The sequence below is a fragment of the Perna viridis genome, chromosome 12 (assembly GCF_037379345.1).
Source record: "Perna viridis isolate PV_CMFRI_1.1 ecotype Kerala chromosome 12, ASM3737934v1, whole genome shotgun sequence".
Classification (NCBI taxonomy): Eukaryota; Metazoa; Mollusca; class Bivalvia; order Mytilida; family Mytilidae; genus Perna; species Perna viridis.
The window spans coordinates 37504321-37622171 of record NC_142456.1 but is presented as its reverse complement, the minus strand read 5'-3'; the positions used below and the strand labels follow the sequence as shown (position 1 = coordinate 37622171).

The following is a 117851-nucleotide window of genomic DNA, read 5'->3' as shown; positions in this document are numbered from 1 at the left end:
GCGTTTCCACTCGATTACTTAGTGACCCTTTTCAAGTTCAGGGTGTAATTGATCTTGGATTAGAACAGACGTTTTTAAAGGGTTGAAATCACCACATTCGATAATAGGGGTATTAATGTTTTGTTCATAAATCCAAGGAACCGTAAAATAAACATTTACCCAGTGGTGTTAATGTAGGGGACTAAGTAGTCTGGACCGCTGTCTAAAATATCCAAATGTTGAACAGAATTACGTGAATTTGTCAGTCCAAGGTGTAGAGGGGTTTTCTTATATTATCCATATTTTAATCAATCGTCTTGATTTATCCAGTTTATTGCTTCATTGGCTTTATCATGAGCCAATTCACTTAGCGTTCCCATTAGGACTGAAAGTTGTAAAAAATAAATGTGAGAAGACGCACACACTTATACAACATTTACACAAGTAATATTACTCCCGACAAAAGTTTTTATGGGAATGTTAGAAACAAACTCATTGAAATAAAGAACCATATGTCATATTGTGTAATAAACCGTGTCGAGCCAGGCAGATGCATACAAATCACAATACAATTATTAACACAATATCATACATATTATTAGAAAATTTCCTTCTTCCAATTACGATTGACGTATAGAAGTCAGGTTCAAAAGATTATAAGAAGCTTGGACTTGCTGAATTTCTGAATTCAATGTTTTGTATCACACTTGTACCAGTAAAATACACCGTATGTAAAGGAAAAACTGTCTGTTGATACCTCTGACTTGCTCGTTCGTCGTACAGGGCATTTTTCGATTTAAGATTACTAAGTATGATATGAAGTGAATCCTAAATTTGGTTAGTAAAATTAGTGAAGCAGTGGATAGTTTTCTGCAAGGCTTTGAATTTTTCTCCGCATACAAGGAAATTTGAACTGAACAATAGATTTAAAACCTTCTCTTACATTCTCTAAAACTTTTGTTGAAATATGTATGCCCTATATGTTCACCCAAACCGGTCAAAACCAGACAGAAAAGTCCTGTTCAGAAGTGTCCGAGTTACAAGTTTCCATTGTGCTCACTTTCAATTTTATACTGTTTTCATGTCGAACAAATTTGTGTTAAGAAATGAAACTCCGTGTATCTTTACATTCAACAATAAAACTAAAGCATCTAGACATTGCTAATAAAACTTAAAACAGTCAGACGTCACCCATAAAACAGAATCCTTTGACCAGACAAAAGATGTAAAATAAATACGTTTCCATGGATTTATGAAGCCTGGCCAAAAGAATGCAATATTTGTAGAAAATATACTTAATAAAATCCAACATAAAACGGATTCCTCAATATTAGAATTATTGAACTAATTTTGAATGCAGTTTCCTAATGCCCACTACCCTATCAATACGAGCCAAGATAATAAAAGATTAATCCTGTTTGTCGCCAGAATGACCTGTCTTAAATCTCTCTCAATGGGACCAAATCTTTATCAGATGCACTAGAGACTAAGAATTTCTTTATCTCGAAGAAAATAACAGAAACTGGAAGATGCGACATTTGTAGATATGTACATACGATTATTTTATATTTAATATTTTAATAATTAAGCCTTTGAAAGGTCGTAAATATTCAAATGGTAAACTTCGAAAAAAAAAAATCATGTATTGAAAAAATCATAGCACTGCACCAAATTGGTAAAATTACAATTCTACTGTTAAAAGGATATTTTACCGAATTTTACCAGTCTAATCATATCCAATATTTTCACGAAGAAGACTTTTTAAAACGAGAAAAAAAAAAACCATTTGAAAATGTTAATTAGATCAATTGGTACAAGTCTTATTATTTGGTTATTCACCACCAAGTATGAATAATTTAAAAGTAACAAAAATTCAATTCGCCAATACATTTCTCGTAGGCGGGGCCAAAAACACATACGTAGCCGGCCTCCTGCAATCTGCTCATTGTTCAAATCGAAGTGTAAGAGAGAATTGCAACAGATTATGAATACACGTTAAAAGTTTATTGGATTAATTACGACAATTAACACCAACAGAATAAACTGTGATGTAATTAATTGGCGGATTTAATCGTGGATTAAACAATTAAAGATTAGGAAAATCGAAGCGCATTACATATCTTTTTAACAGAAAAACTCCGTGAGAAATTGCAAGGAATCTGATTAACAGCAAATTCTGTGTTCAATTTGTCAAATTAAATGGTATAATTTATTTCGTTAGAAATATAATTTTACCTGTCCCGTTAACGGGAAAGTATTTACCTTTTTACCTGCGCATGCGTCCCATTCTATTTTTGCAGACAGAAAAGTGAAACAGTGGCCAAAACATGGCGAAGCCATGTCGCTTCATGGGATATATTTTTCGAGGCCTAGTGTGCTATGTGATATTCTTGGCAACATTGATTTGTTCAGAAAAGGGTAAGTGATTTTTTTTCTCCATTTGAGTCTTCTTGGATCGCGAATCACACAACAGATAGACGACCTCTGCAGTTGTTTCCAAACCACCCCTGTGACAGTGTAATTTTCACTGTTACATTATCGTAATCTTCCAACTGTGTTTTATCCGACAACTGTTATTTTTTCTACACACTCAATCTTTCTTGTCATGAACATAATGAAAAATTGCCATCACATTCTAATGAAATCACGACTTAATCTTTTTCGAAATCGATTTTTATTTAGAAAATTGTGTCTTTTTACAAAGATCTTCATAAATTCACTCATGCGGACCAAATCAGAAGTTTTTCTTGATATATCGTGACACCTAGGATTTATCATTTTTATCCTCAATAATTTATATTTGGTTAAATGTTCATATTTTCACACACAAAGAATATTGTGTATTCGACTAGAATGTGTGTATTAGAAGTTACATTGTTGTCCCAGAAATAAACAACTTTACATATTATGACATTATCCTAAGATAATGTGACTGATAAAAATTTAATTTACTGTGGAAGAAGAAAATAGCAGGGAAAATATATCCTTAGGCAAAATTGTTAATAGGATAATAAATTAAACAGTTTATCTTCCCATCATTGCTTTAAGCTACTAAATGTATCTACAATGTATGATAACAATAAAAAAAAAAAAAACTACTTTACCTGATCAGCATAAATTAAATTTTTTTTTCTAAAATTGGATAAAAAGTATGTATAAAAAATTATTGCAACTAAGCTACATTGTATGTTTTGTAGTTGGAAGAAAAGGAAATAATATTGAAAAAATGTTACACCTAGTGTATAGTATAAGCCAGTTTTGTAAAGAAATGATTTATCAAAATTTGTTTTAGTTAATACTATGTGGACTACTACAATTGTCTAAATATCTGTACATAAACTAATATGTGGTAATGGAAAGCTGTAATTTCATCTGTTCTCCCTGTGTGCAATCATTTGGTGTGTAATACATTTTAATTATGGCAATTACTTCTTCCACTGGACCAAACAATTAGAGCCTCAAGCTCATTCAATTTTCAACCAAATTATTGCAGCTTCTCTGATCAATACAAAGAAGTCCTTGCTTTGTTAGCAAAGTGGATGGATCAGAGCTAATATTTATTTTGAACCATGTTGCATTTGAATTCTTGTTTAATTTATTGTTCAAGTAGTTTGTGGATTCAAAAGTCAGTTTTTGGGGGGTTAAAATTTTAACAAAAATACAATAATTAAAAGCACAACTTTCATTGAATTGTTAATGTAATTTGTAGAAATTGAGAACCTAATTTGGCCAGTACATTTTTCTTTTTTTAAAACATTTTTTATTTTCAAATAATCGAAAGATCTCTTTAATATTTCCTTTGCTCTGCACATTTTTTTTTTACATTGCACATGATTCTATTCAAATTTAAGGTTTGTTAGGAAAAAAAAACATTTTTTTAATGTTGTGTATAGTATGTGGGATGGCCATCTTCCTCATTATAATGATGAAAACAAATATTTTACATTGAAACTTTGCCATATATTTTACTGAGTTGACCAGACGTTTTGACCCTAAGTCCAAAAGGTCACTGTCTTTAATTGGAACATCAGTGTAATAGATGGTAATTTTCACAGTGGGACTGTTTCATTGCTCAAGTTTTATTGTGGTTAATGTTGGATGATAAATAATGGCTATTTTTCTATCAACACTTAAGATAGTTTAATTTGTATCCACCCTTCTTTCAATTCTGTTTCATTCATGTCATTCTTCATTTGCCATCAGAACATTAATGTTTAAATATTGACATTTAAGGCATGGTGACAATTTTGTCAAAAAAAAAAAATCTTTCCAATATTCTTTCCTAAACATGTCAGAATAGCATGAAATTAAAAAAATTGAAAACTTTTTTTCCATTCAAATACTATAAGAACTATTGTATATGTATATGTTCATGTATGTTGTGTTTTTTAATACATTTATTACAAGTCTTCTTGTCCTGTTAATTTTTAGAAATATGTTTTTGTGACTTTTCTTATAAAAATCTATTTGTACCACACAATAACTAAATTGGCCTCAGAATCACCCTCTTGATTAGATGCGTTTATTTATTTAGAAATAAATTCTAAGTTTCTTTTAGTGTGTTTATTTATGTAAGATATTTTAACCCTGATCAAGGAGTGCAGGGAATTTCAAATTTCCACTAAACAATGTACACGATTTAAATGTATTTATTATAACATAATTATTTAGTTGAAGAGCTACAGAATTTATTTACTAATTGTACATTTTTGATAATTAGTATTTTAATAATATTTGGAATGGGTGGTTAAAATTGTAACCTGCCACAGCAATTAAAGTTTACTTTGATGTTAAAGAAAATAGGTCAAACCTTTCACCACCATGAAATAACTATTTATTCTGTATCTTTTTCTTGTGTAAATGGTTTGCTAATCTGAGTGACCATTCAGGCGGACATTGAGACATTGTTGTCTGTTTAATTTGAATGGTTGGACATTGAAATGGCTTCCATTGAAACCCAAGCTGATAATTTAAATTTCTTTAGTTTGTACAATTGAACCATCTTGGTGTGTTGACTCTGTAAATAACCCATGCAATGGTGGGTTTTGTCCACTTATAGTATCGGGGTGTCTTTTGAATAAATCTAATTCACTTGTTTTGACTACAGTTAAAATTCTTATACTACATGTAATTCAACATCTTTATGTTGAAGAAAAGGTACAGATTACAACTGAAAAAAAATGCTAAAAATCTTATCTTGAAAGGAATATTTATAACATGTACCGAAAAGTAATTTATTTCTATTAGTTTGTACCCTTAGCCATGTGAACAAAGTTCAGAGCTACATTTACATATACAATGTTCATACATGTAGGTACTAAATCTCTTTATCAATCCATTTATTAGTCTGTCTGATTGACCACATAAAATTTAAACATGAGTCTTCACTACATGTACATGTAGGTAATAAGTTTTGATGGTACTACTTTTTTCATATTAAGGTTGGATATACATTTTGTAAAAATATAGATGTTGATGCAGGTTTTAAACTCAATTTTACAAAATGTAGTCTTGATTTTTACAATTGGAGTCTTGGACACATTAAAGATAATTCAAGTGAAGGATTTACTGGTAAGCTGAAGTGTGGGTACTTATTTTCAGTATTTTACAGGCTGTTGATCCTTTATTTTTCTGAATGTCTAAGGAGTTTTTAATGAAAGAGCATTCCTTGGATTTCTGACTTGTGTGTAAATATATAAAGGCAATGACTGGCAGACTGTACCTGAAGGGTGGAAGGTTATAGATGAATAAAATGTGTACTAGCTTACACATTATCCCTGCATCTGTAATGAGACTTCAGGTGCTGTTCTTCAAACTTTATGACAATAATTTATGACAGTTACTAGCAGTCCAAATCAAAGAGTGATATAAAAATTACATGAAATAATTATAAGCAAACACACAGGGCTTCAAATTTAATGGCAAAATATAATTACTCTTAAAATGGGTAAACAGTAAAATTTCCTTTAGATCTAAATTATTTGGTTAGCACTAGAATTTCATAGTTTGTTTATGTGTAATTGGTGAAGTGTACAAAGTTATGAATAAATTGAATTATTATTAATTAATGTTTCATCATAAAGTGGATATAAATGTTGAAACATCTTTATTGAGTCATGAGAGTAGATCTGTGAGATTTTGTACACAACACAATTTTAGACTTTAAAGCAGTGGGTGGCAATCTAAATGTATGTGGGCATTTTGAAACAAAAAGAATCAGAATTTTGTGCTTGATTTATGTAAAGCATGCCATTTGAACTTAAACCACTTGAGTATTGAAGTTAAGATACACATATAAATTGTGATCTTAAAGAAAGAATACATGATCTTATAACAGCCTCCCACAATTTGCTTAAATTATATAACCTGTCCATCATTCTGTTAAACAATGTCCACATTGTCATAAACATCTCTGATTAGAAAAACCTGCAGACTATCTTAATATACATTTAATGGTATAATGTACAAATACACATTTTCAAGCAATCAGGAAATGATAAAATTTGCCATGTTTACAAATTTATGCTAATGAATTTCTAAATGGCCATGTAATGGAATGTCAAGTTAGGGATCATAAATTATCACTTGTCAACCCAAGGCCATAAAATTACACCATTGGATAGCCCCTGTAAGTGGAAATGTGTTTACTCTACCCAAGTTTTATGGCTTTAGCCATCATGACATGTCTATTGATAAGACAAACTTGATGATTAACATGTAACCATAAAGTTTCAAGTGATAGTTGGTGGCTGATGCCATTAAATGTAAAGTGATCCTTTTGTCCCTGATTGCTCATTTAAATTCATAAAAGGCATTGACATAGAATTAAAGTCTGTCCCAAATAATTAAGACATGTATATGCTCGTTCTTAAAAATACATGTAGAAATAAAAAGGGGGATACCAAGAACATAAAGAGCACACAACACATGTACAGTGTACATTCATGTACATGTATGTATCTTACATTTGTAGAAAAAAAAGGAAATTATTTTAACTGGGTAAAAATTTATTTAAATTTTAAAATTGTCGTTTTGAAAACATATATTTAAACTTTATTAATAGTTTTGACATTTATAATTATGTGTTTTGCTCATTTCCTATTGTTACTTTGTATGTATGATTTTAGTTACTTTATGTTCTTTGTTGTGTATGCCTGTTTTCCATGTTGGGTCTTTGTCCCTGGATTACATTCTTTTGATTACCGTTATAACCTTGGTTCCCTTGATTTCTCTTTTTTAAAAAAGATGGTTGAAAATCAGGTGTAAAGTACATGCATACAGAAATTATTGAAGTTTTTGAAATGGACTCCTTTTGAAGTTTTATGTTTGTAAAGTCAAGGTAGGAGGGTCTGCTTAGAGTAATTCCTGTACACATACATGTAGAACTTATACACATAACATAATCAGGGAAGAGACATAATCCTTCCTCCCTACCCTGATCTTATGCACATCAAAGACTGGGAAAGTGATCAGTTTTAAAATTTTGATTGATGATGAATCCTGTTCGTGTCTTTTGAAAAAATATCTTACAAATGAGGAAAATGACAGATATTGGTCAAACAATAGGAAGTGACATGGCCTGGGAATTCATCCTACTCCAGGGCAATAACTGGTATCCTATGATGTAAAATTTGGCTTGTGGCATTGGTACATTTTCACCTTTGTCAGCTCAGGTGAAATTTCCAGGTGTAAATGAAGTGTGAAGTCATTGATCAAAGGATGGATGATAAATTAACCTATACCTGTGTAATAGTGACCAAGATTGTTTGGTGTTTTACTATAATAACATTTTGATCTTTGTAATAATTGAATCCCTCTGGAATTTAGGAAGGGATCAGGACATTTTTGAGTGTGAGAATTGTTGTCCCTGGTGATTGATTCCTGTTTACATGTTTCAGTGTTTAGATAAGGGGTGTCAAACATGGTTAAAATTTCTTGATGAAACTGAATCAACCAACTGATGTTTTTTTAACTTGAAATTTTGAGTACATTTTGGATTTTTCAATGTGACATTTTTGAATGCTGACTAGTGCTATCTGCACCAAATTTTCCAAATTGTAAACCAGAGGTGTGTTGATGGAGAACTTACAGCTTAATTGAACCTTTGACCTCAATCTTTAAAATTATAAAATATCAGATGTACTTTAATGATTTGAAACAATAAATTCATAATACCACCCTGTCAATCATCATCAGCATCTGTCAACACTTCCCATCCTATTGTTGACAAACGTGATTGGTCTAATGGATGTCAGCTGACTCTTCCCATGATGCCTTATAACATTCCAGATAAAATTAGTTTATAGTAATTATTTCTTCATTAGTGTGATTCTTTGAGGTTTGTTTTTGTTAGTTCTCTAGGGTACCATTACATGTAATGTACTCTTTACTCTTCTGGTTGATGTTTTGATTTTTCAAAGTTTTTTTGTAAAACAGCTGCTTCTGATGGCAGACAGAACTGAAGGAAATAACATGTAACAGGAATACATGTATATACATGTAGCTTCCATGTGTTGTAAAAAATATTCATGTGCATGTACAAAATGAACATGTTGTACATATATTTAATTGAATATGTACATTGTACCCCCGTTATAGTTCGGCTGTATATTAAATTTTCTATAGTCTGTCTTACTATTCCTTACTGGACATCTACATTTTGTAGACTAGTAAAATATAGAAAATTTGCCTACTGTTTGTACATGTATATACAGGGCAAGGATACATTTTGATCTGTGACCTTAGACTTCTAAATTATGAAACTTTTTTTCTTGCAGAAATTATCAGTTTAATACAAAAATTTTACACTGTTGGTTTAAAATGATTAAAATCTCTTCTTAATTTTTCATATTCCTACATGTGTATATTGATATGAAAACCCTCAAGATCTCATTTTACTTTTTGTTCTAATTTTTAAAATCCTGGCAGCTAGAGTAATATAGGATTTTTATTGCACACTATTTTTTGTGATCAGCCTGTGTTTATTTTGGATTTTATTGCACAGTACTTTTTGCGAATGACAGATCAAAGATTTCATACCATTTTACCATCGATTTTTTCCTTCCCTTTTTTAGCGTGTTACTCAATGAAGTTACACCTCATTTATTTCTTTTTTGAAGTTGCTGAATTTAGAATGCCGATCAATTAATCTAGGCCATCTCAAGCATACTAAATATTTTAATTCACTCACTAACTGCATCTAATACAATTTAACCGCTTGTACAAGTACATAAAGCAGAGAATCGGAACTGAGGTCCTTTGATTGGCAACCTGTACATAAATGTGGTAAACTTCAACATGCTTTCATATATTTTATTGAAAATCTTTCATTGATTGAATGAGACTGAGTTAGCCGTAGGACCTTGACAGGTTTCTGTAATGTTCATATCTAGGTTAAAAACTTGAATTATTAGAGTGACTATAACTTGTAATTACTCAACTGATTCAAGTTTGACTGAGAAGAGTCAGTTCAGGTATTAAGTCAGAGTTTCATAAAACAAAACCTTCATTGAAAATCACAAATCCTTCATCAACTCAAATTTTGACCAGTCAGATCACTAGAAATTGAAGGTTTGAAGGAAAACACATGATTTAAGGAAATTCTCAACTTGAGAGATTTTTTTTTATGAAACCCAGGCCAGGTGTAATCGTGTTGAAATAAAACATTGAAAGTTTTAGGAATTTGTTTTTCTGATGATAATCAATACCATACATGTATACATATATATATAGGCAGATACAAGGTGGATGTGGGGGGGAAGAGCTGATGCGAAATCTTTTTAAATGATATAAATGCATGCATGTTGTAGACAAGTGAATATACATGTAATCCTATTTTTTTCATTATATTTTTATAATGCCCTCCATGCTCAGTACTGATCTGCGAATAATGGCAAAAAATTCTTATGACATTATTTAAAATTGAGATGAAAAATATGTTAACATTTTTTTAGACTTAACAGTTGGGGCATATTTTAATTGGTAAACCTTAGAGAAAATACATTTTTTGTACTTGTGTCTACAGTACACTTTAACCCTAAATGTTTCATCTACATGTACATGTAGAAACCATTTTCTTATAAATTTCAAAGGAATACTCATGAATGTAGGTGTAAAATAAAGTATACTACAGACTTTAAGGTGAATATATTAGAAGCCATTTTGAAAATACAAATCCACCTTAAGCTAATCCATGTGCTAGTTTTCTTGCTCAGAAGGGATACTAAAAGAATTTCCCAGTAAGTGATGTTTCCCACTCATCAGTACAAATAGGCAGTTTGATTTCTTAGTTTGAACTGAAGCTTAATCTTGTTAAATCCTCAATCGTTAAAGCCAATTTGTTCTAATTTAAAATTTTATCATTGAGCGTTTTCAACTGTTTTGCCTTATGATGCAATTCAATTTCTTCAATATTTACAGTGTGGTAGCATCTTAAATCAATTAAGGCTACATGTACCAGATAACAGCAGTACAATCTAAATGGCTTAGCTTGTAATCATTAATGAGAATAAATTGTGTTCTATTGTATATAATTGTTTTCTAGGGAATTTTCCTTCTGTAGAATACATGTAAATCTTCATTTGATGTAGTTAAAGGAAACATTGATGAAATTGAGATGTGAGAGGATGCACTCGTGATGCATTAAGAGAAAGGATTTGCCCAAGATAGTACGGATGTAGGTGTTCATTAAGTGCATGTAACATTAAACTTCTCTTCAAAACAAAACAAGCTGATTCAAAATTTCATGCATGTACAGGTATGTGGGGTAATCCTTTTGTCAAGAAGATGAGGTATTCCATACAAAATTAAAAAAAAAAAACAAACCTTGAAGATGTTTAATGGGCTTTTCTTATGCTTTATGTCAAGCCTGAAAAAAAAGAAGATTTTTTAAATTGTGGGCATGAATATTCAAATTGTGAGTATACATTTTGTAGCTAATTTAAAAGTTATGTGGATTAACCCCTATTTATACGTTTGGCATGGAAACTACACATTGGCCTTGTACCGTTAATCATGGACTATAAAGTTTTGATGAGCAACTGAGCGGGTGTCTCTAGAAAAACAGAGGACGCTTACCCTACCGGTGCACCTGGTCCATGCTCCCAGTTTTTAGTGGAGTCTGTGTTGCTCATTTGCTTTTGTTACTTTGTAATGTATATATTATTTTAGTTACTCTATGTTCTTTGTTGTGTATTTCTGTTTTCCACGTTTGGTCTTTGTCCCTGGATTACATTCTTTGGATTTCCACTAGGACCTTCGTTCCCTTGAGTACTCTTTCTGACAAAGGAAGGTATGTACGTAGTATACAAGCTTCTGTTTATACCTGTCATCATTCTGTGGAGTTTCCTGATATTTTTTTTTACATGTGCCAGGTTTTCTGACGGATTGGTTAATCACATTGATATACACCAGTACTAACGAGTTTAATAGGTAAATTGTGTATTCATCCCATGTAGGAAGTCATTCTGTCTTCATTGTGAGTGTCATATCAACCCTTAGGCTTCATGTGATGTATTGGTAAAATCACTTTTATAAACTACTGAATTTTGGAAGATTTTATGGTTTTGTGGTTCATTACAATTTGTCTTCGTTTTTCTAATGAGTTTTATACTGGTAATCTTTGTTTTCTCAGTTATCTTAATGTACACATTTTGGGTTTGTAATCTAAAAATGAAAATAATTGCTGTCCAGTGCAGCAGAGTTATCACCCATTGTAATTATTTTGGCCTCTTTGTGTGTACATTTTGTTTTGTTTCTTAGATGTTCCTTGTCTTCTTTTGCCCACAGATGTCATCCCACTGGACACTTACGTATATATCTTCTTTTGCCCACAGATGTCATCCCACTGGACACTTACGTATATATCTTCTTTTGCCCACAGATGTCATCCCACTGGACACTTACGTATATATACTTTTCTTAGAGGCACAATATATAATGTACATGTACCTTATAGAAAAATGCACCAGTTTATAAGCTAAATAAAAAATACATTTAGTAAAAGTCTGTTTATATTTGGTTGGTATTAATTTATAAATTTAATGCACTAATACATCATTCACACTCACATAATTCTTTTGACCTTAGACTTTTGTTTTGATAATATTTTTTTATGAAAGGAATTTGTAAACTTGCTATGTACATTGTCATTACTGTCGTGGGGATGGAAAAAAGTCAGGTTGCTTGGTAAAGCTTTGTCATAGAGATATTTTAATGATACTTCTGAGTCATGACTGTAAACTTCTCTGTTTCTGCAGGTTATCTTGTTTATTCCAGTAACATGGAATGTGTACTTTCTTTTCCACTTGTACTTATCATGTTGTAACTGATGACACATGAGGTATTGTTTTTCCTGGCTTATCCTTCACTGTCATTGTAATTTTCAGGTAGATTTTTACCTGGCTTAGAGATCATGCAACCTTTAATTAAATAGATATCAATATTCAAACATTGACTTAATCAGTCTGTTTACCGATAACACAGGCAGCAACGTCGATCACCTGTAGTCCGACATTCCGAACACAATGTACCTGTGTCTTCGTTTTTCGGTAAATGAAATACTCCTTTTATATCCCGTACAAATATGCTCGTCAACCATGAGGATCGGTGGATAAAAAACCCTATATTTATCTTTGTTTAGACACATTTGTTTTTATTGTAGGGTCACAAAGGTTGAGATGATCAGTTTTAAAAAGTTTCTGAAAAGTTTTGTTCTGATATTGAAAGGAAGACATCAGTAAACTTAAGAAATGTTTAAATTACTCTTTTTATACCCTATACCGCCTTTTCCTATTGGGTTTTGTTGACTTAATATTTTGTCGATGGTGGAATTTCAATGAATTTTTAATAGTTGGAGCGTATTACTCACTGAGACAAGAACCCTACATTTTGTGTTGTAGTTTCTTTGTTAAAATCGTGTAGTGCAATGTTCTTAGTTTGAAAACATGTATTTTATTTCAGTTGTTACGGTTTGAATGTGGTCTAGATCCTTGACTTAAATAAAAAGTTTTTCAAATCTTTTCTATATCAGATTTAAATCTGGTCTTTCACTTCAAAGTTCTGTAATATTCTAACAAATCAATAAGTATACAATTCACAATATAGTAACATTTCTTCACATGAACTCTTTGAGAAATTATGCAAATGAAGTAATTATTTAAAAATCAAGACACAATTATATATACAATATTTTTTCAAGGAAATTTTATTCCTTACAATCTGGGATTTTTTCTTCCAGGCTATAGGACAATTAAGGCTTAATTGAAGTTTTGCCTTGATCAAATTATATTGAAACACCATGTTCTTTTATTTTTATTTTTGGGTTTAAAAAGTACATAAATTCATTTTGATTCATTCAAGGAATTTTCTTATTTTTTGTCCAGTTCACTAGATTATCTTCTTTTCTAAACTGTAAAAAAAACAAACTAATATGTATATCTCTTAGAATTTGATTAAATTTCTACAGAAACTCTTAGTAGCTCGAGGTACAAATGTAGTTAATTCTGAAACTTAGGAAGACAGAATGTCAGAATGAACAAAGCACATGTGAACCTTGTTTCTGGAGTACATTACTGGTTCCACTATCCTTGAAATCTGGTATTGATTTTGGATATTTTAAGGCTCCCTCCCCATTTATTTTCCTGTTTAAAAGTGACAAGATTTAACTGAATAATTGTCTTCTTAAATTCTGAAGTTTTAACAAATTGATTAGGTATCATGTTGGCTTCAAAATCTCATCATTTAAACCAGATAGTGGGTTTTTGAAACAGGATCATTTTTCATAGTAATCTTCTTAAAGACCTGCTGTAAATAGAATGATAAATGTTTTTTTTTTCTGGTTCAGGTAGTGAAGTGGTAAAACTGACTTCTATTTGCTGGCAAGGGTAGATTATTTTTAATTGCACATATCTTTGTTTTGATTGCACCAAATGAGTTAGAGGAATAGTATCTGTTCATTATGTATATTTTGCATTTCATTAACATTCTGTTGTTAATAGGAATAATAACATCATGAAGCCAAATTGAATTGCTAGAGCAAGATGATAAATGATGATACTATCTTGTCCTGGTAGTAAGTCACATGGGGACATTGTCGTATCTATAGAATGAATGCCCTGTCCAGGATATAATGACGAGATTGAAGGATCCGTACATAAATAATAGATTACGACCATCGGAAATATAATCAAGTATGGATTAGCGTTCATTAATCACTGGACACTAGTTGTGTGCGGCAGGAACTCGGTATTATTAAGGGAGATTGAGTTGTCACTTACAGATAATTTCAATAATGGTCAGTCTTAGAAGGTTTGTTTCTAACACATCTTCACATACTTCTGGGTTCTAACACATCCTTCACGTACCTCTAGGTTCTAACACATCCTTCACATACCTCTGGGTTCTAACACATCCTTCACATAGGCATTTGATGGCTTTGTTTACTGTTTTAAAGCTAATAATTTTTAGTGTTGATATTCTATTTTTAGTCTGTAAATGATATTTTTGTCTATGAAGCTGTCTCTCTTCCGCCATCAATCCTCGGGTTTTAGTCTGTAAATGATATTTTTGTCTGTTAAGCTGCCACTCTTCCACCATCAATCCTCAGGTTTTAGTCTGTAAATGATATATTTGTCTATTAAGCTGTCTCTCTTCCGCCATCAATCCTCAGGTTTTAGTCTGTAAATGATATTTTTGTCTATTAAGCTGTCTCTCTTCCGCCATCAATCCTCAGGTTTTAGTCTGTAGATGATATTTTTGTCTATTGAACTGTCTCTCTTCCGCCATCAATCCTCAGGTTTTAGTCTGTAGATGATATTTTTGTCTATTGAACTGTCTCTCTTCCGCCATCAATCCTCAGGTTTTAGTCTGTAGATGATATTTTTGTCTATTGAACTGTCTCTCTTCCACCATCAATCCTCGGGTTTTAGTCTGTAAATGATATTTTTGTCTATTAAACGGTCTCTCTTCCGCCATCAATCCTCGGGTTTTAGTCTGTAAATGATATTTTTGTCTATGAAGCTGTCTCTTCCGCCATCAATCCTTGGGTTTTAGTCTGTAAATGATATTTTTGTCTATGAAGCTTTCTCTCTTCCACCATCAATCCTCAGGTTTTAGTCTGTAAATGATATTTTCGTCTATAGAGGTGCCTCTCTTCCGCCACCAATCCTTGGGTTTTAGTCTGTAAATGATATTTTTGTCTATTAAGCTGTCTCTCTTCCGCCATTAATCCTCAGGTTTAATTTTTGTTTAGGCATTACTTTTTCATAACTGAGCACATTAATTACAAGGAAACTTACAGTAAGTCACAGAAACTCAATTCAGATGAAAATCATGTTAAATTGAAGGTGATAATTCTGTGAGAAAAAATGGTTTCATTTTTACATATTGACGAATTTTCCTTGGAATCTGTTTTCAGGTGTCATTTTATTGTAAGTAAACTTTAATGCAGTAGGTGATAACTTCAGTAATTAGTTCAGCCTTTTTTGGATCAGTTTTAAATGGAGAAATTAAATGCATGTCATTTTTTTGAATTTATTATGCATTACCTATACCCATGTCCCAATCAGCTATTGATAGGCAGTCATGCATATAATTCAAGCAAAAAATATTCCACATTTAAAATTTAAATTCAGACATTTGTGACAATTTGTAATTTAATGTTTGGACAATCATAATATTCTGTTTAATATGCAACATAAAGGTCAAGTCTGTAGGTCCCCTTACACACATGTTTACATGCAGTTTATATCTTTATTTTGTGAACAACTGTCACTGAGTTTAAAAGGGACATCATAAAAGATGAATTGCATATATTATTGCAGCTGTTATCTCTTATGATCTGTAATAAATTGTAGAGGAAATATTTATGTCATTTTTGGGACTTTGACTTGTATGGTCAGAACTATTTTGCTTCACGGTTATTGTAATAATATAATTTTTCTTTTACAAAGCTGTGTATGAAAAAATATTGAAAAAGTTTTAAATACTTCTGCTATAGTATTATTGTGTAAGGCTTTTGGCTTTGTTATTGGTCCAAGGCTAGCCATTTGGACTGAGGCATTGCTGAAGTCTAATATTGCTAGCCGAGGACTAATAACTCGGCCAATATGGAAAACCTTTTGCAATTATACCTTAATTAACTAACTAGTCCAATACATCAAATTGGCCTAGGCCAATATGAATTTTAATCAGGCCAATATGACGTTTTGGACGGGTAAAATCCATATTGGACAGCTAAATACTGTATTGGCACACTTTTGTATTTTGTATTGTATTGGCAGTTCTGATCATATTTACGCTGATATTCGAACATTAGTCAATAAAGATTATATTATGTAACTTATTGGCAAATATTAGATACTTATTAGATTTATGGAGTTATGGTTCTTGAAATGATTATGTTTGGTACCTGCTAGTCAGTTTCATTGCCTGGCTACCAGATTTAATTTGCTGTCTGTGAACATCATTGTGGTGCAATATGCTTCTTTCTGTGTCAACATTTTAGTGCTTTGCATTTGATTTCCCTTAAAACAGAAGACAAGAGTCTTTCAAGTTGTTAGGTCTAGCAGAAGTTGGTGTGAAATGGTGGATTTTACAGCCCACTTGAGATGTAATTGACAAATATTGAAATTTATGGTCCATCAATTGATGGTTAAATATAAGTATTTTATGACACTGAGGTGTGTTTTCTCTTTGTGAAGGTATTATAGTTGCTGTTATGAATTGCTGAGGAATATGAAAGATTTGTTAGATGTTTATTGACTTGAAAACAAATAGCTATTATCAAATACAATGAACTAGCATTGTTGGTAGATTTTTTTGAACAAAGAATTACATTTGTATAAGTGAACTTGGACATAGTTATCTACATGTATATAATGTACATTTTACCAATCAACATTTTAATACACTGCACATAAAACATGTACATCAACTTGGCTGAGAGAAGACAAGTACAAGACATTTTAGATGTTTGATATGTATTTCAGAATCAGGTCACTTTCCACCACCAGACAAAGGTAAAAAAAAGGTTTTCTGCTAGCATTGAATTCTACATTATCAATACAGCTTCATCCATATTGCTTCCATTGTGGCTTTGGTTTTGCTAATTATGCCTTCATTTAGGCCCATACCTGCCCCTAAAATCTGCTTGTCCCATATAGGCATGATAATTGACTGACTTATAGCATGTTCCAAGGATGAGGATGTATAAATCTGTAGGGATATAAATCTAAAAGGACTTGAAACAATGACTTTCATATCTGCTTATATTTTATTTGCAACCATTATCCAAAGCTTGATATTGCCCTCAGACTAACATGGAAACCCTCAGGTTCTGCAACATTTCTTCAATTTTATACTTTTTATTTAAGCTTTTATATCATAATGTAGACTAATACCTTCAAACTTTGAAGCACATTTTGCTTGTCACTTGTTCATGTAGTTTAAATTGGATAGTTATTACATTTTTTTTTACAAATTTTATTTTCTTTTTGGAGTTTATATTTAATCCTACGTAATACCATTGGCAGACTTTTTCCTGTAATTCAAAGTAATGTTTTCATGGATTTGTTTATTCTCACCAATTTATTGGCCTTTGTTTGTCCAATTAGTTCACTGTGTTGGTATATATTTCACTTAACTTTTTTCTACTATTTATTTCTCCACTAAGCCTTAGATTACAAAATATACAAGTTTTGCCTATATTGTATATCTTGTTGGCTTAGTTATGTTTATTTTCTGCATTTTATTGCCGATTGTTTGTCCAATTTGTACTCCATGTTTGGACATCAGTATTAACTTCTCTTGGGTATTCCCGTGATGGACTTACTTATCAGGGAAAACAAGGGATAAATTAAACTGTCAAATCCGCGGAAATATCATTCTCCGAATAAACATGATCATTTCCGATCAAATTAAAGTAATAATTTGCCTGCCGCAGAAGAAATTGAACATAGTCTTGGAAAAACCCTTGAATAAATTGGATTTAATTCAGCTAGGAAATTTGTAGTATATTGTGTTGCAAGGCAAGAACGTTAGATTCACTCCTCTATTATTGAGCTTTTACTGATATAATTTTCATCAATAAATCCCAAGGAGCTTTATTATATATAGTATGTTTAAATTTAGGTTTTATGTGTAAGAAAATTTCAGACTTTGTTCAAGTTTACATGCATTTCTTGTAAATTATACTTGCTGGTTATGTCAAAGAAAAATGAAAGGGCTAATTCATTTTAAAAAAAATCTTTGACATGACATGTAAATTTGTTAAATAGTTTTTTTTTTAAAAATATTTTGTAAGGTTTAAGTGTAAAAAGAAAAGAAAGGAATATCATTAAACAACATTTCAATAACCCAAATATTAGATATATCAATACATGTATATGTATATCTGCCAGTGCAGTTCATATCTTCTGGAAAAGTTTTTACTTCGGTTTAAAAAAAAAAAAACTTATGTACATGTACAAGAACTCATAAATACATGAAAGAAAAAAATTGGTTAAAGTATCAGTATTGCCTAAGGTTTCCTCCTTATGGAATCTAACATCAAATATCTATTCATCACGGAAAGTGCTCAAGTTCCATCTTTTTTCAGAACCATCGAGGAGAATAATTCCGATATTCACTGCCCTAGACTTTTATCACAGCGGTAAAACGATTGTGTTTTGTAGAATCATCCTTTCTATTTTTCTAATGGAATCTAATAAGCTCAATTGACAAGGACATTACTATAGTGGATTTTGTCACGAAGACAAATGCAGTGTTATACTTAGATATTTTAGCCATCAGAAGTCTTGATTGTTTTCCTTCTCATAATTTTCTGGAGAATCCATTAATGTTATATTGCTAGATTTGTGAAGATTGTCTGCAGTGAAATATTTTATATTCCTGTTTGGTGAATTTTTGGTCTTCAATAAGAAAATGTAAGATATTTGACATCTATTGTTTAGTCTTTGAAGCAAGTAAGTTTGTTAACTACAAATAATGTACAATAAAAAGCTGCTTTTGATTTTGATTTCATTGAATAAGAAGTTTAAGGCAAAATTAAATCTCAGTTCTTTGGTCCTCATTGACCCTTGTGTTCTTATTGGCATTATAGCCTCGTTCCAAGTGTTGACCCTTGTGTTCATTATAGCCTCGTTCCAAGTGTTGACCCTTGTGTTCATTATAGCCTGTTCCAAGTGTAAATAATTTAAACTGAATGCTCACCTCACTAACACATGTTTAAATTTAATGCAAGATGTAAGTGCACTACAGAGTTAAGATTAAGGAGCTGAATTTGAAAATCTGTAGCGAATGGTATAAAGATATCAGAGCTATTCTGTATATTTACCACATTTTCTACATTTTGTGCTATGTTGCTACATGTAGGAAGCAATGCTAGTCATATTCGTTTGTGGAACTTGAATTCCAGTCTGTTTCAATTTTATGCAGATTTTCCCAGGAATTTTAGTTCATAGTCTTGATGCTTACAAATCTTTTCCCATTATCTCGAGGAAAGGGGCTGGTAATTTGTAGGTTATTTCAGAATTGATTCTTACTGTTGACATTACCCAGGGGTTACAGTTCATAAATAAAGCTATTAGACCCAAAATAAAAAGGCCAAATCAACAATACTGAAATACATAGAAAAATATAGAGGTGATATAATTGGGCTATCAAAATGTCATTGACCCCTACATTTACTGCAGTTTATGAGGCAGAGAGAGAGAAAAAGATAATTTTATTGTGTGATAATGGGTAGCCAGAGGTCTTCTGTTGTGATAATAAGGTGATAAAAAGTCTACATCAGGAGTTTTAATTGTACCAGTACAACAGTTAAATGAATTGTATCAGGTTGTTTACACTTGGTCAGACTGAATGATAACTGGAAAAAATTCATAACTTGTATTTACTAGGGATACATACATAATATATTGTTGTGTCTTTGTTGGTGTGTCTGTCTTTTCCTTTATACATTTAGGCTACACTTATACAATTACATGTATGTCTATATGATATTTTATTGTAAAAATCTCAACTACATTCGTAGTCAATTTGTGTCAATGAAAAAAAGGTATACTAAGTATACTCATTGAATTCTTTGCTTTATTTAATGTTTTCTTTTCTCTTTTTGCAGTTATTCTTCTTGATTCTAAACAGCACTCCAGACTAAGCTGGACAACACATAGAAAAGAATCTGATAGTCAAAATAAAGGGGTAAGTTATCGTCTCATTTCTAGGAGTTACCTCCCCCTTTTTGTTAAATGGATATGAAATTGTTCTAATACGTTAATTATTGATATTTTATATAAAATGTAGTAAGAAATTACTGAATACAGAAGAAGAAAAACAATATGCATTGTTCTAAAAGTTGTCCTCATAATTTATGGATTGGAAAATGGAAATGAGAGATGTCTGTTTGCTGCATAAAAAAGACTGTGGAGGTGTTAAAATGCAAAATTGTTGAGTAAAAAAAAAATGAATTGTTCAAACAAATCTTCACTTGCACCATTTATTATGTAACTTAATTTCTTCTGACTTGGATATTTTTCTGGTTGATGACTAATATGTCTCGCGGGGTATCTTGTCACCATAACTTAAGCTGTTGATGGCATAGATTTCATATAGAGGGGTTGCGATCGTTGCAATCGTCAACATCACTACATCGGCAGATAACTGATATTTGAAAGACAGCAGTCCTTGTAATTTGAATTTTTGTGATAAAAATAATGACAATTTTAATCAAATTGAAAAAAAAAATTGAAAGAGAAGCAGGCTGCAGATATTATATGCCAATAACTGTGAAAGGACAAATTATGGAAATCTAATTACGTTACGGATGTTAACTGACATTGTCACATTCTTGTTTTTAAGCCTGATTAGACACAAACATGTCATTTTTTCCCTTTGGGAAGGGCCTTTGACCATTTTTTCCTGAAGGAAGATACTGTTTCCATGACAGCAAGTATTTGTTTTACTTCCTTTATACATTATTTAATTCATTGCCACGAATTATTTCTGTTTTTCTTCAGTGTAAAGTGCTTCTTAAGGTAATGCATATTAATGACAAAGAAGTCCCCTTTTCCTAAAAAAAGGGTCCTAGAATCCTCAAAACAGGTGAACTGGTGAACCCTGCATTGTAAAAATCTTATTCCTGAGTCATAGATTAGAACTCTTCTTTATATGTGTATTCGTTGTTTAATTGTGTAAATATTTTTGGTGAGTTGAAGAACCCAGATATTGACAGGTCATATCCCTGATAGTGTTTTCCAGATAGTTTAATGTAAAGGATTGTTGACTTTACTGTAAAATTGAGTGATTGGGACACTTGGGTAAAGTTAATTATCTTAAGATAAATGGAAGGGTCATAGATGCAGGCAAAGAGCTTTTCCTGTTCAGTAAAAAAAAACCTATTCTCAGAATCGATGAATTAATTTATTAAAAAGGAGTTTTCATTTTCTCTAGTTGGCTCTGCTGTATTTACCAATGACAGCTTGAATGAATCGTCATGAAAGGATGAAAATATTAGATTTGATTTTTTTTTTCATTTTTCTCCTCTTCATTTGATTATTTGTATTAGTAAAATTATTTGCTTTAATATAGCAAAACAATTTCATTAACTGACTCAGACTAAAGAATTGTCTATCCTGGTAGTTTTTCATTTTAAACAGGAGTAAATTATCTTTTTGAATGTGTACAATATGTGAGGCTAGACTGACTTGTTACCGTTATGCTGCAGATCTAGAGGTTTGGAAAAGGGGGCTTCAGAAAAAAGAGATGTACATTATTATTCTTTATTTTCAAAATTTTCCTCTAAAAGTATCCATGGAATTGCAACAACTCAAACATCCCATGGATCAGCACAACTCAAACATCCCATGGATCAGCACTCTCAGGAAAAACAAATTACGGGAGCATACATTTAATATGATTGTGTTAATAATTTCATAATGATTATAGAAATGTTAATAATGATATCATTGATAAATGATTTATTGTAATTAGAGGCCTTTATTTACATTATTTTCTTACAAAGACTTCAGTATTAAGTATTTTTAATGTCAGATGATTATTTTTTTGGTTACTACTTGGTTACCTCTTGACTTCTTAAAAAGACAGTAGTTATGGTAGGGTTCATTTAATATATCTTATTTGTCATTTAATTATCTAAATATTTTCATAGTAAGATTTATTTGTTGTGAAGGTGGGGGTCTTTTACAAGCACAAGTAAAATATTGTCAACTGATTTAAAAATATAACCCAAGTGATTTTAACAAAGAAAAATAAATTGCACATTTTTCAAAATAAAAAAAAAATCCTTGAATTTCTGTTTTTTTTGACAGAGTATTACGTAGATGTAAAAGTAACCTAACTCCTTGTGTCATAAATATTAAGATCCAGTACACAAATGGTCTGTTGTCATTGAAATCACAATTTTATAAAGTAACTGTGTTCTAACAATGGGTATCTACTAGTAAAGTGATGAAAATTAGATTATAAAATGGTGTTGACCCACACAATAGAAGCCCTTTTTGAGGTGAACTGTCACATTGAAATAGCAGTGTTTGGTGAAATTCATTAAAGCCTCCCGCTAAGGAGAGATGGATATAAACCATTTCTGTTACAGACTAATCTATTTCTTAGCATGAGACGTAATATTTATAGACCTATAATTTAAAGTATCACTAATGGAAATAGAGGGATCTTATATAGGTCAGTCTTTCTGTATGGGGACAATGTCTATGTTGACATTTCATTTTCAATTAAAAAGAATTTTATTTTTGATTTTTATACATTTTGTACTTTACACATTTCTGAAAAATTATCGCACAGTTAATAAGTATAGTTATAGAAGATTGTTAAAGTAATTGATTGAACTGTAATTGATTACTGTAATTACTGCAGTTGTATTCAAACTCATTAGGCCATGTAATTACTTTGTAAAAAATGCCATCTCTATGTTAAATAATTGCATGAAAACTTCAATATGACTTTTGCATTAGGAGTATTTTGTCATCTGTACTGTCCAGCTGTCAGCTGTCATCTCTGCCCAGAATAAATTGAACATGTTTTATAGAAGTTTTATCTGATTTTTGTCGGGTACATTCAATTTCATACTTTGCCCCCATCAATGAGAATGGATAATTCCTTTAGCTCCCTGACAATGCAGTCTCGTTGTCAAGCTTTCAATTGTTTTATTTGACTGTTTTCATAACCATTTTTACAGAAAATGATCAACAAGGCTCTTATCATGCATTTATCCCAAATTTGGCAAGACCCACCAGTAAATTAAATCTTTATCTTGACTTGTATCTATGTGTTTGACAGGAAAATTGTTCAGAAGCATAGAAATGACTTGTTTGAAAAATATTTGCATTGCTAGCGTTAGGCGATCCATAATCAATGATATTGTTTAAGACTTTTGTACTGCATATCAATGGGAAAATTATTTATTGCTATTTGATAGCGGTACTCAGTTTCCTATCTTGAAATACTGAACAATTACTAGGTGCAGTGAAGCTTAGTTTCAGATTATATTGTTGGTCAGAAACTAGGGAAAGTCTCACTGGGTAACGTACAGAAATTTGGTTCTGCAATACAGTTAGATTGATAAAGAGTATTCATTGTAGCTGATATAAGTTGCCATGGGTTATTGTTTTTTGGAAAAGTGTTCTATTTCATATACTCGTGTCCATTTCTCATTCTGTTTATATTTCTGGTCTGAGTCTCACAATACTTTGTATCACAGAAATTCTTGTAGCTTTTCTTGACAATGTAATTGAACAAAATTACATGAGTCTACCAGGGTGGTTCAATAAAACAATGTGTGTCTTGTCATTTAAGGAACAAATAAACAGCTGGACAAAATTTATAGATTAAAATTCTATGTACAGCTTTTTGTAACTATAATGTCATGTTCATTAATGGATTGATTTGTACTCTCATAGAATAAGTGAGAGGGCAGCAAATCTTTCAACTTATGTAATTTTTTGTCTCCATTGTGATGCGCATCTTGGTGCAGTGTCATCGTCAAGTGACAATCCATTATCTGCCAAGTTTCCTATCAACCACATGTATTGACAAATTGCTCAATAATTAAACAAGATTTGTCACCATTTCTTTCCAACCGAGAATTTCAACACCAAGTTGATGTTTGAACAAGAAATTGCATTAAAAGCTTTTGAACAGTTTTTGCATTGTGGAGCTTCATGAGCAGAATGCATCATTGTTTACTTTGGCTACCTTCAATAACATGTTATGCTGTAGACAAATACAGTTACTTGATCCCAACTTGAGAAAGTTCTGGAGGAGTTCTGTAGATTTAAGTTTTGTGTTGTATATTCTTAGAACTTGTGACCTTTATTGTCTATATGTGATTATGCACTGTCTGCATCCTTACTTATAGTATGGAGTCAGTTGAGTCACTTAGAGTTGTCTGGCGCCTACATGTACATGTGTATCAATTTTCCAATAACTTTCTTTAACTAGGACTTTAAATCTTTGTATTGTTGAGGTGAGCCATCATCTTGTTTATCTTTTCAGTTTTAATTTCACTGTTGCATGAATATTTAAGTGACATTCACAAAAAAATATTTGATAGGGATAATTTTGAATATTATCACCCCTTTAGTGCTGATGACATGTTGCAACATAGGATGTGGGCTGCAGTGGAGGAAGTGATATTTCCCATAATTCCAGTTTTCCCATCCATCTCCGTGTGTTCAGTCTGTTGACAAATGATATTGGTGATATCAGGTCCTGTTAATTACATCATAATGATATAAACTTATGTTCTGCCATTTGCAGTGTAATTAGAATGTCATTAATCAGTCTTGTCATTAAAGCCTCTCTTTAGTCATGATTTAGGTGATTATTAAGCTATATTTCATCAGTGGGTAGAGATCCATCTCACCTGTAAAGAAGATCTGAATTGAATTGGTATTGAATCTTTTTGTTGTTGAAGTTTGTTAGAACTGATTAGTTTTCTCCAAGTGATTTGCTCAACTTGTTGGTGTATTCTGTAATATTGGGTAGTCTGACTTAAAACAGGAAATGTATTTTTCAAAATTGTTCCTTTATTCAAACTCCACTTTAAGACAATGTTGAGAAGATGTTTGTATCTTAAGAATAATGAAAATGAGTTTTTAAGAATGACCTCTATAAGAGATAGAAGAAATTTACAAGAAATTTACCAGTTGATTTTAAAAGAAATTTTAGTAGTTGTGATAGAATGGTCAAGGAAGTTGTAGATGGTTGATGAGTTGCAGGTCTTTGGATGAAGTGTTGTAGGTCTTGGTTGAAGTGTTGCAGGTCTTTGGTTGGAGTTTTGCAGGTCTCTGGTTGAAGTGTTGCTGGTAGTTGGTTGAAGTGGTGCATGTCTTTGGTTGAAATGTTGTTGGTAGTTGGAAGTTTTGCAGACCTGCAGGTCTTTGGTTGAAGTGTTGCAGGTAGTTGGTGGAAGTGTTGCAGGTCCTTGGTTGAAGTATTGCAGGTAGTTAGTGGAAGTTTTGCAGGCCTTCAGGTCTTTGGTTGAAGTGTTGCAGGTCTTTGGTTGGAGTTTTGCAGGTCCTTGTTTGAAGTGTTGTAGGTCGTTGATGGAAGTTTTGCAGGTCTACATGTCTTTGGTTGAAGTGTTTCAGATCTTTGGTTGAGGTGGTGCAAATCTTTGGTTTGAAGTTTTGCAAGTCTTTGGTTGAAATGGTGCAGGTCTTTGGTTAAAGTTTTGCTGGTCTTTGGTTGAAGTATTGCAGGTCTATCTTTGTGTTGAAGATCTTTGGTTGAAGTGTTATAGTCTTGAATTACTAATGCATGTTGCTGATGACCTTCATTCCAAGTTGAACAAGAGCTGATGCCATATGTCTTGTGGCCAAGATTGCAATTATGCTATTGTAGTCTATTGAGGAAAATGTCAGTAGATGGTTCTGACCTTTGAAAAGCTTGATGGTATAGGGTTAATTAATGTTATGATGTACATGTATATCTTTACTTTTCTATAGATTTATTCTGTGGTATTATTAATACATTTTGTATCTAATGTTAATACAGGTGACAGATTTTGTTATGGGTTCCTCTATTCCTTTACTTAATTATTATAACAATGGGACATGTGACTTTTTACACATAAAATGTATAATTAAGTCATATTTAAATAGCACTTCCTTGTCCTGAGATGGATGATATTACAGACTCTGGGGAATAGGACTTGCTGATTTTTTGTGCTGAGTCATAATGTGATGGCTGAGCTTGGCATTGTTGTACATGAAATGGCTACAGTAAAACCTGTCTAATGTAATCCTGTTCTGGACTACCGGGAAAGGAAATGTTTGCTTAGGCAGGTGTTTTGTAACACAGGTTTAATTAGACTGGAAATGAAATTAATGGACTTAAGATGAAATGTAGTATTGTTTAAACTGGTTTGCTGTTTATTTAGGGTTTGTTTTAGACTGGTTTCTATGTTTTTGTTAGGGACCACTGTGGTACATAAGTCAGTCAGTTGGTGGTATTTTGTTGTTTTTATTCTGTCTTTAATTTGGGTGAATTAGCTCCCATTCATTTTCATCATTTTGTTCAATTCCCATTACAAAAAAGGTTTAGAATTACTGATACATATATCTATTTCTTGAATCTTGTTGGTGAACTGGGTTTAAGTCATGTAATTTTAATCGTCTAATCATTCATATTTGATAGGGAAATTAGTATTCTTTGTTTTTTGTTTTCCCTAAGGCTCAACACAAAAAAAAATGTGGCTTGTCAATCTATGTTGTAATGATCTATGGATCAAGATCTATTTTAATATTTTTTATGTTTTTTGTTTTCATTGGTGATCGTCTTCTCCTAGGATATATGACCAAAAAAATGCCATTTTTCATTGACGTAAAAAACGCTGATAATTACCCTTTTTTGCAGTAATCAGTTATATTTGTTAAATTGGACTTCAATTTATGATACATCATATCTTTTGCATTAGGAGTTGTCTCCCTTGAGGTATGATACATCATATCTTTTTGCTTTAGGAGTTGTCTCCCATGAGGAAACTCTTGATTGACTATGATTAATGTGTTTTTCCATCAGATTTTTATATAATGTTTCTGTAGAATTTAGGAAAAGGTCATATCAATAAATTGGAATGGAATGATATTTATATATGTACAGTATAACTCCTAAGAACATATCATCTTGAAATGTTTCTCAAACCAGCACAGAATCTTATTTGAATGCATATCTAAAGAGTAGAATTTAAAGTGTGTGCTATATTACACTTACAAATGTACATTTTTGCTATATACATGTAGCTACAATATAAGAGCACTAGAATTTCCATTTCGTGTGAAGTTTTACATTTGCTAGTTTTGCATGTTGAGAAGTAATTTTTCTTGCCAGATTCTGTTGTAGAAAGCATTACATTTCTAGAACCATGCAGTGATTAAATTTGTCATAATTAGGAACAAAGTTGTATTAATCTGTTGGATCTGGTATTAATCTACAAGCAACTTCACTTTATTGTTTGAAAAGTAAAGTATGCTTTAAACATGTCATAAGTTTATTATGTAACTTTAGTGAAATATTTTTCCGTTGAAGAGAAACATATTGGCAGAGAATATACATGCCTAATTGGTTAAGTAGAAATGATTTTCTGCCTTGTATCTATGGGTGTCAGTATGTTTGTTATTGACATTCATGGCCAGGCAGATTCTTCACTTCCAGTGCAAACTTGCATGACAGTGTGGCTTATCTAATACAAATTATGCAAATTAAAATAATAAGGTAAGAATTTTTTTATTTCCAGTGCTAATCTTTTTAATGGAGTATCTCAGTTTTATCAATATAAAACAATTCTTTATCTTTGTTATGTTTTTTTTTCACTTTCAAGTGCAAATATGTCTGATTATGTCCCTTACCCAGTTCCATTACACAAAATATTTTTTTATCTATGATAATTTTTATTGTCTGTATGTCTGCAATAAATCTTGCTAATTGCTGAGTAACGGGGTTGGTGGTCTTGTAAATGGAGTTCTGGATGATCTTAATATGTAATATGCAAGTTGTTTCATATGCCAGGGCAGATATATTAATTTTGCTCTGTAGGCTGATTAAAGATAATGTAACTATTGTTGATATTTAATGCATGAATTTCACTGTGAGAATATGCATTCTCACAGTTGCTATGTTAAAGGTTTGAATTCTGGACACCAAGTGCATATTTCATACTAAAACTGTTCAGAGACATTTATTGGATCACAATATTGGTTGTTATCCTGTCAGTGCTAGCATTGTCCTCAGTAGACTTGGCGACTTGGCACAAGTTAGAAGGATCAGGAATGACACTGACCTCAAGATAACTTGACAGGACCAAGTTAAATTCAGATCAGCCGACTGATTGAAAACAAATGAGCACAGCTGGCGAACCTAGGTTCAAGAATTTCGAGTGAAGATGAAACTGTTCATTGTCCGTGGGCCTGGGCTGGGGTTGGATATGATCCTGATAAGAACAGAAAGATTTTGAGTGGAGCTGCAACATCATATTGAATTTCAATTTGAATCAACACAAAGCCATGACAAAAAAAACAACATATACTAGTATTTCTTTTTATTCATTTCACTTAAAATGAGACTATAAAGGGTATACAAACTTGAGGTTAACTTTTTTGTTGGTTGAATCTTTCCTGTTATTTGAAAATGACCCTTTAAAATACTGCCATATTGCCCCCTTTTTTTCTGAAAACAACCCCCTTTTATGCTGTCAAGGGGGCCAGTGGCCCCCTTTAGTGGCCCCCTTTTGCAATTTTCTGGAATGAACACTGTACTTGTTGTTTAAAGGTGAACAGCTTTACTGCAACTGGCCAGAGAAGGGACAGTTTACGTCCTGGCCAAATAGTTTATGATAGAAGAGTTCAGGTTACTAAGCTTCAAAACAAATATTTATATATCCAATCATATATGATAATCTATCTGTAATTTAACAAATTTGTCTCCTGTCCTACCTGGGAGATGATTAATTATCTTCTGTAGGTGTGATAAGGACCCCAAATGACCTCACAAAGGTCACAAGAGGTCAGGAATTTGGATGAGGGAGGAAGCCCCTGTTATCAATGTATTTGGTTATAATTGACAATATATTAATATAATCAGGTGAAATATTTGATGGATTTGATGGTTGCCCCATGTTTAAGTTGATTATTAGGGCGGACTAGGGCTGGGCACAGCATGGTTCTGTGTTATCTTATGATCTGTGAGAATCTTTTTGTTTGACTAATGGTGTCTTTGCTAGAGTGTTTGGAATTTCAGATTTAAAAAAAAATTACATTGGTAAGAAATTGCAATGCAACTTGATATCTAAATAAAATGCAAGATTTATGAAATGGTGTAACAAATTGAAATATTTAATCAGAATTTTCATCTCTATACAGGATTAAGTAAATGATATGCATGGACGAAACGTGTTAAATGTTAAGTTAATTTATGTCTTTGAAAAGATTTGCTTGTTTTCCGCCTCTGATCTTTATTCAAATTCTTCTTATTTCATCCTATTACTGTTGAATATCAGCTTATAGAGCAGTATCTTCACCATGACTGTCAATATAAGTAAATTCAGAGCACGCACATATCTCGGGTAATATTTCAATAAAAATAATAATTAAAAAAATAATTAGAAATCAATTTTTCTAGTAGTTTTAAAAATTCTGCAGTATTGTAATTAGTGAAATTGTCCAGTTTACTGCCTTAGGTAGTTTATCAGGTAGTGCTCCCGGTCATTTAACCAACAGGAGACAAACTCCCTATGACGTTAACTGTTTTACTTGCTAAAATGAAAGATGAAATACTAACTTTTATTAACTAATAAAAAAAAAAAAAAAATGTCTTAAAGTGTATATTTAGATGAACGTAATGTGGTAAGAGAAGTGTAGAAAAGAAAAAAAATTCAAAAATTTTTACAGAATATAATTTACAGCTTGCCATTAAAAAACACGAGTGAGTTCATTTTTCTGATGTCACTGGCTTGATTAACAGATCATGTAGAAACACTAATGGCTTTAATGTTGCATAATCATTCACGTTAAAATTAATTATTTTGTGGAGCTGCGGAATTAAAATCTTCCCAGGGAATTTGGTTGTAGGGATATAAATCTTCAGCTGCAATTTTTTGGATGTTGTTTGACAAAGAGGCATTTGTCTTGTTCAGTTAGTGTCTGTATTTGTCTCTTTAAGATTAGTTTTTTTTTGGTGTGATGCAATTTGAACTTAAGGCTTTGCTCAATTTTAAGTGCATCGGTGCCTGCTAAACAGCGGAATTATTTTATGTTCATGTCGTATATGATACATTTGGAAAATTTGGCAAGTTAGATAAAGTTTGTGTTTAATAATATTTCTCTGCTGAATGTTAAAAATTGATTATTAATTGATAACAGGTCACTGTGGTAGTTATACATGTAGGCACTGATGGTGGGGATGGGGTGGGGTCACATATGCATATAGGCATTGATTGTGGGGATGGAGTGGGGTCACATATGCATGTAGGCATTGATTGTGGGGATGTGGTCACTGTGGTACTTAAACATATACTTGTAAGAATTGATGACTTGGGGTGGGGTCACTGTGGTAGCTTGTACATATAGGAATTGGTGACTTGGGGTAGGTCACAGTTTTAGCTTGTATATGTATGTTTGTTTGTTTGTTGGGGTTTAACGTCCGAGCAGCAATATTTCAGCTATATTCAGACCATGAACATGAAATGGATGATAAAATGAAATGAAAAAAAAAGGATGGGCCACAAGGATAATAGGGTCGACAAATTTTGATTGCCACTAGAAAAAGGGGGATGGGTAAGGTCGGGCAATTTAGCCTCCTGTGGTGGAGCGCAAAGGTTCCTACTCCTATCGAATACCACAGCAGGGTTCTTTAACGTGCGAGGAACGTGGCATCTTTCCCAACACGGTGCACCACTATGGTTTGCGGTCAGGTTTTCCGTATTATAGCCTGACAACCCCAGCATGTAACACGCCAGGGGTACCCCATTCCACCACCTGGGGTACACATCCCAGTTGCTCTGTGGGCAGAGCGCCTAGCCCCCGGCTAGGTTTCTGAGCACTATTTAGTCGCCTTATACAACAAGCTTAGCGCTGCTGCAGGCCTATTCTTTTAACACCCGGACCTGCACGGGGCGCTTGTATATGTAGGAATTGGTAACTGGGATGGGGTCACTGTGGTAGCTTGTATATGTAGGAATTGATGACTTGGGGTGGGGTCACTGTGGTAGCTTGTACATGTAGGAATTGATGACCTGGGGTGGGGTCACTGTGGTAGCTTGTACATGTAGGAATTGGTGACCTGGGTTGGGGTCACTGTGGTAGTTTGTACATGTACAAATTGATGACTTGGGGTAGGGTGACAGTTTTAGCTTGTATATGTAGGAATTGATAACTGGGATGGGGGTCACTGTGGTAGCTTGTATATGTAGGAATTGATGACTTGGGGTGGGGTCACTGTGGTAGCTTGTACATGTAGGAATTGATGACCTGGGGTGGGGTGACAGTTTTAGCTTGTATATGTAGGAATTGATAACTTGGATGGGGGTCACTGTGGTAGCTTGTATATGTAGGAATTGATGACTTGGGGTGGGGTCACTGTGGTAGCTTGTACATGTAGGAATTGATGACCTGGGGTGGGGTCACTGTGGTAGCTTGTACTTGTAGGAATTGGTGACCTGGGTTGGGGTCACTGTGGTAGTTTGTATATGTAGGAATTGCTGACTTGGGGGGGGGTCAGTTTAAGCTTGTATATGTAGGAATTGATGACTTGGGGTGGGGTCACTGTGGTAGCTTGTACATGTAGGAATTGATGACTTGGGGTGGGGTCACTGTGGTAGCTTGTACATGTAGGAATTGATGACTTGGGGTGGGGTCACTGTGGTAGCTTGTACATGTAGGAATTGATGACCTGGGGTGGGGTGACAGTTTTAGCTTGTATATGTAGGAATTGATAACTGGGATGGGGTCACTGTGGTAGCTTGTATATGTAGGAATTGATGACTTGGGGTGGGGTCACTGTGGTAGCTTGTACATGTAGGAATTGGTGACCTGGGTTGGGGTCACTGTGGTAGTTTGTATATGTAGGAATTGCTGACTTGGGGGGGGGGTCAGTTTAAGCTTGTATATGTAGGAATTGATGACTTGGGGTGGGGTCACTGTGGTAGCTTGTACATGTAGGAATTGATGACTTGGGGTGGGGTCACTGTGGTAGCTTGTATATGTAGGAATTGATTGTTGGGTGGGGTCACTGTGGTAGCTTGTACATGTAGGAATTGATGACCTGGGGTGGGGTGACAGTTTTAGCTTGTATATGTAGGAATTGATAACTTGGATGGGGGTCACTGTGGTAGCTTGTATATGTAGGAATTGATGACTTGGGGTGGGGTCACTGTGGTAGCTTGTACATGTAGGAATTGATGACCTGGGGTGGGGTCACTGTGGTAGCTTGTACTTGTAGGAATTGGTGACCTGGGTTGGGGTCACTGTGGTAGTTTGTATATGTAGGAATTGCTGACTTGGGGGGGTCAGTTTAAGCTTGTATATGTAGGAATTGATGACTTGGGGTGGGGTCACTGTGGTAGCTTGTACATGTAGGAATTGATGACCTGGGGTGGGGTGACAGTTTTAGCTTGTATATGTAGGAATTGATAACTGGGATGGGGTCACTGTGGTAGCTTGTATATGTAGGAATTGATGACTTGGGGTGGGGTCACTGTGGTAGCTTGTACATGTAGGAATTGGTGACCTGGGTTGGGGTCACTGTGGTAGTTTGTATATGTAGGAATTGCTGACTTGGGGGGGTCAGTTTAAGCTTGTATATGTAGGAATTGATGACTTGGGGTGGGGTCACTGTGGTAGCTTGTACATGTAGGAATTGATGACTTGGGGTGGGGTCACTGTGGTAGCTTGTACATGTAGGAATTGATGACTTGGGGTGGGGTCACTGTGGTAGCTTGTATATGTAGGAATTGATTGTTGGGTGGGGTCACTGTGGTAGCTTTGCTATACTTGTAGTTCTTTTCTTACTGTAACTTTCATTTTCTCACTATTCATTGTAGGCACACTTTTTAATTTAAATCTCATATTGAATAGAATAAACTTCTGCACTTAACAAAATCTTGTTGTTTGCTGAGCTACCAATCAGTATGTTATATTAAGCTTGAAAACAGACAGCTTATAGGGAACCCACAAATTTGAAAAATTCTTGACAAACCTCAAAAATTGATATCCACAAGTTATAAGTACCTTCATAGTCATTTTGTCATTGTACTGGAATTCTATTTCTTCAATCAATGTTGGTAATATGACTTTCCCCTGGAATATTTTTTTGCATCCTTCCGTTGTGATGTAGGTCAGATTCAAGCCTATTGAATAATATTTCATATAAAACTTTTTGTTTTTCCTGGAAGATTGATCTTTGGAATTGATTTCTTCAGTGTTACATAATTTCTAGGTTAAAAATCAATGAAGGAACATAAAGACAACAAAATACGTGTTTTATTGCTTTAATACCTAATAAAATTTTCAAAACTTCTTTTTTCTCATCATGATAGGTTTCAGCATGCCTTCACAATTTTCAGTAGTGAGAGTCTGAACTCCATCCATCATCTTGCCAGTAGTTCATGTCAGATGAAAGTGTTTCTACCAATAAACTGAATCTGATAGCATTTCATTATTAACCCTTATCTTCAATGGTCTTGCACAATTTAAAATATTTCTCTTAAATTTTGAAATATGATAAATTTTGTCTGTAACTTAAGACTATAGTTTGAATAGGAAATGGGTTTGCCTTTTGACCTTACCATTGTAATTATGACCTATGTGTAGACAGATGTTTTGTTGTACTGAAGTACCAGTTAGTTGTGTAAGGTCATATTAAATCGAGTTGTTTTCTTTTGAATTGATCTTTTTATGCTATTATGAAAGTACTGGAAGATTTTGTTAAATTTGTTTGAACCATGATTTCTACAGTTTGAACCTTTGTTAATGTAAATCGTATAACTAAGGTGACAAGTACATTACAGTTTAGGTAAAAACTGAGTTCTTGGGACTGTTGATATCAGTATGGAAATCTCACTTTGGTGAAAAAAAAAGAATGAAAAAAAAAAAAAAAATGATGGAATTTTCACTCTCAGAGTTGTCTGGCTATTCACCTGAAAATTGAACAAGTTAAATTTTGTTATCACTTGAAAGTTTTGATTCCTTTTAGCTTTTAACTCCTAGGTGTTAATTCTGAATGTTATCACTGAACATTTCTTGGCTCCCTTGTAACATTTGATCATAGCTCTGTATATATGGTTGATTGGATAGACTCTTAGGTAAAAGAATTTTGTTGTATGTAGAATTTCTACTTAAGAAGCTATTACATTTTAGGGTAACACCTACTTGCATTAAAGGTAAAAAATGAGAGAATTGCATGATGGTTACTGCTGTGACATTTTGCCCTAATACCAGTCTACTTCACTTGATCAAACCTAAATAGGACAAGCAGCAAAATTAAGTTGAGTCATTTTAATGAATTAATCTTAAACAGAACTGGAGTCGTTTGATCCCGAGGCCCTGAAAAATATGGGAAACCTGAAGGTTTAATCAGGCGGCAAATTAAGTGAATTTCATTTGTGATGTGTTGACAGCTATGCTATAATTTCTTGTTAAGTTTGCATCAGGGTTGATTCGGGAGCCTTTAGCAATATGCTTTGTATTTGTGGGTAGTTGTGTTGGCAAATAAAAGACTAGAATGCAATAATTGTACAATATTTTCTCATCTTCTCAGCTGCATTATCGAGAGGAAAACAATATTGGAAATTTTGGTTCATTTGTTTTCTGTTTATTCTGGCAGTGATACAAAATCTAGAAATCAAGTGAATTTTTCTGTCATTTTGTAAGATGGATGAATAGAACAAAGGTCATTGCCAATAGATGTTATTATGTTTTTGTTAAATAAAGTGATTTTTTGTGGACCTTCTTTGAAAAAATTAAAAAAACAGCAGTTCACTCCTGTTCATATAGGCAACCAATTACCTATATATATATATATACTGTATGTTTACAACTTGCTAGAACCTTGAAAAGAATATGTACAATATACTTCAAGTTGAAACATAATTGAAATATAATTTTTCTGGAATGATACATGTGAGTCTTCAAAATTTTTTTTCCCCATCTGATATACTTGACAGCCATGGAAGATCCCAGTCTATACAATCCCATAAAAAAAAAATATAACCAAATGAAGAAATTTTTAAGGAAAAAAAATCAGACAAAGAATTCTTTGTTGCAATTTGTAACGTAACGGTTTGTTGAACAATTTAAGACATGATTATGTGCTGCAGACTGAGAATAATATTACTATTATAAATTTGCAGCATTGTATGTGATTTGATATGAGAAAACATATATTGAAGTGTCTTTGTTGGATTGTGTGTTTACTATCAATTTGGAGAAAGTTTTTGTTAAAATATAATTCTTTAAAATACGGTTCCATGATTTGCAGTGTTGGGGTAGTTTATAATTTTGGCTACAATTTGATTTGCAATTTTAAATTTTTAATTTTATAATGTCTCATTAAATTTGGAAGAAATCTGAAATCTGTGGTTAAAATTATGAGATAATTCTAGCCTTTTGTAGGATGGATTCCTGTGGTGATTTTGTGTCAATAAAAAGGCAATCAGTTGAATTGAGTGGATTCCCATTATGAATCTCTATCCAAACAATGATACACACGGGCCGGTATTATTGAGCTGTAATAGAAACATTTTTCTTTCATTTAGATGAATGTAATTATTATAGCATTAAAATCTATACACACATTTACTTATCCTTGTGTCAATATTGTATCAAGAAGAAAGTAAAAAATTGATTTTTAACCGGTGGCGAAAGGATAGATTTTTACTTTGTTGTACAGTTTTCTGGGCCTAGTCTATGTGCCTTGCAGGGGATTATTGAACAAAAAGATAAAACCTGGACTGTGTAATCTCTTATCAAAACTTTGTAGGGTTGGAATTTTGAATTAGTTTGGTTTTCCTCCATTTGCATTGAATTTCCATATTTTATGTTACTATTATTTGTTTTTTTATTGTAATTTAAAAACAAAAAAATGAATGTTTTGGCTGGTTTTATTACATAAAGACTGAGACAATTTTGTTGAAGATGAGTTGAATCTAACTATTTTGTATTTCATTTCTTCTGGGGATACATATGGTGATTGTCAAATTCCTGAAATATGAGGGAAAATGACATTTAAATTCATATCCAAATATAAACCTGACTAATCATTACCTAAGTAAAAATAATGATTGATGTATCACCAATGAAAGGGATATTTACACTGTTATTTCAAACTTTTGATATTTACATCACCAAGTTTTACATCACCAAGTTTTTAACTTAAGTTATTTGATCCTGGTTTTTCTAATCCTGTTTTTGTTTATAAATACTTAGGATTTATTAAGACTGAAGTGTTCATGTTACTAAGGATGACTTTATAATGAATACTGATACAGATCTACAAACATTTGTTGATTTCAAAGGGAAGTAACTCATATGCATGTAAATTACCAAATCATTCAAAACATTCTGTCAGTGAGATTTTTTTTGCTTTCATTATTGCATACACATTACAGAAAAAAATAAATACAATTTGGGTGAGGTTATAAATTTTTCAATAGATTTCCATAAAACAGCAATGAAAAAGCATTGAGCTCAGATTGGTCCATAACTTGACTCAGTACAGCTATATTTGATGTGCATTGGATAGGTTTTGTAGCTTTAATCAGCAATTTCTGCACCAGTATGAAATATATATGGGAGAATTCATAGCATTTAGAGGAAAAAAATTCTCCTTGGGCAGGTAGACTTAATTAAATTAGATAATATTGAATAGCAGTAAAAAATATTTATTGTCTTGTTGGCATGTAATCTTCTTTGGAATTCTGCTGATGAATAATCTGCATGAAATTGTCAGTTTTTATACTGCTATAAAGATTTGAAGTCATACATTGGCATAGCTGTTCAAATACTGGAAATTTCATCACAGCAACAGATGCAGTTCATGAATGGAATTTACAAATCTGAGACAAAAAAGAAAATCATTTTGCTTGATATTCTTACTTATTTTACAGATGTATAATGTTCATGTATAATTTCCTTGTGCTTCAAACTCTAGAGTTGTAAATTTTCCAGTAATTTTCTTTTATTTGTATCCATGGAAAACTCTGTTGGTTACATTGCTCTGTCTTAAAATTCACAGAAAAGATTTCTCTCACTTAACTTATCAGAAGACCTTTTAATAGTATCTAAACCACTATGAATAGCATTATCTTCTCCAACCAGAGATTATAAAACAAATTACCAATGCATCTCACAAATCAACTGTCAAGAAAAAAATGAATTGTATACATTGCTATAGAATTTAAATTATAACAGCATTTGTCTGTCAAATTTTATACTGTTTTTTTTTTTGTAATGCTGCTGTGCATACAAAATCTAACAATATCTGTTTGATAGAAAGTCTTAAGTAAGTCAGAGATTGATTTCTTAGCTGTCAACAGTTTGTAAAGAGAAGAATTTTACTGGCTGCCTTTACTCCAAGTGTTGTGCATCTATCATCTTAACAAGATTATAATCATTGGTAGAAAGCTGAGTTATTATGGTAGAAATCATCATTGAATTTCAACCAGTGTTGTTATTGTCTATGAATATCAAGTTCTTTGGAGCTGTGTGAGGTCCTTCTCTTTTGATGTTCTACCTTCTGTGGTCAAATTCGAAGCTAAATAAAGTTCTGGTCTTACAAAGTTGTCATTAGTTGACCCAACTTGCATCTAACTTACCTTTTAATAGTTCAAAAAGTTAGGTAGTGCTTGTTTTTATTGAATGTATTAAAGTACAAATTCTGGGCCTGTGGAAGCCAATTTTATGTCATGCAGATAGATAGCTTATACATGTTCGATGTCCATATTCTCAATTTTTTTAGTTAAATCACATTGTATTGGAGAACCACTGCCTAAGATAAGTTAAGTATTTGCCACAAGACATTTTTCTACTGTATAGTCATTGACTCTAATGCTGGGACTGAATCAATTAATCTTTTTGTCAGTGGACCACTGGATTTTCTATTGATATAAGGGCTGGTGACTGGGACATCGTCACCTTTTTGCCCATGGACAGTATATATATATCCATTCTGTGTTGATTCTAATCTCCAGTGTAAACATCCCTGTAAATGACCAGTCTGGTTGTTATCTGATTTTCATCTGGGATACCTGCCAGGTGTAACAGGTAAATCTCTTGGATGTTTACCCATCTTTCTACCTGTAAAAGTGGCCTTTGTCTGGAACTAAAGGGTACCAGTTCCAATATGTAAAGAAATTAATAATTTCTTTTGGTTACAGATGCTGTTGTGTGTTTAGTAAATTTGGTGAAGAGATTAGAATTTACTGAACTGTATTTACAGTGACAATACAGTGAACAACCAGTGTTTATATAGAATGATATTTTTCAACACCTTCAAATGCAAAACTTTTATTACCCTTTTAAGGAATTTTGTAGCATATTCAAATTTTAGTGCCTGTCAATATTTTCTTCTGATTACAAGAATTTTCTTGCTTTGCAAATGAATTACATGTACATGAATTACAAGAAGATAATATTATTTAGTGTGAATCTTTAATACTGTATTTTGTATAAATAATAAAAAAAAAACAGACCAAAAGCACTACTGGTCATTGAGAATTGGTGCCATATCCAACCTTTCCTTAATTTTATTGTGGTAGAACCATTATCTTAAACCCCTTTCAGTATAATTTTTCATGCTTCCATTTGATAGTTCAGAAACAGTCCCAAGAAATGGAAAAAAATATGGTAGAAATTTGCATTAGTTATCAATTCGGGAGATTGTTGTTTGTCAAATAAACCATGTAGAATACTATCAGCTAATTGTACAAGGGATTAATAAAGGACCTACTGACTATGGCAGCATTGTATAGGAAACATTCAAATGTAGATAAATTTCCGCTGTGGAATAATTTAAAACATTGTCATGGTAATGGAAGTTGAATGTGATGGTAATTAAAAACGCTGTCTAAATGGCTGTTCAAAATAATGTAACATGTTAGAGTTTTAGTTGAAATAATTATATATCTGTACTGTAAGAACTTCAAAGATCATCTGTTTGATGTAATTAGTTACATGTATTTAGGTGCTGTGACTTTATTTTACATGGCATACAATGATGACTTTCATGGCTGGGATAAATTAGCCTCCCCCTGCTTGAATGACCCAAATGAACTGCCATGGAAGGACATTTTAACTTTTCTAACAAACGTCACTCAATACCTAATAAGTTTGTCAACAGATGAATCGTTTGTAGAAATTTTAAAATGTTGAATTAAACAACTCTGCATCCCTGAACATTAACATTGTAGTTGTTAAAAATTAGTAAGGAGATGCTGAAAATAAGATGTTTTGGTCTTTATAATCAGTCATAAGAATGAATCCAAATATGAATAATTTCTTCTAATACAAGAAAAAAGTAAATGTTCATTGTAAAACTATGTTTTTTTTGTACTTTCAGTGGCGTGAAGGGAGCTACACACGAGATGGTTCACCCATTAGAATTTATGCCTCATGTGCTGTCAGTAGTGTTGGAGTGGATAACTGGCTAAGGACTCCATTTATAAATCGAGGCAAAGCCAACAGTATTACTGTAGAAATAGAATTCTCTATGAGAAAATGTGTTCGTCATTCGGACCCCAGTTCACTACAGCAGTGTAAAGAAACATTCCATCTGTATTATTATGAAGCAGATAGTGACTTCGCTAATGAGGGTATGCCTTCATGGGACAGTACAACTTATACTAAAGTTGATGTTATTGCTGCAAATTATTTGTATGAAGGTCAAGGTGAAGAAATTAAGTTAAACTTTGAGAAACAAGAAATAGCTCTAAATAAAGGATTGGGAGGGCTATATTTAGCTTTCCAAGACACCGGAGCATGTGTTTCACTGATATCTGTCAAAGTCTATTATATCAAATGCCCTAATGTGACTATGAATTATGCATTCTTTATGGAGACTCCAACAGGAAGTAGTCCACAAGCATTGGAAGAGAGAGAAGGTGTTTGTGTGGCCAATTCAGTGATGGAAAGTAAAGCTACATTGCTGTGTCGTAGTACAGGGACTTGGTACTATAACAGTGGCAATTGTCAGTGTGTTGCTGGTTATGAGGGATTCAATGGAACGGAATGTGTTCGTAAGTATAGTTATGGTTGGGCCTAAATATATGTCTGTTTAGATGGTTTAGTGGCATTTCATATGAAAATCCCAATAAATTGTGTTATGGAAGGTAGGTTAACCTTAAACAGACCATGTTTTTCTTAGTTTATAGCTACATATAGAAGCATACACATGAATGTTCAGTCAGTGTGTTTGGCTGAAGGTAAAGTGGCTTGTTTGTACATCTCTCTGTTATGCCTCTAGGTACATTTTTAAATACATCAAGGGTTGCAGGATTACCAACTCATTTAATTGTTTCTAAGCACAAGTAATTTATACAAGTCTTATTGGAAGTCAACATGTAGTTAGTCCTTACATGATAGTAGAATGTGTCACTCAAAACATCTAAATCATTTAGGTTCCTTTTGTATTGATATAGTCTTAGGGATCACTTCAGGAGAGGGTTTGGGTACACTTATGTGACATAGCATATGTTATGGACAATGGGCCAGAATGCCCATAAAAATGATCATTGGTAAGACTTCATAGAAATACTATAATTGGCTCATAATGTAATTTTTGTAAATGACCTTTCCTTATCTCAATTGAAGGGGCATGTATGGTTCATTATCCTGCATACAGGGAGTTCTCTGGAAAAATTGGCTTTGAATGCGAGATGCAAATTTAAATTTGAATTTTCATTGATATTTTGGGGTTATATGTGAGCATTGCTCCTGTATATTGCAGTATTAGATCCTTATTTTCAGAAGAAAATGTGTTATCTAGTGCAGGTGTTACATACCTTTCTTACTTCAGGTGTAAATGTGTTTAAAAGTAAGGAAAAAATGAAAACAACATTTTAGAAAAAAAGATTGATGATCAAGAATAGAGATTAGCCTTGAAATCAGAAATAAACAGAATTTATGGAATCTAAAACAGTAAAATAAACCTTTCATTCAAATTAGAATTATAAATCATTTCAAAATAGCAAAAAGGATGCATAAAATTTGATCTGCGAAACATGCTGAAATGAATATAGAGATTTCTGCATTTAAGATCTCTAAGATAATGTTCGGTTTATAGGCGTTGATAGTTTGATATCAGAGAAATCGAGAAAGTTTTTGGCATTTTTAATGCAGCTTTAAAATTAAATTTATTTAAGTACATGAACCTTGATAAAATTTTTGAACTCCAGATTTTAGTAGAATCCTATATGATATCATTTACAATGAGAAATGCTTTAATTTCAGATGTAAGAAATAAAAACAATAGCCTTGCTAAGTCACTTAAAGCCCCTGTGAAGTCTTTGGGAACTACTTTAAAACAACCTAAGTTAACATGAAGGTTTATTACATCACATGAGCACTACTTGTAAGCCACAGTGTGACAATAAACTTCAATTTTCTCTTCCACAGCTCCTAGATACTCTGATATTCCATTAAGTAGATTGAATTCCAAGCTAGTTATAAAAATTCTAACTCTATCAAAATGTTTCATTCCTGCCAGCCATCACAATTGTACATGTAAATTTGGTTTTTATTTTCCATGATAAGTCACATTCATTTGGTCACAGGGGTGACCAAAACCAACTTCCAGTATTTCCGTAGTGGGGCGATAATTAAATTTAGTGCTAGCTCTAATCATAAAAATCAGAAAGCCCACTAATAAAAATAGAGTGTTTTGGCAGCGATAGTCCTATTCCTGACCAAATTTAGAGTGAAGATTTGTGATAAAGTATGAGAATAAATGTAGGGGGAGTTTTATTGTCATTCCCCATCTGTTGTCATAGATAATAGGCAGAGACAACAATTATCTCTGTTCTCTGCTGAATTATGAATGGACAAATTGTAATGATAGTTTGAGATGTAGAAATGATGAGAAACTTTGTCTGATCTTGCCTTTATTTTTAGGAAATACATTTTTTAATTGTTTTTACATGGCTATACAAGTAGACCTACCAAATAACATGTACATAACATCAGTAACAACTGTTGTTATCAAGTCAACTCTCAGTTTTCATTCACAGATTTCTCAACAATTTATGGTTATCATTTCTACTCCCTTATGTTTAGTTGTACTCAGCTGTAATGAAATGAAATGGAATAAAAGTATTAAGATCATAGCATTCAGAGCATCACATTTGGTTGGAAGGCATTTATATCATCTTTAGGATACAACAATCACCACAGTGCAAAAACTCACATTGTACATTTGCTTTTATTGCAAAGAATCAGTCCACTACATGTACATACATGTACTTGTGCATGGTTTAGTGATGAAGTCAATGTAGATAACAGATTTAGGTAACATTGTACATTTTCAGCATCATTAATGTTATATCACATCATCAAAATCTGTTAAAATCATCACTTACAGAGTACAAAGAAATCTTGTCAAAGAAGCAATAAGGATGTTAATATTTACTTAGAACATAAGGCCAGCAAAAACTCAAGCTTGAAAGAAGCCTATAGCTGTGATGCTGTGAACTTTCTGCTACAGTTTTTAGGATATTTTGGGAAATTTTCAGATAAATAGGAAGTGTGGGTCATAAGATATGGCTTAAAATAAGACTTGTTCTGAAGCTGAACAGTTTTAATGTTTAAAGATGATATAATGAGATTGAGGTACAAAGGGTTTTACAATGTAGGAAGTACGAATCAGGTCGTGGTTTGGTGATTGCACTTTCTATGGTTACTCTGAGATTTATGCGGTTTGGTGATTTGTACTTTATATGGATACTCAGAGATTCATGCAGTTTGGTGATTTGCACTTTATATGGTTACTCTGAGATTCATGGGAAGGGTCACATTGCTGCTTTTTACTCTTCAAATATCATTTACATTATACATGTTGTATGAACAGTCTAAGTCTATGAGAGCATATACATGTATGATTGTTTGACCTGGTATCCCCCCTTTTTTTTATGAACAACTAGTCCAAGTACCTGATGGTACCAGCAATATTTGAGCTTGATAAGATTTTCATACATGTACATGTACTTCTGTAAAAATTGCTTGTGAATGGGAGTATTATATAATCATGGAAGGAATGATAAAATTTCAGAATGAATGATTTTTGCATTGATGCCGCCATGCACATCATTTATTCTGAAAACAGGAGGTATAACATACATCTGTTGATGTAAGGTGACAAGAATAACTTTAGGATGATCAGACTCTGTGGTAATTCTAAGAGTTTTTATGGTGGAATATAATTGAGTTAAAGAAACAAGAAATCTTGCTTGGGTGCTGATGTCCTTTTAACTATTTCAGATGAATGTTTTCTGTTTATTTTGGAGTTATGTAATATGGTGATCATCTGTTGATGTGATGAATGTTTACATGGTATTAACGTAATAGCAGGAATTCTTGTTTTCATGTTCACATGGCAAAATAGAGCTTTTGTTTTTATTTATGTTTTTGAAAGATTGTGATGAAAATTTGAACAAAAACTGAGATTTCGTTTGAAATTTCTGCATGCTGTTTGCTCAAATACAGATGGAGTACAGACAGTTGAAAGACATCAATCAATCTATCAATCATCTATGTAAGCAGCAGGGTGGTATAGAAGGACTTTTGTCAATTCTCAGATTTTGTCAATTTATTGAGCAAAAATGTACAGTTAGATTTAGTCCTAAATGTCTCCCCTTTTTGAAGAAAAAAAAAAAGAAAAATTTAACAAGAAAGAATATTATAGAATCAAAATGTTCCATAGAGAATTGTCAATTATTCATTAAAGTACACCTCTAGTATGGCTCAGTTCTGTATTGTTAAATGGTGTAATATTTTCTCAATTCTTTCTCGGCTGTTCAACTTAAAGAATGGACAGTTTTTTCCTTTTAGAATTGTGTAATAAAACAACAATATAAAATGATTGAATATAATTACATATCATAAAAATACAGATGTGTTTTCTCTGAGATTAGAAATGACTCCAATTTCTTTCTATCAAATGAATAAAAATTGGATACTCATTAATCAAAATGTTTTATTTTGTACAAAAAGGTGTGTTTTGGTACAAAATTTATGTCCCGTCTTGTGATAAATTCTCACTCATCTTACTTCTTCAAAGAATCCTTTCTTTTAACTTTGGCCATAAATATGCAGTAAAAAGATCCTGTATGTTATTACTCAGTGATCAGTTTTCATATTTCGTCAGCTTAAAGTTGGAAATTTTGTCATAAAATACATATTGAAGTAATATCATAAAATTATCTTCAAAAAAAGGCTTAAGAACTCACAGAGTGTTCACTCAGGATTCTCAACATATTTCTTTTGCCTGTGGCACTTATTGATGGAAAGAAGTTTTGCATCTGTAGGGATCTAACAGTAATATATTTGGACCATTGTAAGACTAAGGCCACATGAAACTTGCCGAATTGATGTTTTAACAAAAGCACAAGATTCATGAACAGAAAATGCAGTATTTAATAAAAAATGATATAGTTTATTTGATGTTTTTCTTAATATTGCTAAACCCTGCAGTACTACTATGGGGATTTTTAATGTCCTGGACTACTCTGCCGGGTCTCACATGGACGGTAACCCAGCAGTCTTTACTGTAAGCTTTGTAACCTCAATTTACTACTGTGTTTGGTTCTCATCATTCCTGAGATTGAATTTAACATTCAAACTTCCACATTCTGGTTACATTGTGTAATTATAAACAAGAAAAAAAAACCTCAACTTTATATAGAACAAATTATTATATCTGTACATTTACTTTGTTGGTTCTTGCCAATACAAGTTTTTTTCTTCCTCCGAAAAATCAATTTAATTTGATAGATTTTTCTGTACTGCACATTTCTACCGATTCACACAGAATGATAAATCACACAGTGAATAAAGATAATTATATTTTCCGATTTCAATGTAATATACAGTTAGTTAACTGGAAAATTTTGCAGATTTTGGTGTCTCTCCAAAGAAACTGTTTTTGATATATGAAACAGAACTGTGAATAAGTCATATAGATTGTTAAGTAGACATGATTTTGTGTTTCTCAACGTAATACATAAATAAAGTCCAGTTTACTCTTATTGCTAATATTTCACAGAATTTGTTGCATTTATGGTGCACAGTGACGGAATCTAAATGAATTACAGAGATACATCCTTATTTATTTTTATGGGTAATATTTCACCAGGATTCAGTTTTATGGGTTTGGGGTAGTAAGGTTAAAAGTATGGGTTATATAGTCTTATCCTCAATAATGGATGATATTTCTCTATTTAATGGGATGGAGTTCAAATTAATATATAGCTTAATGATTTCTGGTTTAATTTACTGATATTTTGTATATTGAAGGCAGATATGTGTGATTAGTAAGGTTGATAAGATATATTTCGTTGTCTGTGATGTGATGAATCGTGTAAGGCTTTATGCTTTCATAGATGTTTGGGTATGAATTAAAATATATTGCACAAATAAATTAATATATAAAAAAAGATTTTGTCCATTAAACTTTAAGATGCAAGTTTTATGCAGCTTTATAGTGACATGTTTTAAATGAATTACTTAAATAAATCAGGTTTTTGCCAGTTATCTACTAAATGAGTTTTATGGAGAATGCAGTTGAGATAGATGTTCAACTCATGTAGTCAAATTTATTGCTGTATGAAGTCGAATCGGAAATGCATATATAAAGTGCAGTAAATGATTTTTGCCAATATTCTGTAGAAATTGTCGAGGTTTTATGCTGTTTTCAGACAGGATGGATGGGATTCTATCTGAAATTTTATGCTGTTCAGAGATGAGATTGAAATGCATTACATAGATAAATGGAAAAAGTCTTTTTTTCCTCATTTTCTACAAAATGTTGGATTTTATGCTATTTTCCATCAGAATGAATGTGAATTTTGTCCCATTTAGAAAGCCATAATAAAGGATGCATGGGACAAATAAATGGCTTATATCATGGCAATGTTCTGTCATAGAAAGATAGAAATGATTAGTATTACATACTTTTTAGATTATTTCACTTGATGCCCTCTTTTTGATAGATGAGGAATTGAAATGTTCTTTGGAAGTGTATAAAATGTTGATTTTTCAACAACAATATCTACATAATATCGGTTAGGATCTAATGATGATTCTACACTAGGTCAGAACCTTCTCCTTATCTTGTAAATTGGATTCCAGAATTCAACGCATTTTTAAGAACCTACATGTAATATTTAATAAATATGCAAATGTGAAGAAAGGGAGAAGTTACTGCCTGGAATTAGGAAAAAGCGTCTTTTATGACTTGAAAAAGATCAAGTTATTATATTCGGAAGATGGCTTTATCATCTTGTATTAATAGAATGGACATTTTCCTGTAATTTCTTTACCAAAATAATGAGTATATTTGGCCATACAAGACCTGCAGCATAATCTATAATGGGTGATCTATTAGATAGCTGTGATTATGATTTCATCGTTATTTTAGTTTTGGAAGTGTTCCATAATTGGCTTTAGATTGATATGAACTATAAAGGCTGTGCTAAAAGAAAGCATCATTATTATTTAGACAGTGTTAAAAGAAAGAGTTTCTATTGTATACACTTCAGTTCCTAAGAAATAGAGATACAAAATGATTACTTATTGAATATGTTGCTCAATTTCTTAATTATAATGAATCACTCTAAAATGAAAGCAAATAAAGATGCAGATCATTAATATACTAATCAACATCTTTGGTACCAGAGTTGTCAGATTTGAATATTTGTTGATAACCATAAAATGGCCTTCCCCATCTGAAGAATCAACTGCATTATTGTAAACATGGATAATAAACAATGGATCACAGTACTGTTAACACAAACATCTCTTAATTAACTGATAACTGCAATACTGTTAACAAATATGATTGCAGTACTGTTAACACATATACCTGTTAATGTACTGTTGACTGCAGTACTTTAAACAAATATTCTTGTTAATGAACTGATGACTACAGTACTGTTAATACATATACATGTTAATGATATGATGGCTGAAGTAGTGTTAGCACATGAACTTGTTAATGCACAGATGACTGCCGTACTATTAACACATATACCTTATTGTGCACTGATGACTGCAGTACTGTTAACACATATACCTGTTAATGAACTGATGACTGCAACACTGTTAACACATACAGCTGTAAATGAACTGATGACTGCAGTACAGTTAACACGTATACCTGTTAATGCACTGATGACTGTAGTACTGCTAATACATATACCTCTTAATGAACTGATGGCTGCAGTGCTGGTAATATATATACCTGTTAATGTATTGATGACTGCAGTACTGTGAACACAGATATATACAGTACTGTTAACTCACACACATATATTTATATGCTGATGATTTTTTGTCTGCAGTATTTAACTAACGTAATATAGTAATTTATGTAAGAAATCTATATAAACTGGTTACCAAATACATTTACATGCAGATTACTGTTCATGTACTGATTGCTGCAGCACTGTTAACACAGAAGCCATAAATCAAGCCACATAAATAATTATGTTTTGGAGTGAGGATTTCTGCAGAAAATGATTTAGATAAAGAAGCCGTATGCAGCTTTAAAATGGCATTAATTTAACTGTCATTTAATATCAGTTCATTCATAGCATAGGGATAACCATTTAGCCTTCCTGCAGTTCATTCATAGCATAGGGATAACCATTTAGCCTTCCTGCAGTTATTCTTTAAACAAAATCAAATTAAAACTTATTTATTAAAAAAAGGAACTAAACCAGGCTGGTAAAAGTAACAGATTTGATAATCAAGGAACATTAAATCCACATCAGTTTTGTTACAAAATGGATTTTATAATCTTGCCTGTTGAAAATGATTTTTCCGCATGCAGGGTTTGTTATATAAGGGCCAATGTACAGTTAGTATTTAATAAGATTTAAAAATCTGTGAAGGGAGTGTAATAATGGGTAACAGTTGGACCACATTTTTTTATTAGTTTTTGAGGTATTTTCAGAATAGTTGATTTAGCACCTGGAAAAAAGCATGATGAATATATAGGTCATGTGTGGTACATTACTTATTTGTTTTAAATGTGTTGTATGTTGAGCCTTATAATTTAAAAAATTAAAACAAACTAAGAATGTCATTCCAGTCTTTGATAAACATTAGACATTTTTGGCACAGAACTCCCCTAAGCTTTAAAAAGCAGCATTCAAAATACTTTGGAGAGTATAACTATTTGAAAATTTATTTTCATCATTTTGTTCACTAATACTATGCCTTCCACCAGTAATACTCTGTGGGTTTTAAGGAGCTAGATTGTAAGATTTTAATGATGATGTCATAGTTGCATGTTTATAGAGGAAACCATGCCCATAGATAAGACTCTTTACTGTAACTTGGGCCAGGTTTTATTAGATAAATTAAAAAAAGGTTGGGAAATCTTATCAAAAGGATTGCATAATTGAAGAGTGAAGTGGGTTTTTCCGCCATCATTCTATCCAGAAACTTGCATGTTTATTGAGGAAATTTATCATATCAAAATTAAAGTAAAGTTTGAGTACAATTTTTGCCTGTTCTTACATTTAGCTATTCTCAAATTGCGTGTTTATAGCAAAGATTCCAAAAGGAGAGAATAAGGAGAGATAACCAGAGTTTGTCCAGTAGTTGGTCTATTGTTGCATGTTTATATTGTATTTCGTCAGTTTTGTGGACAATATATCGTGCCAGTTTTCTCACTTGCTCAATATTGTTTTGAAATAGATGTTTAATTCACGAAGGAAACCTTAAAAAAGACTTCCTGATTTGAATTGATGTTTTATTTAGCAAAGTAAAGTCTTAAATTCCTGTTTGAATAATTGTTTATCTTTATTATAGTACACAGTTGTCTCTAGAAACCATTCAGCTGATTCATAAAAAGCTTGAGATTCCTTGATTTTTGGACCATGAAATGAAACGTAGAGATGATTGCTGTCTCAGACATGCAAAGAATGTTTAAAGTAATGAATTTAGGATTCAAACAGAATTCTTAATGCTTAATTTATGGATCAGGACTCCATCTTAATTGGTCTTACAACATCCTTGCATGACACTCAGACTTTTTTAGTTCTAGCTTAAGGTTCTTAGGAACTGAATATGTGTGATAGATGTAATAAGAAATCAGGCTCAGTGATTGGTGGTTTGAGTCAAGGGCATTCTTGTCCATCATACCAAAAATCTTCATTTTGTGTCACTGTGCCTCTTTTATTTGTTCTTTCCTTTCTTTCGTTTTTTGTTTCATTGGTTGAGTAATGTAAGTATGGCAGGTTTTCTGCCTGTTTTTTTTTCATGCATCAATCTACTCTTATGTCTCTGGATAGATTGTTGAAGAAGTTTTATTTCCCTTGTGAAGAGATTCACCAATGCTGTAATCTTTTGTTAATTGATAATGTTTGACAGTAGTATCATATGGCAATGTCCTTCTGAATAGTGGACACATGTTCTTGTATTCATAGGTAAGGCTCCTGATGGTCTTTTATAGTATCTATGTAAGTTTTACCAGATTTTGGTTTGTCATATATTTCTTCTCAGATTTGATGTTCCTTGGAGTTGCTAATCATATAATCCTCTTGGTATAATGAAGTGTTATGAGTACTGCTTCTTCTTTCTCATATGGAAGAAAATGTAATATTAATACGATTTTACTGAATAAATAATCGTAGAATCAAACATTCTGCACTATATTACCTTGAAATTTCTCTTTTATCATCCAAATCAAATCTCTCAAGTGAAAAATCCAAATGTGAATTAACATATAATGTATCTTTTTTATGAAGTTTTTCGCAGTTGAATTAGTGTTGTCAACATCTAAAGTCGTTCAGAATGGCTAGATCAAAGCTACTTTAACCTGACTCAGGTGAACGGTTTTAGCTGTAATGAGGCTACGATTAGCACTTTAGATCAAAGATGAACTGAATGAGAGGGAGGCATGATAGGATTATGATGACGGCATCATAATGTAACAATGTTTCTGTAGTACGAACCTTCCTCAGATGTTCTAATGCTTCATTGGTCAACATGGGCTCAGTCATTGCTACTTGAATGTTATGTTAACCTTTAAGGAAAAGGTGACAAATATTTTCTGTTTTTATTTCATAGTTCCCAGAGTGTGTGGTTTTTACAGCTGAAGTGACTATATGATTAGATGGGAGTGTATCTGGAAGAAGTACATTTCTTAATAAGCTCATAGAACCTGTAATATTTTGACCTCCATGTTAGGGAGATTTCATTATTGCATGTTTATAACAGTGCAGATTTCATTATTTGTGCTGTTTTATAAAAGTGGAGTTCACACTTTGTTTTCTGTAACAGATTAAGAAATCCCTGTTAATAGTTCACTTGTTAGAATGTATAAAAACATATATGCTTCTGGTGTCAACAGTTACCTTGTATTGACTCCCTCTAAAAAGCCATGTTAATTTGAAACTGTTCCTTTAATTTCAGAGTATTAGCATGGTAACCAGTTTAGAGTATATGGTTAAACCATATAGTAAATAACAATACTATCTCTTATTAAAGATATTAAAGATATTGAGTCATTTGTAAATTGAGAATTTGTGTTAATTTTAAAGTAAATTCAGTAGAATTCTGTAGACCACAAAATAAAAAAATAATATTTTCATTTCTATTGAATATTGTACAGAGGAAATGAAGTGATGTTTACTTCAAAGATAAGCTATTAATGTGTACTTTTCATACTCATTTCTTCAATTTATTTCTGCTTCTTTTATGAGAAATTAATGGAGAAGGGAAAAAATGTCCATTAAAAAGTCATAGTTTCATCATTTTACGCACAAATTTTATGTTGCATGATGAGTGAAAATTGTAATATTTTGCCTTGTGTGCAACCAAAGGTTTTATGAAATATTTAACAAGCAAATGTTGAATTTACATGGAATATAAAAATTCTGCCATTAATTCAGGAATGTTCATACAAGAGCTCATGTTAAATGGTTAATGTCATAATGAGTTGCAGTAGTTATATTCATTGTAAGAAGCATCTGCCATCATTATGATTGATGAAAATTGATCTCATTTTGCTGCTATAAAGCTTACATTACTTTTGATATTATTTTTGTGGTTATTGGACTTCAAACCTTTACAATGAAAAGATACTCTACAAATAAAAAGATTAGATGTCTGACAAAATTATACAGTCTAGTACAGGGGTGTAGTGCCTGGTATGACAGGTACAATATAGGGGTATAGTGCTTGGTATGACAGGTACAATATAGGGGTATAGTGCTTCGCACGACAGGTACAGTACAGGGGTATAGTGCCTGGCACGACAGGTACAGTACAGGGGTGTAGTGTCTGGCACAACAGGTACAGTGCAGTGGTCTAGTGGCGGGTACAACAGGCACAGCAAGAGCTTTATGAGTTTCCTTGGTATGGCATGCAATACCTAAAACTTTTGTCAAAAATTTTTGAAGATGGGAAATTTTACAACTATCCCATAGCGAGGTGTCATTCTTGCTGTACCTATCCAGATTTGGATGCTATGCCTCTTTTATAGTCGTCTTTGCAGAAACTATTCATATTTTTTTCTTCGCCTGATTAGGTAGCATGCTATGTATTGATATGTCTGAATACCAAACAAGTATTGATGACGAAGGTGTACCTTATTTAATGACCTTGTTTTGATGGCTTCAAATTTCTTGACAGGTATTGAAAACTTAAAATTGTATTTAATAAAAATTGCAAACAATATCTGCATGAGACAGTCCTTCAAAATAATCCTCCATGCCTTTCCCTTACAATTGAGATATGGAAAAAATTATATTAAAATACTACAAACCCAATCCATCAAGCCGTTACCTAGACAAGCAAAGTATTCTCTCCTCTACAATTGTTTAAATAGGGATGAAATATATTTTGAAATGAATAGTTAAGAGAAATGGAAGGATTTAGATAAGGCTTAAGTTTGAAACTGTTGGATTTATTATTTGACAATCTAGTAGAAAATGCCTGTCATATGCAGATTATAAAGAGTGCAAGTTGTGTTTCCATGATAAAAGGCATGGTGTGACAGTCACTTTGACATGTAAGATAAGGGATGAAAAGGGAAGGGAATTACAGTTTAGTTGGTAAGGGTAGATAACTCAACATAAATTAATAAAGGAGTATTTTGATGGTACCTGATTAATACAAAATATGTTCATAAACATACAGAATTAGTTAATAAATAGAAGATAATGTCCAGAATTTGGAATGGGAAAGACATATGAGTTAAGAGGCTAGTAACTGGGAGTAAGGTGTATGTATTGAAGAGACATTGAGGGGAAACAGGAATAAGGGCAGCCAAGAGTAAAGTGGTTATATTGGCTTAGTGAAGTGGGTACTACAGCTCCTTGTTCACCTGCCATAGCACTGCAGTAGCCACAATTATCATTAAATAGCCATACATTTGTTGCTTGCATTTTTACATCAGATATCTAAATCTCTCTTTTATTACAGCATGCAAAGTAGGTTACTACAAAATACAGCTTGGTAATCAGAAGTGCTACAGATGTCCAGAGCACAGCTATACCAATGTACCACAGTCTGTGGAGTGTACATGTGACAAGGGTTACTATAGAAGCTCTAATGATCCCAGAGATATGAAGTGTACTCGTAAGTTTACCAAGTCTGTTAAATATCTCAACCATTATCTGTCCAGAGTTTATATATTTCTTAAAGATGTATTACTTGCTTCTCAAAAAGGAACCTAAACAGTAAAAAAGAAATAATTGAGAAACCATAAAAAATAAACCTGTAAATAAAAGAACCTCGACACAATGAATTAACAAAACTCAAAAACCCACACACAAACACATTCAATGCAGTCCACGCAGTATAAATGACACCAAAAAGGGTGTATAATTTAACATGGCAAATAGGTTCTTATCACATTCTAAATAGGGGATGACAGTACTTTTCAGTCAGGAGACATGTGCAATTCCTAATAATAGTAGTAGCTTTTGAATTAAATGTTGAATTCAGATTTCAGCATTCAGGTTTAATTAACATAAAGTTTTAAAAAGAGTGATATTGATATCTCAGCCCAGACAAAGCTTTCTCATTCTTTAGTCTAAAATCTCCAAAAATAGAAGATTCCAAATCCAAAAGGTCATAATCTGATTAGAAAATCGTCAGATTATTTAAAAAAAAAGAGAATTGTCAACAATACGTAGACAAATTGGTTGTGAAGTCGTGTTGGTTTAAAATCTTGACACCTGACATAAAATCGACTTGTACAAATTATAGATCGATTCACATCAAAGTCAAAATCTGATCTTATCGTTCAGTTTTATTAAACTACTTCAGAGTTTTATTAAATTCTTGAATTGTTTTCTTGATTTTTATGTGAATATAGCATGCTAAATTGATTCCTGTCCACAGGTCGGTACACTCCTTGTAATAATATAATCTTTCTATAGTTTTTTTCTCCGATAGAAGCTTTTGTTTTTGTCTTATGAAGCTTTATTGTTGGAGTACGTGCATGTCTCAAATATTGGTTTGAACATCATGGCCTCATTTTTTTTGCATCCTTCACATCGTAGGTTAAGGTCAGTGGTCGTCACTGTGACATGGTTGACTGATATTGAGTACCTGTTTTAAGTTAGTGATTGAATTTCTTCTGCTGTTTTTTTCACTTGGCTTTACATTTGTAGTGTAGAATTGTAAGTGTCTTGCTTGAAACATAAATGACTTAAGGAGGACCTGAGTTATCCCAAGTTTCAAATTTTATAAAAGATGAAAAAAAATAGGTATAAATAATGTTATTGAGTGGACATTGTAAAATCTGTATGGAAAAAATCCACTAAACAAAACTGTAAAACAGATCAAGAAAAACTGAACCAGTTTGCCGTGTTTGTTTTGCATGTTTGGGGCTAGTTTAACGTTGCGCCCATTGATTGACTTGGACCAAGGTTCACTGACCAGAATCGCTGTTGTCTGACCACCTGTGTACTTGATACCAGGTCAAAGGGAATCAGTCTTAACTGTAATTTGACAATCATCAGACCAAAGCTCCAAATAATTGATACTTTTCAATATTAGAACCATTTAAATTTTTTCTTGAGAAGATCCAATTTCTATTATAGGGGTATTATAATAAATTTTCGGTGTTTAATTGCAGGAATATGGCGCAGGGTCGTTTGTGGCTACCAATTACTGGTGTTTACTTTAACTCATTGAAAAGAAAGTCGTCTGTTCTTTTAAGGCGAGAAGTTATGAATTTGTGAAAGTGCTCCCTGTGATGATTCATGTGCAATTAAGTTATTAGGGAATTTAGTTTTTGTGAAATTTTTATGGCTTTTTTGTTCATTTTTACCAAAAGTTGAATAAATTTATTCTTAGCTTCTAATTTTAATTTGTGGAGGTGTTATTAAAAAGGTATTAAAAAGTTGTATAATTATTTGAGAATCATAAAATTTGTACTCTCACACAAGTATGAGAAACTATTGATACCTTTGTTTTATTGAAGACTGAAGTTTGATTTCCCTGTTTTTTCATCGATGGTAAAGGAAAACTATTGACCAAACTTTACAACAAGAGTGATGACTTTTCATTCAGAATTGTCAACTTTCCTTTTATCTGTGGCAACATCCCTTCGGCACTTGTGTATGGAGTGTTCATATCACAACTTATACATTATGCCAGAGCTTGCCGAAACTACGCAGACTTTTTGTATCACGCTAGAACTCTAACAAATAGGCTTCTGGAACAGGGTTATGTTGCTACAAGATTGAAGTCATCACTACAGAAGTTTTATGGTCGTCATCATGAACTCTTGGATCGTTATGGTGTATCCATATGCACCATGAAAACTGATTCATTCAACGGGTCATAGTTTTCCTTTCCTCGTTTGTCTACCTCGGACTTGACTTTTTATGAACAACTCGGCGGGTGTTTCTAGAAAAGCAGAGGAGCTTACCCTACTGGTGCACCTGGTCCATGCTCCCAGTTTTTAGTGGAGTCCGAGTTGCTCATTTGCTTTTGTTACTTTTTATGTATGATTTTAGTTACTTTATGTTCTTTGTTGTGTATGTCTATTTTCCATGTCTGGTCTTTGTCCCTGGATTACATTCTTTTGATTACCGCTATAACCTTGGTTCCCTTGATTACTCTTTCATGATCTGACTTAATACAATTTCAGACCATATGATATAGGAAAAAAATCTGTCCTGGACTAACTACATTTGTATACAGGTTAAAAGATGATAGTCAATTGCATTATAAGAGTTATTTTAAAGCAGAAAAAAGACTGCCTTATCCACCTTGTAGGTCAGCAAAATACTCTTGTTATCCAAATATTGCTCATTCATATCACAAATAACAATTTCTTTCACTCCCATTGATTTACAAAATTAATATGAAAGGAGACAAATGCCTGAAACCAAGATAATTATGACTAAACCTTGTCAAAAGAGGGGTAAACTGTATACTTGTTAATTTTATAGAGCCATCTAAGACTTGACTGTTGACTTGTTTTATATTACAGAGCCACCATCAGCCCCTACAAACCTGAGGTTTACAGCCAAGACTAACAACAAAGTGACGTTGGTATGGAGTCCCCCAGCGTACACTGGAGGTCGTACAGACGTCTCTTATCGAATCATATGCTTTAACTGTGATGCAAATGTTCTCCCTGGACGTGACGTAGAAATTAAAAATACCAGGTTGGTACCATAATATATATGTTCTCCCTGTACGACATGTAAAAATTAAAAATACCAGGTTGGTACCATAATTAATATGTTCTCCCTGGACGAGATGTAAAAATGAAAAATACCTGGTTGGTACAATGATAAATATGTTCTCATTGGACGAGATGTAGAAGTAAAAAATACCAGGTTGGTACCATAATTAATATGTTCTCCCTGGACGAGATGTAAAAATGAAATATACCTGGTTGGTACAATGATAAATGTGTTCTCCCTGGACAAAATATAGAAATAAAAAATACCAGGTTGGTACCATAATAAATATGTTCTCCCTGGACGAGGTGTAGAAATTAAAAATACCCGGTTGGTATCATAATAAAAACAGAAAAAATACTGCTTTAACTGTAGGGATGTCTGTGACGAAAGTAAAGAAATTTAACTCCTTGTAAACAAAATTGATATGTAACACTCTCTAAGTGTATATCTAAGATTGTTTGATGTGATGGTGGGGACACAGAAGAAAATATGTCAATTTTTTTCTTTTTTTTTTTTTTTTATAAAATTTTGATGAAAGCAGTTGTTATATATTTACCTATCAATTAAATACACTTACCAATTGAAGTGGAAAAAAAATCGATGATATTGTAATTTTACAGTCTCGTGACTTCCCAAGAGCTTTAAACAAACAAATAGACTTCTGTTATCGTTTTTTTTAATTTTAAGGGAGACAAAATTTGAGAACAGGCTTGCATTAATTTCACGGCTTTAAAAAGACTTCATATCGCAAGAAGCACATCAATTACTAGAGAAAGGAAAAAAAAAACAGCAAATGATTCATGGAATTCCATATAATGTTCAGACTCTAAGCCATATATTGACATCGAGACATCACATAAATCATACGGCTTCATGTCTAACGACCAAAATCAATCTTTTCAACAAAAAATGTGATTGGATTTAATTGAAATTTGAATATTGTAAAATTAGTTTTTTGCCCTCTACCATTAGATATGACTGTCATTATAGGGGACAGACTTACAAGGGTGTATGGTCTGGGCTGATAAAAGGGAAACTTGAAATTATTTGGTAGAATTTTTTATTCAATATTTGGTAGAATTTTATCATATATCAAAAACGAAGAAGAATAATCTCTTTATGGTAGCAGAATTTATAGAAGATTATACTCAAGTAGTATATTTACTGAGGGAATATTGTTCTCATAAATTTATGTAATTCCTCCATCATTAGCCAAGTACACTGGTGTCTACAAGTAGTGATCTAAGGGTACAGTAAATTGTTTTTCAACAGTCACTCCAGTTTATAGTGACCCAATTGTTCCCTAATGTCAAGTAATGTGTACATTTATGCACTGTTAGACTTATAATGGTGTAAAAGATACTTGACAAAATTTGTGAAAACTCACTTCACTTAATGAAGCAGTTAATCTCATATCATCTTCAGAAGTTAATTGTAACTTTTTAATTTTGCACGAATTTTGTAAGTGACTACCAATCTTATACACAATTACTTAGATCTAAAATAAAGATAGAAAAACCAAGTTAGACTGGTTAGGAAAGCACCATTTGTCATTTATAGCCCCTCTGTGTCTAATTATATTTTCTCAAAGCCAGTGAAGTACTGTGCTTTGCAGTGCTACAAAGTTTTAGAACTGTGCTATCAGAAATTAATTTAAGACAAAATGTGCTTTGTAGAAAAACCTATTGAGATATGATCATTGTACTATGTCATATTTATGTTGAGAACACTGAGTTGTATTTCTGTATGGGTTTGCTTATGTAATCAGAAAATTAAGATACAGGATTGGTATAAAAGCTTTTTTTTCTATTCCAGTATCACCCTCTCTGGTCTTCTGTCAAGTACCGACTACAACATCACTATTTACTCCCTGAATGGTGTTTCAAGTGCCAGTAATCAGAAAGCCCAGTTTGACTCAATCCGAGTACGTACCGAATACAGTCTTGCTGTTATTGACAACCTCCATGTTGTAATGAAGCATAAGTCAGGAGTGGTTGTTGTAGCATGGGATTTGGCGTCTCATGTCAAGGAGGAGGTAGATATGTACCAGGTAAAGTGGTACCCATCAGGACTCCCAAACCAGGCCTTGCAGAACGAAACCTCTCACCAGAACTACACATTCCATGGCCTTGACCTTTCCAACAGGGTCTATCTAGTCCAGGTAAGTTAATTTTAAATAACATCTGTTTTTAGAAACCTCCCCTACTATTTGCAGCCTACTTCATGACACATTAGATACCTAAACAAATCTGCATGACTTTCCTGTTTCTGGTTTCCTTCAGTCACTTAACTTTCTATTTTAAAGCAAATCCAATTAAAAATAATTCATAGATAATGAAATACAAACATGCTATGTCAGTTAGAGAAAAGAGAGTCTAAATAAAGCTCAAAGCCATTTTAGACAATTAACTTCAAAGATTGGACCTTCTGTTAAAGACTGGACCAAATTTTATGGTTCAGCATTATTACTTTAGCCATGAGAATTTGTTCAGATACTTTTACAGCTAGACAGATCTTGCATAAGTTCCAATGATATCTGATACAAGAAGATTGGTTTAACAGAGTTATTTGAAGCCCATATCAGTCTTGTATTTCCTTCCTCTCTCTTAGATCCTCATTGATTTTACTGTGAAGTTTAGCACTTCATTGTCATTTGATGTTGTAGGCTTTCTTTGTGGGAATTTCCAAACTATTTATTGCTTCATGTAATAATAGGATTTGTTGGTAAAAAAAATTATTATTCTGCATGTACACAAAAACATGGTTTTGTTGAAGACTGACAAGAAACACATTTTGCTTTGTGTTAACCTTAGATTATCAGTTGTTGGTGACAGACCTGATTTTCCTTTCAATGCTCATCATGTGTTATAGTATTTGCTTTGGTCTTAGACTAGGTTTTATTTTTCTTCAACCTGACTTAAAATTTAGGATGAGAATAGTTCCAGATTTATCATGTGTTTATGTGTTTATCAAGTATTTGCATTGGCCTAAGACTTGATATTTTTCAACAAATTTGACTCAGTGATGAAAACTGTTATAGGTTTGTCTTCCTATGTTTGTTTTGCTTTGGCCTTTATTTTTCTACAGACCTGACTTAAAATTTAGGATGAGAATAGTTCCAGATTTATTATGTGTTTATCAAGTATTTGCATTGGTCTAAGACTTAGTGATGTTTTCAGATTTTCCTTCCCATCTTTATCATGTCTTTAAGTACATCTAAGATTAAGATTATCTTGATTTTGATTAAAACTTCAACTTAATCCATATTTTCTGCATTGTTAAGATTAAAATTTAAATAAATTGGACTTTAACGATTATTTATAGGAAATGTTATAGACTTGGTGATAGAATAATCTCTGTGGAATGGGAAGATCCATGCAGTTTTATTTCTCTGTTATGTATTTTTAGCCAAGAAAAAATTGAAGATGTAAGATTTGATTATGATACGAGATGGAAATCAATTAACTTATTTTGTCGAGTAGACACTTAGTATAGAGAGGAAGTTGTGAATTGTAGGCTCACTGTTTTGTACTTATCATAGACAATTACTTGAATTGTTTGTGGAAAACTTCTTGTTATGGTGAGACAATCAGACAAGTGCCTTGTTAGCTTAGACTACCTCCTTATAACCTTCATAGAGTAACACTATTGACGGTAGGCAAACAATCTACCAGAGGGTCTAGAAGTTTCCAGGCTGTAACTTCATGTACCTCCTTGTAACCTTCATAAAAATTGAACTCTCACTGGTAGGTAGGCAATCTGCTAGAGGGTCTAGAAGGTTCCAAGCAATACCAACCTCATTGTAACCATCATAGACTTACACTATTGAACTCCCACTGGTAGGTAGGCAATATACTAGAGGGTCTAAAGGGTTCCAAGTTATTACTACCCCCTTGTAACATTCATAGACTTACATCATTGAATTCCCATTGGTAGGTAGGCGATCTACCACAGGGTCTAAAGGGTTCCAAGTTATTACTACCTCCTTGTGACATTCATACTTACATCATTGAACTCCCACTGGTAGGTAGGTGATCTACCAGAGAGTTCCAAGCTAAAACTTCCTACTTGTAATCTTTACACATCATTGAACTCCCGCTGGTAGGTAGGCAATCTACTTGATATGCTATATCTGTTTTATATATATGCCTGTGATACATATATTAGGTTGTGAAAAGCAGACAATTAGATGTGACATCATATTTATGGTTTTTTTATATTTAAAAATAAGTGAGAGTTGCTGATGTTTGTGGTGGCCCTGTAACACCTAATTTCAGAAAATTGTCTTAAATTCCTTCAAAGAAAGGAAGCAGATTGACCTACTTTATCATCTTTCTTTTTTGTGAAATATCATTTCTATTGGATCTAATGAATACTTCAATTTGGTGATTGGACTTGCTGTACAAATCTTCTTTTCTTTAATTCATATCTGTTTCATCTGATACTTCATATATAGCAAACCACTTGTAAATGATGGACATCCAATCTGTGGTTCAACTAAAACAAATAATAATACGAGGATCTTACGATTCAAAGAATATCTTGTGTGCATGTACCAGAGTAGTTAGTCACTGACTAGTCAAATCTTCAAGTTTTTTGACAACTTTGATAAATTGGTATTTTACTCCTAATTATATTAAGTAACTAGCTGCTTTTGACTTCCCTTGTCTCCAATTAGACTACATAGTGACTTTTGTCTTTGAAAGGCTAAATTTTTTACAGAGACAAGAGTGGCTTAGAATCATTGTTAGTTGGGTGGAATCTGAAGTACTCATCTTAGCCTGACCAGACTTTATTCAATTGTTATAATACTTTCTTTGCCTAGGTAAGCCCCTGTTTCCTGGCCTATAGAAGTTTTGAATGGTCCATATTTTACTTTCCTGTCCAAGGTGTTGCAGTAAGCTCCTGTTTCCTTGCCTATAGAGGTTTGAATTGGTTCATTTTAACTGAGTTATTATTTAATGAAGATAATTGTTGAAGGACCATGTCATTAGTGTTGTTGTTCTTAGAGACAATGTCTTGTATCCCCGACCAGGGGAGTTGCCCCAATTATTATATCATTGTCTTGGTCTGTGATGTTTCCTTTTGTTATCCTGTAATGATGTCTTTTTGAAACAGTATGTGGAAAGTTGTCTCTGTTAAGTACATATTTAACTTATATTTCTACAAAGTCCTCCCACTCCTTACCTCACTGTTAAATTTCGGTTAAAACTATTAAGTCTGGCATTATATTTCAATCACTTTGTCTTTTCCTGTGTCAGTATAGTGTCAATTTGATAACTTATAACTGTACATTTTTATGGGAAAAACATCTGATTGTTTGGGATGTAAATATGCATAGATATGCATATGATTGTTTGGGATGTAAACATGTATAGAAAATTGAATGGATATGGAAACGTAACAAATGCACCAAAAAGGACCACTTGTGAAGTATAAATACCATAGGAGGGTGCTTCAGAATATCACCAGCTAGGAATGGGAAATTAACAATAGGAAAATCAGAATCATCTCTTTTGTAATAAATTTTAGTATGCAGGTTGCCATTTTCTAGTCTTAGTTCTGTACTTACTGCTTAGTTTATCAAGTAATGGAAAAAAATACATCATTAGTTGTTAATGACCATTTTAATAAAACCAAATTTTTCACTCTCTCATAGTCAATGAAACCTTTACATTATAATTTCCTTTTTTTGAAATTGAATATTTTTTCCAAGTATTTACAGGTGTACAGTTTACACATTTTTCTGCACTGATATGACAGGAATTGTCTTTGATAAATTGCGTAATGTATAAAGCATGGTTTAGTACAAGTCCTAATTGCCATGGATGTTTCTAACCTGTATCCAGTAGATTAATGTTTTTGGTTGTTTTTATCATTGATAAGGATATTACTCATTGATAGTTCCATAGATGTACTGGATGTTTTTCTTTGGGTTGTTGTTTTTATAGAAGATAACAATATAATTCATTGACTAGATGTTTCTGTGGATGTACAGGATATAATGATTCTTGGCATGCAAACTTCTATTGATCATGATGGAATGCCTCTTGGTCAAATAAGCTAATGATTTACGTTAATCGGCTTTTTAGTCTTTTTACGGCAAGCACCTGTCACTCAGACACTTGTTGTAGTATTTTTTTGTGTGTTCTTTTCATCTCTTGACTTTCGGCTGTGGTAAAATAAAAAGTCAACAACTATTCTTAGATCAGAGTGAATCTGATAACACAAATATTAATTCCTACGTAACAAAGTTAGTATTGATTTGGATCCCACTAAAGATTCTATCCTGATGTTTTATAAGTAAAGGCCATAAGTTGAACTGTTCAAACCATTAATTTCATATAAAAAAGAGTCGGTTTAAAATCAATGTCTTTTCAGGTCTTGAAATATTATGTTCTAAATTAATAGTAAGTTTGTTGCTAAACGTGTTCACTCATATTTTTTTACTGTCTAAACATGCTTTTGGAATGATGAACAAGGAACGGTTTGGAAACATAACATTTGAATAAGTATGTCTAATGCAAGACAATTGTGAGAAAAGAGATTAACATAGGGTTAAGGCTTTTTCGTATGGACATTTGTTGATATTAAAAACTATTTCATGCCATTGCTAAATCAGGATTGATCATTTTACAGTTTGATTCCATTTTCCAACAATTAGACCACAATCACAAAAATACTGCTAATTTTATACTTTATATAGAATAAAGTCACCTTCTAGAACTGTTGATGATGGGTCATATGATGTATCTAGCATAGCATTTAATTTATTTGAATTGAGCTTTGGAGATATAGATTTGATTTTTGTTTGATCTTTAGAAGAATGCATAAAAATTAGAATTTATTAAATAATAGTATTGTGCACTATGTTGAAATATATAGATTGAATAAATTAGATATTAATGGGTTAGTTTAAGTACATTTAAGATTTAAGTATTTATCTGGTACATATCATCTGTGACTTGGTTTATAGTCATGTGTTTGGTTCAACACAGCAGTGAATTTCAAAGTAGACTTATAACTTATGAAATACTGTATCAATTTTCACGGTTTGAAAACATGACAGTTTTAAAAATCAATTTCATGGGTACTATTTTTTGCACTATTCTGTGCTCCACAAAAGTAGAAAAATTATTACACTTTGAAAATGAGTACATAAACAATAGTTAGTTTCTCTCAGAAAAAAAACATTTTAAGGCCCCTTTTTTCAACTGATTTGTGAGTTACAGTTAACAGATGAAGAGTGGGAAATTAGAGTTATTTATTCTTAAAGTTCGTGGAATACTTTTATATTAAGATTTTTGTCTATTTATGTAGAATATTTTTAAACAGGAATATTATCTTAATGGTGGCTATGTTGAGGCTTTGTTGAAGATTGGTATATTAGCTATTCTAATCTGTTCAAAAGTATTGAATTAAGAGCGTGGCCACCCATATTTAAAAGCTTTCAACAGTATAATTTTGAATTAATATTATTTGCATATGAAGCATTAAGAATGTTAGTTTGATGATAATAAACTGGAGATTACAGAAAAAATGGTAAATTTATTTGTAGAAAGGAGAATTTGATCACCTTTTCTCACCAGATTATAGTCATTACGTAAAAGGGCAGCCATTTAACATGTACTTAAAAATTCCAAACACAAATTATGATGCAGGATTAAAATATTGAAGTAAGTGTTGTGTAAATTGTCTAGGCGAAGTTCAAGAAGACTTTGTAACAAAACTTAATTCATGGTATCAGATTTAAATCAAGCCTGTTCATTGTGATTATTATCTTAAAGAAAGACACAGGAACGATTAGGATTTCACATCCTTTCGTGAAACTCTAGTCTTTAAAAACAGATTGAAATAATTACTTTAGTTTTTTCCTTTACAAGATGAAATGGTTGTCATTTATGAGAGTGTTAGGTTCGATGATCACAGAGTAAAGATAAATAAGTAGCTGAGTATTTGGGGTTCTATAGTGGCTTTCAGAAGATAAAGGCCAGAATATTGGGGGTCAGTCTTATTGCAGCTTTCAGAATATTTGAATAAGAAGCAAGATATTATATACAGGAGGCCTGTCCAATAGTGGCTTTCAGAAGATCTGACTAGTAAAAGTATTTTGGATGTAACCTTTAGAATATCTTTATGTCTAGATCGTCTAAACAGGTAAAAAAAATCAGCCGATGGTAGAGCTAGACCTGATTTTCATCTGCATTAAAGCAGTGTTCCTCTTCTTCAAATCTGGAAGATCCACTGTAACATGCTAGCTGGTGTTTCTAATGGCTCTATAAATGCTGAAATATCTACAAAGCTGTGCTGCCCTTTCTGAATGATATTTCCCATCATTGGACTGTTTGAAGTTTCCATTACAACCATGATATTTCTGTAATGAGAACATTCACTTGTTGACTTATATGAAGGTGACTAACTTCACACCATTGAACATCTTACCCCACATATCATATTAGCATGCGGAAAATTGTCTCTCGTTGCTAATTCGATCATCTGCTGTTTAGGCTTGTAGATGACCATACCCAAATTAAATTACTTAGGTATTCATATTGGTATCTGTCTGAAGCAAGACAATGTTCTGATATTCCAATGGGAGAAATCCTAGATGGATGTCAAGTTAGCAGCTGTAGACTCCCTGGAGAGAAATGCAGTATCATAGAAGACGTTATTAAAAAGAATATAGATGCTTCTAAAGTTTCATATGTGAGAAATATACATAGTTTAAGGACTCTTATGCACCAACAAAACACATTTTAAAATGCACCTTTATATTTGAAATTATTAAAATTAGACTGACAGTAGATGAGTCACTAAATCTACTATATGTGAGCTTGGAGAGACTGAGGGCTGAGTTCAACAATCCCACTGTTTTAGTTAGTCTATTTTAAATTCTTCTTAGGCCATTCAAAGTCAATTATTTGGTTCCCAGGTCAATTTTTCATGAAAACCAACAAAGAAGTTACCATTTCTTTTTACCTCAAAGTGATGATTTTTAGATAAATGTAGATGTTGTAGTTCTGGTACCTGATATGATTTTTATACTGGTCATAAAGAGACAAAAAGATAAGTGATGAGTATGATATTGAGATACATGTAGATGTTGAAGTTCTGGTACCTGATATGATTTTGAGATAGATGTAGATGTTGAAGTTCTGGTACCTGATATGATTTTTACACTTGTCATAAGGAGACAAAAAGATAAGTAATCAGTATGATATTGAGATAAATATAGATGTTGAAGTTCTGATGCCTGATATGATTTTGAGACAAATATAGATGTTGAAGTTCTGGTACCTGATATGATTTTGAGATAAATGTTGATGTTGAAGATCTGGAACCTGAAATTAAGAAATTATTTTCAGATGGCCTTATAAATTTGCCTCTGTAGTAAAGGTTATAGCTCTCTTGTGATCCAAAGAGACTGATGTTGTCATGATACTTATTTTTTTTCTTGCACTCATTATTTGATAAAAGATTATCAGAAGTTATTAACAATTTCTGCACCACTACTTAGTTGTTCAGAAATAGCCTGTTTTTTAAGTAGTTATAGGAAAATTTAAAGTAGTCTCTCTTTACTCTGCTGTTTGTTTTAATTGTAGAGCTGTTGAGAATGAAAGAAGCTGCACAACTTAAGTTGAATTGATCACGTTTTACAGATATTTCTCAACTTCAAACTGCACAATTTTCTAAATTAAAGCTCTTTTGTTTCACTGATGATGAGAAATAAAGGATTAAATACCAATTATTGAAAAAAAATTCCTATACAATATCTGATTGCAATTATTTCAAGCATTATAAGGATAGAATTCTTACAAAACACTAAGGCAATTTGTATTGCCTTTTGATGCTGAGGGGTGTTTTGCTCTGGTGTATCTTTTTTAATTGGTGTTCTGAGAGAATTTTCAAAACTGAAGTCATACACTAAAATTTGGACATAGCAATCAGTGCAGCTGAAAAATCCTGAGAATAAACTGGAATAAATGCTTGAAATACATGTTGGTACTTTGAGTTGTTCTTTTAGGAAGTTTCGTGATAATTGAAATAAACCTTTAAAAACTAAGACATTTCTTACAGTTTCTATCTAACAACTGTACAGGATAAACCTATAAAAACCGAGATATGTCTTAAAGTTTCTATCTAACAACAGTATAGGATAAACCTATAAAAACTGAGACATGTCTTACAGTTTCTATCTAACAATATAGGATAAACCCATAAAAACAGAGACATTTCTTACAGTTTCTATCTAACAGTGGTACAGAATAAACCTATAAAAACTGAGACATTTCTTACAGTTTCTATCTAACAACAGTATAGGATAAATCCATAAAAACTGTGACATTTCTTACAGTTTCTATCTAACAACAGTATAGGATAAACCTATAAAAACTGAGACATGTCTTACAGTTTTTATCTAACAATGGTACAGAATAAACCTATAAAAACTGAGACATTTCTTACAGTTTCTATCTAACAACAGTACAGGATAAACCTATAAAAACTGAGACATGTCTTACAGTTTCTATCTAACAACGGTACAGAATAAACCTATAAAAACTGAGACATTTTTTACAGTTTCTATCTAACAACGGTACAAGATAAACCTATAAAAACTGAGACATGTTTTACAGTTTCTATCTAACAATGGTACAGAATAAACCTATAAAAACTGAGACATTTCTTACAGTTTCTATCTAACAACAGTACAGGATAAACCTATAAAAACTGAGACGTCTTACAGTTTCTATCTAACAATGTAGGATAAACCCATAAAAACAGAGACATTTCTTACAGTTTCAATCTAACAACAGTATAGGATAAACCTATAAAAATTGGGACATGTTTTACAGTTTCTATCTAACAACAATATAGGATAAAGGAAAAAAAGCAATTAGTTTGTTTGTACTATTCAATAGCCAAAGAACATTTCTCCATGTAAACAAGTAAACCTTATATTTAATTAAGACATATCTAATATAGATAAGATGGCTGCCTTGTTTTACATTGACGGAAACTGCCTGACCGTCTATCTTAACCAGTTTCCCTTAAATTGAATTTCCTTCCATTGACGGAACAAATTATAGAAACAATTTGATACTCTCCCTACTATCATAGCGTAGACATAGTTTTGTTATTGTAGAGAATCTGTTCGCATAGATACTGGCATAATTGAAAAAAATTTTCAAATAGGAATAATTTGCCAGTGATGAATTTGTTAAATTAACAGAACTGTGTACAATAGCTGGGTTGTTAGAAGAAATTACTTAACGAAAAACTGTGGATTGGAATTATTGAATAAAAACCTATGGCAAATTTGCCTTGTAAAATCTCATTAGATATAAAGGTTTTATGATACGGTGAATTCTGTATTCATTTTATAAGTTGTTATCCATCATAGCTAACTGGTTCCCTGCCAGGACAGCATCGTAATAAAATGGCTTCACAAATTGAATTAGAAGATTTCACTTTGTTGCTTTTTGTGTCTCATTTCTAAGGGTAATGATCTTAGATTGACAAGTTTTAGTATGAAAACATCTTAGTTGAGAAATAAGATGGGTCTGCTGTGATGAGGCAAGGAGAATCACTAGGATTAGTTCCAAAAATGAATTAGATGAAATTGGCAATACATTTATTGAATTATATTTTTAAACAAAGCTTTGAAATCAATAAGGAATCTTTTTTTATAGTTAAATGTACTGTTGAATCATACAGTAGGAATAATTGTCAATGTATGTTACATAATCCTGATGCTGTTGTCAATGTAAGCTACACCTCCTTTAGCCCTAATTCTGATGCTGTTGTCAACGTTTGCTGCACCTTCTTTAGCCCTAATCCTGATGCTGTTGTCAATGTAAGCTACACTTCCTTTAGCCCTAGTCCAGATGCTGTTGTCAATGTAAGCTACACCTCCTTTAGCCCTAGTTCTGATGCTGTGGTCAATGTAAGCTACCTTTAGCCCTAGTTCTGATGCTGTGGTCAATGTAAGCTACCTTTAGCCCTAGTCCGTGTGCTGTTGTCAATGTAAGCTATACCTCCTGTAGCTCTAGTTCTGATGCTGTTGTCAATGTAAGCTACACCTTCTTGAGTCGTAATTCTGATGCTTCACCTTCTGTAGAAAACATGATTTGTTCTTTAAATGAAAAAAAAAGGGAATATATTTATATTGGCATTTGAAACTATCATTTTATGACTACAGGATTTAAACAATGTTAAGTTTATTCTTTACACTCCTTTGCTTTCCTTGGTGTATTTTTTCAGTATTTTTATGGCTACATTATATACCAATATATTCTGACTATGCTGTGTTCTGTGCAGACAATATAAACATAAAAGGGATATAGAAAATAGTATCAACTTATTGTTCTCTGAAGATTTGACAGAATAGTCGGTTAATTCAATAAAGTGATCGACAAACCCTTCCATTATTAGATAAATGTAGATGTTGAAGTTCTGGGACCTGATATGATTTTCTATTGGGTACCAGTTTATAGATTTCACTGTTGTTGCTGTAAGGCTTTTAAGACCTCTCTTGAGGAGAGTTCTCTTTGTTTTTGTGAGATTTGATTAGATTTTCTTGTAATGAAAAAAAGTTCAGTAAAGATCAAACAAAGAGTTGAGTTTATGATGGTTAGTCTGAGCTCGTGGTAATTTTGAATTCTAAGAGTCAACCAGAAGCTATTACTTTTAATAAAGCAGTACAAATAGAATAATGGTGATTTCCTTTAAATCTTAAATTTAGAACCTGAAGAATATAGCTGAAAGGCTACGAAATATCTATATACATTTATTTATGATTATTTGTTTACAGTGTTCGAAATTCCCGGTCGTCCGATCGTCACCGGCGACCTGTGTTGACCTCGGACGACCTCAGTTTGTATTCTACTCGTCCGTCCGATGGACGACTGCCAATTTTAAATGTATTACAGGACACTTACTTCTTTTACTTTCACCTTTCACATTATTTAAAACAATATTCCTTAAGTTTTATTCCGATCTATTTTTGTCTATCGATCGTATTGTAAACAAAGTAAAAATCTGGTTTCTCCGTCATCGGTTCCGACTTTACATTAGGATTTCCTATTTCTGGTTTTATTTTTGACCTTGATTGTTTTTCTAAAATGTGGAAATTTGTGACCGGTGCAAAAGCACCAGCCCCCAAAAAGGAGAAAAACTATGAACTTAATAGAAAACAAAGGACTTTCAGAAATGAATGGCTAGAAAACCGCCCTTGGCTACGTTTTTGCCAGGAAAGCGAGGCAATGTTCTGTGATGTGTGTCAAAATGAAGTTGAGAGAGAAATTGAACTTGAGATGGAATATGAATTTTAGTGTCTATTAGCAGATTAATATATTATTACAATAAAATATTTTAACATGTGTATGTTATCTGAACTGCTATCATTTAAAAAAGGTACACCATTTTTTTTTTGGACCAGTGAACTTAAGTTTGGACCAGCTGAAATTTTGCCCAGATGGTCCAAATGACAACCATGAAAAAAAATTAGTTTCTAACACTGTGTTTAGAAGTATTTTAGTTAATACTTGTGATTCCATGTATGACATGTTTGTTTAAGGTTTGTGATCTTTGCAGTTTCAGCTCCATGCAGTAGCTCGTCTGAACACTATTAGAATTTTTCTAAATTTTATAACTATAACATTGGGTCTTAGGAATGTTATTTAGTATTTATAGATATGTAATAGTTACTAAATAATGATGAGATAAGAGAATCAAATGCTGTAGAAACAGAATTTTGTTTAAACGTCATAGCTTTATTGTTGAATCATTCTTTTCCAGATTAGAGGAAGAACCACCAGTAAAGGATGGGGTGATTTTAGTGATCCTTTACAGATTAAAGAAGGAGATGACCAAGTTTTAGGTGAGTCTATCAGTCTCTGTGTGTATTATAAGGTAGGGGATTGCAACAGGACTAATGATGACTAATTTAGGATCCTTTACAGATTTAGGAATTTAAAGTAAATTTATCCCTCTCCACAGGTAGTAAGGGATAGGGGAATGAATTAGGTCAGAGGGTATCATAAGTTATTCTTGTAGTAAAGAGGTGACCAATCTCGAAGTATACCATTCTGTTAATGGGTATTTTGGTATTCAAGTGTAGGGGAGTGAAACAGACATTTTGATAGTCCACTCAGTTTCTAATTGAATGAAAAGGTTATAGGTTACAGTATGATAGAATAATCCTATCATATGGTGTTACAAATTAATCTAAAGTTCTTTCTGATTTATTATTGTACATGTGTTTAGTAACAGAACCCAGCGGGGTAATATTGTGCTTGTCAAATTAGTATCCAGTTTGAGTATGCCATGGCATAGCAACAACTTTTATGTCTTTATTGCTTACATGTGTTTAAGTACCAATTTGTACTGAATATGTATAATTGGCAAGGTAAAAGGGTTATTTTGGACATATTTTATTTCATTAATTAGTCATAAAAATTATTTTACTCAAATTATAAGTTGTGTAGCTTCATAACATCTTGTTTCCTTCACTGTATTTTCCTTAAGTCTTTCATTGTTATGAGAATGTTTATTGAGTGTTTTATTGGATAGAAAAGGAGGAAACAAAAAAAAACAAAAAAAAAAAAAAATACAGATGTTTAAGTTTCAGTATTTAAAAAAAAACACGAATGACTATTGATGTCTCTAACAAATAAATATTTTGTACAGATATCTTCATACCATTTGAAAAAATGTAAGTTGTATACAAAGATATCTCTTCTGTATTCAGGCAAGAAAAGTTCACATGAAATTAATGTAAACGTATTTGCAAGAAAAACAACTGAATTTAACATGAAATTCATTCAATAAAATAGTCTTGTTTCCTGCTACCAGCAAGAAAAAAATAGGCATGGTAGGTAGGGAAATTAATTGTTTTCTAGAGAATTTACATTTAGTTAATGGAGAGACAATTAGACTAACTGTGAGCCAAAATGGACATAAAATGTTTAGGATAGGCACAAAAAACTAGGGTAGGTAGGGTAGCAGGAAACAGACATATTTTTTTTTTGGTGGCCTAACATGATTTCATGTGAATTTATCAAGTATTCCATCACAAAATTTATTTGCTCTATTCTGGGGAAAATCAGGTGAAAATGTTTTACTTGTGTATTTTTGCTTTGCAATGATGTATAAGATAATTTTGATGCTGTCTATTTTTGAATAATTTAGCACGAGAATTCTTGTTATTGTTTCAGAAAAAGTAGAATTAGAACAACCAGTGCCATCTGTAGGAATTATTGTAGGATCTATCATAGCTGTCTTCCTGTGTATGTCTATAGCCGCCATCATGATAATAATACTGCTGAAACGGTAGGTAGAGAGATAAAATAGGGGGGAGTAGGTTCATGTGTATGTCTATATCTGCCATCATGATAATAATACTGCTGAAACGTTAGGTAGACAGATAAAATAGAGGGGAGGGGGTTCATATGTATGTCTAAAGCCACCATCATGATAATAATACTGCTAAAAAGGTAGGTGGAGAGATAAATGGAGAAGGGGTTCCTGGTTATCTCTATGGCAGCCATCATGGTTATTAAACTGCTGAACATGGTTTGTTGTATTCACCAGGAGAGAGATAAGAGAGGGGGGTGGAACAATATAATGAGACCTTAAATTGTTCACCAGGAGAGAGATAAGAAAGAGATTGGAACAATATAGTGAGACCTTAAATTGTTCACTAGGAGAGAGATAGGAAAGGGGGATTGGAACAATATAATAAGACCTTGAATTGTTCACCAGGAGAGAGAGAGGGAAGGGGGATAGAACAATATAATAAGACCTTGAATTGTTTTGTTGTCTGTATGAACACATTTTTATCATATCAATTTGAAAAAAAAGGAAGTGAACAACTTGAAATGATTAAAGGCTGAGAGATGGTTATTATTCTGCTGTTTCATCTGGTCAGTTATGATGTAGAAAGGCTCTGTTGCATGATATAGAAACCATGTAACCTCCTTTCATATCTTCATTGAAGTTCAGGTGCACATATTAATTCCAAACCAGTTATTTCATATTATATGGTATTAATTTGATAATTATATAATGAGTAAGAATATTAAGTTTACATTGAAATTTGATATGAAAATTATTTTTGATGTTAACATTATTTCAGTGCATTTTCATTTTGGCATTTTTTGTTAAAAATTTAATTTGACACTATTGTGTGCTTTAACTAAAAATATACTATTGTAAGCAACACTTCATACAATAATTATTTTCAATTTTCTTTTGTGTGTTGAAATTCAACTGGTTGTTGAGGGCAAAGGGTTTCTTTTAATTGAAAAATAACAAACTCATATTTATTCAAAACTTTGGAAGTTTAAATCAAGGTATGTACTGAAGATCTTATCCATCACTGAAATAAATTATTGGCATTCTTAGGAAGAAATTTAATATCCTGACTATTAAATAATTGTTTATTGAGCAAAGAAAGACAACTCCAGAAGGAAATTTATGTTGTTCACCTTTGAAAGTAAACAACACATTCAGACATGACAAACAATAGGGTATGTAAGTCTCGTTCTATTTTCAATTTCTTTACCGGAATTTACAACATAGAACGTAATGAAAACTGAAGACCGATCTGCATTTTATTGTTTACTTCTGGGTACTCGAAACGCTATATAACAATGCACAATCTTCTATTTTATGTTTTTTCTTAATACCTTTATCATGTAGAAATAGAAACTCGTTATTTTTTTATCGGTACTTTTTAACACAAAAAGATGAACACTGAACTCAACTTTCTCTAAATGACAAGTCTCCATGTTTTTGAATGGTAGACTAGGACCCAATCTTGTGAAATCACAGGGTCACATGACAAGACTTATATACCCTATTGTTTCTAATGAATCATTATTTTTGAGGATACTGATCTAGAAGACAATGAAGTAGTTGTTTTCTGTCTAGTCATCACACCTAAAATCAAATCAAACATCAGTCATTTTCTTTTCAAGAATCTTGATTCTCCACTTAGAATGGAAGGAACTATAGATTGATTCTTGAAATACTGCCCTGAATACTTCATAAATTTCTGTATTGCATGTTATATTTTATTTTTAGGAATCGTCCACAGTGCAGTGATACGAAAGGAGACTGTGACACACTACATTACGGACACGGTGAGGGTAGGCACTTATACACCATGGCCAACATTTAATAATATGAATCCTTGTGACAAAAATTTAATGATGAGTAAATCCCAGCATGATTTGGTTACTATTACCTTTGAATGATGCATTTTCTATGGCAATTTTATTTTAAGTTATTTTGTTGTTTAGTCTTTTTTTTTTTTCGGTGCTGCAATCTTAAGTGTTTTTAGTGAAACTTCTCCAAAGATTTTTTTAAAGCTGAAAGTTTACTTTTTTTTGGAATAACATTATTTTTTCAATTGCAATAATTTCAATAAATTTGTAAAGTTGAAAAACGTAATTCATAACTTCTTTTGATATTAGCTGACTTGATGTCATCTAGGTTAACATATTAAAGCCTTTTCTTTTAATATTTTTCTAAATATGGCGTCTTTTAAGTTTACATATTAAAGCTTTGATATTTTTGGCTTTTGTTTTGGCTTTAGCCTGTTGCTTTTGGCTTGCTTGAGTCCTTTGCTTCATTCTACCATACATCATCATGTTGTTATATGTAGTATGTAGTTGTTTGTTCGCAATAAAGAGCTCCTTTTTTTCCAATTTGAATAGACAAAATTTAAAATTTTTTTAGTTCGATAGCGAGAGTTCATTGTTTTGCCTGCTATAACAACTAATTTCCCTTGATATATCTGAAAAGTAATTCAGGTTTTCCAAACTTGATATTTTTAAATTATAACTGGTTAAAAAAAAGTTTTTTTTTTGTTCAAGGGCAAGAATTTAAGTTTAAAACTTAATCATACATTCATGAATCTTTAACTTAATTCGTGAATCATGTAGGACTTACATAGTGTTAGCTCACATTGAAAATCCACCTACTATAGTGTATCCTGTTTGAATGGTTTAAAATTTTTTCTATATTTGGCTTTATACTTTTGTTACACAAATGACTTTGTCACCATTGTAGATAGATGGAGTCATAACCTATATAGTGTATAATACCAAATGTTGAATGGTTATATGAGGGAAAAAACACATGGAACTTTTATTACATGTTACATGTGTTTATCCCTGACTATAAAAACCTTATTAATGTTATTTTATTGTAAATGGGCAAAGGAAAAATTAATTGGCAAAAGAATTATTAAAAAATAGAATGTTTTAGTTGTAACATATTTTTGACTATTTTGGAAATACCAACGTATGCATGAATTTCCCTCATTTTAACCACTTAAACAGTTATTTGAATTCAAATATTTGAATAGATAGGAAGAGTTTTTTTTTATTGAAGAACATATTTTTTGACCTAATTCATTGTTGTCAAAATATGTAAACATGCATGTAACCATTGTCAGCCCTCATGTTCAACAAAACAACAAAATATGATACTGACTTCATAATAAACACTATATAGTGCATGGATCAGGATTCAGGAATGGGGATGCGTGGTTATCTCCCTTTGTGATAATTTTTTTCTTTAACAATTAATATATCAATACCAAACAAATAGAGCTAATCAGCATTATAAATGATGGAGCCTTCACAGCAGGACTAATAGAGATTGCATACTTATTATACTATGCAAAATAAATGATTAAAAATAGAACTTAGGATGGGGCTAATTTCATATGCTTGCTGATCACCATAACAAAGAGTTAACACATTTGTCGGTTTCTGTTTTGTAGTTCACTGTCCCCCTATGGATCCCCATTTGAATGGTGGTTGTAAGTAATTTTCTGTATGGTAGTTGATTGGCTAATACTAATATCACATGATTATAACTGATCACATGGTATACTAACAATGCTTCCACCTGCTTCCTGAAATACCAATTAGTAAAACATGGATTATACTGCCATCTTATTAGACAGTGTAATGGGTAACAATCTGTGGTGACTTCATTAGTGTTACCATGGAGATACTAACAACAGAAGTGACTGGATCAATGTCAACAATTGTGGTGACTGAATCAGTTACCATGGAACTATCAACATATGTTGTGACTGAATCAGTTTCCATGGAAATTTCAACATCTATGGTGACTTAATCAGTAACCATGGAGATTTCAACATATGTAGTGACTGAATCAGTTACCTTGGAGATTTCAACATCTGTGGTGGCTGAATCAGTTACAATAGAGATGTCAACTATGTTGTGACAGATCAGTGATACCATGGGCATATCATCATTTGTGGTGACTGAAAAAGTGTTACCATGGAGATATCAACATCTGTGTGACTGAATCTGTATGGGGAGATAATCCAAGTTTGTCTAATTAGTATGATGAGAGCATTTCTCTGTTGTCTTCTAACTTTTGTAATTGTATGTAGAAATGTTTAGAAATGTTTGGTAAGTCCTTAGAAAAACAAAATTGACCTTCTAACCTGTCCATGCAAGGTACTGGTACTTTTGGGCCTTGGGGTACACTGAAGTTTTTTTGGGGGGTGAAATATGCCTTTATTAAATAGTATTCACACATTTCATAGGTTCATTAGAATCATGGTTCATGCTTTGCCTATAGACATGCTTTACTCTGCCAAGATTTATATTCTGCTTATCTTAAATGGTGCTTTATTCTGATATAGTGTGCTTAAACTTAGAATTCTACTAATATCCTCTCTACTTACAAGCAAATTTCATATTTTATTTTTGAAAGCTTGTTTTTATAGCAATTCAAAATTCATTTTATATGAATGTACATAATGTATGTCAGAAAAATCTGCCAAGATGTACCTTTTAAACTAATTAATGAAAATCCTATTGACCCAATTGACCTTTTGTACAATCTTGTTTCATGATATAAGGAAGGTAGAAAAAATCTCCCTGCTGACTTTGTTTTAATTCTAGTCTTATTAAATCAAAATAAGGTAGGTCACCCTCTGTTTTATAGGAAGACCTATTACAGATCTGATGGCTAGTCATCTTTTAAATATTGTAATTCTCTATTGAGAATTCAGAGCAGGGCAGCTAGAATCTAAATTTAATGACACGAAAATTGTTATATACGAGTTGGAATCACATCTAAATCTAGTTAAAGCTCATTTTTCCATAGTAGAAAGTTTTAATATTCGGGACATTAATTCCATCACGTCTCATTACCCGATTTATTTCTCATGTAAACTATTTTTTTACTGGTGAGATGTTTACATTTTGCTGTAACCTTTGAAGTTGCTTTAATCAAAAGATTGGAAAACAAAAGATGGCACTTTTAGTGTATTGATTAGAGGAGAGAATGTGGAAAATCAACAGCAGGATTTCACACTGAAGCCAAATATGGATGCTCAATGCCATAAAAAAAAACAGTTTTATGGAAATGGAAATGAGTAGAATGATTTTATAACCAAAACCATGAAAATCTCATTAATCAAATATCATAACTTCACCTTTTGATGTATTTTGATAGAAGCTTATACATTCATGGTTATATTGTAATATGATTCAGTAGTATGCTCTGCTTTGCTTTGTAGTAGCTGTTTAATGTGTATTTTAGATGAAAGTAAAATTTGTCATTAAAGGAAATGCATCATCTACTTAGAATTAATTTTTCTGTCAGTAACCATTTCTTTAAGACTTATTTTTTCCTACCCTTTTTTTTCATCATATCTGGGTTGATATTTCTGTTACTTTTCCCATATTTATCTGTTAATTTTATTTAACACCTTTTTTAATTGGTTGACATGCAGTATTTTGAAGTCATACTTTTCAAAGCATTAGATTTAATTGATGAAGAAGAATTTTTTGTTCATTCAGGATTCTGGAAAAGGAAAGCATTGAATTTTACTATAAGATCTTTTTGCTAAAAGTTTCATCAACTTGCTATAGTGCAACAGAAGAAGAACTCAAATTTCCTTTAAAATTATGTTTCCTCTTTGTAGACCTTGGATTGTATCTACTGTTTTGATATACTAACTGGTACTCTGTCTATTGCAGTAACCATGCCACTATTTACTCCTCCTGGTTCAGTTAAGACTTATGTTGACCCACACACTTATGAAGATCCAAACCAAGCTGTCAGAGAATTTACCAAAGAGATTGACAGTCAACATATTGTTATCGAGTCAGTGATAGGGGGAGGTAAGTCATAGAGGAAGCCAGTCATATGATCTATATAGCCAGGGGTCCAAATATGCTTTCAAGAGAGGAAGGTCTTGGACTATTTTTAATTTTAAATCTATTGTCCACTTGAGGTCCTAGGTCAGAAAATGAGGGTCATGGACCTTGGATCTCCACTAATTAGAACTCTTATAATGTTGTATAACATTCAGGGTATTTCCTGGTTTTGCTACAGTTTACTTCAGACTTTGTTCAAATTCAGATAAACATTCGGGGTATGTCCTGGTTTTTCCACAGTTTACTTCAGACTTTGTACATGTTCAGATAAACACTCGGGGTATGTCCTGGTTTTTTGCACAGTTTACTTCAGACTTTGTACATGTTCAGATAAACATTCGGGGTATTTCCTGGTTTTATCCACAGTTTACTTCAGACTTTGTTCATGTCCAGATAAACATTCGGGGTATATCCTGGTTTTGCCACAGTTTACTTCAAACTTTGTACATGTTCAGATGAACATTCGGGGTATGTCCTATTTTTATCCACAGTTTACTTCAGACTTTGTACATGTTCAGATAAACATTCGGGGTATGTTCTGGTTTTGCCACAGCTTACTTCAGACTTCGTACATGTTCAGATAAACATTCGGGGTACGTCCTGGTTTTGCCACAGTTTACTTCAGACTTTGTTCATGTTCAGTTCACAATTTACAAAATTATTGTTTTCCTATATTTTTTTTTTTTTCAAGTACTGTAAACATTTCAATTTTTGTGGTTGCTAATTTTTGCGGATTCGGTCATTTGACCATATTCGCATGTATAGATTTTCACGGTTTAAAAAAAATGTTAAGTGTTTCACAGTTTTAAAAATCAATTTGACGGGTACCATTTTTCACATTTTTCAGTTCACAATGAAAAATAGCGAGAATTAGTACGCTGCAAAAATAATACGTTTACAGTAGCTCATAATACCTGTGAAGAATTAAAACAATAACTACTTGGCTGTTGGACCTAAACCTTTTGTGGGAAACAAAGAGTGAGAAGTATTGTAGAATTTTAATGATTTATATGTATAAGACTCATGCAAATTAGTTGGTTGAAATTTATGTTTCTACATTTTTCAGGGGAATTTGGTGATGTGTGTAAAGGCAAGTTACGAGTTCCGAGGAGAATGGAAATGAATGTAGCTATCAAAACCCTGAAACAAGGAGCTACTGATAAGAATAGACTGGAATTTCTTACAGAAGCCAGTATTATGGGACAGTTTGATGATCCGAATGTTATTTACCTTGAAGGTGTTGTCACTAAAAGTAGGTAGAATTGACACACTACTCAAGATTGATGTGTAAACCTTTACCCATAGCAAGTATTTGCAATACAAAGGTCATAAATCTTTACTTCCCTTGTATAACTATTTTGTTAAAACTATACAGAAATGCAGGAGAGGGGGTGATGTGTCAAGTCTTTGTCAAAATTAGAAATGGCCAATAAAACTGAATCATGTGCCAACATGTTACATGTCCAATCATACCTGTGGTGAACAATGCAGTTTGAGTGCTTCCTCGATATATGATTTAACTGAAAAGTCATTGAACCATGGTATAATTGTTCATGAATGATCACTTGAATGATTCAAGGTATTTAAGAACCTTTATTTAATGCTTCTTTGTTTCCACTCCGTTTATTATTTTGTATAGGCATATTCTACTTCTCTGGAGGCATCACTTCAGATATTGTGTCCTATCCAATTCTGTATTGTTACCCATTGATTCTTTCAGATCACCCTATCATGATTGTTACAGAGTACATGTCTAATGGATCCCTAGATACATTCCTAAGGGTAAGTAATGAGTTGATGCTTTATAATGGTGGAATTTCCTGTTGGTGACAGTTCTTTCTGGTTTTATGATATTGTGATATCTAGGTAGACAGTATATCAGAGATGTAATAGGGACATCAGAAAGAAACAATAAATTAAAAGAAACATCCTGAACACTTGAATGCGAAGAATAAAAAATGCTTCACTTTATTTAGAAATGGATGTACAAACATGATTTCATCATTTCTGGCCATATGTTTCATGGACTTTATTTTTAAGAATTAAGCATAATCAAGCACCAAAGAAATGAGGCTTATGTTACAAGTGACTACTCATTGGAATTTCCCACCTTTTAAGCTTGCTGCATGTTGTCCATTAAGGAACTCATTGTTTTTCCATAATGTAACAATTATATGTTGTTTGGTGGCTTCAGACATTTGCTTTACAAGTGTTAATACATTTTAAGAGTTCTAGTGTTAAAAGAATTAGGAAAATAAGGAAAACCACTTTGTTGTTTGAGTCAATGTTTACTTGAGCTGGAAATTCCACATGTATGAATTAAATTGTCAATTTTTTATTCCATCTCCCCCTCTTTTGTAAACTACAGAATACAAAGTTTAACAAGTTGAAAGGAACAATATTTGTTCTATGTAATACTACCTATATTTTTTAAATGGATGTCTGTATTTTCTGCTACCTCTATTGTTGAGTCGATGAAGTTACCTTGTATGTCTGTCTGTCTGTCCCTCTGGGATGTCAGTATTTTCTGATACCCCCTATTGTTGGGTTGATGAAGTCACCTTGCATGTCTGTCTGTCTGTCTCACTGTGATGTCTATTTTCTGATACCCCCTATTGTTGAGTTGATGAAGTTACCTTTGTATGTCTGTCTGTCTGTCCCTCTGGGATGTCAGTATTTTCTGATACCCTCTATTGTTGAGTTGATGGAGTCACCTTGTATGTCTGTCTGTCATTCCCTCTTGGATGTCAGTATTTTCTGACACCCTCTATTGTTGAGTTGATGGAGTCACCTTGTATGTCTGTCTGTCATTCCCTCTGTCTGTGACAATTATATTGACAGCCAGATGATCGATTACACTTTCCCATAATCAGGGGCCTGTGCAATTTTGGTGTGGGAAAGTGGATTATACTTCACTCTCCCTTTGGCAAGTAAAAAACTTGATTTTTTTTAAGGATTTGTTAAGTCAGGAAAGCAAACTTCAAGTATGGGAAAGTTTTTGAAAATGTTTGAAAAATCTTAGAACAGTAATTATTGTAAGTTTGATGTGTGGCTTTATATTGATAGGGCATACACTGTAAGTAATTTTGGTTGCTAGCTGATATAAATTCCCTTTTCAAGGGACTTACTCATATGAGTGGGAGTATACCTATCACAACAGTGCCACCAATCAACTTTAAGTTTATTTTAAAAATTGCAATTTAAATCTAAAAAGTTCTAGAGATTTATTGGTATCCTAGATTCAACATTGATTTTCTGACCATGCATATATAGAACACAAGATTATCACAATGTCCATATTTCATGACAATGTCAGATAATACAGTAATGAAGGTCTGAAATGAACCTTGTTGCCCCTTATCCCCATTTTACTTTAATTATGGCCAATATTAAACCTAACTGGCCCTTATCCTCATCACAATCTTCTACTGAATTATTTAATGTTCTCAAAATCTCATTTTTCTTGATGACTAAGGGCATTTATTTTCTGTGATTTTTAATTAATTATTAACCTAAATGTGCCTTGTGCTATAATTTGTCCACTTTTGTCAGTTTTATGTTTCACTAGAGCTGAATTAATAAATAAAAATATGAGTTAGTGCCAGGTTGGAATAAATTTGTTCATTTTGATTAATTTAATTGCCATGGAATGTGCAAAAATCTGTCATGTTCAATTTGTCTCCAGTAAGGTTGTAGGTTTTGTGATGAATGGAGGGTTTCAAATAAAAAAATATTAATGTCTTTGGGTCAGTTTGATGTCACTGGCATGCCGTAAATGGACACATGTATATATGATTAATTTTTTATGTTATACCTAGTGCAGACCTGATTTATAAATGTTACATGCTTAAACTAGGATATCCTACATGTTAACCTTTAAAACAGATTATATGGGAGATTTTTAAGTTCAAACATGTTTAAGGGTTTTGCCCATCATTGAGGACTGTGTGGTGACCTGTAGAAGTTTTATGATGTGGGTTTTGCCCATCATTGAAGACCGTTTGGTGACCTGTAGAAGTTTAATTGTTTATTACTTGGCTTTTGATGGATGATCGTTTCATTGGCAATTATACCACATCTATTATTTTTTGTTGGATATAAATATTCAACTTCTTAGTATTTTTCATGAAAATACAGTACATGTAAAAACTTCCCACAAGTCTTATATTTTTATGTGGAAGATTCTAAAATTTCTTTGATTTTGTGCAAGTCTCCCCCACTGGTGTAGTAGAGTTTATAGATATGACTGCTATACTTGTCAGTAAAATTTCTTGGATTTTGTGTGAGTCTCCCCCACTGGTGTGGTAGAGTTTATAGGTATGACTGCCATACTTGTCAGTAAAATTTCTTTGATTTTGTGGGAGTCTTCCCCACTGGTGTAGTTGAGTTTATAGGTATGACTGCCATACTTGTCAGTAAAATTTCTTTGATTTTGTGAGTCTCCCCCACTGGTGTAGTTGAGTTTATAGGTATGACTGCCATACTTGTCCATAAAATTTCTTTGAATTTGTGTGAGTCTTCCCACTGGTGTAGTAGAGTTTATGACTGCCATACTTGTGAGAATATAATTAAAGGATGATTTCTGCCATTGTTAGATACTTATGTTGTAATCACAAGAAAAAAGACTTGCACTATGAATAATAAAGGATGGAATCACAGTGATTCATGAATTACATCTTTTAATTAGTTTATAAATCATGTTTATATTTATTTTGCATAATCTAATTAAAAATAAATAATTATTTCCATTAAAATTGATCAGACCAGATTAATGTATTGACTTGCCTGTCTGAGGAAAGTTAATTTTTGTCAATACCAGTAGTCTGAAGAATACCAAAAATATACTGGTAGTTCTGAAGAATACCAAAAATATACTGGTAGTTCTGGAGAATACCAAAAATATACTGGTAGTTCTGGAGAATATCAAAAATATACTGTTAGTTCTGAAGAATTAACAAATAAATGGTGGTAATTTAGTTCTGAAGAATACCAACAAAATACCAGTAGTCTGAATAATACCAAAAAAAAATACAGGTATTCTGAAGAAATCCAAACAAATTCAGGTAGTCTGAAAAATAAAAATGTTTCCATGCTGTAAATATTTGCAGTTTTCACACCTTCTTTGCAGACCTGATCAACATTGAATCTAATTATTTCATTAATGATTATGATATTAATGTTTGCTTATAAAAAATTCTAATTAACATAATTTTTACAAGATTGATTACTCCTCTTACCTACACAAATTTTATGTAATTAGATAATTGAAGTGTTCAGTCTATTATTAGCCAAACTATTGTTTGTATTAAAAAGACTATGAAGAAGTCTAAGAAACCAGTCATATAAGAAATATTCCTTTAACATGCATTGCAGTGATCACCATGGCAACTTGAGAATGACAGACTTATTGTTAGGGACCATCAATTTTAATGATAAATTAACCCATTTAAATTAAACCCACAGCTTTTTAAACTTTTTTATTGTCTTGTTTCGGCTCATCCAATGCTCTCGCCATGGTGATGGAAATTATCATTAAATGAATGGATAAATCAACTGCAGAATGAGTTTTCCGGGAGTTTTATTATTTTGTTGGGAGATCGTGCAAATACTAACTGTATTGTAAGTTTGAATTAATCTTCCATTTTGATTAACTCTGAAGAGAACACAAATGTTCCAGACTTAATACATTTGTTTTCATTTTATTTTGTCATTGCCAAAATACATCATCAATACAAGGAATAATAGTTCAAGACAGCAGGATATGACCAAGTGATTTATGACACTGTATTACAAATCTAATGTAATTGTCCATTAATTCCTCTTGCCATCACTCATCGTTAGAAAAGGGCAGATAATCAGGCTGTAATGATTTTTATTACATGCACGATCACAGTGGTTTTAAGAATAGCTAGGGGTTTTTATTGGATAGATGAATTTTTATAGAAATCTTATTTCTTTTTGTTGTCTGTGCCTATAATGACCTTGCATAAAATTGACTTGAATCCCATTGTGTAAATATTGGGTTAGGATACAAATAGGATTTCTGATGGGATCCAAAGCTTAAAGAATACTTTCCATTGTAAAAGGTTCAATAAGATAAAGTCATAAACCAATCGGTGAGATAAAATAAAGATATAAATGCCAATGAGACTTTAAATCTAACAGTAAAGGCAACAATGGTTTTGTTTTTTTTTCCCCTCAAAGATGTAGAAAGTTGCCGACAAAAACAGTTTGTAAAATTCACTAAGTTTGATCCCTCCTCACTCATTCAGTTTTAGTTTTGGTGATGATATACTCTTTATATTTTTTTGTCTTTCTAAAGATACTTTCTTTTTTTACCCTTTTTGTATGGCACAATGAACCATCCATACTCAACCTTTATCCAAGACCAGTTTTTGGTAATATAAATTATTGTATTTTTCAGACAAATGATGGTAAATTTACAGTAATACAGCTTGTTGGTATGATGAGAGGTATTGCCTCTGGTATGAGTTACTTGTCAGAAATGGGATATGTACATAGGGTGAGTATAATGATGTTGTAATATATAACTGACCTGCAGTGAAAAAAACTCATCTTACGGTAAAATTGAAACTAAAGTCTATATCTATTTGGAAAATAAGGGTGTAAAAAATCATGGAATAAAAGGTACTGTTACAATCAATGGCACCATATTTGCATGGTACTGACACTATACAAACAAGGTACTGACACCATACTTACCAGTACTGACACTATACAAATATGATACTGAAGCCATATGCTCACAGTACTGACACTATACAAACATGGTACTGACATCATACACAGTACTGACATTGTAAAACATAGTACTTACTCCATGCTAACTATACTGATACTGTACTGACACTATACAAACATGGTACTGACACCTATTCTGCAAGTGTTATTCTCCATTGCAGGACCTTGCTGCCAGAAATATATTGATTGGAGAGAACTTAGTATGTAAAGTAGCTGACTTTGGTCTTTCTAGAGAAATAGATATTGATACATCAGAGGGTGCTTATACAACTAAGGTAGGTAACTCTGTCAGAGAAATATTTGGTTTCCAGAGCTGTATTATTTAAGGAGGTAGACCTAGGGTAAGGGACACAACTCTTACAAATCATTTTAATATTTGTCTTCTGCATCATGTAAGCATCAAAGTAACTTAGACTGATTTCATTCTTTTTTCAAGTAAAAGCTTGATAGGCTTTGGTGGAATTGAATATGGTACAAACATATTGCTGATTTCAAGATTTATGCCCCATACCCTAGGTCTACCTTCTTATGATTAGAAATTGGGATAAAATAATGCATGTTTATTTATTCCTAATTTTGAAAGATTAAAATGAGTTTTATAAGTACATTTGATATATAATGAAGAACAAATACAGAAAGAGGTGATATTTTTCATCTTTCCTTGGTATTGTACGATAACATTTTTATCCATTTAAAAAAGTCACTTGCTATTATTTGCGTGCAAGTACCATGCTATACCTTTGGATGTTTTATTTCAATTATATAAAATTGTCAGAACATCTATTTATTTTATAAGAGATTTTCTTGAACCTATTTTTATGCTTGTAGGGAGGAAAAATTCCTGTGAGATGGACAGCACCTGAGGCAATAGCTTTCCGAAAGTTTACTTCAGCTTCTGATATTTGGAGTTATGGAGTGGTGATGTGGGAGATAATATCATATGGAGAGAGGCCATATTGGAACTGGTCTAACCAATATGTGATACAGGCAGTGGAAAGAGGGTTTAGACTTCCACCCCCAATGGTAACTGCTGTTTTACCAGTCATTCTATATCCATTTGAAAAATAAGGTCTAGAATGTATTGACCTCAGTTTCAAAATTCAGTTAATTGACAAAAATTTGTATGAATGAAATAAGTCATAAATATTAACATTACAATGTTGTCTTCATTTGCAGTGACAGTATTGGTGATATTTTTTTTCATGTGCAAAATTCTATAAAATCAATATTTGTCTGTGAAGTTTTTTATCCATAAAAAATTTATTTACTTTTTGTATGGAAAAAAAATCAAGTTACTAATTATCCTCACAAAATTTGTTGTTGCTACTTGTAGTGTAGCCTTTATATGAATACAGTTGAAGAAAGAGAACTCTTGTCCGTTTTTCAGGATTGTCCAGAAGCTATCCATCAATTGATGCTAGATTGTTGGCAGAAGGAAAGAGGAAACAGACCAAAGTTTACACAGGTGGTCAGGTCACATGATAAATTTATCCGAGCGCCAGAATTACTCAAGAAAATTGCTAAACCTAGGTATGTCACTTACATTTGATAAAATATCATACTTCATTGTTCAATGTTTATATATTAAAAACTTGACACTTATCAACAAAATAATTAAAACCTGATACAATGGTTGAGAACTTACATCAAATAATGTGATAATGTTGAAGATAAAAAAACAAAAAAAAATGTTTTGTTGGAATAGCTGCAGTTATTTTGAATCTAATACATCTACTTGGGTACATCTACTTGGGTACCAATTTTGTGAACATTGAAGAGAAATATATTAGGTTTAAGCCTTAACAATTGTACTAGAACATTTTTGGCTTGGTTGCAATTATGCAAATCGGCTTATAGGTGAATGCCACATTTTCATAACATTTTTCTCAGCAACTGTAACAGCCACTAGATATTTTATACACAAAACTATAGTGTGGGGTTTTATATCGTGGGATTGGATTTCAGGTCTGTCCTACATTTATTAACATAAAATACATGACTGTTTGTACTTAATACTGAAGCAAAGTTTTTGCACATTATAACTTTTATATCTTTTTTTTTTAACCAGAGCTGATTTGTTAATGGACTTAAACCCTGTAAATGAAGTTTCACGATTCAGTAGTGTGGAGGGATGGTTAATCTCTATCAAAATGGACAGGTATATACAAAACTTCCTGAATGCAGGATATCGGACAATGGAACAAGTCTCTACGATAACATTACGTGACTTAGAAGGTTTAGGTGTGACTTTGATTGGACACCAGAAGAAAATAATGAACTCAATACAGACTCTAAGGACCCAACTATATGGACCTCGTATTCAAAATATGTCTGAGGGTTTCTTAGTATAGCAGTGATTATTTGGTTGTAACCAGCTCCTTTGTGATACATGAAATGTAACTGTGTGAATGTAATGCTATTATTGTGCTAAAAGTGCAAAACATGAATTCTTCTTGGTGTCCACAAAAAGCTTAGGCCACACCCCTGTAGCAGTACAAGACCTTGCATGCTTTAATATAAGCCAGCCAAATATTGACCACAACTGGTGGAGGCTTGGACAGACAGAATGTCTAAGTTACAGTGGTAATGTTACTCTCTGAGGAGAAATGAATCGTGAAACGAATCATGTGATATATACAGAAAAATGTATGAATTCATAATTGAACCAGTCAAACTGGTAACCAGTATTGCACATTTACCTCCCTTTGATAGGGACTATCCAATAACCATAAAGGTTTACATGTAGAACAGTCATGACATGTACATAGTCTACAATATTTATTGTGATATGCTGCTTTTATATGATTTTTACTTGTTTTTTTGTTGTTGTCAGCTTCCTGTTGTGACAGGAAGTCCAGTGTGGCAATGTTTTGATTATAATTGATTTGTTGTCAATTTTCTATCTATACTAGATCTTTATTTTGTTAGATTCAAATCGTCTGTTCTAAGGCAATTTTGAATATGTGTGAAATTAAATTTAAGGGTCTAATTGTACATTTCAAAATTGATAAGAAATTGGTTAGTAAATTTGTATATTGCATTATTTTGATGATTTGTTAAATGAACAGTAGCTTGTTCTTTTTTTATTTTTAGCAAGGTTGACGGTCAGATAAAATGTTCTTGGAATTTCAAAAGTTACAAGAAACATTGGCTTGTTAAGCATTGTAAACATTTTTGTTTGCATGCTTTGGAAAAAAAATTCATACACTTGTAATTAATGATTTGACAACTCTTATTCAACTGAGTTAGAAGACCAAGAAAACTGGAATCCCATAAACAATTATAATTTCACAACATTTGAATTCAACAAGAGTAAAATTACAGGGTTTAAATAAGAGAACAAGCAAATAATGGACTGATAGAAAAACTGTGTATCTCTTGAATCATCATTTGAATCCTAAAAAAAAACCAATAGTTTTGATAAAGTAGAAGAGTTTTTTTTGTTTCTTGAAGTTACAAAAACAAAAAATAGTCTGCAACAGTGTTTAATGGGTTAAGAACATGAAATTTACTAATTTGGAAAAATTCTGCTTTTATTATATTTTGCATAAAAATGGGTAAAGAAAGAAATTCAAATACAAAAAAATCTCTTCTGCCTGGATTTATTAATTAACACAACTGTGTGACAAATTATGCGATATTTTGATAGCTTGGAATGGCACACATTACTGTAAAGGCTTTTTTGATTATTTGGCAAAACAAATTTACATTTTAAAATGGCAGAAAATACTGTTTGTTTTACACATATCATATCCATTGGTTTGTATTACCTTGTTGATATACAATTTTTTGATTTTGTAATTTCTATAAATGTAGGTGCTATTTTTAGCAGTTTTTTGTTCTGCATTTTACAGTTATTGTAGGTTGTATACATTTTTTATGCACATTTCATTTTCTCACCAACTAATGTGACTATGTAGCTAGTAAAGGAATAGATTTATTCCCCTTTGCACTAACAGTTTACCTCACAAAACTGAACAGCTTTACCAAGATGTTTAAACAGTAAAAAGATATTGCCTTTTTAGTTAATTGTCCTATGCAAGCATTTAAGTCTTCATTTTACTGTACTTCTCTTATTCATGAAATTGAACTACAGTAAAAATTTAATCAAGATGACAAGTAACGAATATACCAGAGATTTATTTTATTTGCTGATACACAGATGAATGTTCAAACCAAATTTAGTTAATACACACATTATTTCTTTATATTGTATTTCAATAAAAAAAAATATAAGAAGAATAACTTAAAATTTTAAACTCAGAATCTGAATTGATAATTTAAATTTGAATATACATGTACACATCTTTAAACTCAGTCTAAATTAATTGATTTCAGTTTGAACATACATGTGTCTGATATGAATTATTTCAGTTGGTGCATTCATTTACACAATAAAATGAAAAAAAGGAAAAAAAATCCTATGAAAAAAATGAAACCAGTTACAGGTTATGTTATTATATTTTTTTGCTGACGTTCTGCCCATTATTTTGTTCATCTTCATTCCATTGATGTATTGACTGTATATATATATAATTCATATTGTAAATAAAGAAAAAAATGATAGTGCTGTAAATATTGATACGCAAATCACAAATTTTGATACTTATTATCATGTGTATATTGTTGAGAGAACATTATTTTTTGTTTTTATCATATTGAGTCAGAGAACTAACAAAGGGTGATATCTACAGCCTTTTGTTTTTACATTACATTTTAATGATATTTGTATCAGTTTATCAAAGGCTTTTAAGTTATTTTTTTATAATTTTTTAAACCAAATACTGTAAATTTAAGGTTGTTCAGCTGATGTTGCCACTGTTAATAGCATAGATAATTATTGGTTTTGATTTTTGTCAGAAGAGATTTATTCATTTTATTCAATATCATGACTCAGCTTTACTGAATAAACAGGTGAAAACTAGAACATGTATTTGGTGAACAATGATTGTTAACATTCTTCAAGGTCTGAAGTAAAACTTTTACTGATAGTCAGTCTCTGTTTTGTTCTTCATTTATTAATTACTAAATGACTGGTGGTCATTTTTTGAACTATTTTTAGAACAGTACTTATTTTTGTTTGCATGTAACTTTTTAGGTCAAAGGTCATAAATTGACTTTCTGATATTGTACTTATTTTTATGGATGTTTTTGTGGTGTTCAGTGAAATCCAGGGTAATTCATTTCTCTGTCAAAGATATAACTTAAATAATTTGTTGTTTCACATTCCAGTTGGATTATTTTTTTAATGATTGTCATTAAATTAAAAAAAAAGACCCTGTCCCTTTTTGTTTTTTATGCAGAAATCTATCCACTTCCACTTGCATAACGAAGTTTTTTAGAACTTCAGTTTACAAATTTATCAAACAATATAAGTTATTATTTTGTTCAAATTTTACATTCATTATAGGAATTTGAAAGATACAATACCAGAATTGTTTTATATTCATCCATATTTACATAACCCACGAAATACTTTGCTACATAGTACTGTGTTGTATGGCAGTGTAACACATAGGTATATCAGTAAGCATTCTCTGTCGAAACCAATCAAATTTAATTTGTTCACATCTACTTGTGAGTGAAAGATATAACAATGAGATCTGTTTAAACAGAACTAGACAAACTGAATCAAAGAAAAAGATTTGTTGTTATTTTGACCAGTGTCTTGTTTAAACAGGTTATAATTACATGTTGTAGGTTGGTTTAGACGGGTTGTTCTGATTAGACAGGTTTCATTGTATTATATTTTGTGATGGTTGTAAATGTGAGTAGAATTAAGTATTAGCAATATATACCAACTACACATGTTCTCTTACTGTTGACAAAACTTAAATAAAATATGTCAAATTATGTGTCACTTTTATTTTTTATAGGACTGCAAAAAGTTCTTACATGCTGCCATCATCGTCATCCAAAGACACTTCATGTCTGGACAATAACTTGAGTATAGGTATATAGGTCTTTATGAAATTTAATGACACGGTGCCATACCGCAACAAGAAAGTTTGGGTTGATTTTGATGGTTGTAATTCAAACTGTTTTGGGTAAAAAAAAAGAACGAAGAAACAAGCATTTTCATGATAGACGATGACTACGATTCCATAATATTCCTGTGCCTGTGGAAATAGGGGAAGAGTAGTGAACCCTGTTGACACTGATCAGCGAATGCGCGATGTATGTAACAACAAACTAGGACTCGGCTTAATAATTAATGACATTGGGAGGACCCATGTAATTGGAAAACCCTTCAATGGCAAGTCCAAGGTTACTGTTAAGTTCATTTCATATATATAGAATCCCACGCCAGGTTTATTCCAACAAAAAAACTACTGAAAAATGATCCAAATGGTACGTTTATCACTGAAAACCTCACCCAACACAGAACCAACTTGACTGAAAAAAAAGGCTTGCTGAACTCAAATAAAACAAACTTGTAAATGCCTACTGGAAAATCGACGGTAGAATATATGTAAAAGAAACAGAAAAGCGTATTGTCAATAACTTCGATGAGATTGCGGTAATTGAAAGGAGGATGCGACTGCATGAAGATCTGGGGTTAAGACCAATACTCAAATGGTTTCTCTAACAGTAATGAACAAAACGTATAACTTCCGATCAAAGTGACCTCCAATTTTCATAATTCCAAAAATGTAAATCCGAACCTTATGACAAACTTGCATAATATTAAATTGTTTGCTTGTTTTTGTTTTTGTTTTTTGTATTTAATATTGCTTATTTTTATTATATATCTCAAATTATTATGCGATGTTCTTTGTGATAAACTCTACAGTATTTCAACAAACTTGCTAGTCTAAATACTATCAGATCCATACGATTGTTTATAAATAAAACCACCCCCTTGAAATAGAAATTTACCGCTTTTGTTTACATTTCAAACACTCTTGACCTCCCTGATTATGTTAATTCACTTTTCTTATCTTCCTTTTTCTATGTGCCATGTAAATTTTATGATACCGTTGAAATATTAACGGCTTGTTCATTTCATAATCTTGAAAAGTAAGATATTCATCTAGATAGTCTTGAAGTAGATATCTACTTAATGACCTGTTTGATCATGTAGGTTCGAATAATGAATAGTAAACTAGTTTACCATTCACTTTTCAATAGTGAAAAGTGAACTGTACTACAACTTCAGTGCGGTAAATTTTATGTGCAGCTCTAAATGAATATTTTTTTCGGTGTTTCTTACCAACTCTTATCTTAACGACTTTTCGATCTTTTAAACGGAAATTCTGGCTATATGATCATGAGAATGTCTATAAGTTTTCCGAGATGATGCGCGATACAGACTGGTTTGAGTTGTTTAACGGGAAATCTGTTGACGAAACTAGCGAAATATTTACTGAAAGATTTCAGACAATTGCTGGTGACAGCATACCATCAAAAACACGTTACCATCCGCAGTCGTGACAAGACATGGTTTAATTACCAAATTCGTAAAGAAATTCGTATAAGAGATTGACTATGGAAAAAAGTGCAAAAGTTTGGACGCGATTCCGATAAAGCACGGTATGAAACACAAAGGAATAAAGTTAACAATCTTAAACAATCACTGGAAGAAAAAATTGAAAATAATTTAGATAATATTATAATAGAACACACATCGAATCCTAAGGCATACTGAAAAATAATGAAAATATTAATCAAATCAAACAAAGGTTCCAATGAATTGCCACTCTTACAAAACATTATCAATGACCGCAGTGTAGAAGCAAACGCTTATAGAGACGAAGATAAGTGTAACATATTAAACAAGTATTTCTCATCGATTTCGAAATTTGATGATGATAACATAAATCTTCCTGATTTTCCAATTAAAACTCGTGCAGACTTGATATACCAAGAGCAACTTTACAGAACATTGTCGACGTCATTCAAACTCTCAGGCTAAATAAAGCATCAGGACCAGACCTGATAAGTTATAGGATGTTAAAATATGCCCCGAAATTATTGCTAAGCAACTAAAATTAATATTCAATAAATCCTTACAGTACGGTATATTTCCCTCGCAGTGGAAACTGTGAAACATGATTCCAATTTTCAAGAAAGGTGATACTTCATTACCCTCTAATTACAGACCCATTTCTCTTATAAGAAATTTCTCTGTGTTGGGAAAGTAATGGAAAGAGTTGTTTATAAGTACATTTACAACCAATTCATTCAAACAATTTAATATATAAGTTTCAATCGGAATTTCTACCAGAACGATCCACAGTTCATCAGTTAATTGAAATGTATAACAATATACTCAATTCATTGGAAAAGAAAGAAATATCATGTTTTGTATTTTGCTATTTCTCAAAGGCCTTTGATAAAGTATGGCATCGGGGGTTATTGCATAAAATGAAATCATATGTCATACAAGGTAAACTTTTGGATTGATTTCATAGCTATCTTAAAGATAGGAAACAACAGGTAGTCATAAAGACTTCTTCGTCAGATCTTTGCAATACGTTGGCCGGAGTGCTGCAAGGCTCAGTATTATCACCCTTTTTATTCATAATTTATATATATGACATAGGAGATAGTCTATTTTACCTTTGTATGATTTTCCTGATGATACATCTTTCGGCCACTCAAGCAACAACATGATAACAGAAATAAAAAATGATATTGATCGCGATCTTTTATCGTTGGACAAATGGCCAAGAACGTGGTTAATGGACTTTAACCCCCCCAAAAAACAGAAATTATGATGTTTTCAAAAGTCGATCTTCCAACTATGAATTTCAGTCTGAACGGAAAAGACATTCCGCTTAACAAAACTCATAAACATTTGGAAGTGCCTTTTAGTGACGACGCAAAATGGAACGATCACATAGAAAATCTAGATACCTAGAATAGAAAGCATCTTAGTATTCTTCGAAAATTCAAATTTAAACTTTCTCGGAATCACGTAGAAAAAAAACTATTCACAGTGTATATCTGACCTTTATTTGAATATGCCTCAGAAGTCTGGGATAATTGTGGGATAGTAAACACTCAAAAGCTAGAAACTTCACAACTCGAAGCTGCTAGAATTATAACTGGCTTACCGATATTTACCAAATCGGAGCAAGTATATCGAGAAATTGGATGAGAAAAACTAGAAGATGGAAGGAAACGTAAAAAAAATAAATTTATTTAATAAAATATATAATAAGATGGCTCCGGATTATTTACATGATCTAATGCCATCGAAGATTCAATCTACTACAGTATATCCGCTTCGGAATGGTGAAGATATTATTGTTCCTTTTTGTAGGCTTTCGGTGACTCGTAAATCCTTTTTTCCATCAACAATAGTTGAATGGAATAAACTAGATAGAACATTAAGGGAGTTTCAGGCACCCAAACAATTTAAATCGTGTTTACTGAATACCAGTGAAAAATAACTGTTCCCAAACATTTTTGCTGACTATTACGTTTTTGTATGCCCTCTTTATAGCAATGCAAGAACTAAACTAATGAGCGACCTACAGTGGGTTCTTGAATTTAGCAATATAGACCTACATCTACTTGTTGGTCTTGCAGAAAATATATCTGAAAAACAATATCAGGTTGTGTTGGACTGTATATTCCTTCGTTAAATGCACGAAAAGATTCCTTATTGCTTGAGCTGAATTAGTACACATCACATCACATCTCACCACATCACCTAATGTTATATTTTTACTGTCCAGTGAATGGATCTTTTTGAAATTCGATCAATGGTGTAAAGCCCACAAAGGAAGGCTAGCTTGGATTGATTTGAAGTTTGTGCTTATCGAGGAATAAGATGACAAAAAGGGCCACTTTGATTCTGATCAAATTCGTTAAATTTCAGAGCTGTTTCGAGCTTGAATGGTGTGTCCATACTTGTCCTGTGCAACATTTTAATAAATTGGTAACCATAACAACCCAACCCTCATTGTGAAGAGGGGATTGTTCACTGGAGGGAAGATAATTTTATAGCCTGGGTTCTCACCAATGAAGGGCAATTCTATTCATACATGGATAAATACAGTTTCGTTTATTTTGTATACAGAAAAGGATAAAGTACACGTGACATATAAATATTTGTAAGATATCAAGGGAAACAATCATCAAAATAAAATAACTTCAGATAGGCTTCATACATTGAAATATGTATTGTTTCCGATATTTAAGTTTTCCGATTTCAATTATTTATTTGAGAATATGTATGCAAAAACATCTGGGCACCTTTAAGATGGCAAAAACTTTCAGTTATTACTTGCATTAGGAAATCATTGCATCCAGCCTGTAGCATTTACTCTTTCGTCCATTTAGACCTCATGTCTCTCTGGCCAAACTAAATCTAATTCTAAGTTTATTTTGATACGTTTAGACTACATATTTGGTTAAGAACTAACTTGATATCATTGGATACTTAAGTCATCATACCAGTAATAGCTAGGTTATTCAATAAAAATAGTTAAAGTTATATCAGAAATTCAAACGTCAAATGTTTAAAAATCTAGCAAAGAAAAAATTATGAAAACAAACAAGAACACCATGAATGAACCTGAGGAAATACTAAGAAAGTGAGACAAATTAATTAAAGTCGTTCTACGATCACCATGAACTAGTCATGTTTCCAATGTGCTCAATAATCTGCATCTGTCAGGGATTTTTCCTCTTTTACCAGAAGACCCTGAACGTGCAGCACGGCGGTTACATTGCACAAAACTAGAACTACTTACTTTAACATAGCACCTGCAGTTAACCCGGTAGTTTCGTGATTATTGTATTAATTTTCATTGTGCTGTATGATCCATTTTTTGTCAGTGGTCTGTTTTTGGTCACTGTTGGAGCTATTGAAGGCCCGACAACAAGAGTAAATTTACAGTAACTGAACGAAGACAATAATGAACAAAGTCCCAAAGAAACATTTTCAGGATTTCAAGGTAAACCAAAGTACTCATGTACTGAATGAATTGATATCGATTGTTTGAATTTTTACCCCTCGAATAAACGTCAAATTGGAATTAGAGGCATAAAAGCAGGAACATAAACACCAATGAAATTTCAACAATTATGTCTGGTGGTGCAGGAAACACTCGCCATGCACTTCTAAGGCCCTGAAGCACCTACAGCTCTAGCATTATAACACATTGCCAAGTAGCCAAATAGAATTATTATTACAAAAGGCAATATTAGCAGACCACCTTTCCTTAGAAATGCGTAATAGAAATTCCTATGCAATGGTCTGTAAGCAAATTGTCATTTTTATTTGCCATCTCCGGCTTCCGATGTCACGAGGCGGTAACTGGAGAAAAATAGACGATACAGTGCGTGATAGATCAGGGTAGTTTCCGGAGTTATGCTACCTTTTTTTAAAAGTTTAGCAGCGGCAAATATTGACATGGAACAGATAGTGTAGTCCTTGCCTGCCACCTGGAACTTCTTTCTTTATGTAAGTTTCTTGATCAATCAATCAATAAATCACTCAATCGTAACGCATGTATTGCCCTGACCCTCATTCCCTTTTGCTCCACACCCCATTCCTCAATGAAAAGTGAATTTAACTCGCTTCATACCATAATCAATAATTAGATGTACATGTACGAAGAATTTTATCGGGTGATAATTACGAGCTTTTACTTTTAAATTCTAAAGTAACATTCCGAATAAGATTGATATTAACGGATTAATAATATTACAAAAAAACCCTTACTAACCATATCCGAACACAGACGAAAGTAGTTTAAATGATAGTTGCAGTAGCTTGCAAATATTCGCGGATGTTAAAGTTAATTTCAATTTTTCAGTTTATCATTATTTTTTGAAAAGTTACGTTTTGGATCGGTGATTAAATAAGTCTTCAGAAATATGAAAATAAACAAACCAACTCACCTACCAACAAAGCAAACCCATGACAAACAAAACAAAGTTATTGGAACCAAAAGATTAAATTTTAACATTCGATGTACTAATATTTGCTATTTTCGCAGTAGACAGAAACAGGCAAAGAATACATGTTTTACACGCGGAATTTTAAACCGCGAAAGTAAATAACCCGAGAATATGTTCACTTGATAGAAAATTAGCAATCACAAAAAAAAAAAAAAAAAAAAAAAAAAAAAAAAAAAAAAAAAAAAAAAATGATCCGTTTACAGTAACTAGAAAATACGCATCAAACCTTTTTAACAGAAACGTATCATAGGTGCAAAGGTATCGATTAAATGACATGCTTAATTTTAACCTTGAAGAACCTGTATTAAAGAGTTTTAAATTTCACCTAATTTTCAAACCATATGGCGTTTCCCATGAAAATGGGTTGGATGATGGTTCTAGTGCTTTCTCAACAATATTAGCTCAAATAAAATGGAAAACAATATGAAATAAAGTAAACATACCGATCATGCACGTGTTATAAACTTGAAAAATGGGCACTTAACGCTGAGCATTGGTCACGACCAGTGGACGGTGGACTAGTATAAAAAAAAGCTCAGTCCAGTCTACAAACTCAGGACTTGGACATCTCACCTCTGTAAACGATGAAGTCTTTCCTTTTGTTGTCTCTTGTGTATGCAGGTAAGGATTGTTTAGAAGTAGATTATTCAAATTACTTCCGCTGTCCACGGAAAATCGACTTACATACGATTAAATCATGCTTTTTGTTTAAAAATTTGTTCGTGTAAAAAGTTTACATTTCAGTCATTATCTTATACAGAACTTTTCATTCAATTTTGACATTTAGGATATAGATCTTAAACATAATTTATTACAACAATTACTGTGGACAATATTAGTCAGGAACAATCTGTGGTTTAAAGAAAAAAAAAACAAAACCAAAAAAAAAACAACGCATAGATGTGTTAGAGAAATATAAAGAGGTAGTACATTTGTCAATGTTTTTGATATATAATTAAAAAAGTGAACTAATGTACTTATCAATTTATGTCAATTCCACATGACAATATTTAAACTTTCAAAATAGCCACCGTCATAATTCAATAGACAATTTCTTTTGTAATTTTTGCCTTGCCTTCAACCACTTCATGACGATGTTTTCTGTGTATAATTTCTGACACAAAACACATTTGTTTTGTTGTTAATAAGAATGTGGACTGTTTAAGAGCAATCAAGGGAACCAAGGTGATAGCGGTAATCAAAAGATCGAAATCCAGGGACAAACACCACACACGGAAAACAGACACACGCAACAAAGAACATATAGTAACTAAAATCATACATACAAGGTAACAAATGCAAATGAGAAACACTAAAAACTGGGAACACGGACCAGGTGCATCGGCAGGACAAGCGTCCTCTGCTCTTCTAGAAAACACCCACCGAGTTGCTCATAAAAAAGTCCAGTCGGGGGTAGCCGAAAGAGGAAAGGAAAACTGACACGTTGAACAAATCAGTTTTCATAGTGCAGATGGATACACCGTAACGATCCACGAGTTCATGATGACGACCATAAAACTTTTGTAGTGATGACTTCAATCTTGAAGCAACATAACCCTGTTCCAGAAGCCTATTTTATAGAATTCTAGTGCGATACAAAAAATCTGCGTAGTTTCGGCAAGCTCTGGCATAACATATGAATTGTGATATGAACACTCCATACGCAGGTGCTGAAGGGATTTTGCCACAGATGAAAAGAAAGTTGACAATTCTGAATGAAAAGTCATGACGTTTTTCATAAAGTTTGGTCAATAATTTTACTTTACCGTCGATTTCTAAGTGTAGGTCAATATATGAGGCTGACTTCACAGTGTCTATAGTTTCCTTTATCTCAAGTTCTTTGGGGTAGATGCGATGTATCAAATCTCCAAAATTAGGATTGTTTAAAGATAATGCGTCATCTGTATAGCGGAAACTGAGATTAAAGGATCCAGCTAAACGATATTCTTTCTTTCGGATCATATCAGCTATAAAGTCTAAAGTCAGCCTCACAAGACTAAAGGAAAAGGCCAGCAAGTAGAGGAGCATTATTTGTTCCCATTGGAATGCTGACAGTTTGTTGAAAAACTTGTCCACCACACTGGACGAATATATTGTCGAAAAAATTTCAGCATTTTGTGAACATCTTCTTCTGTGTATATGGAAGATGATTCGGAATTATTTCTTATAAAGTATGAGGAATCTCTACCAAGAACTATGTATTTGTATCTAGGTGTATCATCTTTTTGGGAAAATAACGATGTATAATGTTTTTAAGTCGGAATTTTAACTGAGTATGGGGAATAGAAGTATACTGTGTTGAAAAATCATAGGTTTTAATGCTATTATATTCTGATAATAGTTTTGAACTATTTGACTCCAAAAGATCTCGAATTTTTCAGGATCCATTGAATTAATTGGTACGACGAATGGACTAAATATAAACAATGAGTTTGTTAAATATGTCCTTAATATTAAGATACAAGAAAATAAAGAATTATATGATGGGGCTCTTCAGAATTTTTAATCTTCTATCGGAGCTTTAATGTACAAGATAGACAACTCTTGCTAAAAAACTTGTTTATCTTTCCCTTTAAATATTGGTTCGTTCTATTTTTTTTGGAATGATAGTAAGTGAAGTAAAAGGTCTTAACAGTATTATTTATTGTTGTATGTTGCTACTGTTATAGTTTTTTTTTTAATTTATATTGAAGACTTTGGTATGTAGGGCAATGTCAATTTTAAAACAGATTATTTTGATTGAATAAAATAAAAGTGGTCCTGCAGACTATATCTTCTCCTTGGTTCAACATTTTTTTGGTCAAAAACACAAAAAGTGTAAGTTTCAAAATTCCTACCATTCTACATTCTTATCTCAAATGTATTTTCTTCAAATGACATTTTTATGAAATGCTCAATATTTTTTAAAATTGTTATCATCAATAAGTTTTATTCAAAATTAGATATAATAAGGAAAATGGCCCTTTAAGGAATGTTTTCATAAATACTACAAATGCTATTGATTCAATCTTCGTTTCAGCTGTGTCTGCAAACTATCAGTTCTACCAACCCGGAAAAGAACTTGCCAGGGATGCAGAATTAAAGGTAAGCCATCGAAGATAAATAAGGAAAAGAACTTGCCAGGGATGCAGAATTAAAGGTAAGCCGTCCAAGATAAATAAGGAAAGGAACTTGCTAGGGATGAAGAATTACAGGTAAGTCACCCTATATCGAATTGCAAACCTCAAAATTGATTATTCTGAAGATTAGAATTAGAAGGTGGTATGTGTAATTATGATATTTTCCCTATAATGTTTATAACATTTATTAGGAAAAGTACTTTACAAAAACAAACATTTTAAAAAGATTCGGTATTTCGATTAAAAAGACGTAACATTTTGGGAATTGATTGTTTTCAGGATTCAGATGGAATCAGTAGGATCATAGGAGGTTCTTCAGCAACAATTGATTCATACCCCTGGCAAGTTTCGCTACAGACATCAAGTCATATCTGTGGGGCTTCTATCATTAGTCCAACCTGGGTTCTATCTGCAGCTCACTGTACTCAGTAAGTATCTTATTTTATGTTTGTTTGTTTGTTGGGGTTTAACGTCCAAGCAGCAATATTTCAGCTATATTCAGACGATGAACATGAAATTGATGATAGAATGAACATGAAATGATGATGAAATGAAAAAGGGATGGGACACAAGGACAATGGGGTCGACAAATTTTGATTGCCACTGGAAATAGGGAGATGTGGGTAGGGTCGGGCAATTTAGCCTCCTGTGGCGGAGCCCTATGGTTCCTACTCCGGGAGAATACCACAGTAGGGTTCTTTAACGTGTGAGGAACGTGGCATCTTTCCCAACACGGTGCACCACTATGGTTTGCGGTCAGGTTTTCCGTATTATAACCTGACAACCCCAGCATGTAACACGCCAGGGGTACCCCATTCCACCACCTAGGGCACACATCCCAGTTGCTCTGTGGGCAGAGCGCCCTAGCCCCCGGCTAGGATTCTGAGCACTATTTAGTCGCCTTTTACGACAAGCTTAGCGCTGCTGCAGGCCTATTCTTTTAACACCCGGACCTGCACGGGTCTATCTTATTTTAAAATAGTTTTTACCCTTTGCACGTTTGCCAACGATCCTTACGGTAATCATTTAAATATAGTTTGTATCAATCGTTCAAGCTGAGTACAAAAGTTATCTTTATAAAACAAATATCAACTTTTACGTTCTTCCTTATAATACCAATACAAATAACAAAACACGTTCTTTGTTTCAAAATTGAGTTTAATGTTTTGTTGATAATCCTTCGTTATTCATTCTTGTAAGTATACATGTTTGCACTTTCTGCATCAGAACATAAAAACATTCACTGAAACAAAATGAAAACCCTCTACTTGGAAAGTGTAAAACAGTGGTCAATATCCTTGTACGCATGTGTGCATTTCTAATATATTACAATGTTCAACGTGTGTTTGTTTAATAATTTAACATTACAGCATGTTTTAACTTGATTTTATTCACAAGCAGCACTGCAACATGAAATTAGCCTTCACATTTCTCATAGGATACTTCATAAGTACAAATAAACAATAAGAAATGAGAAAAAAAACCTGATGGAAAACTGAATGTCAATGATTTTTACTTTAGGCAGAATGGATATTCCATCAGAGTTGGATCATCTAGACATGGTAGTGGCGGTACAGTAGTTACTGTAAAAAGAGTAATAAATGTAAGTTTTAATATGACACAATGCCACTTGTATCGAAAAAAAAAGTGAACAGTAGAATAAAAAACTCCCTCACTTTGAGTTTCGTACTAATTTATGCTAAATAAAAACGAATCGGTTGTTTTTTTTACAACCAGAAACACTAAAGATATTTTAAGCTCTTTTCGAAAACAATACGTTGGTAAAATGTTAACTCGAAATAAATGGCAAAAATACAGGTAGCCACATTGTTGAAAACGTCCTGCAGCCTGTATACCAGTTTTCATGCGAAAATAAAAACTTAATCCTGATATAGTTAAGACATACCTGCTAGACTTATTGTTTATTGTTTTATATTGCTTTATGTTTTAAGGTGCACATTGAAGTATTAATTGCTCGTTTCGAACCTCGCACGAGTCTGAAAATGGCTACTTGTGATTTCCCTTATATTTAAATTTCTTAGCGTACACCATCCATTTCTTGTATTGATTACAACAGCTGTTTATTGGCAGTGACATCAAAATATTCTTTTCATCTACCTAAATATAGTTCACTGCATGGTATTGTTTTAAAACAACCCTTATATTAAGAATGTGCTTTTATGCATCTACTTACAGCATCCTAATTACAACAGCGGAGCTGGAACCATTCCAAATGACATTTCTCTTATTGAGCTAAGTAAACCTCTGACCTATAGCAGCAGTGTAAAACCGATAGCTCTTCCAAGTTCTAACCAGGAATTTGTGTACCAGCAATGTGCTATCACAGGATGGGGCCGAACATGCGGAACATGTACGATATCTAAGATATGTTTAAATTCGACCATCTCATTCTATTTGCACCATCCGATTCTATTTGTAAGTTTCAGCCATTTGGTGTTTTTTTTCCATTTTATGTCCGCAAAATTAACCTTGTTAAACACTTCATCCATGTACTATGTACATTTCCTCTTATACAATACCGGTATGTGTACACTTTAATTTATTGAGTTATTACATGTTGTAAATGTAACGACAACTTAATCAGACAATGAACAAAAAATGATCAACAATAAATTCTAGTATTAATGTATTGCAATAGAAACCTGCATTCAAGCATTCAAAGCATTGTAATAGAAACTTGCATTCAAGCATTTAAAGCATTGCAATAGAAATGTGCATTTAAGCATGACAATATAGAATAAAATATTTATAACATAATATTTACCAACAGGCGGACTGCCCAATAATCTCCAAGAGCTGATGACACAAGTTATTCCAAACTCTGAATGCCAGACCAGAATGGCATCAATATCCGGCGTATCAATCAGAGACTTTCATATCTGTGTCCAAAATGGCGAAGAAGCAGACGGATCTTGTAACGTAAGTATTGATTGATTGATTGATAGTAGTGAACGACAATTGAAAAATGTAGTTCACCAAACTGACTGCCATGTATTGACCTTGTAAAATGAAATTATACCAAGAAATTGTCTACATTCAAGGTTATATATTGTTCAATTAGCATCAGAGGAATTCCGTTTAGGATATGTACAACAAAATGTAAAAGAAACTTAAATATACGCCCTAATAAGTATCAGTATATAAATACAATCGTTTGCCATTAAGACATGAATATGCGAAACTCTATTTATTTAATACATGTAACACATACTACGTATTTTGGAACAATTGTTTTAACAAGACGCCATAAGTCTTCCATTATCCTGAGTAGACCTTTTTTTCTAGAAAATATTAGCCTTTTTTGAAGTACTGAAAAGCCTGCTAACAAATATCAGTAAACGGTGAACTCGTCAATCCAGTTACCGTTTTAATAAGTTTGTTAGGCCTTCAGAAAAAAAAAACATATGTACAGACACTAACACACTTGAATTTAGCGAACCACATGTACGACTGATTATATCATTATTCTAGGGTGATTCTGGTGGTCCAATGACTTGTTGGGACGGAAACACACCAGTGTTAGCTGGAGCCACATCATGGGGTATATCAGGACAAACAAACGGCTGTATTGCTACTTATCCAAGCGTGTACACACGTGTTTCTTCCTACCTCTCATGGATCGATCTCTACGTGACAGACAGAAAAAAGTAAGAAAGACTGTAATCATCTTCTTTGATGCTTTGATGACGGAGAATTAAAACTAGAATTCACCAATAAAGAATAATTCTTGAAGTCCGTATGCTAGTTTATTTGTGTCTGCGAAAAAATGCAAACTTTACTATTATCTTATTCCCTAAACAATCGTCCAACAACACTTATATAAGTATTTTGTTTATTTCAAAATTATATTTTTTTAAATTAAAAGTACATTTAATCTCCGATGATATGTATTTATATAGACTCGTACAAATTACAAGTCAGAATTAAACTTAGCTTCATTCGCATTTTTCAACAAAATATTACATTGTATGGTTGTCAAAATGGTCGACATATACAATGACAAGATCGGTAGATGTAAATACATGATCAAAGTGCACATAATAAACATAGTCGTGTCAGTTGTATAATAATCACATACCTCGATTTCCAAAGTCTTCACAAACAGATTTGTTGTACAGTATAAGGGATGAGATTGTGAATTACCTCTCTTTTCTAAGATTCAAACGGCGATTACAGTCTGTTTTATAGAACACAAATCACACATTGTTTTAATAAAGAGACAATTGTCACCAAAATAAGCAATGGACAAAGAGAGGTTTACCTTCTATTGTCTCTTTTGTTGTAAAGTTTAATTAGACACAGTGAAAGCGCACATCAATCGGATATTAATCGAAATTATCACCTGTCTGTTTCTTTCGTGTTTCAAAGATGAGTAACGATTATTACACATGCAAACCAAACAATGCTATTTCTACATAAAATATAAAAAAAAACCAAAACTAACACAACAAAACAAAACAAACAAAACAAAAATGAACAAAACACAAAAACAAAACAATCAAAAAAAAAAAAAAACAAAACAAAACAAAAAAAAAAAAACAAAACAAAAAAAAAAGAAAAAAAAAAACCCCAAAAAAACAAACATTCAACAAAGCAAACAAAAAATCTACGATCCCTGAAAATTCGGCAAATGTGGTTCCTGACCCTCGAAATAAAGTGCATCCGGAAGTAAAGCTAGGAAGTGCATTCTGTTGATAATTAATTGACGGATTTAATTGTAATGACAAATAATCCTCTGTGAATTGGATCTTGTATAGTTCAGTGCAATGGAGATTAAAGTTTTTTATTCCATTTTCAAAGGTTTCTGTGGTGATACAAAAAGCAAGTTTGAATTATATAAGTAAATAAACTTTATGTGAATACATGTATTGTTAAAACATTTTCATGGATGGATTTCAAAGTTTGAAGTTAAATCCAGATTAAATTTTAGGCTTTGTTATGTATTTGAATCAGTGAATGGCGTAATTCTAATACCGAATTATAAAGTTTAAAAGTGGAAACCCCCCACCACCCCCCCCAAAAAACAGAAAAAAACCAAACAAACAAACAAAAAAAAAAAAAAAACCCAAACAAACAAACAAACAATAAAACAAAACAAAAACAAACCAAAAATAAAATAATAACAAAAACACCCCCTCCTCCCCTAAAAAAAACACCGTCACTAACAACGAGCATCATTTCAAATAAGGCGAGTTGATATTCAACAATCTATGAAATCTTTTTCTCTATGATTCTCTTAGAATATTTTGGCTGCACTATCGACTGATCAGCTTTTATAGATAATGATGCACAATCACACAAAAACAAATCGCAACAACTAATTTTTTATTTACTTATTCGTATGACATCGTTCATGGCGTAAATTTCCAGTCGTCCAAAAATAAGATTAAACGACCAAATCATTGAGAAAACAACATACGGGGCTATATCAAGATGACAATAAATATTTAAAAAGAAACAATATAATTAAAAAAAATCATGTTCAAGAGTACTAGTATACCCTATTATCCTTGTGTCATGTCCCATTTTTCATTTCATCATCATTTCATGTTCATCGCCCAGATATTGCTGAAATACTGCTGCTTGGTGGGTAAACACCAATCAGTCAATCAATCAATCATTAGTTCATAACAGATAAAATATGAAAACCTCCCCAGAAAACTTGGACACGCTACTCTTACGCTTTAATCAAAACTTGTGCCGAAGTAAAATGCGTTTACTTACGAAGAATTTATCGTTTATTTACTCCTAGTTATTTTGTAACAAACAAAGAAATTAAAACTAAAGTCCAGGGTCGTAATCATCGTTGGAATGGATTACTCTAGAAAGAAGCTTTCTTTACTGTACTATCACGGAAACTAGCTTCCGCAATGCAAACATTCTCATGTTGATACATATTTATTTATCCTTTGTATAAAATTTCTAGGGCATAAAACCTTCTGAACGAAAATACAGTCTTCCGTACTTTTTCCCTTCGAATACCAAACGTCAAATTTTACCGGAAGGCATTAGTTTCAGCCAAAGTCTTTAATTCCTATAAAGATCCAACAAATTGTCATTTCCTAGTGTACCATTAAACGAACCAATTTTCATCTATCCCATTTAGTTTATCGTCTGTATGGTAGTGAAAATTGCTTACCATTACCATTTTGACCATTTCTCTATGAGCTGCTGCTGCTGAGGTTTAATTGAGAGTAGCCTGTCTGGCATCTACAACATATCCCAACATCGTATGTATATTTTTATCTTTGTTTGAATGTTTTTCTTGTCATGAAAATACGTGTTTAACAAGCAGGCCAAATGTTCTTACATACAATTCAAAACATTAGCCATTTTAAGACCTGATTTAGTATTGAAGAAAAAAAAAACAGACTGTTCAATGACCTCTATTACGTGCCTCACATACCTCACATACCACCGAGAGGTAGTTTCTTTCCAATAGGTAAAGGTATTTTACATTTCTTTAATAAGACAATTGTAATAAAGAAGATACAAATGGTTAAAGATACACAAAACAGACGAAACAAATAGATGAAAAAATGGTTAAAAATATATAAAACAAACGAAATGAATAGATGATGAAATGGTTAAATAGAATTATAAACGAAAGAAATAAATAGATGTTAAAATTGTTAAAAATATAGAAAACAGACGAAATAAATATTGTTTGCCTTTTGAAGGGCTAAAACTCTAACAATAAGTTGTCCGACAATTTTGACTCAATGAATACTTTTGTAGGACTTTACATAAGGATCATTTGTCAATTGAAAGTTTCTTTTTATTTATCATAGTTTTCAAGATATTATTTAAAACTGCTAAAAATATCATCTTTCGGCTTTTAATGGCAATAATTCATAAAAAGAGTCGTCCGAAAACATTAATCTCTGCACACTTTTGTAGACCTTATCATGAGGATCATTTCAACAATTGAGTTTCTTTCTGTCTATCATAGTATTCAAGACTGAAATTTGTAAAAAATAAACACAATTTTTTGCACCTTTCAAGCACAATAACTCTAACAAGGAGCCATCTGACAAGTTTGACCCAACGCAGACTTTTGTAGGTCTTAAAATGAGGATCATTTTGACAACTAATAGAATTCTGTCTGACCCCTATGTTCCTTTTTTATAACGGCGATCATGTTTTTAGACGGATAAAAGATCCACAAATCTGTTCTTTACAGAACACATTAAGAAACATTCATTTGTTCTGGGTTTGAGTGGTCAAGAAGTTTCGGAGGAAAAGATTTTTGGCAAAAATAACATTGAAAATAAGAAAAAAAAAAAACACCAAAAAGGGCAATAACTCCAACATTTCTTAACAGATTAAATCGAAAATTTAACCAGAAATATATCTTATCATGTTCAACACTTTTACTCATGCCAGAATTCAGCTAAACCTAACGATTTTGGAGATATATGCGAAAAACATGTCTGTTCTTTTTTATTTTTACGGGGCCATATCAGGTCTAATACTATCTCAAATACACAAAGGAACATTCATACCAAGTTTGGGTCTAATTGGTCAGGTAATTTCAGAGAAGAGTTGTGACAAATTGTTAAAGACGACGACGAAAATCATGACGACGACGACGGACGCAAAGTGACGGCAATAGCTCAAATGGCAAAGTCCAGGTGAGCTAATAAAAATATGATATAAATGTTAATTAACAACAAAACAAGCTAATAAAAACAAACAAAATTAAAAGCAAACTAAATAAATAAATAAACAAACAAAGAAACAAACAAAAACAAAAACAAAAATGAAAACATGCAAACACACACACACACACACACACAGAGTTAAAACCAGTCAATCAAATTGTAATGATATGAAACAAAATATAAATAATGAACAAAACATTATGACTAGATTATAATTATGTAATTGTATATATATATATAAATGGCAATAAACCAAACAGGAATTTCATTCTCCCAACAAACACAATAAGCAGGCGATCATGCAAACCTCAAAAGAATGAAAAAAGATGGAAAGAATGATCAGTTTTGTTTGTATATAGAACTTTGTCTACGGTTAGAGCGGTGGAGTTGTAATAATAATGAATAATAGTCACTTGAGATTAACGTAAAATGCAAGACCATTCCCCATGTCTGTATGTCCGTAGTTTATCGGCTCATCAATTAACTTATCACAACTATCAATTTTATGTAGAAACAATAAGTACTGAGTAGACACAGCAATAGTGGCAGTATGCCATGCTATTTTACCCCGGTTTACTTATTTACGATGAACAAAAATTATACGCATCTTTTTTGTGAATGATATAAACATGCTAAATAAAGCATAAAATAAATGTATGTGTTGAAACGTGCTATATACCCTGCTTCCATTACGCTTTGTCAAATTAAATGTCAAAAATACACATTTATAACCTGAGTAGTTTAACACTATGAAGCTAAAAAAGTACCGATTGTTTTCGAAGTTTGGAAGCTAACATGTTACAAATCGACTTGTTCGATACATATTACTGTAGACAATGTCTCTAGACTATCTTGAATTGTACATCGTCCCTTAAAATAATTGTTAGTCATTTGTTCATTCTTCAGGCGCTACCGCGTCTATGTCTCAAAAACAAGAAACATTAATTTGGTTGATGAGACGAAATTACGAACAGTTTCCCGTAAACGAATTGGTAATAATAAGTATATACATTAGTTTCATGATCAATATGTACATTGTCTTGTCTAATCTAAGATCTTGAAGAAGCAATTTTTTAAGGCATCTTACATAACTGAATCAAGACGGTTTGAATACACGTAATGGATACTTCTTAAATCAGACAACCACTGCATTAGAGTGGTCCATGTACATGTAATTACAAGGATGAAAAACCACAAAAAAAACCAAACCAACCCGTGAAAATCAAAATAACAATAAAAAAAACACAAATACAATAAAGGGTAAAAAAAATAAAACAAAAGCAAAAACAAAAAACACTACGAAAAAATAACCAAAAAAAAGAAGGAAAAATCGAATAATAGTGATAAAAATAAAAAAAAAGAAAAAAAAAAAGAAAAAACAAAACATATCGTGTTTGTAATATATTGCCGACATGAAATGGAATGTACCTTTTTTAGAGAAAAAACTAGCTTCGATCAGAGTTATCAACAAAATTCTTTATAAATTATTTATAACTTGGACATCTGTTTTGTCCGATTTTGTCTGCAAAGTTTCCGTAAACACATTGCTGTAATTTGTGATTGACCGGGGAAACGAATCCAATAAAATTCTTATATATCCCACGCTGGACGATGTGATGACATAGTAATTGTAATGTTTGAATTTTGTTCTCGTTCTCCCGATGTTAAATGTCGTCCTAAGGTGACAAGCAGGGCTTCTAAACCTATAATTTCTGTAAGAGGGATTTTCATTAATACCTTCTACGCAGATAAGCTTATTTCATATACATTCTTTAGAGATGTACAAGTTGAAGCTGGTGTAGCGGAAAGGAAGCGATACAAAAACTGTCAAAGGACCGACACGGAACTTACTACAATCGGTGCGAGGTTTTGGTTATGACCTATATTTGGTTGTAACAAAACGTTTTTGAACATATAGGACAATATTTAAATCAGCAGACCTGTATATGTAAATGTCATTCCTACACGCAATTAGATAGTGACAAATTAAGGCGACTATATTCCAAATACACGGCAAATGTGATATCATATAAGAGAAAATAGATTACGGTCAAAACTAGTTTATCAAGAAAAATGTGTAGACACTTTTTTCGAGGAAAGAAATGCAGGAACGACTTAACTTACTTTGAATATATTTGAAATAAAACTGCTGAATCCATAATGCAATTAGAGGTTGACAATGAAGCAAACTACGACCGATAATACAAAAAAATTAAGCATGGTAATATTGATAACTCAATTAATCAAACCAAGTATATCTCATTTCAAACCTAAATACAGAACATAAATAAGGTTTTGTACTGTAATTATGTTTAATATTTTGTCTTTGTCTTCCAATATATATAATGGTTAAGTAGAAGTGATTCAATTAACTCACATTAAATATTTTATGTGACTATAACTGAACTTTATCATGACCATTTATCCTTCGAAGTTTCCATTGAAGAACCATATCTTTTTGATAACAGAGAGAAAAACAAAATGATGATAAATATAACACTATAGTAATATTCCCGTCAGGCTCCAATGATCGTCATAATAATATTTGTAAACCAAATTCATGTCTTGTTGATGTATGGTAGCTTTTATTTATTACCTATCCGTCCATTCCAACATGACGTCCTTAAAAGACCAGAACTGTGGTTGATTTTCGAAAGCTGTTTGAGTATCACGCAACTTATTGCTGGTCGTTTGTGTGTGTGTGCGTGTGTAAATTATCGCCTAACGTAATCATGTCAATTAATTTCTAGAAAGAGTAGATTGCCAGTTTCATATAACTGAATTTATATTTAAAAACCTACTGTTTTTTAGATCAGGATGGAGCAAAGCTATGATATTTGCAGTTAAGATACGTTTGTATGCACCCAATGAATCATTTAAAATATGAAATGTGATCAAATCGAGAATTGTTAGGATTAATCAATATCAAAATGTTTGTACCAACTTGTATTGATTTTGATAAAGTAAAAAAAAAAATAAAATCAATCCGTCCTTTATTAAACAATAGTCTACAAATCTGAGCAACCGTATTGTCCATCGAAAAGTTCAACTTAATAATTTCATCATCTTTTTATTTGTTGATGGATTCAGAAATATTTTTTCTCAAACTATCAATATTAACGTATACTCAGGTTTCCTGCCGTCACAGGTTATCAGTTACTGATGATATAAATAGTAGCATTGAATGAAAAAATGAAAATCCGATTGATCCCATTTGCAAAACATATGTGATACAAAGCTCCTGTATACATTTAAAGTTGAAAACCATTCCCAGGAGGGAATTGTCCGTTGGAACAGTAAAATGTTTTACGCTTTTTCGAAATGCAATATCATTGCTTTTTTTCGAAATTCTTTTTCACCATCCATTGACGGTTAAGGGTCGGTCAGGACATGAAGCATGAAGAGAATCTGTATCGATTAAAATGAATGGTAAAACAGTTATTTTCTATATCTGATACCATGATAGGAAACAAGCAGAAATTTTGAGTTGACAAACTAAATAAACATAACCCATAAAAACTCCTACTATAACGGAACCAAACAATGACGTAAAGTATTGTGAGAAGCTACACCAACCAATCAACAAATGATACACAATTACTGAAGGTATATGTCTTTGAAAGGCAAACTTTCCAATATACACAATAAATTGTCTGTCATATCTGTTTTAAATAACAAAACAAATGACACACGATAGCTGCCAGGAGCTTGTACAAGGACATTTTTCATTTTGTCAATTATTGAGAAGATGATCTATTTCTTTAAACTGTACACAAGTTTAACAACACATGTTTCGGTAATTTTGTAACCCTAACTAGCCACTTGAATAGTCTAGGAGACATTTCAACAGAAAAAAGGAACACAATGCATACTCTATCTTGTTATGACTACAAATACTTGTTTAGCTATCATTCAAATTTTGTACATACATTTTTCTTTTTAATCTAGCAGATCCGTATTAATAATGAACATTTCACTTTCAATGCCAAGGATTGCCCTTTACATAGCTTTTTTTTTTAAATTTGCATCCATGTCAATGGAATGCTTGTGAAAGTTTTCAGCAGTTTCGTCATTTTATAATTACCTGATAACGGACATCTATTCGGAGCGTAATTTTGAACGTTTTAGTTTTTTATCCAAAAGTAGCTTTAGTACAGGTATTAGTATATTTGCACTCTCAGTTTTTTGTATTGAAATGAACAAGATATTATCTATAACTGTGTTACAAATGTTCCTATAATATTGATGTACGAGAAATTAAATTCACAGAATTGTCTCTATAACATCAGGTTATATAGTTGACATATTTCCTTATCTATCGTCAAAATTCCTTGTTTTCCTTAGTACCATTCATAATGACAAAGCAGTAATAGTGAGGAATATTATAAATCCAGACTTCCTAAAGAATACTTTTATTTATGAAAAATATCTTTACGTAAAATGTACGTATAATGGGACAATTTTATCAGGTTTTGGTACACCGTAATACTGAAAAATTTCGGACATTGTGGTTCCATTATGTTGTAACTGCTTTGTTGTCCATTTAGAGTTTCTGGTATTGTTCTGTCCATTGAGTTCTTCTCACTTGTCCTATTAAAGTTTCTGGTATTGTTCTGTTCATTGAGTTCCTCTCACTTGTCCTTTTAGAGTTTCTGATATTGTTCTTTTCATTGAGTTCCTCTCACTTGTCTTTTACAGTTTCTGGTATTGTTCTGTTCATTGAGTTCATCTAACTTGTTCTATTAGAGTTTCTGGTATTGATCTGTCCATTGAGTTCCTCTCACTTGTCCTTTTAGAGTTTCTGGTATTGTTCTGTTCATTGAGTTTTTTTATTTGTCCTTTTAGAGTTTCTGGTATTGTTCTGTTTATTGAGTTCCTCTATCTTGTCCTTTTAGAGTTTCTGGTATTGGTCTGTTTATTGAGTTCCTCTCACTTGTCCTTTTAAAGTTCTGGTATTGTTCTGTTCATTGAGTTCCTCTCACTTGTCCTTTTAAAGTTTCTGGTATTGTTCTGTTCATTGAGTTCCTCTCACTTGTCCTTTTAAAGTTTCTTGTATTGTTCTGTTTATTGAGTTCCTCTCACTTGTACTTTTAGAGTTTCTGGTATTGTTTGGTCCATTGAGTTCTTCTCACTTGTTCTATTAAAGTTTCTTGTATTGTTCTGTTCATTGAGTTCCTCTCACTTGTCCTTTTAAAGTTTCTGGTATTGTTCTGTTCATTGAGTTCCTCTCACTTGTACTTTTAGAGTTTCTGGTATTGTTTGGTCCATTGAGTTCTTCTCACTTGTTCTATTAAAGTTTCTTGTATTGTTCTGTTCATTGACTTCCTCTCACTTGTCCTTTTAAAGTTTCTGGTATTGTTCTGTTCATTGAGTTCCTCTCACTTGTACTTTTAGAGTTTCTGGTATTGTTTGGTCCATTGAGTTCTTCTCACTTGTTCTATTAAAGTTTCTGGTATTGTTCTCTTCATTGAGTTCCTCTCACTTGTCCTTTTAAAGTTTCTAGTATTGTTCTGTTCAGTGAGTTCTTCTCACTTGTCCTATTAAAGTTTCTGGTATTGTTCTGTTCATTGAGTTCCTCTCAGTTGTCCTTTCGGTAAAATTATTTTCTAGTATGGATTGAATTTGAAAATTAAACAGTTTATCATAATTTTGTTTTGAGTGTACCATTCTGTAACTCAAATAATTATATTTTAATACGAAATTTCACTTTTCAATGAATTCTGTTGGATACTGTTATATACAAGGAAAAATTCATTTGAATATCGATTATACTCTATTTAACTTATGTTTTATATTTTGAAATACTCATGGAGCAGATATTCATCAACAAAACGACACGAAACCCCAACGGATTACAGTAACGTGTTTTAGCTCAAGGCGTTATCCAGAAATAAACACAAATCGCTTAGTGTGTGTAGTCTTTTGGGATAGTTACGGTACAAAAAAAAATCAAATAATTAAAGCTTATAGAATTATAGAACACCATCTACGTAACCTGATGTCAAATGACCCGGTCGTGAGCTACTCTTCCATTTGAATTTGAATATCAAGAATTACTTAGATTTTTCCTTCGTTTATTTTGGTGCTTCGATAAATTGCCGACGATTGGGAACCAAATCTGTTAAGAGGGATGCCTCAAATTACTGAATAAAAATTACGTCAAACAGAAGGTGCACAATAAGTTTTCATATGTATACTGACTGTCTGTTGAAAACTATGTGCACACTGGACAAATATATCGTCGATACAAGATACAAACTCTAAAGCTGTGCACAATTACCTTTCAAAATTACTTATTGAATAGGTGATTTGAAGAAATTTAGAATAAAATAAGAGTAATCAAGGGAACCAAGATTGTAGAACAAATCATGGTGAAAATCATAAGACCAGATATAGAAAACAGAAACACACAACAAAGAACATAACCAAAATAAAACATACGAAGTAACAAAAGTAAATGAGCAACTCGGGACTCCATTAGAAAATGTAACATGAACCCGGTGCTCGGTAGGCTAAGTATCCATTGCTTTTTTAAAAACACCCGCCGAATTGCTCATAAAAAGTCCAGTGTAGACGAAAGAGGAAAGGAAAACCGTGACATGTTTAACAAATCAGTTTTCATGGTGCAGATGGATAGACCGTAACGATCCATGCGTTCATGTTGACGACCATAAAACCTTTGCAGTGATGATTTCAATCTTGTAGCAACACAACACTGTTCCAGAGAAGCCTAATTGTAAGAAGTCTAGCGCAATATAAAAAAGTCTTCGTAGTAATGGCAAGCTCTGGAATAACATATGGGTTGTGATATGAAAACTCCACACGCAGGTATTGAAGTGATTTTGCCACAGATGAAAGGAAAGTTGACAATTCTGAATGAAAAGTCATCACGTTTGTCGTAAAGTTCGTTCAATAGTTTTCCTTTACCATCGTTTTCTAAGTGTAGGTCAAGGTATGAGGCTGACTTCATAGTGTCTGTAGTATTCTTTATCTCCAGTTCTTTTAGGTAGATGTGATGTATCAAATCACCAAAGTTAGGATTGTTTAAAGATAATACGTCATTTAAATAGAGAAAACTGAGATTAAAAGATCTGGCTAAACGATATCTTTTCTTTCGGATCAGATCAACTATAAAGTCAGCCTCATAAATGAATGGGTGTTTCCCTATAGTTTTGCAAATGAACGAGTAAAACACCTGCCTAGCAGAAACTACTTCCTTATGCAACGACCATATTGGAAAAGCAAGGTGAGATTATACAACAGACTTAATAAATAATGTGTTTGCAATATGCATGATTAATATTTTTGTATTTCATAGTAATTGTGTATCATAAATCTGGGTCTAAAACCGAAAAAAAAATAATAAAAGATAAACAATCATAAACTATGTTGGACGTGTTGAATTCAGAGGGGTTTCGTTTGGTTTGATATAGTTAACTGTGCATTAAATTCAGTTGTAGTATTTTAAATGCCAATCTTTTGAAGGAATTCAATCGAGAATGTTTGGTTTGCAGTTAGACAACTTCCATGATTTTTTTCTTAGTTCATGCAAAATGACCCCTTCTAGATAGCGGAAACAAAACAAGGGAAATAATTCATAGATAAGACACAAATAAAGAACAATTTGAATATGTGCAATACATTTAGATTACGGGCAACAACAGAATTACCGAATACATATCCCATCCACATTAAAGATAATATCAAAACAAATTAAATGGATATAATTCCATCGGAGCAGCTCGCACAACAATGGTCTTGACTTTGTTCACGCATTTCAAACGAAATGATGGCTTAAATCTATATTTAGAAATATCATTGTTGATCACAATATATTAATCTTTCCTTGAAAACCGAAATTAATCAAAATAGGAAAAAAATCTCGGCGACTTATCATTAACAAAAAAAATGAATACATAAAATGAATACATAAAATAATACAAAATAAAATAAAAAAATAAATATATAACTACAATTGCTTTCAATAGGTGCTGTCGGGTTATCCAACGTCGCTAATTTTGTAAGATGGTCAGGGAAAATGCAGACAAACTAAGCAATACAAATAAGGAAAACAAAACAATTAAGAGAAATGAACAACACAAACAAAACGCAAGAAAAAGAATGCAAAATACAAAAAATGCAAGTATGAGCAAACAAACAAATTCATGAATCTTCTGTGGCAATTGAAACGTACTGTAAGTTTTGTTAGCGTTTATGTCTGATAAAGTCGGGCATTGTAAAAACAATTTTCAGAGAAAGTGACATATGTATGTTCTGTTCTAAAAAGAGTTGTGTACTTGACAAAATGTAAACATAATTATATTAATGTAATATCGATTCCATGAATTGAATACATATGATAAACAACCAGTACAAGCATTAGCAACATGTACTCCACCCCCCCCCCCAAAAAAAAAAAAAAAATACGGAGTGATATCAGGTGTCTTGGAAGGGTAAGCATGACCTGTTCCGTCAGCGTCAACCGTCATAATGCAAATGCAAGCGAATATAATCCAATAATAGTCTAACAACAATAATGCAGTCCCCAACATTAAAATCACCAACTCGAAATAATATGTTTCAACAAAGTATCATTTTGTAAACATAGTATATAATTTGGATATTGTAGACAATTATCCGAAATGACAAAATAAATAAAGATGAAAAACAATCACAATAAGATATACGGCATTATCAACTATATACATTTTTTAAAATCCGGAATTTGATCTTGAACTTTATATTACATAGAATTGAATCATGCGATAAAAATTACTTGAAGATTTCAAAAGAAATAAAATTTAAGTTTTGGAGAGAATTGTTCCTTCATAATAATGTAAGAATTATTTAGTTTTGAAAAATCGGACAATTTTAAAATTACATTGTAAATGACATACCAATTTACTATAGATAATTCATTGGAATATAAATTGTGAGAATAATCTGATTATAGAACAACGACGCGAATTGAATTACAAATAACAACCAACCAGAGCATGAATTGATTGATGTTCTTCATTTGATGTTTAGATATCATAGCATTTGGAGCATATTGAATCGAAGTATGTTAGTTGAATTAGTTTAAACAAGAATAGAGAATGACGATTATTCAATTTCGAGATTTGGTTTGGTTACTTATAATATTTCTTTGTCACAGGTTAAAATTAAGATTAAGTGCAAAAGAAAAAAAAAATACATATCCGACTTATTGCATTGTGGTTTGTTGCCAAAAGAAAAGCGTATCGTTTTTTTTTCTTTTATCGTATCAGCACTTTGTTGTTTTTATACGTTTTACTATTGTATTTCATATTGACGACAAAGTTAACAAAATAGTTTGATAAATTATAATTAACATGATTCATTTAAAGACTAACTGTTAACGTTGTTTTGGGTTGCGCAAGGATAAACGTATAACGTAAATAACCTTTTCGCCTGTGTTAAAATGTAAAAAAGTATTATGTCTTTTGTTTCAGTTCACGACAGAACCTTTATTTGTCTGGATGCAAATAGTAATTTATACTATAAAATTTAAATTACTATGATATCGAAATTACAGAGCCGATGGTGATTTGATTAACAGTTCATAATCATAAACAACTCATTGCACATGTTGATTTTAAGGCTTTAATACCCTTGATGATTTAGTTCAATGACTATCTACTGGTAATGATGATTTAAATTCTGTAAATAGTTTTTCGGTTTACACAAGTTGTATTATTGATCTCATATTCAGTGCGTTCGATGACACTTAATATTTGACAGAGGAAGATGTTCTACTAAGGAACATGCGTCTAAGATGTCATCGTAAAGATGATGCATAGCATACAATTCTCACATTATTATCAGATTGTATTAAATCACAGTGTTTAAACAGTGGAGAACTGCAAATCAAATTTAAAGTTTTCCTTCTCTTTTGTTAAAATTATGTTGACCAAAAACCGTACGACAAAAACATCACCAATTAGCAATGTTTATTGAAGGAAATAGAATTCAGTAAAGAATTATGCAATATAAACTGAAATGCTTGTAACTCGTTCATTAATTAACTTTTGTTATGGAATCGTCATTGACAAAGAGTAATGGATTAAAAGTCATGAAACTTAACTGCATGTCTTAAATGCTCATAGACATTAAAATAAATTAATTACCTTGAGAAGAAATCGAAATATGGTAAACTAGATGGATTCCGAGCGGCAATACTTCCGGTTGAAGGTGAAGATATATTAATGTTCTAATTTCCTACGTCGAACTTTTATTGAAAAGAAACAAATTTCAATTAAAACTTTTAATTCGCTACAATATCTTGTTATGTTTATGCTTAAGTGTTTGATTAACTTAAGAACCCGATCGATGTGTTAGGAAACTGAGTTACACAGACAGAAACGAGTTACAAAGCCGAAATAATGGATCAATTTCCGCTAAAGTACCAAACGAAAATGGAACAACATTTAGCAAAATGAAATATTCAAGCAACTTCGTTTAAAAAAGGAAAACCGCGGCGTTGGTATTTTTCTCCTAAAATTCAATTTTTTTATGAGCTTTAATTTGTTTTTATTTGCGTTTATGCAACATTTGTAATTATGATATATCCATGCTCTTTTACTTCAATAATGAAAAACCCTTATCACACATATTTGAAAAAGTGCTATACGCGAAAATGAAAAAAAGTCGCAAAATTTGACTTTCATCCTTAATCGCGAAAATAAATGGATGCATAGTGATTGCTTTTGAACTCGCAAAACACTACTCCGATAAATTTATGATACAAACTGTTCTTTGTGTATATCTTAAGTATAAACCATTTATATTACCAAAATAAAAAAAAAACAAAAAACAAAAAACAAAAAAACAAAAAACAAAAAAACAAAAAAACAAAAAACAAACCAAAAAACAAATACAAAAACAAAACAAAAACAAAAACGAAAACAAAACAAAAGAAAAAAAATACCTCATCATTGCATTACATACCACATCCAAACCTTCGAGGAATAACATGTACAAAAATGTCACTATACATGACAACAGCGGACAAAGCCCAAAACAACATCGTTTTTGTCTGCAAAACGTTTTACATCCAATGTTTCTTATCAGAGGTAGACGTAGAAAATAAAAGCAGTGATAAGACCTGTACTGCCACTACACTCTCTAAAGAAGAAATAGTGGAATATCATGAATCTGTGATTTCATTTTGGTCTCTCTACCAAGGACGATGCTTGTGATTTATCGTCTAAGTACTGGATTCTTAAACGCCACAAGAATCCATACAAACAACGCTACA

At 32.3% G+C, this 117851-nt stretch overlaps 2 protein-coding genes and 1 long non-coding RNA gene across 8 annotated transcripts; 2 read left to right on the top strand and 1 right to left on the bottom strand.

The window, feature by feature from the left end:
• The first annotated feature begins 1921 nt into the window (after positions 1–1921).
• LOC148602197 (ephrin type-A receptor 4-like) lies at positions 1922–89703 on the top strand. 6 transcript variants are annotated; one of them, XM_088555323.1, is made up of 19 exons: positions 1922–2397; positions 16968–16997; positions 20099–20178; positions 39559–40234; positions 52644–52799; positions 55672–55849; positions 57686–58031; positions 69668–69749; positions 71086–71200; positions 72956–73014; positions 74664–74702; positions 76909–77052; positions 78155–78340; positions 78809–78870; positions 83513–83611; positions 84012–84125; positions 84679–84873; positions 85238–85380; positions 85919–89703. In XM_088555323.1, exons 1-19 carry the CDS (start codon positions 2307–2309, stop codon positions 86199–86201), a joined length of 3078 nt encoding a protein of 1025 aa, XP_088411449.1. In that variant the 5' UTR covers positions 1922–2306; the 3' UTR covers positions 86202–89703. The 6 variants fall into 6 exon arrangements, with proteins under 6 accessions (XP_088411449.1, XP_088411448.1, XP_088411450.1 ...); XM_088555322.1 differs by having other exon boundaries at positions 72956–73020; XM_088555324.1 differs by lacking the exon at positions 16968–16997 and having other exon boundaries at positions 72956–73020.
• A 6546-nt stretch (positions 89704–96249) lies between these two features.
• On the top strand, positions 96250–102641 carry LOC148602195 (fibrinolytic enzyme, isozyme C-like). The gene is made up of 7 exons (XM_088555328.1): positions 96250–96390; positions 98789–98853; positions 99168–99316; positions 100410–100491; positions 101085–101259; positions 101680–101828; positions 102381–102641. Exons 1-7 carry the CDS (start codon positions 96354–96356, stop codon positions 102558–102560), a joined length of 837 nt encoding a protein of 278 aa, XP_088411454.1. The 5' UTR covers positions 96250–96353; the 3' UTR covers positions 102561–102641.
• On the bottom strand, positions 100258–101215 carry LOC148602196 (uncharacterized). The gene is made up of 2 exons (XR_015917134.1): positions 101083–101215; positions 100258–100471 (listed from the first exon to the last, which is right to left on the bottom strand). It is a non-coding gene; the product is annotated as an uncharacterized LOC148602196 (long non-coding RNA).
• Positions 102642–117851: the final 15210 nt, after the last annotated feature.

What these genes read in the sequence shown, in the direction of transcription:
- LOC148602197 (XM_088555322.1), top strand. Translation starts at nt 2,307, where the DNA reads ATGGCGAAGCCATGTCGCTTCATGGGATATATTTTTCGAGGCCTAGTG. An exon ending in ACAGGGTCTATCTAGTCCAG is followed by an intron (nt 58,032 to 69,667) that starts GTAAGTTAATTT and finishes ATTCTTTTCCAG; the next exon opens with ATTAGAGGAAGAACCACCAG. An exon ending in AGGGTGCTTATACAACTAAG is followed by an intron (nt 84,126 to 84,678) that starts GTAGGTAACTCT and finishes TTATGCTTGTAG; the next exon opens with GGAGGAAAAATTCCTGTGAG.
- LOC148602195 (XM_088555328.1), top strand. Translation starts at nt 96,354, where the DNA reads ATGAAGTCTTTCCTTTTGTTGTCTCTTGTGTATGCAG. An exon ending in CCAGGGATGCAGAATTAAAG is followed by an intron (nt 98,854 to 99,167) that starts GTAAGCCATCGA and finishes GATTGTTTTCAG; the next exon opens with GATTCAGATGGAATCAGTAG. An exon ending in AAGCAGACGGATCTTGTAAC is followed by an intron (nt 101,829 to 102,380) that starts GTAAGTATTGAT and finishes TCATTATTCTAG; the next exon opens with GGTGATTCTGGTGGTCCAAT.